The following is a 107,548-nucleotide window of genomic DNA, read 5'->3' as shown; positions in this document are numbered from 1 at the left end:
GCTCCACCATTCAAAATGTGGACTTGACACCCTTCAGTCTCTCTTAAAAAAGAGATCATATCTCAATAACATTAACCTGGGTGAATAAAGGTTAAATGCAATAGAAACATCTGCTTGTTTGGACCTATAGTAGGGTGTCTGTGATAGGAACAGTGTGTTTTAAATTATAAGATGGTGACTTATTGACTTGAAACCCCTCTGGCCACACGCCCACTCAACCCATCCACCGTACAGTATCAAGTCCCCCTCTCTGCTGTATCTGTTTGTATGATCAGATATAGAGCCAGGCCAAACAAGGTCTCTGTTATACAGCCAGCAGGGCATCAGGGTGGGGACAACCACCCAGCAGTCACAACACAGAGCCCAGCCTGACAGAGGTGACTCACACTGGGCTGAATCACACAGGGAGGCCTGGGTGGAAAACCAGACAACCCACCAATCAATGTATAATATATATATTTAGACTGAAATACAGTATATTTAGACTGGAAAGAAAAATGACTGTTAAACTAAGATAGAAGGAGAGAGAGAAGCTATAGGACATAGTATTGACCAGTCTGTGTTAGATTGAGAAGTAACTGATTGGGGCAGCAGTGGATGTTGACCACACCCACAGTCAGCAGCCAGAGAGATGGAGAGATGTGGAACACATAGGCACTATTACCAATAAAATGTAGTCTTCATATTATTTTTGGCTGCTACTTTTTCCTGTTAATGCAGTTGTGGTAGTCTAAATCCAGACTGGAACTATAAGGTTCTATCTGCAATGATTCTGACATAATTGGCCTTAAAGTTTTGAATGCTCATTGGTTTGACTGGTGTCAGGAATCTTTATCTTAACAACGTGAATTGGAGTATTTACTGTACTATATAAGTAGAGAACATTGAACAGAAAAAGGCTATGTCAACAACTCAATTTTGACAAAAATGAAGAGAGAACATTCTAGTCCCTCCACTGATCAGGTCAGTGGAGCCCTGGGAGGGCCAGTCAGTTTGGCAGGCCACTGTGCTGTGGCATACTTTGAAGGACTCCAGTCCACCTGAATAAATGGTGGATCGGCACAATGTGCGCTCTGTGCTGCACCAGAGCAAAGGGACGTCTTCTAGCTGGAACAGCTAAGCGTGAGTTGCTCTAAATTGTGGAGAGTTCATATAGTCATTGAACCGTGACCCATCAACTTTTCAGCTGCACTTCTCTTAGCTACTTCACAGAGGGTGGGCCTTGGGTAAACAGAGAGGTCCAGAGACGCAGCATCTATTCCACAGACCAAACGTAAACAAACAACCTCCTTAACATTCTCTGTCTGAAGCCATTTTGCCGTCCACAGAAGCAATCACACGAGAAGGTCTGGGACCGTTGCTTCCTCTACTTCTATCCTGAATGTGGGTTGGTCAGAGTAGAGGGCATAGCAGGCCTTCAGGTCAAATAAATACTGTGGCTGAGTGTAGTAGGTGCTTAATGTCCAATTCTTCATTAGTGCAGATGAAGGACAGGAGACAAGCAGAGGAAGGCATATCAGACTATTGAGATATGCCTCCGAGGTGGAAGGTGTCTCGCCTCGGCTAGCCTGGAGCGTGCATGGCATAACCTCGCGGCTGCACGGGCACACGAGCGTAGCCAAACAGAGCGGTTTGTGGCCAAACATACACACACAGACCGTCGGTAGACATGCTGTGAACGTAACTAAAGGGATAAAAACACTGATTCATCCCATATGCTCTCTCTCTCTCTCTCTCTCTCTCTCTCTCTCTCTCTCTCTCTCTCTCTCTCTCTCTCTCTCTCTCTCTCTCTCTCTCTCTCTCTCTCTCTCTCTCTCTCTCTCTCTCTCTCTCTCTCTCTCTCTCTCTCTCTCTCTCTCTCTCTCTCTCTCTCTCTCTCTCTCTCTCTCTCTCTCTCTCTCTCTCTCTCTCTCTCTCTCTCTCTCTCTCTCTCTCTCTCTCTCTCATGCTAGTAGAAATGACTCTGCTAATAAACACACTGTTCATTTAATCTGTTCAAATGTGCCGTTCAGAATTGGTCATTAGAGTCTTCTGCTTCATGTCAAATGAGTGGATTAAACAAAGCAGCAGTGAGGCACCAATCAGAGCAGGTGCCTGTAGAGAAGCATTGTATTGTGGAGTGTCATGCATGTCAGACGGATTCAATCACCTTCGTTTCTGCTGCTGCCCAGAGTTTTATAACGCCTGTGTGTGTGTGTGTGTGTGTGTGTGTGTGTGTGTGTGTGTGTGTGTGTGTGTGTGTGTGTGTGTGTATGTGTGTGTGAATGAGGAGTGCTCTGCTCTCTCCTATAAGGCCTCACTGGTGGAGAGGAGTACAGCACATCACTACTACCACCCACAGTTAGCTAATAATCACACAACAGATAGGAGTTTTATTGAACATAAATCCAGTAATAGACTGAAGAATTGATTAAGGAGGAATATGTCATCCCTGCACTGACCTGGCCTTCCTCCTTACCTCTCTGGTCTGTCTCCAACCTTCCCTCCTCTTCCTCCCTTCCTCTCTCTCTCTCTCTCTGTCTGTCTACCACTTGATCTCGCTATTATCCTTTGGCCGCTCTCGCATTCTCCTGCTCTCTCCATCCCTCTCTCTCTCATTCTCCTGCTCTCTCCATCTCTCCATCCCTCTCTGTCTGGCAGCTCTCCATCTGGTCTGGCATGCTATGTGTGTGTGTGTGTGTTAATCACACTGGCCCAGCAGGACTCCTGTCGACCGCCCCACGCCCGGCGTGTCACAGACAGTATCCCACAGAGCAGAGCCAGGAACCGTCTCTCACCCACTCTGCCCTGCTCTGCTACCCAGCCTAATCACCTCCTCCCTGGGATGTCTCTCCTCAGTGACCCTGGTAAGCTCTGGTTCTGTTTGGGCATACAGTGTATATACTGTAGATCTTGGGTGAGGAGATCACTGATGATTGGTGATGATGATGTCCTTCATGTGTCCTAAATCAAGCCAAGCGTGCTAGACAATAAGCCCGGTGGTCTCTCTCTCATCAACTGTCTGCAGAACTGGCATATGTGGTGCTATGGGTATCCTTCCAGGACATATTAATACGTTATTCCAGATGAGTGAAAACAGCATGGCCTATATTACACACACATCTCCTCCAAAACATAGACACACACCCCCATCTCTTCCAACACATACTCACACACACATCCCCTTCAACCCACACACAGACTTCCCCTCCAACACACATACTTCCCTCCAATACACATACACACACATCCCTTCCACTACTCACACACACACACACACAGATATCTGCTCCATCACACACACACACACTGACACTTCTCTTATCATTCCAGACCACAATCTATCCATCCATCCATCCATTCAAGAATTAATTAATTAATTCATCCATCCATTCATTCATTCATTCATTCATTCATTCATTCATTCTCTCTGTTAGGGAAGACTGCCATGAGGGAGAGGGGGAACGGGGGGGGATCGATCTTCCTCTCTCGGCAGTCTAACTGTCAATTATCTCTGGTTGGCATCACAGGACTATACAATATGTCTGTCTGTCTGTGGTGTATGCCTGTCTGTCTGTGGTGTATGTCTGTCTGTCTGTGGTGTATGTCTGTCTGTCTGTGGTGTCTGTCTGTCTGTCTGTCTGTGTGTATGTCTGTCTGTCTGTGGTGTATGTCTGTCTGTCTGTGGTGTATGTCTGTCTGTCTGTGGTGTATGTCTGTCTGTCTGTGGTGTATGTCTGTCTGTCTGTGGTGTCTGTCTGTCTGTCTGTGGTGTCTGTCTGTCTGTCTGTGGTGTCTCTGTCTGTGGTGTCTGTCTGTCTGTGGTGTCTGTCTGTCTGTGGTGTGTGTGTGTGTCTGTCTGTCTGTGGTGTCTGTCTGTCTGTCTGTGGTGTCTGTCTGTCTGTCTGTGGTGTCTGTCTGTCTGTGGTGTGTGTGTGTGTCTGTGCTGCTGCTGACGTCTCCCACCCACCACTGGAGGGGAAGCACTTTGATAGCAGCACAATGAGGGCTCTGTACCCTCTTCCCTCGCTCCTCTCTGCCACAGTGAACAACATACATCACATAGCTCTGGACTAAACAGTAAAGGGGCCTAGCAACAGCTGTAGATCAGTGTTTTCTCAAAAGGTGGGTCGGGACTGTAGTTGGGACTTTTCTGGCTCAAATAGAGATTTCCAAATCATGTGTGGCGTACTGAGCCGATTGTGCTTATGTCAACACACACATATTCATACCCAAAGCATCTAGTCATGGAACTGAGCCAGAGAGAGCACTCTTCAATTCCTCATAACTTTACATATCACTGAGCAATGCTTGAATTAGCCTTCCCTACATATGGAATGACCTGTTGAGCTTGCCTGGAATGAGTGTGTAACTGACCTGGTGACGTAAAGTCTTAATAATAAGCCAAGGGAGTAGCGTTCTGCATTCAGCCTCGTGACAGTGATGTATTCATACAGGCATCATGCCTATCCGCTGAAGTGTGACAGTCCTGTTTGTTATTTACGCAGAATATAGGTCAATCCATACCCCTCCATCCTGCATTAGCGCGCTACACATCCACTGTGTGTGATGACTGATGGTTCTGTTTCAGAGGACTTCTCATGGAACCATGAAACATGCTCATAACTGGGTCGCTATACCATACACGAGCTATACCATACACGAGCTATACCATACACGAGCTATACCATACACGAGCTATACCATACACGAGTGAGGCTGAACATGTCAATTGTGTCTCAACGTAGAGGGATAAAGGTTCACATTCTAAATGCCTTCTATTTATTTTCGTATTTTTTCTTATTTTCTAACGTCATCCTTAAATCTATTGTAACATAAAACATAGACAGATCAGATTATATTATTATTATTATTATGTGAAATATCACAATACCAAATACGGTGTTAACCTGATTGTTGTCATTAAACCGGCCTTGGGTCCTGCTGTAGCCTACCCAGAATGATCCTAGTGTACACAACAACACATCGACACATGAAAGATAAACATGCGTGTGAAAGGGATGTAACGTTACCTTGATTGTCTTCGTCCATGGCTGAAGGGGAAAATGCAAAGGTCCAAAAAAACAAGTAAGATCGCTGAAACTTGTTGTATGAATGTGGGGTAAATTATTGAAATGCGCGTTTTAATTTGTGCTTTCGCAGACAGGTTGACCACAGAAGCCGCGTCTTGTTTTGGGGAATAATTATTTTCTTGCCATCAATGCTGGAATCACGAGGCAATCCGCTTGGATATCCGTCACCAGTGTAGCCTATTTCAGATGGAACTGAATCGGCGACGTCTTTTTTCTAGAGTGATCGGTAGCATATTATCCGACAGATACACCTTCACTCCACTAGCATCGGGAGAGTAGGCTATCCCATCCGAGCTCCACGACTCCGCTTCTCCACTAGACAGACAGGCAGATTTCACTGTACGTCATCATTATCTGTCCCGCCCTGTGGAGCAGCAACTACAAACCTGCCCTCATGTGACTGTACTGTACAACGGCTGTACTGTATTGTAATCTGTGAGGGAATTATTTAATCATATCCCCAGATCAGTGATTAGGTAAAGTATGTATAATATAGGCCTACATATGAAATCACTTCTCAATGTTGCCGTCCTACGGTCACTGCATCTGGTTTCTTTCAGTGACAAAGAAAATATGCTCATTGTGTGTGGGTGTGTGTGTGTGTGCTGACGATTTTAGAAACTAGACTATTATATCATATTATCCTCTCCAATGTAGGCTATACTGCAGGATCTCTGCTTGGTCCAGTAATACAGATCCAGAAAACAAGGATGCCACTATGAGACAGGGAATGGTACTGGGGAGTGAAGTGGTATCTGATTCCAAGCCCAGAACAAACACGTACACAAGCAGTGGGAACCAGCCAGTGTGTAGGCCAATAGCAGGGAAAAGGCACACACACACACACACACACACACACTCTGCGGCTGTGTTTCTACAACACACACGGTTTCAATTATCGCATTCCTGCCTCTTCAGAGAAAGAAGGGGGTCTCTCTTCCTGTACACATTACTCCAGGGGTCAATAGTGAACAGATGTTTTAATGTATTCATTCATTCTTTCATTTGTTTATTCATTGATGTGTCTTACAAAAATGTTCCAGAATTGAATGCTTCTTCTTATACAGAGAGACAATTGTGAAGACAAACCCCGATGTAGACTATCCCTATAAACTGAAACGAATGGAGTGTGAAGCATCCAGCTGATGTTCCTATAGTCTACATACTGTAGTTTATGTTTGAACAACATGTGAAGCACAAAGGAATACATGAAACTGTGTGTGAATATTCCTCACATCACAGACTCCAGCATTCCACTTTGATTGGTTCTAGAAGTCCTCTGCAGTCTAAACATTACATCAGCATGACACTACCAGAACTAGCTCGATCCAGAATGATCCAGTGTAGTCCGGTTGGGATGGAGTACTTGTTGGTTCACATGGCAAATGACAAACTCTAACACCTCTCTGTTTGCTGGTCCTGCAAGTCATCCTTAATTCAACTGATATATACGCTCTTTGAAAAAAGGTGCTATCTACAACCTAAAAGGGTTCTTCGGCTGTCTCCATAGGAGAACCCTTTGAAGAACTGTTGTTGATTCCAGGTAGAACCTTTCTGGTTCCAAGTTGAACCGTTTTGGGCTCCTGGAACCAAATCGGGTTTTAGTTGGAACTAAGAAGGGTTATCCAATGGGGACAGCCGAGAAGCCTTTTGGAAGAGTTTCCACTACGTTTTGAGCAGCATACTCTTTGTCACCTTTGACTTATTTCTGTGGTTGTTTGTTTTTCTCCAGCTCTCGTGTTAAGTTGACATCCATCAACACTCTCTTTTCAGCCTTTAACACCACAGCAACTGAAACTGGAGCCACTGGGCTTAGAACTACAGTATAAACAGGGCCCTGAAGTTCCACCTGGATAACCTCACAACGCCTGGCGTAGACCAGGTAGACCTGAGGGGTGGTGGGAATGTAAACCATGGTCCAGTGGCTACACATCCAGACGTTGTTTGCTTTTTCTGCACTCGGACCTTCTGCGTACCCTGTGATGATCTAGACATGTGTTTTAATAGGAACATAATGCTGGGGGATCATGTCACTTAGCTTGGAGAGAGGAGAAGAAAGAGGAGGGGTGGGTCCTGGGAGAGTTGGGAAACGTGTGTGTTCCTGTGTTTAGTAGGAGTTTAGGGGAATGATTTGAAAAAAAGGGAGCGCAAAGGGAGATGGGGGACTTTTGGAAGTGGGGGCTCCCAACCAGGCTCTCAGTTTGGTGTGTATGTGTGTGTGTGTGTGGGGGGGGGGGTGTTCTGTTTGGGGCCCAGATGTCCAATCCAGTCCAGGAAACTGTGTGTTTTCTTAGTTTTTCTCTCTTTCTCCATTTTCCGCCGGGTGGGATTCAAGCAAAGTATTCAACAACGCACAGCACACAGACATGATTTGAATATTTTCTGTGCTACAGAATGAATGCCTAAATGTCACCCAAGCCTGTTTAACTTCTTAAAACCCAACATATGCTGGCCTTTCTGGCTGACTACCAGGGCGCTCTCTCTCTCTCTCTCTCTCTCAGTGTGCCACTGCGGGCTGATGGCAGTTGCCTTATGCCCCGAGGGTGCCCATGGCATTGCATCTGGCAGATTACGCTCTCCCTCATGTCAGACGAGACGGCTGCGGCGCCCGGCGCTCCTGACCAACTTCACGTGACCTGATTGAGCAGTCAGAGAAACAACACGACTTCATATGCTCCAGTCTCCACGGTAACACCAGGGGGCAGGTTAGTGGTTACCTCCCCCTTCAGCCGCCAACGTCCTAACTGTCGAACGACCCCCACACCCAAATTACCCCCCAAAACCCATTCACCTCATAGTCCAGTCAGGCGGCAGCTGCATTACATAGAGTACAGCTGTACAACAGCATCACACTGGCTTTCTATGGGGAGTGTAGGTCAACATCTTTTCAATATTTATATAAACCCAGAATATATGATTTATAAAGCAAATGGGTGCATTGATATAGCATTTGGGATGTTTGAGTACACACCACCAGTTGGACCAAGCATTCTGAAAGAGTCTTTACTGAAGGGGGTGCTGATAGCTGTACTGGTTCACACATGTACCAGTATGTAGTGTGAAAGAGTGGAAAGACTGAGAAAGTCTTCACTGTATAAATCAGATTGAGATGTAGTCCACAGTGTATAGACACATACTGTATATCCTAAATCTATATCATATCCATTTGACTGATCAGAGAGTAACCAATCTACACGTCTTACACCAAACTGACCATAAGTCAGTGACGGAGTAGCTTCCTTTACATTGGGGAATGGAAGGAGGGCTTTTAGGAGGTCTGATACTCTCCTCGTTGGACAGGGTTTGAATTGGCTTGGGGGTGCCCTAAAAATAGCAGTCTAGAACATCAATATCCTTTCATGCTTGGAGATGCCCTAATTTATTTTGGGAGTGTCCATTATATTCTCATGATTTGACCCGACACAGTAGAACAGGTTGGTATGTTGTATTAAGAGTGTTTCGATTGTGTGAATTTCTATGTTGACCTCACAGAGTGAATTTCTATGCTGACCTCACAGAGTGAATTTCTATGCTGACCTCACAGAGTGAATTTCTATGCTGACCTCACAGAGTGAATTTCTATGCTAACCTCACAGAGTGAATTTCTATGCTGACCTCACAGAGTGAATTTCTATGCTGACCTCACAGAGTGAATTTCTATGCTGACCTCACAGAGTGAATTTCTATGCTGACCTCACAGAGTGAATTTCTATGCTGACCTCACAGAGTGAATTTCTATGCTGACCTCACAGAGTGAATTTCTATGCTGACCTCACAGAGTGAATTTCTATGCTGACCTCACAGAGTGAATTTCTATGCTAACCTCACAGAGTGAATTTCTATGCTAACCTCACAGAGTGAATTTCTATGCTGACCTCACAGAGTGAATTTCTATGCTGACCTCACAGAGTGAATTTCCATGCTGACCTCACAGAGTGAATTTCTATGCTGACCTCACAGAGTGAATTTCTATGCTGACCTCACAGAGTGAATTTCTATGCTAACCTCACAGAGTGAATTTCCATGCTGACCTCACAGAGTGAATTTCCATGCTGACCTCACAGAGTGAATTTCCATGCTGACCTCACAGAGTGAATTTCTATGCTGACCTCACAGAGTGAATTTCTATGTGACCTCATTTCTATGCTGACTCACAGAGTGAATTTCTATGCTGACCTCACAGAGTGAATTTCTATGCTGACCTCACAGAGTGAATTTCAGACCTCACAGTGAATTTCCATGCTGACCTCACAGAGTGAATTTCTATGCTGACCTCACAGAGTGAATTTCTATGCTGACCTCACAGAGTGAATTTCTATGCTGACCTCAGAGTGAATTTCTATGCTGACCTCACAGAGTGAATTTCTATGCTGAGAGTGAATTTCTATGCTGACCTCACAGAGTGAATTTCTATGAGTGAATTTCTATGCTGACCTCACAGAGTGAATTTCTATGCTGACCTCACAGAGTGAATTTCCATGCTGACCTCACAGAGTGAATTTCTATGCTGACCTCACAGAGTGAATTTCTATGCTGACCTCACAGAGTGAATTTCCATGAAAATGAACTCTAAAGTTACCAAGTCAAGGGTTTCCATCATAACTAGGTTGATGATTCTCCTTCTTCATACAGGCTATAGCTTGTGGGCATAGACTGGGACAAGGGATATGGGTGGGGGATGGGGATGGTGGTGGGGGATGGTGATGGTGGTGATGAGGGATTTGGGTGGGGGTTGGTGGGGGGTGGTGGTGATGGGGGATTTGGATATGGTTGGGGGATGGTGGTGGTAGTGATGGGTGGTTGTGGTTGTGGTTGGGAGTGGGGTCTGGGGTGAAGGGGCGACTTCCTATCTTGTAAGTGGGGCGAGGGGAGTTCAGATACTCAATCCCAAATTGACCTTCAGCCACAACCCCTACATGCTTCATGTATATTTGAATAGACTGGATAGGTATACTTATTGTCATTGTAAATAAGAATTTATTTTTAACTGACTTGCCTAGTTAAATAAAGGTTAAATAAAACATATATAAATAAAAAATACTTATTCTGGTAATAACTCCATCTTGCCATATATTTACTATGGTAATACTGTAGCTTCATCTTGCCATATATTTACTATGGTAATACTGTAGCTTCATCTTGCCATATATTTACTATGGTAATACTGTAGCTTCATCTTGCCATATATTTACTATGGTAATACTGTAGCTTCATCTTGCCATATATTTACTATGGTAATACTGTAGCTTCATCTTGCCATATATTTACTATCGTAATACTGTAGCTTCATCTTGCCATATATTTACTATCGTAATACTGTAGCTTCATCTTGCCATATATTTACTATGGTAATACTGTAGCTTCATCTTGCCATATATTTACTATCGTAATACTGTAGCATTATCTTGCCATATGAGGGGTATACTACAAAGCAAGAGCAATGACTTAGCCAGCTAACTTGCCTTAATATTCTGGAGATACATTTTTTTTTTGGGGGGGGGACCTTGAAATGGGCATGGTCTAACAGACTCAACAACCCAAAATACACATCTAATTTTAACTTTCTTAATGATCCAGAAATCATTAGTAATTTCTGGTTGTTTATCAAAGTTAGCTGTGTAACTCATTGATCCTGATTTGTAGTATAACCCTCTGATTGGCTAGGTGGAATTGCCATTATATTGTTTACTCTTATCCAATAGGTGGTAGGGGCAAGGGGTCAATCTGGATTCTCCATTCACCACGCTGATCCTCAACACAGGGGCACCTCAGGGGTGCGTGCTCAGTCCCCTCCTGTACTCCCTGTTCACTCATGACTGCACGGCCAGGCATGACTCCAACACCATCATTATGTTTGCCGATGACACAACAGTGGTAGGCCTGATCACAGACAACGTCAAGACAGCCTATAGGGAGGAGGTCAGAGACCTGGACGTGTGGTGCCAGAATAACAACCTATCCCTCAACGTGATCAAGACAAAGGAGATGATTGTGGACTACAGGAAATGGAGGACTGAGCATGCCCTCATTCTCATCGACGGGGCTGCAGTGGAGCAGGTTGAGAGCTTCAAGTTCCTTGGTGTCCACATCATCAACAAACTAATATGGTCCAAGCACACAAATACAGTCGTGAAGAGGGCACGACAAAACCTATTCCCCCTCAGGAGACTGAAAAGATTTGGCATGGGTCCTCAGAACCTGAAAAGGTTCTACAGCTGCACCCTCGAGAGCATCCTGCCTGGTTGCATCACTGTCTGGTACGGAAACTGCTCGGCCTCTGACCGCAAGGCACTATAGAGGGTAGTGCGAACGGCCCAGTACATCACTGGGGCCAAGGTTCCTGCTATTCAGGACCTCTATATCAGGCGGTCAGAGGAAGGCCCTAAACATTGTCAAAGACTCCAGCCACCCTAGTCATACTGTTCTCTCTGCTACCGCATGGCAAGTGGTACCAGAGCGCCAAGTCTAGGTCCAAGAGGCTTCTAAACAGCTTCTACCCCTATGCCATAAGACACCATAACATCTAATCAAATGACTACCCTGACTATTTGCATTGCCCCCCTTTTACACTGCTGTAGGTGCTACCTACACTACAAGTAGGTCGAGTTATTAAACTGCATTGTTGGTTAGGGCTTGTAAGTAAGCATTTCACTGTAAGGTCTACCTGTTGTACTTGGCGCATGTGACAAATACATTTTTATTTGATTAATACCCCTTAAACCACAGGCTAGAATACCCGACTGAGGTAGAGGTTGAGAGGGGTGGAGGAGAGGGGGGTCTGGTTTGGGTCTGGCAGGGGGATAGGGTGACAGATACTTCCTTCCTTGTGGGGGTGAAAGGGGTCAGTCCATGGGTAGCAAGACGGAAAGGAGTCCAAGGGGGGCAGGGGGGAAAGTGGCTTAACAGAGGCCACAGGAAGTTCTGTGTGGCAGGACTTCCTCTTTATGTGTTGTTGTTATCCGACTCCAATCTCTTTCCACTTCTTTTTCAGCCACAGCCATCAGATCTGCCTGAAGTTTGGATCTCATCTGTGAAATGTAAGGGCCCAAATGAGTCCCATGGTCTCTGTTGTTACTCTGTCTGGGTCTGGTTGGTCTGGAGGTATACAAAGACAGCACCGTGTCCAGGAACCAGAAACGTGTCAGTAAGTAAACCAGGTTCCTCTCATTGGTTATGTAACTACTGTAAAGTAGGTGTCAACGACACTCTCCAAACACCTCTGGAATTTCCTCTTAATATTTATCTTCTCGTAATGCAGAATGCAGCTGTCTACCAGTTCTACCTGCTGAATGTGTTCATGAGCACAAAGTATTGACAGATAGATATTGATACAGATGATCAGCCTGATTTAATGAGTTTTATTTGGACAATCAATCTATCTATTTCGTTGTTGGTTCTCTTCACATGCTGTGTGTCAAAAATCAGCCAATCTTTGCCATCTAAACCATATCAGTCCTAATTAGGAAAGTAGCTCAAGGGGAATCAGCTCAGAGTATTTGACTAACGGAAAAAGGATATTAATATCATATGAAACAATAGTGTGATAGGTATACAAACACATTTAGATTAACTATGTTGTGGGGGTATGTTGGAACAAAAGCCAAAAAGCTGCAACATTGAATGCATTATGTTGGTGCAGTTTTTCATTGAGTAGACTTCTGAGTGAGCCAAACATTTACAGTGTATGTCACAGTCAAATGATGTGTACTACTAATAAATCAACTGTGTCATTATTGACAGCTATATTACCTTTGACAATATTGCATCATTCAACACTTCAGCTATGGGGTCCATTTAGGGACTATAGAAACTGAAACACACAAACGCATGATGAAACATGTGATAATCCCAACATGTTGGCAGGAGTAGAGATAACATCACCAATCCCTCTTTCTCCCCCTCCCTCCCTCCCTCTCACACACACAAACTCACACACAACTTTAATTCAGTTGCGAGGTCAGGTTACATGCAAAGTACCTGTCACCTGTTCTCATCCTTTTTCATACTTTGCATGAACAAGTGTACATGCAAAAAAGCTGGTATTGTTTGCTTAACCATCAAGTGGACCCATATACTGTAACCAGCCTTGGTGCCAACGCACGGGCATGTTCAGCAGGAAACGGTTGTGGAGCATTTAAGATAGAAATGTCATGAATAGAGACTGCTTATTCTAATCTACATGGTTGCTCTACATAATATTTATATTTCCACAATGCTGTGGCCTGCTCTGCTGAACGCAGCCAGCAGTACATTCATTCTACTGCCTCAAACAACATCAGTGATCTCATACTCATATCATTATTATCAATTCTCAACATCCAATCCAGAAGGATGCAATCACAGTTTTTTACTAATGTATTTGAGATGACATGAACTGGATTCATGTTTGATTACATTTAGAATGGCTAATCCATTTTCCATGCATGGTGAACTTGGAATAGTAATGTAGGACTGTATCCTTTACAAATGCACATGAGAGTGAGTGAATGACTGCCACTCTTGTTGATGATGTAGTAGTGTCCCTACAAGAAACTGACATATTTGAGGTGTTTTGTTAAGTAAACCAACAACAATGTCAGATTCTGATGTGAGGAAATACAGTTCAGAGCTATACATGATTCTGACCTCTTAAAGACAGAGGCATCCTATTATCAGATTGCCCCCCTTCCCTTCACAAAGGGTCTGAATACTTATGTAAATAAATCATTTCTGTTTTTTATTCTTAATACATTTGCAAAAATGTATAAAAACCTGCTTTCGCATTGTCATTATGGGGTATTGTGTGTAGATTGATGTGGACATAAAAAAATATATATATTTTAGAATCAGGCTGTAACGTAACAATGTGGAAAAAGTCAAGGGGTCTGAATACTTTTCGAATGCACCGCACCTACAGTCCACACCTACAGTCTACACCTACAGTCTACACCTACAGCAAGTTTACAGTACACATAAAAATACATCATTATGATATCCAAACAAAGTTCATTATCACCCTGTATTAAACACATGGAAAGCAGCATATGGACACACTCAAATACACATGCATGGACGCACATGCCCCAATGCACACAGACTATGCACCTGTGTGACCATGTATGAACAAACACACACACACACCCCTCTGTAGCAGAATTCTCACTCAGATACACACACACATCATCATCAGGCCAAATCACACAGAGAAGTAGCCTAAAGCCCACATCCTTGTTGCTATAGAACACATAGGACTTGCCAGGTTGCTATAGGACTTGCTTAGTTAAATAAAATAAATAAAAATAGAAGCCAGTCTATTTAGCCTCTATCTTCATGTTGCATCCTCCATATTTTTCAGTGTTGCCTGTATACAAATGGTGGTTGACTGTATTTGAGGGGAAAGATAAATCTACTTATTTATTTTTTTATTTTTTTATTTAACCTTTATTTAACTAGGCAAGTCATTTAAGAAAAAAATCTTATTTACAATAACAGCCTACCTGTCATGACATCCGGCTCCCCTGCCTGTTCGGGCGGCGCTCGGCGGTCATCTAGCTGGTCATCTAGCTGGTCATCTAGCTGGTCTACTAGCTGCCACCAATCCCCTTTTCCTTTTCTTTTTGTTGTGTCTTATTGATTGCACCTGTTTCTTGGTTGAGTTTTGGTTCAGGACTATTTAAGCCTGCTTTTGTGCGGGCTTGTTCTCTGTTAGTCTAGGTTGGTTGTGTGTTATGTTCACTGACTGTTTGGTGCCCAGTTTTGGGTTGGACATATTTGTTTTCGCCTGTTTTTGGCCTTACTTTTGGATACCGTAATAAAGTTTGGTTTCCCTCTTTATCCTCTGCTCTCTGACCTTGACTCTGCACCCACCACTCCTGGCTGTGTGACACTACCAAAGGGCAAAAGGCGTCCTGCGGGGACAGGGGGATTAAAAATACAAATATAGGATAAAACACACATCACGACAAGAGAGACACCACAACACTACACAAAGAGAGACCTAAGACAACAACATAGCATGGCAGCAACACATGACAACACAGCATGGTAGCAACACAACATGGCAGCAGCACAACATGGTAGCAACACAACATGACAACAACATGGTAGAAACACAACATGGTAGCAACACAACATGGTAGCAGCACAAAACATGGTGCAAACATTATTGGGCACAGACAACAGCCCGAAGGCAAGAAGGTAGAGACAACAATACATCACGCAAAGCAGCCACAACTGTCAGTAAGAGTGTCCATGACTGAGTCTTTGAATTTAGAGATTAAACTGTCCAGTTTGAGTGTTTGTTGCAGCTCGTTCCAGTCGCTAGCTGCAGCAAATTAAAAAGAGGAGCGACCCAGGGATGTGTTTACATTGGGTACCTTTAACAGAATGTGACTGGCAGAACGGGTGTTGTATGTGGAGGATGAGGGCTGCAGTAGATATCTCAGATAGGGGGAAGTGAGGCCTAAGAGGGTTTTATAAATAAGCATCAACCAGTGGGTCTTGCGACGGGTATACAGAGATGACCAGTTTACAGAGGAGTATAGAGTGCAGTTATGTGTCCTATAAGGAGCATTGGTGGCAAATCTGATGGCTGAATGGTAAAGAACATCTAGCTGCTCGAGAGCACCCTTACCTTTCGATCTATAAATTACGTCTCTGTAATCTAGCATGGGTAGGATGGTCATCTGAAACAGGGTTAGTTTGGCAGCTGGGGTGAAAGAGCAGCAATTACGATAGAGGAAACCAAGTCTAGATTCAACCTTAGCCTGCAGCTTTGATATGTGCTGAGAGAAGGACAGTGTACTGTCTAGCCATACTGCCAAGTACTTGTATGAGGTGACTACCTCAAGCTCTAAACCCTCAGAGGTAGTAATCACACCTGTGGGTAGAGAGGCATTCTTCTTACCAAACCACATGACATTTGTTTTGGAGGTGTTCAGAACAAGTTTAAGGGCAGAGAAAGCTTGTTGGGACACTCCAGGGAGGGGCCAGCTGAGTATAAGACTGTATCATCTGCATATAAATGAATGAGAGAGCTTCCTACTGCCTGAGCTATGTTGCTGATGTAAATTGAGAAGAGCGTGGGGCCTAGGATTGAGCCTTGGGGTACTACCTTGGTGACAAGCAGTGGCTGAGACAGCAGATTTTCTGACTTAATACACTGCACTCTTTGAGAGAGGTAGTTAACAAACCAGGCCAAAGACCCCTCAGAGACACCAGACACCAATACTCTTTAGCCAGCCCACAAGAATGGAATGGTCTACTGTATCAAAAGCTTTGGCCAAGTCAATAAAACATAGCAGCACAACATTGCTTAGAATTAAGGGCAATGGTGACATCATTTAGGACCTTTAAGGTTGCAGTGACACTTCCATAACCTGAGGTGAAATCAGATTGCATACCAGAGAGAATACTATAGACATCAAGAAAGCCAGTCAGTTGATTGATAAACAGGGCAAAATAGAAAGTGGCCTATAAGAGTTAGGATCAGCTTGATCCACTCACTCTCTCTCTCATTCTGTTTCTGTCAGTCCTTTATGTTAACCCTATTATTAAAATATTTTCATGTGGCAAATCGCAGAGAAATGAAACCATGTTCTTTTCCAAAGAGGAGGTGGAGTGTTCGGGGTTGCCACATAGAGAATTATAATGCAGTTGCCTTGGCAACCTTATGGTTTTTACATGTGCCTGCCATTGAAATACTCGGTCTGAAGTTTTCATCCGGGGACACTTTGCACTGTGGGACGTATCAGCATTTTGCAGATCTACAAATCCAGAGTGCAAGCCATAGCAAAGGAATGAGGTCCAGTCCACCAACATTAGTCATCACTCGTAAATCGTGGAGTTGAGTTTAATCGGCGAGTGCAAGGTAGGGCTGTTGGTGGGCTTACAGCATCATTTTTGTTTCACTGCACATTGACACTTTTACATTACAAGTACATCTAGTTAAAGAGTTTTGGGGAGATTGTATCTGAGATGAGAAAAGAGGAGAATCAGAGAGCTGTTCGCTGCTAAAATGATGGTAAGACTAAGTCACCAGTGATAGACATTACTATTGACCAAAAAGCAAATAACTTATTTTGTCTCACTTCTATATTTTCCATTTATACTAGGTCTAGGGGTCATGAATGATGTGCTTTCAGCAAGAGTTGGGAAGGTGGTAAACTAGCAGTGAGGAGTTGCTGCCACTGTGTGGACAAACATAGAACATCAGCTAAGTCAAGACAGAAGGATACACTACCCAACAATTCTCCTATGAAGGATATACTACCCAACAATTCTCCTATAAAGGATGTACTACCCAACAATTTTCCTTTAAAGGATGTACTACCCAACAATTCTCCTATAAAGGATGTACTACCCAACAATTCTCCTATAAAGGATGTAATACCCAAAACTTCTCATATAAATGATGTACTACCCAACAATTCTCCTATAAAGGATGTACTACCCAACAATTCTCACAAATTATTAGCTCTTGGTGAGCTATAGGACAACCGCCATTATGAATATTCAAATCATATTCTGCTATGCATATTTAATACAGTATTATTGTTCCATTAGGGAAGGATCCACATTTACATAATGGGTACCTGGAGGAAAATGGAGGAGGGTCATGCTTTTCCAATTTCAGTCAAGGGGAGGGTTAAGTTTTTAAAAATCTAGTCCAGGGGAGGGTCATGTAATTTTTCATTGATGAAATGTCAATATTTCTCAGTGTTTTAAAATGAGTTGTCTATCAGGCGATATATCGCTGTGTGCCTGATGCCCTCATCTCTGATTCTCCACTGGGTGTGCAATATCAAGTGTGCCTATAGGCTATTTAGTGTGGTTTCAATCAAATGATCTATAGGCTATTTAGTGTGGTCTCAATCAAATGATCCACAGCCTATAGACTACGAAGTGCATGCTTGGAGAAGCACAGAGAAAAGTTATATTCCTATGAGAGCTGCTGGGATGGTGTAAATAAAACTAGGCAGCATTACACACTGCAATGGATATTCCAACCCTGAGCCATAGTCTGCTCTTGCTGATCAAACACTTTTTTGTGTGCTGCCTAACCAATGGCTGTGCTGTTCAGGAGGAGCATCAAAGGCTTCTTCCGAAAATAAGTTTTGATTAGGCCTATGTAATAGTATGGCTTCCGTTCCCTCACCACGGGCTTGAACCAGGGACCCTCTGCAAACATCAACAACAGTCACCCACGAAGCATCGCTACCCATTGTCCCACAAAAGCCGCAGCCCTTGCAGAGCAAGGGGAACCACTACTTCAAGGTCTCAGAGCGAGTGACGTCACCGATTGAAACGCTATTAGCGCACACCACCGCTAACTAGCTAGCCATTTCACATCGGTTACACATAGTCCAAAAAACTCACTATCTTGAGTGCGGACTAGCCTATAGTTTATTTTCTGTTCAGTTCGAGAAGGAGAGCGTGACGATGAGAAGGAGGACCAGAGGTCAACTTTGATAGCTTGCTACTACTATAATTGATTTGATTTAAAACAATATGTTTCTTTCCCATGGTGTAGGCCTATTTATCAGCGTTATTGACCTCACAATAAGACAGATTTGAGTAACTGGTGCTGAAACTTGAAGCTGCGGCACAAGCAATCTAAAATGGACAGCTCATGGTGCTGAAAGTAGGCAAATTTGAGTAGGCATAATTAATTTCAACATCTTCATTTTAATTGGGACTTAATTTTACTAACAACAATAGGGCTTTGTGTTGGAGCCTATTTCGACCTATTTAAGAAATAAGAGGTAGGCTTCCTGTTTGACAGACAAAATTAGGCTATAGGCTGCTATATCCATAAGCTATTAAGTTAAAACCGAGACTCGAAATGAAGGGGTATGAGAGGGTTTACCATGGGCCTATTTTTATGAAAGAAAATGGCAAAAAGCACAGACCTACCTCTTGTTTGCTTAAGATTTGGAAGAAAATAAAATGGATGCGATTATATAAAGTGATCTATAACAGTGATTTGGTCCGCAATGCTTTATGCTAGAAACAAGCTGTAAAATACCAAGGAAAGACTCCCATGCATACAGGGATATTATTGTTTCATTTCTCTGACATTCAGATGCTGAGCTACAACCTTATATAGCTGAGGAGACACATTTTTTTACTTTAATTCTGTCACTATCAATTGATTAAGCTATTCACTTTCTGTACAATAGAATATGTTTAAACCCAGACAGATTTTAGGGAAACCCTAGCCAGCAGCTTACATTTTTCTGCGTCGGTAGCAGGTCTACTCTGTCTGGGGTGGAAAGTTTTGAAAGTACTATGCTCAGATTCCTAATGACGTCTCAGATTTTATTATTTGCAAATAGGGACAGTTCAGTCGCAAACAAGACAATGATTTGGCATTGGAGAAATATGTTAAGATTAACACATAGGCCTATCTCTCTATCCATTCTTAGCCTGTGATTTGGGGAATTTGCGCAGTATTAAAACAATTCTGCTAATATGTACATTATTTTATAAAAGGCCATTTTTTATTGGTCCTGCAAATACGATGAAAGATTCATGCAATGCTTTTACAATAAAGGAGATCTTTCCACCCCTACTCTTGCTATCAACATTCCTGAGTTGCCATATAATGCTTACAGGATGAAGAACAGTTTCTAAAACTGCATATCTAAGGTTCTGGTCTGTCCAAGAAGTGAGCGTAAATGGTAGGCTTGTTCTCTGCTATTCACTTTATTTAAATGATCATTTTAGGTATAGAGGGTCACTTGTTTTTTCAAGCATTCAGGGAGGGTTTAGGTCAAATATGTTTTGCTGAAGGAAAGGCGAACCATTTTCATTTCAGAGGTCTGATTTTCTCCATGTAACCCTTATATAAATAATGTTCACTCCCTTACAATATGTTTCTAAGACAATCTTTAACAGCTCAATGGACCAATGGATCTTCTTGATTGCAGACAATGTCCTGCTTCATCCATAAGGGGATATGTTGAATTGACTGTCATTAAATTGTCTGAAATCCACTTTTAATTGAATTAATTGATCCACATTGTAAATTATCTGTGGGCTATGTACTCTATCTTGAGAGGATGAATGAATGACCTCAATAGTTACACTGTTCTTTGAAATGGTATCTCTGCTATGCCCTCTAGACACTCTCTAATAATAGATTGGATAAGATATACGGGTTAAATAACAGATTTAACACAAAAATCCTTACTATAGATCTTACCCACTTAAGTAAACATTACCATGAGGGTGTAGAAGGGTAGAGGTTTGTGTATGAATCCAAGATGATGAAGATTATAACCTAAAAGTAATTTCATAGAATATAAAATGACAGAAATAGTTGATTGTTTAATAATGTATTGTTTCCAAGGATGTACAACCATATTCAATTCCTTACCCTTTTAATACAGTGACTCGAGAATTGACAAAACCCACAAACACTTTACTGAGAAATAAGTATGAGTGCATACCTAAGACAAAATCATAAACCATTTATTTCAAATCTAAAATGCCACCTCGTTAGCTCCATTGACCGATAGAGAAGTGGGTGACAAGTGTGTGTTTGTGTGTCATGCAGTCATTCCTTTCCTGGATCCTTCCTGTTTGTCTGACACCTACACTGCAACATTCCATTCCAAATCAGTGAGAAGAAGTGACACTAAGGATGCACATTACAACAAGCACCTTGCCATTTCTATAACTGAAAGGTGACCGTACCGACACTGAAAGGTGACCATACCCACACTGAAAGGTTGTAACAGTAGCCCTGCTGAGCTACACTGAAAGGTTGTAACAGTAGCCCTGCTGAGCTACACTGAAAGGTTGTAACAGTAGCCCTGCTGAGCTACACTGAAAGGTTGTAACAGTAGCCCTGCTGAGCTACACTGAAAGGTTGTAACAGTAGCCCTGCTGAGCTACACTGAAATGTATCCTCTTCCACTTTCCAACTCACTGCACCATCTTTCCATTGGGAAACAAACTTTTCAAAAACCGCTCAAAAAAAATGCCCAAACCACTGAGAATAGAAAACATGCACTGGTTTATGTCATGCGGTGGAGATGCAAGCTAGCGGATACTTGTGTTTCATTATGAGGGGAACTATATGACAAGTTTCCAGTTTTCCTTCGGAGACGACTACAGATGAGCACTGATGAACACGTCAAACAGAACTCTAAGAGGAAGAAGAAATAAGAAAGGTTCCAAAAACATTCATTCCATTGTTGTCATTGTAATTTTTGTTTCTCAGTCCTCCTTGTGGTCTGCGACAAAAAGGCAGTGTCGAATTCCACTGGTCATCCTTTCCTATGTCTCCTCTGACCAGATGGGCAGCTCAAGAATCTCTGGTGGCGAGTGGCTGTGAGGGATATATCCCAGTACAACCTCACAGATCTCTGCACACCCCGGTGGCCATTGTTAATGACATCATCATGGTGTCCTTCCCAAGCAAAGGCACTGGGTTCCTATGACAAAGGGTGGCTGAGACAACGGTCGTGTAACATTGACCATTGTCACACTGGCCCCTGATACTAGTGCCCTCTTCCACATTGTTGATTGTGTGAGGTCTGCAGGGTCTCTTCCGGAAGTTCTGACTGAGGATGCCCACTAATGAGCAGTCCAGAGTGTTGGGTCCTCAATTGTGGCAGTTGTAACACACTCAGTGAATCTCAATATGGACCTGCAAATAGGAAAATACAAAGACAGTTAGCTAAAAATTGGAAATCTGACATATTGTGAATGTATGAAAACAAGAAATGACACTCAACAAAGCATGACGTGTCAAAGTGGGCAGTGGCTGTCTAAATCTGCCTCCTTTAGCATCTGAATGTACACAGCTATGACAGAGCAGTGATTTAATTCATAAAGTTTACACACCCACTTAATTTAGTCACATTGATGGGGCCTAAACCAGCTGATTTGCACAAATAACACTTGTGAGAATAACTATGTATTTGCTTGCGTAATGTTGGATTGTCATTGAACTTGTTAGTTTGGTAGTTACCTAGCCTTTAGCTATCTCTGATACTGTACTTCAAACTTGATTTGCATTGCCAAACCTTATGCTGTGGCTTCTTAGATTAGCTAGCAAACTAGCAAATTACCTTAATTTTTTATTTAGCTGTCGCGTTAACAAACGTTAGCTAGCAAGCGAGCTAGCTGCTAAAATAGCTCAGTCAATCTGTGAAGATAAAATGTTCGCTTTAGCTAACTGTATGCACCGTTTAGGTGCAAGGTTAGCCAGGGATATGTTTACCTGTAATCGCACATTGAACATCATCGAAGCGATGAGGTAGAGGTATGGGAATCTGATTCGCAGTCGCCAAGCGAGATCAAAAAATATCAACAAAGTCCTCGTCAATCCTTTAGAAAACACCCCATAAGTCCGACCAGCGGACCCCGAAAAACGGAACACTAAATAAGACAGACCCGCCATAAAACAATGTCTACAACGGAGATTATCCACCGGTATCTTATTTACAAGTTAAGAAGATACAACAGTGCATACTGCCATCGTTGTCTGGAGTTTTAACATTCATATTTTCGTCTTTTGACGAGGTACCCCACCCCAACCGAAAAATCCACCCTTCTTTTCCAGTTTTGGTCAAACGGAACATTAGTGTGACTCACGGAAGTTGCCGGCAACGTCATCATTGTGTAACTGTCTATGGTGTCCGTAAATACTCTTGTTATTTTTTTTGAGAATATAATAATTTGGATAAACGAGTCTCTCGTATACTGTTCTGGTTACTATGTATACCAGATACCTTTGCATACCATACCGTATATCAACATCACGATGTCAGCATATTATCTTCTGTTAACTCCACGCTACCTGAAAACTGAAAGTTGTTCACACTTCTCAAAAGTGTATTTTGGTACACGTTTTCAAACGGCTAATTTACTTCTAAATAATTGGACGTATGTTGTGTGAAAGATACAAGTTCATATCCCTTTTCTTAATTTCATGCTTATTTCGTTTTTCACAATGTACAGTCTTTTGTTTTAGGATTAAACTACTGCACATCAGTGATTTAAATCCGTGCGTGGGCGTCTAAAGCAACCGGAAGTGACCCGGTGAACGGATAGTTCCGCACGGTTTTGCGATGTAAAACGCAGCTCTGTTTTTTTCCTCAATGGGTGGTAGCAGCTGTTTGCTCCATAATTTCCAGTTGAGAAAGTATTGGAATGTAGCAAGATCACTTCAAAAAAAAAAATCTTATCGGACACTTTCGAAAAGACACACATTAACCTTGTCAAACAGTCTTACTTTGACCAAATAATTACAGACATTTCAAGTTTGAACAAGTTCAGACAAAATAGTGGGTAACTAAACTAGCACCCAAGCTAGTAAACGGATTTAGCGACGCATCTGGACCAGTCTGGTAGTACGGTCCGGAACAATGCAGGCCATAAAGTGTGTCGTGGTTGGGGACGGGTGAGTTTATGAACGTTTACTAACTATAAATACACGATGTACCATTATAGCTAAGTAACTATCTATATTTGGTGTGAATGTCAAATAATATAGCTAGCAAATGTGTTAACTTGCTAGCTAACATGAGTTAGCTAGGTGAAAAGTTAGCTAAAGGCTAGGTAACTACCAAACTAACAAGTTCAATGACAATCCAACATTACGCAAGCAAATACATAGTTATTCTCACAAGTGTTATTTGTGCAAATCAGCTGGTTTAGGCCCCATCAATGTGACTAAATTAAGTGGGTGTGTAAACTTTATGAATTAAATCACTGCTCTGTCATAGCTGTGTACATTCAGATGCTGAAACATTTCTATATTCTAGCCAAGTATCTCAACTCCGCCACCATTTATTATTTTGTCGATACTTGGACTAAAATACGGATATAATGTTGCCCAAAAATTATATTGCGATATGTAACTATCGATTTTCCCCCATCACTAGTAACTATACGTCGATACTTAAATGTAACTTATTAAACACTTACCGTGTACCTGTGTTTATCCTCTGTTGTTGCAGGCCATTTGTTTGCTGAAATCATACTTTTTAATAAAACGCTAATAAAATACAACCACCGACTGTTTCCCCGTTACTGTATGATGGCAAATGCGCTTGTGCCAATTGAATCAACATGGAAACAGTCAGCGATTGTATTTGATGAACATTTTATTAAAAGGTAGGGCTTAAAGCAAACAAATAAAGGCACGCAACAGACACAAACAGATACATGTAAGGGTTTACAAATGTATATTTTTGAAGTATTGAAGTCGGAGGTTCCTTTCAAAACTCCAGTCTGCACTCAACTTAATGGAGGAGTTGAGGTACTTGGCAAGCTGTATTTGAAGCTTTTGTATTTTTTGGGCTCAAGTAAACCTTGTCTCCAGTTTATTTCTGTCATTGTTTACTTGGTTATTTCATTGGATCTAAATTGTGAAAACAGTTAACTGGTATTCATCTTTGCCAGCAAGCTAATGTTTCCATAGAAACATTTTCCAGGTGTGAAGTATAGAGAGGGAAAGGGGATACCTAGTCACTTACCCACTGAATGCATTCAACTATCCCAGACCATTACAGGTGGACTGACTCACTCGATATATGAATATTAATGTCTGGATCATAGGGAGTATTTCATCTAGACTGTATAAATCTCCTTGATGTTTGCCGTTCCCAACCAAGTTAAATGGCCTCAGGTCAAACCTGAGGTGTGAGCGTGGTAATAAGACGTGGTGACTCACTGCGCTTCACCAACCTCTGTTTGCTAACCAGGTAGATACAAACCCTTTGCTAGTGGTTGGTAGGTAGGTATTACCCAACAAATAGGTAACAAACTTGGTAACATATTTTAGTTACCCTAGTGGTGCTGGTCAAACCTGTTCCTCACCTGGCTGGTATTTAGCCATTCAAATAACTGCACTTTTGGATGACCATATCAGAAAAACTCTGATCTGTTTGGGCATTCCTCATAATGTGTAGGAGGGAGGGGAGGGTGTACACAACAGAGTATGTAGCCTCTGGGCTGGGTGTGGTGGATATTGTAGGCAGCAGGAGAAATTAAAACCCACATGTCATAGATGGAACCACGGTTGAACTGTTCTATTCTTTGATTTAAGGAGGTAATATAACTGTCCACTCCCATTCGTCGGCTAGCTTTTTATCTTTTGAAATAGTAACTAGGCCACATTTCAAAGAGTTACGGACGTGAGTTGGTTTTACTGAACCTCAGATCATTGAAAAAAAGCAGGTGATCCTCTGAAATGTGTGATCATCAATAGAGGTCGACCGATTATGATTTTTCAACGCCGATACCGATTATTGGAGGATTTTTTTAAAAGCCGATGCCGTTTAATTGGCTGATTTTGATATTTTTTTTTATTTTTTTTTTTTAATTAGCTAAATATGCAGGTTTAAAAATATATACTTCTGTGTATTGATTTTAAGAAAGGCATTGGTGCTTATGGTTAGGTACACGTTGGAGCAACGACGGTCCTTTTTCGCGAATGCGCACCGCATCGATTATATGCAATGCAGGACACGCTAGATAAACTAGTAATATCATCAACCATGTGTAGTTATAACTAGTGATTAGGATTGATTAAGTTTAATGCTAGCTAGCAACTTACCTTGGCTTCTTACTGCATTCGCGTACAGGCTGGCTCCTCGTGAGGCAGGTGGTTAGAGCGTTGGACTAGTTAACTGTAAGGTTGCCATATTGAATCCCTGAGCTGACAACGTAAAAATCTGTCGTTCTGCCTCTCAACAAGGCGGTTAACCCACCGTTCCTAGGCCGTCATTGAAAATAAGAATGTGTTCTTAATTGACTTGCCTGATTAAATAAAGGTGTAAAAAAAATATATATATATACAGATTTCCGATTTTTTTTATTTTAATGAGAACTTGAAATCGGCCCTAATTAGTCGGCCATTCCGATGAATCAGTCGCCCTCTAATCATCAATGTGTGATCATCAATGTATTAATGTGTAGAGCATGGCATCAGACATCTTGGCTGAGGCTAGGCCTAATCTCAACCTTACTCATTTTAACCAAGTCTGAGTTCCTGGCTGCAGGGCATTCAATCATTCAAGGTAGATTTTGAAGTGTGTGTTGTCCATCCACCCAGATTCAAGTTTGGTAGGGACCTCAATGCCCTCTATAATAGACCATAGCCATGTCTTAAGCATGGTTCTTTCAGAGGATCGACATCATGCCATAAAATTGGCATATGGCATGCACACCTATGATTTGTTCCATAACATTAATATATGTGCCTTTTATTTTCTCCTCTTCCAGAGCTGTGGGTAAGACATGTCTGCTGATCAGCTACACGACCAACGCCTTCCCTGGAGAGTACATCCCCACAGTGTAAGTACCTCTACAGCCCCCGGTTGGGAGGTCTGGCCTGGGAACCGCCTGAAGCCAGACACCCCCAGCACCACACCCCTCTAATTCTCCCCTTGTCTCAGTCTCCACAACCATTATTCAGGCTAGGTAGGGAGGGAATCTCTACATAGCTATTTTTTGCCCCCCACCTAAACTTGCAAATAAGATTTCAATTGGATTTGGTGGGAAAATGTTTGTTGGCAGCTTGGGATGCTAATCATGCTAACCTGGGGGCCTTAGCATCATACCGGTAGCGTTTGCCAGCCAAGAGTACTTAGCATCTCTGAATAGAGTGCCAGATGTAATTTGCTAACCAATTGTATATGTAGAATCACATGAAAATGTTGTCAGTCAGACGTCCACTGGCGGGGTGGTCCCTAAAACATACTGCGCCAAACAAACGGCAGATGGCCGACAGATCGACATTCGTTGGAGTGTGTGCGCTCCCTTAGGGGAAGAAATACTTGGGGAAAACACGGCGACATAAATTACCAGAAGGGTTTTTAGGTCTTATCTGACCTGGCACTAACTTGTTATGTTGATCTGTATCAGTGACATAAACTGGTTTAGATAAGTGACCAGATTTTCTATTATTGATGGTCAGTGGTCAGATTTACCAAGAGTTTTTCACCAGTTTGAACCAGTTCTTCATAAGAGGGAATACTGTAAAACATTCAAATAATAATGTTAAAGGGGAAATCTGCAGCTGCTACTTCCATTTTTGGACTTCTAAATGATTGAGAGAGACTCATTGATTCTTAAAGAATATAACTGATAAATGCCCCATGAGCTTAGTTTAACTGTCATACCCCAGCAGAACCCAAAATGTATGCTTGTTTAACTCCAATGTTTGTAATTATTGTAAATGTAAACCAACACTGAATGGGTATTCAACTCTTACCCCGTGAGGTTTGGTGCCTGCTGGTTTTCTGTTCTACCTGATAATTAATTGCCCTAACTTGGTGTCACAGGTCTAAATTGGTCTATCATTTTGATATCTTGGATGGTCAGTCCTTGGATCTATAGGTCAGTCTGAATTGAAATGGTTACATTTCTCCAGGGCCATCCTTCAGCTTTCTACCAAAAGAGGTGGGGAGATGCTTTATTGTTTCACCTGTTGATTGTCCCTTTAAATAAGGATTACGAGCTTATGTAAAAACATCTATAGATGTTCTTCTATTCCCTTATAGAAATATGATTTATAGTTAGTCTGATACATACAGCTAGGCACTTTAGGTTTTCTCATCAAGTTAAATAGGATACACTTCTCTCTCCTTTGTTGTCTGCAGTTGATTATTAGCCTATACCCAAACTCATAGCGGTTGACTGATCCCTACAGGTTTGACAACTACTCTGCCAATGTGATGGTGGATGGAAAACCAGTCAACCTGGGCCTTTGGGATACAGCAGGACAGGAGGACTACGACAGACTCCGCCCCCTCTCCTACCCACAGACGGTAAGATTGACAGACCAGACATGCATTGCCATGGGAACAGCTGAAACTTCCTTACTATTGTTTTGTTTGAAATGAAGCCTTTGTGTACTTACAGGACATTCTGTCAAAAATAGCGTAGTCCTCGTCTCTGTGGGTAATAATAAGGACGTTTTAGATATAAGGAAACACACCTTTGTATGTAAGGAACACTGTGATTACGGAAGTGATTATCACAGGTACTGACTGAGATTATTCCCCCCCCCCCTCTCTCTCCAGGATGTGTTCCTTATCTGTTTCTCCCTCGTGAGTCCTGCCTCGTTTGAAAACGTCCGTGCCAAGGTGGGTGCCCTGTTTGAAGCAACTCATCATAGCTCTTAAGAATTCAATACAAGGAGCTTGTCTACAGCACATGATGTTCAGTTCAAACACATTTATATTGTCTAGCTCTATTTTTCAGAGCTGCATTTAGGAAGACAGTCCATATTGATTCTTCATAAGATTAAACTGATTTTTACTAGTTATATTGATCAACCTTTTGAAAAGTCGTGGAAACTGTAATGACAAATTGAATGGGAACCCTATGAAAGTGACATGCCCGATGTGGTCTTTCTTCATAGTGGTACCCAGAGGTCAGGCACCACTGCCCCAACACGCCCATCATCCTAGTGGGCACCAAGTTGGATCTGAGGGACGATAAGGACACCATCGAGAAGCTCAGGGAGAAGAAGCTCACCCCTATCACCTACCCCCAGGGCCTGGCCATGGCCAAAGAGATCGGTATGTGTTCAGTGTCTATCAGTGACAATGAATGCAGGTTTAGGGAGTGTGTTTACTGTCAGGGACAATTCATGCTTTGAATGCAGATATCCTTCTCAACCAGGAGAAAGTGGTTGGACTCGTGCATTACTTAGGATGTAGTCATGCTCTCCGAATAAGGCTTTAGAAAGTGATGTCTCAAAGAGAGTGAGTGAAGAGTAACTGGCTTTTCTCCTGCTTGGACTGCACATGCACACCCTTCAGAGCCATGCATTAGTAGTAACAGTCTCCTCATTCTCTCTCCTGTCGCTCAGGTGCGGTGAAGTACCTGGAGTGCTCGGCCCTGACCCAGCGCGGCCTGAAGACTGTGTTTGACGAGGCCATCCGGGCGGTCCTCTGCCCCCCGCCCGTCAAGAAGAGGAGAAGGAAGTGCTCCCTGCTCTAGAACCCCGCAGACAGGAAGTGTCGGGAAGTGGGCACTCGCCGCGCAGACACAAAAGCATTTTACTTCGGAATCTTTCCTTTTATATATAATATATTAGTCTCTACTAGTACAGCACTGGGACAAACTGTTCCTTTGTTAAAAGAAACTGAACATACAGATAGGTTTAGAAATGGGTGACATCACTGAAGTGTAAGAAATTCCAGAGGCCTTCTAAAAATGGATTTAAACTTCTGTGAGGATGATGAAATGTTTTTGATATGTTGCTCTTACTCGTAGTCCATATTGTTTACAGTCTTTAGAGGTTATTTTGGGTGGAGTGTGAATTTGCCAAACTGCATACTGCAGATATTAGAAGCTGTACAGCAGACAGACACTAAACTTGTTGCTAGTTTTTTTCGGTTTACCTCCTTAACAGTACAGCTAATATAATTTGGCATGATGCACTGCAGTTAACGGTTACATGGTTAAGATGGCATTCTATTTGTGGGGTGCCATTCTTTATAACATGGAAATCCAGAACTAGCCAAGTTAATAGCATCACCAATTTTATTTTCACCTCCAACTACTAATTAATGTACCATAAATCTAATTAGACTAGGACTGAGTTTGGGAAACACTGGTCTAGCCAACAGTGCTTTTTGTCGATTGGAAAAAGCGTGATCCTTCAGTATTTAATGGGAGAGCTGGCGTGCCTCGTTGCACGGTTGAACCTGTTAGTCAAAAATGTTGTATCCCCCACCCGCTCCTGCTGTGTCCTCCCTGTACTGTCTGAACCGAATCGTTGCCTGAGAAAAACAAAGCTTGCGACTTTATATGAGAAGATTGGATGTGAGGACTGTTTTGGGTGTCGATGTGAGATAAAAGCACCTTTTTATATTAGTCTTTGGGCATTTATCAGAAACGATTCATGTAGCGATTTCTTGTGTATTTTTTTTGTGAAAAGCCCATTTGATTTACAGTAGCCACAAATACTTGGAAGGCGGAGCAAAGGAGAGCATTTAAATGACTGAGGAATGTTGTAATGGTAACTAAGCTACAGTCAGTAACGATGTAGTGTGTATATATTCATCTTTGGTTATCATTTGAATTCAATTGGCTATTTTGTATTAAAAAAATTCCACTGAAGTTAATCACTCACTGTATTTTTAAACAAACTATGAACGCTATATTGTTTACCAACTACAAATAAACCTTTAATTTTCCTACAAGTCTAGCCTTTTGTAATTAATGCAGATGGCATGAAATGTGCTACATATACTGATACATTTGATATTTTTTGCATTTACATATTTGACCTACAAGATATGTAACTTATTCAGGCATCAAGCTGCGCTCCAACTGAGCCAATGTTGTAGCCCTTTGGTTTTATGGATAAAGCAATGTCACTTTTTTGAGAACCATTAAATTTGAATTAAACTTACTGTGTGCATTTACTTTGCCTTTACATTTGAGGTATTCATGTCACAGTACTTAGCTTCTCAATTGAGGAATTCATATTTACAGTAGTTACAGCACTTAGTTTAAGCTTTTTCTTAAGGACTGACGTGCTATTGTACTTCCTCCTTTGAGGACTCCGAGCATAAGTATAGCTGGTTGTAGGGTCCACACGTTGCAATTGTCTTAAAACAAGTGAACAAGGACAGTCAACAACGATTTACAAACCAGACAAGGCTTTATTTTACACCATTGGCATTTCAACCTACAAGGTTTCACTTTGGGTTTACCTATTTGGCAGAAAAAAAATCCAGAAAAACAAGGCAATAGCAAATGATTAACCAGATTCATTTGGTGTAACATGGCCTCTCGTCATGTTCAGTTGCTTTAGGGTTTCTTCCATGAAACAGGTTGTTGTATCCATTCAGTCAGTTGAGTTCAGTAGTCCACACACCGTAACAATGTTCCTGAAGTTGTGGGTATACTAAAAAAAGAAAAGAGCTGGTAAGGTGGGTACAACATGACCAATTGTATTAGATACACGTCAGTCGACAAGAATAGTTGATGGCTACGCCCAGGAGTCAAGTTCCAAGTTGTCACGTGCACAGGTACAGTAAAATGCTTAACTTGCAAGCCCTTCCCAGTATTCAGTCAATAACAAAAGAGTACAAGTTAAAAGCCAGGAGGAAAAAAAAGAACATGTAAGCTGTATACAGGGTCAGTCCCAGACTTACAATGTGCAGGGATACCTGATTAGTTGAGGTAGATATGTACATGTAGGCAGGGATTAGGAGAAAGTGACTGGTAGCAGGACAGATCATAATAGTAAACAATATGGCAGCAGCTTAAGTGGTGGGTGTGTGTAAGAGTGTCATGATGTTCAGGGAAAACGCTTGGTCCTACTGACATGAAACCCAGTCTCACCATTCTACTAGCTCTGCACCAATGATGTCATGGATGTGGTACTTGATCTGGAATTTAACCTGTGAGTTGGTCTGCCTCTCCTCCAGTTCTGCCTTTAAGACTTCATTATATTTGGACTTCTTAACCATGCCCAGCACAGCTTTACGACCTGGGTCAGGGGGAGGAAGATGGTAAACAGTCAACACTCCATTAGCAAAGTAGTGCTAATTACTTCTTTGTTTGGTAGCTGACCCTGTATTAGGTACTTGGTGAATCTGCCAGAGTTGGGGATGGAGAGCCACCAGCTGCCAGCATCCCTCACAGTCAGAACCCCCGACTTCACCAGTTGCCTGGGTGGGGGTGGGAAATAGCACAAGTTATTAGTGACTAATTTACAATGGAGCAAATGCATCCAAGCAGAGACTTTCAGATACATGAAAAGGATAAGATGCAGCATAGATGACCACCCTCTCAAACATTAAAAAAAAAATCTCACACACACAGTGCCGGTTTCTTGGACAGAGATCAAGCCTAGACCAGGACTAAAAATCATGTATAATAGAGAATCTCCATTGACATAGACTTTTAGTCCAGGACTAGGCTTAATCTGTGTCTGGCAAACAAGCTATAGTATAAATGCATTCAAACAAAGACTTTCAATACATGAAGAGACCAAGATTAATAAATAAAAAAGCAATTTCCCTCGTACGTTATCTCTGAGTCTGTGAAGAGAAACTCCTTCAGCATTTTGTCTTTGTTGAAGCTCAGGTCATTGCAGGAGGGCAGCACTTTCTCCAGGAATTTATCCACTGTGCCCCGTGTCCCTCTCCCCTCCTCCCCAGCCAGGACTTTAGCCTTGTAGTCTGCAGCGAACACCAACCCAAAGGCCTCGGCGTCAAAGCCCAGCTGGAACATCAACAGCTCCCCCTGTTCCCTCAAGTCACTCTAACAAAAAGATGATGAAAATGAAGATGTTGGACGTTAACAGATGGATCAACCAAGGCAATGGTCTAAATTGACAACACATTTGAATATTTCTCCAGGACTAGTAGTGTTCTTCAAACCCAGTCCTGGAGACCAACAAAGTGTGGAGGTTTTTGTTAGTGCCCAGTACAGTGTCATCCGGGTTTGGCCGGTGTAGGCCGTCATTGTAAATAAGAATTTGTTCTTAACTGACTTGCCTAGTTAAATAAAGGTAAAAAAAAAAAATTATAATAATAACACATTTGATTGAGACCACCAGGATTGAAGAACACTGCTCCAGCAATATTCATTGGGCTTACAAGCTGCCTGTCCACTTGGGTCCTATCATTGTGTATGCTGTAGAGTTGGTGTTTTAGGACAATTTGTGGAAGGGCGTCATTGAATAGTTTGCGTGGGAATAATGTCATAAGGTCCTGCAGGGTGGCTTTGACGTCCAGTGGTCCCGCTGGGGAAAGAAAGGAGACGGACAACAAGTCAAACACTGACACATGTAGCTAGATAGCTACATTTAAGTTTGAGAAAGGCACCTTCTCCATTGCTGACAGCTCCAAACTGCTTCTCATTGCCAACTCTTCGTTTGTTCACTTTAAACGTGTCTGATATAAGGGCCCGTTTTCGGTTCATAACTGAGAGGCATGAAAACATTAACAATTAACATTAACAATCGTTGTGGAGTGCTAACGTTAGTGGCTAGCTACAGTAGCTAGTTGTTATTATGAAGACAGACAGCAGCATGCTAACGTTAAAATAAACTAGCTTCTAGCCATTTGTCTACTACGGTAAACTTTATAATAACGGTACTATTACAAAAGATTGGTTTGTTTTCCATAAGTATATTCACTAGCAATAAAATGAATGTCCATACCTGACTTAAAGTAAGCATTTCTGTAGCAACTCTTGGTCAAACAAGATTTCCCAATCGTTTAAACACACCGGACAAAATGATTCTGTCAGAATGACTAGACCCGACTCCGAAACATACCGCCACCTATCCGTCAGGATCAACTGTTACACATCCTGCAAAACAGAAGTAACGTTAGCTAGCTAGCTAATAAGACGGTGGTGAGTAAATTCACATTTTGCTAAATGAGTTGCATCTGCTTTGCTTGATCAAAACATAGAAAGTAGCATGCATAACATAATGTATCATGCATGTAGTTTGTGTTGAAGGAAACTGCTACTAAGTTAATACCATTGTGCATTTACTGTTAGCTAGCTAACTAGCTCGCTAGACTGCTAGCCATGCATTTGCAATGCTGAAGTTACATTGACTGGAGGGTAGTGTATTTTTGTAATTTTTTTAATCTGTTATTACGTCTGATGTAACATATTACAGTATTTATGTAATAACCAATACAGTGATATTACCTATCTAGTCCACATAACTACCTAATTTAGTTACTCGTGCTTTCAGCCAGTCATACGAGACAGCGGTGGCAGAAGCCGAAGGTTTGGGTCCGGTGTCTATGTTATTGCTGCATACTGTATGTTAGTCGCTAGTTAGCTAGCCAGCCTACTTCTGTGGTTTGCATCCCAAAGGAGAGCGATATCTAAACATTTTCTAGAAAGACTGCAGTCTCCATTAATAAATAGGAAGAAGCAATGTGATTGACCCATTCTGTCTCTCCATCTATCCATCCTGTTCTTCCAGATCAGTTAAAGGTCCAATGCAGACATTATTTTTATTTTTTTAATTAAAAAAAGTCTCAATATCAAATCATTTCTGGGTAACAATCAAGTACATTACAGGGATTGTTTTGAATTCAAATAAAAAATAAACTAATATAGCTTATTACCAAAGAGCAATTTCTCAAACAAGAATTTTGCTAGGAGTGGGGAGGGGAAAACCAACCTCTTGGCAGAGAGGTTTGGAACTTCTTCTTCTTCTGTGGGTTTTATGGCAGACTAGAACACCGAAAGGTGTTTTGCCGCCACCAACTGGATGGGTTGAAAAACCAAGGAAAACACCAAAACCATACATGACATCGAAAACTAACTTCATCCACCCAAATAAAAATAGTACATTGACAAAAACAAAACTTGGCCAGGCCAGACACGACTCCAACACCATCATTAAGTTTGCCGATGACACAACGGTGGTAGGCCTGATCACCGACAACAACGAGACAGCCTATAGAGAGGAGGTCAGAGACCTGGCCGTGTGGTGCCAGGACAACAATCTCTACCTCAATGTGATCAAGACAAAGGAGATGATTGTGGACTACAGGAGCAAGCACGCCCTCATTCTCATTGACGGGGCTGTAGTGGAGCAGGTTGAGAGCTTCAAGTTCCTTGGTGTCCACATCACCAACAAACTAAGATGGTCCAAGCACACCAAGACAGTCGTGATGACTGAAAAGATTTGGCATGGGTCATCAGATCCTCAAAAGGTTCTACTGCTGCACCATCGAGAGCATCCTGACTGGTTGCATCACTGCCTGGTATGGCAACTGCTCGGCCTACGACCGCAAGGCACTACAGAGGGTAGTGCGAATGTCCCAGTACATCACTGGGGCCAAGATTCCTGCCATCCAGGACCTCTATACCAGGCGGTGTCAAAGTAAGGCCCAAAAAATTGTCAGACTCCAGCCACCCTAGTCATTGACTATTCTCTCTGCTACCGCACTGCAAGCGGTACCGGAGCGCCAAGTCTAGGTCCAAGAGGCTTCAAAACAGCTTTCACCCCCAAGCCATAAGACTCCTGAACAACTAATCAAATGGCTACCCAGACTATTTGCATCAGAGTCTCTGGTGGCACAGCTGGCGCTGCAGTACAGCGCCCTCAACCACTGCGCCACCCGGGAGGCCTTATTTCTAATTCTTATCCATATTTTTTAACTGCATTGTTGGTTAGGGGCTCGTAAGAAAGCATTTCACTGTAAGGTTGTATTCGGTGCTCGTGACTAATAAAATTTGATTTGACTTCCTTCCTTCAAATCTCAATATCTCCCTTCACAGGCTCTAGGGCCTGAGAGGGTGGTACGGCTTGTGACAATACTCCATCCTCCGCTGAGAAATGTTTCAATCCCAGGAACCGCTCCGCCGCATCCACAATGATATCTATTTTCCTGGACTTCCTCTCCACCTTGGCAGTACCATTAATCACCATAGCTATAAAGGCCACAAAGTCCACCTTCTTAACCTTCTAAATATTTGGGTCCTGCTGGTGAAAGTCAACCGCTGCAACCTGCAGTGAAGGCCTATCCAGCACCATGACGATGAGCACCATTCGAACACTCAACCCTTTTAACAGCTGCTGCATATGAAATGCTCTGGACAGCCCTGACTTTGGCCACCTCATTCTCTTTCTTCCTTGTCGGGCATTCCAAAGACCTGGCTTCGTGGTTTCTACCACAATTGCAACATTTTCATCACTTTTAAAACACATGACATGATTTTTTACACAACTTGGACATCTCGTCTTCTCCCTTCTGAAAACACTTGAAACATGTCCAAAAGCTTTACAGTGATCACACTGCATTGTTCTTGGGATAAATACTCTGACTCTGTAGTTTATATACCCCAACTGCACTTGAGTAGGGAGAGACTCCACAAAAGAACAGATAGACTCTTCACCTTTTCATCATTCACCACATGATTCATCCGACGTGCATCGACTTCCCACGAGACGCCAGATATTACCCCCTTGAGGGGTGCCCTGTTCTAAGACACACACAACATGTCAAACTTATCAACTTGGGTGAGACGCAACACACGTACCTTCTGATCAGCAGAAGTACAAAAAAATCCAAACAAGCCCGCCTCTCGTGATCATCACAGCCTTCACTTTACCCAGCACTCTCCACCAGTTCGGATATAGTCAGGTCCATAAATATTTGGGCATTGACCAAGTCATTTTCATTTTGGCTCTGTATGCCAACACAAAGGATTTGAAAGGAAACAATCAAGATGACCTGAAAGTGCAGACTCAGCTTTAATTTGAGGGTATTTACATCCAAATCGTGTGAACGGTGGAGGAATTACAGCACTTTTTATTTTAGGGGCTCAAAAGTAATTGGACAAACTAACAACAATAAATTAAATTGTGAGTTTTAATACTTGGTTGCAAATGACTGCTTGAAGTCTGGAACACATAGACATAACCAGATGCTGGGTTTCTTTCCTGGTGATGCTCTGCCAGGCCTTTACTGCAGCTATCTTCAGTTCCTGCTTGTTCTTTAGGTGTTTTGCCTTCAGCAAGTGAAATGCATGCTCAATTGGAATCCGGTCAGGTGATTGACTTGGCCATTGCAGAACATTCCACTTCTTTGCCTTAAAAAAGTATTTGGTTGCTTTTTCAGTATGCTTTGGGTCATTGTGCATCTGCACTGTGAAGCACCATCCAATGGTTTTGAAGCATTTGGCCAAATCTGAGCAGATAATATAGCCCTAAACACTTCAGAATTCATCCTGCTGCTTTTGTCAGCAGTCAGATTATCAATAAATACAGGGGAACCAGTTCCATTGGCAGCCATACATGCCCCCCCCCCCATAACACTGCCTTCTCCATGCTTCACAGATGAGGTGGTATGCTTCGAATCATGAGCAGTTCCTTCCCTTCTCCCTGCTCTTCTCTTGCCATCATTCTGGTGCAAGTTGATTTTTGTCTCATCTGTCCATAGGATGTTGTTCCAGAACTGTACAGGCTTTTTTAGATGTTGTTTGGCAAACTGTAATCTGGTCATCTTGTGGTAAACCGTCTGTATTTACTCTGGTGTTTTCTTGATTGTTGACTCTGACACAGATATGCCTACCTCCTGGAGTGTGTTCTTGATCTGGCCAACTGTTGTGAAGGGTTTTTTCTTCACCAGGGAAATAATTCTTCTGTCATCCACCACAGTTGTTTTCCGTAATTTTTCTGGCCTTTTGGTGTTCCTGAGCTCACCAGTGCGTTCTTTCTTTTAAAGAATGTACCAAATAGTTGATTCGGCCACACCTAACGTTTTCGCTATCTCTCCGATGGGTTTGTTTTGATTTTTCACCCTAAGGATGGCTTGCTTCACTGGCAGTGACAGCTCTTTGGACTTCATATTGAGGGTTAACAGCAATAGATTCCAAATGCAAATGACACACTTGAAATAAACTCTAAACCTTTTATCTGCTTACTTGTAAATTAACTAATGAGGAAAAGCACACACCTTGCCATGGAACAACTGAGCAGCCAATTGTCCAATTACTTTTGGTCCCTTAAAAAGGGGGGACCACATATAAAAAGTGCTGTAATTCCTACACCGTTCACCCGCTTTGGATGTAAATACCCTCAAATGAAAGCTCATATTCATTATTCAATTTCAACTCCAATATGCTGTGGTAGACAGCTAAAATAACAATAATACCTTGGTCAATGTCCAAATATTTATGGACCTGACTGTATCAAATGGATTCTTCAAGATTAGTAATCCGATCAGCTGCTCGTCATTAACAAATCGTACTCGTACAAGATACGAAGGGTCATTCTCAGCCCTATCTTGCTCCATTTTCCATTATTTTGGACAATATTCAAATTTTCCTTAATTCTACCGCCATTAGATTCCCAATCCACATCAGTGTGTCCGCTTCCGCCATCCTTCCTCCTGTCAGCAATCTAAGCCAACCTCGTCTGTTTTGCCCCAGGTTTGGAACTCCCTTTTTTATTGGTCTATTAATTCATCTACACCAGGCAGGCTAAAACTCCATCCCACCTAAATAGACTGACATTTCAGGCAGTCTTTTCAAACAGCTAAAAGGGCATTATCATTGTTTAATTTCACACACTTCAAAGTGTGGCAATATGTAAAAATAAAAATTAAACACAGGAAAGTCACATTTGGACTGCTTTGGGCTTTTAATTTGGAGTAGTATACAAAAAGGAAAGATTGGAAGAGATTGAGTCAGACACTGACTATTCGATTGTAATTTGAATGATTATTGACTAGATATATTTGTCTCTTCCTAGATCACCATGGACCAACGCCACCAGTCCCACCACAGACCCCAACATCCAAACTCCAATCACCACGACAACCACCAGTCAACGTTCAAGAGAGACATGGATGACAGTGGGAGAGGCCATTTCCAACACAAGCGCTTCAGACCCGGTCAGAACCATCATCCGGCTGGCCCTTCAACACCCCCATCTAGCCCCCCAACCCAGAGCCTGAGCATACAACGACAGCTGTACGAGAGAGACTTCCCCTTATACAAACAGCCTGTGGAGGTGGGACATTTCTCCCTGGACTCTGAGCGCAGGTTTTTCAATGATGCCCGGCAGCTGCGTTACTACGTGGAGCCGGAGAAGAGTTGTCCTAACTTCGACTTGAGGGACGGGTACAGGGGCCGCTTCGTCAAGAGGGACGACAGGGTGAAGGAGAAACTGGACCACATCCTCAGATGGATCCTGGCAAACAGGTCCAAGCTGCAGTCGAAGGACACAGCTGCTTCTTCTTCCCCATGGTAAGCACCACTAGTGTCAGTTTAAGAGATGTTATTTTGATTGATACATTATTCATCAGTAGCAACACCTTTCTGTCTAGTTATACAGATATAGGCCCACTAATTGTCAGTCATCAAGGCCATAAACATTTCAGAATGGGATCATACATGACAGACATGTATTCTTTGATCAACCTCTCCTACCAGTGCATTAGGTGTAGACATTGTGACATGGCGCGGCCACCTAACCAAGCTGTTGACCACGCCTTATGAGACCCGGGAGGGTTGGCTGCTGGCTGTGACCAGGATGGGGGGGACACTGTACATCAGTGAGGTGGAGACGGAGGCTGCACGCCGGGACCGGGAGAACCGCACCGAGAGGCACGAGGAGATGATGTACTGGGGGTACAAATTTGAACAGTACACCTGTGCAGGTAGAGGATGGCTTCTTGTATTCCTCTTTTGCTGTACGCACTGAGTTGTTACAGTACCTTGCAAAAGTATTTATCCCCCTTGGCATTATTTTGTTGCATTACAACCTGTAATTTAAATGGATTTTTATTTGGATTTCATGTAATGGACATGCACAAAATAGTCAAAATTGGTGAATTGTAATGAAAAAAAGTGGTGCGTGCATATGTATTCACCTCCTTTGCTATGAAGCCCCTAAATAAGATCTGGTGCAACCAATTACCTTCAGAAGTCACATAATTAGTTAAATAAAGTCCACCTGTGTACAATCTAAGTGTCACATCATCTGTTGCATGATCTCAGTATATATACACCTGTTCTGAAAGGCCCCAGAGTCTACAACACCACTAAGCAAGGGGCACCATAAAGACCAAGGAGCATGCCAAACAGGTCAGGGACAAAGTTGTGGAGAAGTACAGATCAGGGTTGGGTTATAAAAAAGTTCAGAAACTTTGAACATCGCATGGAGCACCATTTAAATCCATTATTAAAAAATGGAAAGAATATGGCACCACAACAAACCTGCCAAGAGAGGGCCGCTCACCCAAACACACGGACCAGGCAAGGAGGGCATTAATCTGAGAGGCAACAAAGAGACCAAAGATGAACCCTGAAGGAGCTGCAAAGCTCCACAGCAGAGATTGGAGTATCTGGCCATAGGACCACTTTAAGCCGTACACTCCACAGAGCTGGACTTTATGGAAGAGTGGCCAGAAAAAAAACATTGCTTAAGAAAAATATAAGCCAACACGTTTGGTGTTCGCCAAAAGGCATGTGGGAGACTCCCCAGACATATGGAAGAGGGTACTCTGGTCAGATGAGACTAAAATGTAGCTTTTTGGCCATCAAGGAAAACACTGTCTGGTGCAAACCCAACGTCTCTCATCACCCAGAGAACATCATCCCCACAGTGAAGCGTGGTGGCAGCATCATGCTGTGGGGTCTGGGAAACTGGTCAGAATTGAAGGAATGAATAAATACAGGGAAATTCTTGAGGGAAACCTGTTTCAGTCTTCAAGAGATTTCAGACTGGGACGGAGGTTCACCTTCCAGCAGGACAATGACCCTAAGCATACTGCTGAAGCAACACTCGAGTGGTTTAAGGGGAAACATTCAAATGTATTGGAATGGCCTATTGAAAGCCCAGACCTCAATCCAATTGAGATTTTGTGGTATGACTTAAAGATTGCTGTACACCAGCGGAACCCATCCATGAAGGAGCTGGAGCAGTTTTGCCTTGAAGAATGGGAAAAAATCCCAGTGGCTAGATGTGCCAAGCTTATAGAGACGTACCCCAAGAGACTTGCAGCTGTAATTGCAGCAAAAGGTGGCTCTACAAAGTATTGACTTTGGGGGGGCGCTGAAATGTGAATATTCATGCATGCTCAAGTGGTAGGCATGTTGTGTAAATCAAATGATACAGACCCTCAAAAAAGTAATTTTAATTCCATGTTGTAAGGCAACAAAATAGGAAAAATAGGGGGTGAATACTTTCGCAAGCCACTCTATGTTGTGGTGGACTTTCAGATGGTTGATTGCTGATGGTTTTTATTGATGGTTTAATATCAATATGACTTGAGATTGGTGTACAGTTCCTGAAAAGCCTACACCCAGAAATGCATAATATTTCTCCTACTTGGGATGGTAGTTGGAGGCCTTGGATTGTTTTGAAATGTCTGTAACCTTCTTTCAGATGACGCCCAGAGTCTTCCAGATCCAGGTGGGGTTGTAAACACCAACGAGGCCTTCTGCACTGTAGTCCAGACCCGGCTAGCCGAGCACAGACTGCTGTTCTCTGGCGAGGTGGACTGTAGGGACAAAGACCCCAAGGCCCCGTCTCCTCCAGCCAACTACATCGAGATGAAGACCTCACTGGAAATCTCCACCCCCAAACAACGCAGCAACTTCCACAGGTAAACTATCCACAGATACGCTCTGCACTAGCCCCCTATTATGGAGACGGATTGCACATCTGCATATCTTATATCTCTGGATATCTGCAGTTGGGCAATTCCATGTTAACGGAATTTCGCTGAGACTCATATTTTTCTTTAAACTGTATGCCAAAAAAAGCCATTGATTTCAAAGTTTAACAATCCATAAAACTCTATGCACACTGATTATGTTGAACAATTTACACAATAAAAAAAAAAAATTGCTTGAAAAATTGTGCAGGTGCAAAGTTTGGTTTGTGCAGGTCCAAACTTTATATCTGCACAGTTCTTCCTGTATTTGTAAAATTCTCAGTGTAAATTGTTAAAATTAATCTCTGTGCATAGAGTTGTATGGTTTGTTAAACTTTTAAATGTTTTTTGTTAACCATAAATTTTAAAGTGAAAAATTTGAGTCTCAGCGTAATTCCATTACCATGGAATAGCCCAGTAACCAGCTCTGTTGTCACTGTCTGGTAAAGACACATTTTGCTGATGAATATACACAGAATGAAACTGGAACCAAGGCTAGCTCCTCACATCTTCAGTTGGAACATTTTCCCAAGAGTTCAAATGTTTCTCTTGTGTATGTTCTCCTTCCAGGTTTAAACTACTAAAGTGGTGGGCCCAGTCCTTTCTTCCTGGGGTACCGCGAATCGTAGCTGGTTTCCGTGATCATGATGGAGTGGTTGTGTCTGTGGAGACTTACCACATCTCCAAGATATCTCAGCTTATCAAGGTACGGTTCCAGTTTTATTTTCTTCTGAAAAAGAACATCCACATTTTTAACAGGTCTTCTACCAGAAACCCCGTAGGTCTGTGTAATATAGGATGCCTATTTTGTGAGTTTAAAAACAATGTGCATGCTTGTTTGTCCTAAGTGGTTGTCTCTTCTCTCATACAGAATGAAACCAACTGCTGGAAGCCAACTGTCTGCATGAACTTCTGCTGTGAATTCCTGTCCTTCGTGAAGAGTGTGGTCACAGAAGACGATCCAAGGTGATGCTTGATATGGTTAAGATTCTTTTTAAAGTACTTATTTTATTACCGTGCTCATAACCTTTACTTTCTGCTACCATTAAAAAAAGCTTAAGAGAACTTGCTATTGCAGACAGTCAAGAGTTTCCCTAGAAACATTCTGACTCTAGTTAACTATGTTATTTATTTCTGTCAGGGTGGTGCACCTGTTCTCATGGGATCCACACCGAGATGTCACCTACTCCATCCACAGAGACTCTCAGTACTCCTTCCTACCAGACTGGTATGTCAGGGAGATGACCAGTTCAACCAGTCGTGAGACACACCACCACCCACCTCAGACCTGATTCAAAACAAACCTGACAAAGGCCCGTATTGACAAAGCAGCTCAGAGTAAGACTGCTGATCTAGAATCCGGTCCCTCATCCTATTCATTCTGATTTAGTAGGCAAAACGGAGCCTAGATCAGCACTCCTACTCTGATATGCTTTATGCGTACAGGCCAAGGTTTTCACCTTACACCAGTATGGACTTGAAGCAATACTTTAACGCTGAAACCTGTTATTTGATAATGAAGTAGAAACACACCAAGCGCCCTGAAGGAGTAGGCGGGTTCTGACGGGTCGATTTTTGACGATAAAGAAAGTCATTTTATTCAACTTCCATTTTCCTCCCAGAGTGGCTGAGTTATATAGTGTGGATCAGCATGGACTTTAGCATTCACAAACCAGCTTTTGGGACTTTCTCACAAATGGTGTCCAGGTTTACAGAAGACATATCTTTCCGAATGGTTTGTGGTGTCTTTTTTTATGTGAAGTATTTACATTTTTCAGCTCATCTCTGATGTATTTTTTATTTTTATTTTTATTACAAAATTCTGTGATTTGAATGTAACAGTTGCGGTTTGAAGTGTCTGCTCTGAAACTGTCGAACAATAGTACCATAACAAGATTTAATTTCCCAATCAAACCTTTTTATTATTAACCCCATGGGCATATCGATCACTTATCATGTTCTTTTCTGAAGTACATTAATTAAATTATGCCACAAAAAAACTAAACTTAAGAACATCAATATTGCATAAGCAGTTTGAACCAAAGTGTTCATGGAAACTGTCCAGTGTCAGAATGCATTGTCCTTTGTCCTATAATAAATCATACCTTCATTGAATGACGCATTGACAATGTCGCAGATGGTAGAAAACATCCCAGATAAAAGTCTGATTCTACAATGCAGTTGTGCTGAATGGAATTAACTAAAAAAAACACTATTTGCTCTGTAAAGATGTTAATCTGTCATAGCCTTCATTTATTTCAATGCAATTTACAGAATTATTATTCATTTAAAATCTGCAGGATGCATACTAGTCCCAGAGTTCTCTATGAATTCCAAGGCACATCTTGTCATGTCCTACTGTACGTCCTTAATCATTCCTCAAGTCAGAAGTGGAAATAGACTGTTATAACCACATACAGTGCATTCTGAAATGACTCAGACCCCTTGAATTTTTCCACAGTTTGTTACGTTACAGCCTTATTCTAAAATTGATTCAATCCCCCCCCCCCCTCAAGCTACACACAAAACCCCACAATGACAAAGCAAAAACAGGTTTAGAAATGTTTGCAAATGTATAACTAATAAAAATAAAAAAACATTTACATAAGTATTCAGACCCTTTACTTTACTCAGTACATTGTTGAAGTGCCTTTGGCAGCGATTACAGCCTCAAGTCTTCTTGGGTATGATGCTACAAGCTTTGGAACACCTGTATTTGGGGAGTTTCTCCCATTCTTCTCTGCAGATCCTCTCAAGCTCGGTCAGGTTGGATGGGGAGGGTTGCTGCACAGCTATTTTCAGGTCTCTCCAGAGATGTTCGTCCGGGCTCTGGCTGGGCCACTCGAGGACATTCAGAGACTTGTCTCAAAGCCACTCCTGCATTGTCTTGGCTGTGTGCTTATGGTCATTGTCCTGTTGGAATGTACACCTTCTCTCCAGTCTGAGGTCCTGAGCAGGTTTTCATAAAATATCTCTCTGTACTTTGCTCCGTTCATCTTTCCTTTGATCCTGACTAGTCTCCCAGTCCCTGCCACTGAAAAACATCCCCACAGCGTGATGCTGCCACCACCATGCTTCACCGTAGGGATGCCAGGTTTCCTCCAGACTGAACTCTTTGGCCTGAATGCCAAGTGTCACATCTTGGTTTCATCAGACCAGATAATCTTGTTTCTCGTGGTCTGAGTCCTTTAGGTGCCTTTTGGCAAACTCCAAGCAGGCTGTGCCTTTTACTGAGGAGTGGCTACCATCTGGCCACTCTACCATAAAGGCCTGACTGGTGGAGTGCTGCAGAGATGGTTGTCCTTCTCGAAGGTTCTCCCATCTCCACAGAGGAAGTCTGGAGATCTGTCAGAGTGAACATCGGATTCTTGGTCACCTCCCTGACCAAGGCCCTTCTCCCCCGATTGCTCAGTTTGGCCGGAAAGCCAGCTCTAGGAAGAGTCTTGGTGGTTCCAAACTTTTTCCATTTAATAATGATGGAGGCCACTGTGTTTTTGGGGACCTTCAATGCTGCAGACATTTTTTTAGTACCCTTCACCAGATCTGTGCCTCGACACAATCCTGTCTCGATGCTCTACGGACAATTCTTTCGACCTGATGGCTTGGTTTTTGCTGACATGCAATGTCAACTGTGGGACCTTAAACAGGTGTGTGCCTTTCCAAATCATGTCCAATCAATTGAATTTACCACAGGTGGACTCCAATCAAGTTCTAGAAACATCTCAAGGATGATCAATTGAAACAGGATGCACCTGAGCTCAATTCCGAGTCTCATAGCAAAGGGTCTGAATACTTATGTAAATAAGGTATGTTTTAATTTAATACATTTGCAGAAACTTTTAAAAACCTGTTTTCGCTTTGTCATTATGGGGTATTGTGTGTAGGTTGAGTGGGAAAAAATGTATACATTTTAGAATAAGGCTCCTGATTGGCGCAGCGGTCTGAGGCACTGCAGTCCCTGGTTCGTATCCAGGCTGCATCACATTCGGCCATGATTGTGAGTCCCATAGGGTGGCGCACAATTGGCCCAGCGTCTTCCGGTTTTGGCTGAGGTAGGCCGTCACGGTAAATAAGAATTTGTTCTTAACTGACTTGCCAAGTTAAATAGAGTTTTGAAAATAAGGTAACAAAATGTATAAAGTGTCAGGGGTCTGAATTCTTTCCGAATGCACTGGAAGTCAGAATTTCAGTGCAATAAAGATGTAGTAAAATGTAGACAGTTATTAGAACTTGTATAATTTATTGCTGTGGAAGACAGTCCGCTTTCTTAGTGCAGGTCACATACTGTTCATATTATTCTGAACATCCAATCTACATCCATCGCCTACTGTCTAGGCTAAGCAGGTCAGATACTGGTCATATCATTCTGAACATCCAATCTACATACAGTGCCTTGCGAAAGTATTCGGCCCCCTTGAACTTTGCGACCTTTTGCCACATTTCAGGCTTCAAACATAAAGATATAAAACTATTTTTTTGTGAAGAATCAACAACAAGTGGGACACAATCATGAAGTGGAACGACATTTATTGGATATTTCAAACTTTAACAAATCAAAAACTGAAAAATTGGGCGTGCAAAATTATTCAGCCCCTTTACTCTCAGTGCAGCAAACTCTCTCCAGAGGTTCAGTGAGGATCTCTGAATGATCCAATGTTGACCTAAATGACTAATGATGATAAATACAATCCACCTGTGTGTAATCAAGTCTCCGTATAAATGCACCTGCACTGTGATAGTCTCAGAGGTCCGTTAAAAGCGCAGAGAGCATCATGAAGAACAATGAACACACCAGGCAGGTCCGAGATACTGTTGTGAAGAAGTTTAAAGCTGGATTTGGATACAAAAAGATTTCCCAAGCTTTAAACATCCCAAGGAGCACTGTGCGAGCAATAATATTGAAATGGAAGGAGTATCAGACCACTGCAAATCTACCAAGACCTGGCCGTCCCTCTAAACTTTCAGCTCATACAAGGAGAAGACTGATCAGAGATGCAGCCAAGAGGCCCATGATCACTCTGGATGAACTGCAGAGATCTACAGCTGAGGTGGGAGACTCTGTCCATAGGACAACAATCAGTCGTATATTGCACAAATCTGGCCTTTATGGAAGAGTGGCAAGAAGAAAGCCATTTCTTAAAGATATCCATAATGTGTCGTTTAAAGTTTGCCACAAGCCACCTGGGAGACACACCAAACATGTGGAAGAAGGTGCTCTGGTCAGATGAAACCAAAATTGAACTTTTTGGCAACAATGCAAAACGTTATGTTTGGCGTAAAAGCAACACAGCTCATCACCCTGAACACACCATCCCCACTGTCAAACATGGTGGTGGCAGCATCATGGTTTGGGCCTGCTTTTCTTCAGCAGGGACAGGGAAGATGGTTAAAATTGATGGGAAGATGGATGGAGCCAAATACAGGACCATTCTGGAAGAAAACCTGATGGAGTCTGCAAAAGACCTGAGACTGGGATGGAGATTTGTCTTCCAACAAGACAATGATTCAAAACATAAAGCAAAATATACAATTGAATGGTTCAAAAATAAACATATCCAGGTGTTAGAATGGCCAAGTCAAAGTCCAGACCTGAATCCAATCGAGAATCTGTGGAAAGAACTGAAAACTGCTGTGCACAAATGCTCTCCATCCAACCTCACTGAGCTCGAGCTGTTTTGCAAGGAGGAATGGGAAAACATTTCAGTCTCTCGATGTGCAAAACTGATAGAGACATACCCCAAGCGACTTACAGCTGTAATCGCAGCAAAAGGTGGCGCTACAAAGTATTAACTTAAGTGGGCTGAATAATTTTGCACACCCAATTTTTCAGTTTTTGATTTGTTAAAAAAGTTTGAAATATCCACTAAATGTCGTTCCACTTCATGATTGTGTCCCACTTGTTGTTGATTCTTCACAAAAAAATACAGTTTTATATCTTTATGTTTGAAGCCTGAAATGTGTCAAAAGGTCGCAAAGTTCAAGGGGGCCGAATACTTTCGCAAGGCACTGTACATAGCCTACTGTCTAGGCTAAGCAGGTCACATACTGTTCATATCATTCTGAACATCCAAATCTACATACATAGCCTACTGTCTAGGCTAAGCAGGTCACATACTGTCCATATCATTCTGAACATCCAATCTACATACATAGCCTACTGTCTAGGCTAAGCAAGGCAGCAGATTATGGGTTGTATGAACTACTGATTTTAAGACATAACAGATTTGACTACTGATCAGCACGGTCAGTATGTGATGTGTCATCCGTCTTTACAGTGCTATCAACAGATCGGGTCCACCACCATCGCTAGTTCCTAGGTGTGGAGGCACTTAGCATTAAAAAAAGTACAGGCTCAAGAATTCCAGTGAACAATGACAACAATGAATGACAACATTACATAGATTTCAAAATGCTGCAGTGAAATTATAATTATCACTGCCAAATGTACATGTATTGATTCTTCTAGTTGGCCCATTTTCATTTAATTAGTTCAGATTTGAATATAATAATTCATGTTCTGTGCAAGTTAAGTAGACAAAGATATATTCCAAGATAGCATAGAAAATGTATACTATGCATTTCAACTTGGAAAAATGTTGATCCAATCTAGAGATTAAGATTATTTATCTAAATGTAAAACATATTTTAAAAGTATTTATCCAATTTCTCTATAGACAGACATTCCTGGCTACAGTTGTGTGAAAGATGACACAACACTCATCTTATAATGACACCCTAAATAAATAAAAGTAGCCTTTTGTCTTGCAGACATTCTTCTAGGTTAAACTCTTATGGTAAACCAGTATTTTAATAATAACTAGGGCCCAGAGTTGTTCCTTGTTAGGTGGTTGGGGGAAACTTGTTTTAAATAAGAGAAGCATTTAGAAGAATCATTATTGTATTCTGAATTAAATCATAAGACTGAGAAATGGTTGACTGGCTTCATTAAAAGGCAATACAAGGTAAATATTTCAGGAGTAAAAAATGGGATCCCCTTCTAGTATGTAATTGAAGCAAAGTTTTTTTCTGTCCTGTGCCAATAGTGCGTACCGCAGATGGCGAAGCAGATCAAACATAGGCTATTCAGCACATACAGTTGAAGTCGGAAGTTTACATACACTTAGGTTGGAGTCATTAAAACTCGTTTCACGCACTCCACAAATTTCTGGCAAGTCGGTTAGGACATCTACTTTGCGCATGACACAAGTCATTTTTCCAACAATTGTTTGCTGACAGATTGTATCACAATTCCAGTGGGTCAGAAGTTTACATACACGAAGTTGACTGTGCATTTAAACAGCTTGGAAAATACCAGAAAATGTCATGGCTTTAGAAGCTTCTCATAGGCTAATTGACATAATTTGAGTCAATTGGAGGTGTACCTGTGGATGTATTTCAAGGCCTACCTTCAAACTCAGTGCCTCTTTGCTTGACATCATGGGAAAACCAAAAGAAATCAGCCAAGACCTCAGAAAGAAATTGTAGACCTCCACAAGTCTGGTTCATCCTTGGGAGCAATTTCCAAACGCCTGAAGGTACCAGATTCATCTATACAAACAATAGTACACAATTATAAACACCATGGGACCACGCAACCGTCATACCGCTCAGGAAGGGGACACGTTCTGTCTCCTAGAGATGAACGTATTTTGGTGCAAATCGAAAAGTGAAAATCAATCCCAGAACAGCAGCAAAGGACCTTGTGAAGATGCTGGAGGAAACCGGTACAAAAGTATTCATATCCATAGTAAAACTAGTCCCATTTCGACATAACCTGAAAGTCCGCTCCGCAAGGCAGAAGCCACTGCCCCAAAACCAACATAAAAAAGCCAGACTACCGTTTGCAACTGCACATAGGGACAAAGATCGTACTTTGTGGAGAATTGTTCTCTGGTCTGATGAAACGAAAATAGAACTGTTTGGCCATAATGACCATTGTTATGTTTGGAGGAGAAAGGGGATGCTTGCAAGCCAAAGAACACCATCCCAACCATGAAGCACGGGGGTGGCAGCATCATGTTGTGGGGGTGCTTTGTGGCAGGAGGGACTGGTGCACTTCACAAAATAGATGGCATCATGAGGATGGATAATTATGTGGATATATTGAAGCAACAGCTCAAGACATCAGTCAGGAAGTTAAAGCTTGGTCGCAAATGGGTTTTCCAAATGGACAATGACCCCAGGCATACTTCCAAAGTTGTGGTAAAATGGCTTAAGGACAACAAAGTCAAGGTATTGGAGTGGCCATCAAAGCCCTGACCTCAATCCTATAGAAAATTTGTGGGCAGAAATGAAAAAGTGTGTACGAGCAAGGAGGCCTACAACCTGACACAGTTACACCAGCTCTGTAAGGAGGAATGGGCCAAAATTCACCCAACTTATTGTAGGAAGCTTGTGGAAGGCTACCCGAAACGTTTGACCCAAGTTAAACAAAGGCAATGCTACCAAATACTAATTGAGTGCATGTAAACTTCTGACCCACTGGGAATGTGATGAAAGAAATAAAAGCTGAAATAAAATCACTCTATTCTGGCATTTCACATTCTTAAAATAAAGTGGTGATCCCAACTGACCTAATACAGGGAATTTTTACTAGGATTAAATGTCAGGAATTGTGAGTTTAAATGTATTTGGCTAAGGTGTATGTAAACTACCAACATCAACTGTAGCCACCAAACTGTCACAGCCAGCTGAGAAATCAACACCTACTTTTCAAGAGCAGTAACATCTCTCCGGAAAGGGTTTGCAGTGGTCTTAACGCAGGGCTGAAGGAGCACCGTGACATATACAGAGATTTAAATAGAATATAGCCATGTCTGCAAATACCTTGATGCTTCACTCAAGCCCTCAAAGTTCTTGAGAATATTGCTCTTCACTCGCTTGGGCATCGTCTTTCTAAACAACTATTTGGCAAGACAACATCTAATCCAAAAGGAGTTGGCTCGTAAAACTGCTAGTTGTTATCAGCACTCCAGGTAATAGTGGTGGAGAAAGCATAACAAGCTTCAACTGTAATGCCATTCATTCAGGTATAATACAATTGCCACAGAATGCATATTCTAAGACAGTTATGGCACCTCCTATAAGACCATGTACAACCATTTCCAGAGAGATTCACCCATATTGGCAGCGTAGGGAAGACAGATATGAATACTGTATGTGGAATAAACCTCTGAGTGTAAGGGGAAAAGAGAGGAGGAGAGACACCATCTCTGGTTGAGGTGTATGTTGGGATTGAGGAAAGGCAAGTTGGAATGGGGAGTCAGTAGCCCAGTGGTCACCAACCCTCATCTTGGAGACAGGTGTGTAGGCTTTTGTCATAACCCAGTGCTAAACACACCTGAATCAAGTTCCAGATACGTGGTAATAGGTCAATCTGAACATTGAACCAGGGGTTTCATTGCTGGGCAGGAACAAAACCCGGCACACCCTGTGAGCTCCTCTCCGGGACCAGGGTGGGTGGTGACCACTGTTGTATAGCCAGTGCAGGTTGAGGTCTAAGGGCCAGCTCACACCTCAGTGCTTCAGTTTCTTGTTGATGCCCATGACCTTGAAGGTGGCTGCGGTGATCTTCTCATACACCACAAACATGAGGGCTGCTGTTAGTACCGTCTGGAGCAGTTTGGCCTCCAGGCCTTTGTATAAGCCCAGCACACCATGCCTCCTGCAGGGGAGAGGACAGGGAGGGAACACGTCGATGGATCAACACAAGACATACTCATTGGCACAAGACGGTCTGAAAGTGTCCCACCACATTGCAGTAGTCAGACTGTTGAGACGCAAGAGTTCCATTGTGTGTGTGAGATCTACTCACTTGATTCTGTCCATAAGTAGGTAGACTATGTTTCGGAGACTGCCCAGTAGACCTCCCTTGCCCTCAGCTTTGTGCTGCCCAAACTGGGGGGATAGAAAGACAGTAATTTAATCAACAAAATGAGCTGTGAGTACAGGAAATACAGACTTATTTTACTGAGCAGTACATAATCATGATATCAGACACAGTTTGATGGGTAACGTGGGGGAAACACTGCTATGAGTGTTCAGTTAGCAGGTGTGTGCATTTAGAGATACAAGTTTGCATGTGTATTTGTTTACCCTTAGAATGGCCTGGACGGTCTGCAGGGGATACGTCGCCGTGGTAGCGATGGCCTTGGCCACAGCGCCAATGAGAAAGATCTCTGCTGATGTAATCTAGGAGCAGACAAAAACAAAATAAAGGCTTAAAAACCTTCAGCATGACTGACACAGCTGGCTCCCTCCTCTCCTTCCCTCACCTTCCTCCCTCCTCTGCCTGCTCTCCTCTTCATGGCTTCATAGAACATGAACACGACTGCAGGGTTGAAGACCAGCACCAGAGAAGGCAGTGTACCGTTCCAAAGAGTCCCCACTCCCTCCCTGGCTATGATCTGTGAGAAAGCATCTGCAATCGAAAGCACACATTGTATGATGATAGTAAGTCACATTTTATTAGTACTGAAAAGAGACAGTGAATACAACAAATAGACAGACACACACACACCAAAGATGCCTCTGTAGTGGGTCTGCTGGAGGTCTTCGTTCCTGAACTTTGCCCCCTGCAGCTTGAGCCGGGTGTTGACCACCCACATGGGCGTGGTCAGAAGCACATTCACTGACCCTGGGGGAGAAACACACAACTTGGGCAACAGAAAGACATTTAAATACATTTCAATATGGAGGTCAAATCTACTTTCTTCAATGAATCTCTCTGTTAATCACCTCTCAGACTCCCCTTCCCTAATATAACTACATCAATGACTTAAGAGTCCATCAAAATAGGTGGCAGTAGGTTGATAGTGACTTAGCCATTACCACGAAAAGGTCCCTGTTCGGTCCTCCTACCTGAGATGAAGCCCATGAGAAGGTCTTTTCCCGGTCTGGACCGGCCCTGATTACCCACCATGACTTTCTTCAGCGTGTTGAAGGTGTAGAAGTAGACAAAGTTGGAGCAGCACAGACTGGAGATGACTGGGAACCAGCCTCTGTACAGAGACAACCTGGGAAGGGAGAAAGACCAGGGAAATCCACAAAGTCAGTCATTGGGCCATGGAAACCCAGGACTAGGAGTTTTTCCTGTGCATGTGATCTGACTGGGGAAAACTCCTGGCCCAACACAAAAGTAGTCATAGAAATACAATGGGTGGAATGGACATTGCTTTGAACTGAAAGGAATGGCCATTCTACTAATCTATTCTAGCTCTATGGGAACAACAGCCCAATGAAAGCCCTGTATGCGGTGGTACGAGGCCAGCTTTCCGTTCCTGTCAACTGATTTTACGCAATCTAAGGTGGATTATAAATTGTAGTAAAGTAGGTGTACAGTTCCATACAATACTCACAGGCCTTCCTCCTTTGCTATTTCAGCCAGGAGAATGGCAGTCGATTTGGACTTCCGATTCTCATCCACTGCAACAGAAAACGAAGGCAGAAAAGGGATTGTCATTTTCTTACATTATAGTAACATTGGAAGTAGTCTGCAGCTCTGGTATGCTCATGCAATGGTAAGGTCGCTCTTGTCAATGTTTCCACTTCTATATATCCATCACTCATTTCCTTGTGAACTCACTGACCCTTGGGTGCAGAGTCCAACGTTATAGCAGACAAGTATGGCCACACTTCAGCAGTCAGTATGTACCACCAATTACTCTACAACTCACCCTGAAGTCTGATCCTCGCTGTATCCAAAGGAAAGAAGACGGACATCGCCGTCATGCTACCCTAGAAGCAAATACATTATGATATATAGAATATAGACGGGTAGTTAAACCTAAGTTACACGACAAAATTCACAAAGTTGATACAATCTGACACAGTATGCTAACTAACAAACTAGCTAAAGGCACCGGTTGTAACATTTCAGTGTAGGTATTCGAACGTTTTGGCCTTGTCTTTATTATTAAAGGACTGTTCATACATAGGCAAACTACGTTGAGATGTCCTTACCACTGCACCTGCCACGGCGTGTACCAGTGTCTCATAAGACAGAAGGTTGATCGCTGAGGCACCATTATCGGACATCTCCGATTCTTTAGGGCCGCAGAGCGTCGATCTAAGTACGAATGCCAAATCGGTCAGCGACTGCAGAGCACCCTGTTCAAACAACCGGTGGTTGAGTTCCTTGCGGTGAGACTGGTTGTGGTGGAGTACGTTTACCTGCTGTCATTCCATGATGAGTGGCTGAGTGGCTTTTGTGTACTCTGACAGTGCCATAAATAAGTCAAATTTCGTTGTGGAGATTTCTGCTTCCTAATAACTAATTTTGGTGGTGCAGTTAGTCAGAGTTCAGAAACGCCCTAAAGGGCGATACTGCCATCTACTGGAATGGAGTACTTTAGGCCACCTGAGATTTGTGGTCACACCTGGCGCGCCTAGCCAGGTATGACCACTGTCCTGTTTTATGACCTCGTGACATTTTATGAATAAAAGCCTACTGATATATATGCACAATTCATTTAACATATTTTGACTATATATTGTCTCTGTCATTGCCATTCCATCATTTAGCAACATGTGACCTAGGCCTATACAGTAGCCTAATAACTTCTCTCAGCATATAAATTGTAGATTCTTGAATTTCCTCAATGGGACAGCATGACAAATCCCAAATGGACTTTGCTTTTGTTTTATGGCAGTGAGTTCCACCGATATGATGACGCCCAGCGCTCTGACCAAACCACTCACATCTCCGATGCGCAATTGTGTGGCGCTCCAACGCGCTGGAAGGAAGAACAAAATGCCAGATTCCTTCTGCTAAAAGACGTGCCTTTTTATTTAATTTCACAGTGTAGCGTTCTAAACACAGAGTAAACATGTCTAGGTACCACAAAGCAGCGATCGATGGCTACCTGGACCTCTTGAAAGAGGCTACCAGGAAAGACCTGAATTCTCCGGACGAGGACGGGATGACGCCTACGCTATGGGCTGCTTTTCATGGACACGTCGAGGCCCTTCAACTTATATGTAGCCGAGGGTGAGTGCAATTGATAATCAGAAGTCATAGCCTACCTTCCCATACCTACAATCCCCAAATATTTTAAGTGGCATATTAGCAATATATACCTATTGTGACGTTTTTACAATCACAATCAATTGCAATCAATTGAAACCTAATTCAGAAATGATTTTTCTCATATTAGTTAACTGATTTAACTAAGTCTAAACTATTAGAATGTGAATTTATTTGGACCTCTTTTAATTTATTTGACCCTATGTATGTTTATATCAATTAACTTCTAATCCAATGAAAAAATAGCAGAAACTCTGCCTGACATGAGGAGGAAGGATAGAAGCTATAGGTTATGGTTTACCTTTTGACCTCTTCCTAGTCCTTGTCCATTACTGTCATTACCTTGATGAATTCTTCCTGGTATGAGAACGGATATTTCCAATCTCAAATCTACATTGATGAGTTGCTAAAACACAAAAATAAAGGCATCCTCCAGTAACCTACAAAATAGTCACAAAACCTATAGTACCAGTCCAATGAATACTGTAATATTTTATCTCCTTTAATATTGATGACATGTTTTGTTGGGAGGGATGCAGTTGGAGGATAAAAGTCCGGAAGTGGCCTAATGCTGATTCTATTCCCAGCACTGCTGCTTGTTTCCAAAACAAATACTTGAACGAAGAGCAAAGGTGGTCTTTATTGTTAATTCAAGTGATAGAAGGAATGCCCATCACCTCATTCCTGATGCCCATAAACCTACTAGAGACTACCCTCATGAAGGATTTATAGGTGAGAGAGGTGCAGTTAGCTGTGTCACATGGGTTTCAACCTCACAGGTTTCTCTATCAACTTAAACCACCGTCCTCAAATGGTGACTGAATGCCTCTGAGATTTTAACTATATTCTACAATGTACTGTATGTCCATGTCACATTTCACCCATGTTATTTTTGTGCATTAGACATGCATGCCACTCTGAAACTGTCCCCCCACAGCCTTTTAGACCACATTTTCCCATAAGCAGAGCCAAATATGTAATCAGCCAAGGGGAATCATGTCATTAATGACAAACAATAGAGCCTTTCATTCCCCTAGCAGCTTTCCCCTGCTTTCATACTGCAGGAAAAAAACAGACATGATTTTCATCTCTCTTATTCATTTCTGTCAAGATGACAACCGACCAATTGCTTGATTATTTAATTGAATCACACAAACAATGGATTACGAAGTTTTCATAACATTGAACTCAGTGTATTTTTATAAAATGATTGGAATGATGTCAATCATACCTTTGTGATCATAGCTGCGTATTTCCATGTTGGGCGTTAGCAGTAGGATGTACTGCAACAAACTCGGTTTAATGATCACCTGTTGCTAAGATACTGCAATCGGGAGTTTTATAGAGGTCGTGATGGCACAAAGGACTTTCATTCTTAATGGCTTACCAATTAACCCATAGGGAAGGGTTGGTTTGTACTTCATGAGGATAACGTTGGTGGCAGTCCTTTTTCATTCATTTATTATAGGAATGCTATTATGCAACATCAGTTAATGACTCATTATTTAGTTTTCAAGTGTTGTTCATTATATTGTACTGTTAGATTCAGGTTGATATGGACATACAGTGGGGAGAACAAGTATTTGATACACTGCCGATTTTGCAGGTTTTCCTACTTACAAAGCATGTAGAGGTCTGTAATTTTTATCATAGGTACACTTCAACTGTGAGAGATGGGATCTAAAACAAAAATCCAGAAAATCACATTGTATGATTTTTAAGTAATTCATTTGCATTTTACTGCATGACATAAGTATTTGATCACCTACCAACCAGTAAGAATTCCGGCTCTCACAGACCTGTTAGTTTTTCTTTAAGAAGCCCTCCTGTTCTCCACTCATTACCTGTGTTAACTGCACCTGTTTGAACTCGTTACCTGTATAAAAGACACCTGTCCACACACTCAATCAAACAGACTCCAACCTCTCCACAATGGCCAAGACCAGAGAGCTGTGTAAGGACATCAGGGATAAAGTTGTAGACCTGCACAAGGCTGGGATGGGCTACATGACAATAGGCAAGCAGCTTGGTGAGAAGGCAACAACTGTTGGCGCAATTATTAGAAAATGGAAGAAGTTCAAGGTGACGGTCAATCACCCTCGGTCTGGGGCTCCATGCAAGATCTCACCTCGTGGTGCATCAGTGATCATAAGGAAGGTGAGGGATGAGCCCATAACTACACGGAAAGACCTGGTCAATGACCTGAAGAGAGCTGGGACCACAGTCTCAAAGAAAACCATTAGTAACACACTACGCCGTCATGGATTAAAATCCTACAGCGCACGCAAGGTCCCCCTGCTCAAGCCAGCGCATGTCCAGGCCCGTCTGAAGTTTGCCAATGACCATCTGGATGATCCACAGGAGAAATGTGAGAAGGTCATGTAGTCTGATGAGACAAAAATAGAGCTTTATGGTCTAAACTCCCCTCGCCGTGTTTGGAGGAAGATGAAGGATGAGTACAACCCCAAGAACACCATCCCAACCGTAAAGCATGGAGGTGGAAACATCATTCTTTGGGGATGCTTTTCTGCAAAGGGGACAGGACGACTGCACCATATTGAGGGGAGGATGGATGGGGCCATGTATCGCGAGATCTTGGCCAACAACCTCCTTCGCTCAGTAAGAGCATTGAAGATGGGTCGTGGCTGGGTCTTCCAGCATGACAACGACCCGAAACACACAGCCAGGGCAACTAAGGAGTGGCTCTGTAAGAAGCATCTCAAGGTCCTGGAGTGGCCTAGCCAGTCTCCAGACCTGAACCCAATAGAAAATCTTTGGAGGGAGCTGAAAGTCCGTATTGCCCAGCAACAGCCCCGAAACCTGAAGGATCTGGAGAAGGTCTGTATGGAGGAGTGGGCCAAAATCCCTGCTGCAGTGTGTGCAAACCTGGTCAAGAACTACAGGAAACGCATGATCTCTGTAATTGCAAACAAAGGTTTCTGTACCAAACATTAAGTTCTGCTCCGGTGGCGCAGTGGTCTAGAGCACTGCACTGCAGCGCTAGCTGTGCCACCAGAGACTCTGTCGGCTCGGCTGCGACCGGGAGGTCCGTGGGGCGACGCACAGTTGGCCTAGCGTCGTCCGGGTTAGGGAGGGTTTGGCCGGTAGGGATATCCTTGTCTCATCGCACTCCAGCGACTCCTGTGGCGGGCCGGGCGCAGTGCGCACTAACCAAGGTTGCCAGGTGCACGGTGTTTCCTCCGACACATTGGTGCGGCTGGCTTCTGGGTTGGATGCACGCTGTGTTAAGAAGCAGTGCGGCATGGTTGGGTTGTGTTTCGGAGGATGCATGACTTTCGACCTTCATCTCTCCCGAGCCCGTATGGGAGTTGGAGCGATGACACAAGATAGTAACTACTAACAATTGGATACCACGAAATTGGGGAGAAAAAGGTGTAAAAAAACAAATAAATACAAAATTCTGATTTCTGATGTATCAAATACTTATGTCATGCAATAAAATGCTATTTAATTACTTAAAAATCATACAATGTGATTTTCTGGATTTTTGTTTTAGATTCCGTCTCTCACAGTTGAAGTGTACCTATGATAAAAATTACAGACCTCTACATGCTTTGTAAGTAGGAAAACCTGCAAAATCGGGAGTGTATCAAATACTTGTTCTCCACACTGTATGTGTTAATATGTATACATGTCTATAGACACTGAGTGTACAAAACATTAGGAGCACCTGCTATTTCCATGACATAGACTGACCAGGTGAATTCAGGTGAAAGCTATGATGCCTTTTAAATCCACTTCAATCAGTGTAGCTGAAGGGGGGAGACAGGTTGAAGAATAATTTTTATACCTTGAGACAATTGAGACATGGATTGTGTGTGTTTGCCATGCAGAGGGTGAATGGGCAAGACACAATTTTTAAATGCCTTTTAACAGGGTATGATAGTAGGCTTGACCTGAAGAGAGCTGGGACCACAGTCTCAAAGAAAACCATTAGTAACACACTACGCCGTCATGGATTAAAATCCTACAGCGCACGCAAGGTCCCCCTACTCAAGCCAGCGCATGTCCAGGCCCGTCTGAAGTTTGCCAATGACCATCTGGATGATCCAGAGGAGAAATGTGAGAAGGTCATGTAGTCTGATGAGACAACAATAGAGCTTTATGGTCTAAACTCCCCTCGCCGTGTTTGGAGGAAGATGAAGGATGAGTACAACCCCAAGAACACCATCCCAACCGTAAAGCATGGAGGTGGAAACATCATTCTTTGAGGATGCTTTTCTGCAAAGGGGACAGGACGAATGCACCATATTGAGGGGAGGATGGATGGGGCCATGTATCGCGAGATCTTGGCCAACAACCTCCTTCCCTCAGTAAGAGCATTGAAGATGGGTCGTGGCTGGGTCTTCCAGCATGACAACGACCCGAAACACACAGCCAGGGCAACTAAGGAGTGGCTCCGTAAGAAGCATCTCAAGGTCCTGGAGTGGCCTAGCCAGTCTCCAGACCTGAACCCAATAGAAAATCTTTGGAGGGAGCTGAAAGTCCGTATTGCCCAGCAACAGCCCCGAAACCTGAAGGATCTGGAGAAGGTCTGTATGGAGGAGTGGGCCAAAATCCCTGCTGCAGTGTGTGCAAACCTGGTCAAGAACTACAGGAAACGTATGATCTCTGTAATTGCAAACAAAGGTTTCTGTACCAAATATTAAGTTCTGCTCCGGTGGCGCAGTGGTCTAGAGCACTGCACTGCAGCGCTAGCTGTGCCACCAGAGACTCTGTCGGCTCGGCTGCGACCGGGAGGTCCGTGGGGCGACGCACAGTTGGCCTAGCGTCGTCCGGGTTAGGGAGGGTTTGGCCGGTAGGGATATCCTTGTCTCATCGCACTCCAGCGACTCCTGTGGCGGGCCGGGCGCAGTGCGCACTAACCAAGGTTGCCAGGTGCACGGTGTTTCCTCCGACACATTGGTGCGGCTGGCTTCTGGGTTGGATGCGCACTGTGTTAAGAAGCAGTGCAGCATGGTTGGGTTGTGTTTCGGAGGATGCATGACTTTCGACCTTCATCTCTCCCGAGCCCGTATGGGAGTTGGAGCGATGAGACAAGATAGTAACTACTAACAATTGGATACCACGAAATTGGGGAGAAAAAGGTGTAAAAAAAAAATTAAAATACAAAATTCTGATTTCTGATGTATCAAATACTTATGTCATGCAATAAAATGCTATTTAATTACTTAAAAATCATACAATGTGATTTTCTGGATTTTTGTTTTAGATTCCGTCTCTCACAGTTGAAGTGTACCTATGATAAAAATTACAGACCTCTACATGCTTTGTAAGTAGGAAAACCTGCAAAATCGGGAGTGTATCAAATACTTGTTCTCCACACTGTATGTGTTAATATGTATACATGTCTATAGACACTGAGTGTACAAAACATTAGGAGCACCTGCTATTTCCATGACATAGACTGACCAGGTGAATCCAGGTGAAAGCTATGATGCCTTTTAAATCCACTTCAATCAGTGTAGCTGAAGGGGGGAGACAGGTTGAAGAATAATTTTTATACCTTGAGACAATTGAGACATGGATTGTGTGTGTTTGCCATTCAGAGGGTGAATGGGCAAGACAAAATATTTAAATGCCTTTTAACAGGGTATGATAGTAGGTTCCAGGTGCACCAATTTAAGTGCGTCAAGAACTGCAATGCTGCTGGGTTTTTCACGCTCAATAGTTTCCTGTGTGTATCAAGAATGGTCCACCACCAAAAGGACATCCAGCCAACTTGACACATCTGTGGGAAGAATTGGAGTCAACATGGGCCAGCATCCATGTGGAACAATTTTGTAGAGTCCATGCCCGGTGAATTGAGGCTGTTTTAAGGGCAAATGGGGTGCAACTCAAGATTAGGAAGGTCTTCATAATGTTTTGTACACTGTGTAGATAAAGGTTTTTCACAATATCTGCAAGATACCTTAAAAATACTGAAAACACGTTATTCACTGTTACAAATAATACATGGTAATAATCTATGAAAAGCCAACTGACATTTAATCCTGAGGTGCTGACCTGTTGCACCCTCAACAACCACTGTGATTATTATTATTTGACCCTGCTGGTCATCTATGAACATTTGAACATCTTGGCCATGTTCTGTTATAATCTCCACCCGGCACAGCCAGAAGAGGACTGGCCACCCCTCATAGCCTGGTTCCTCTCTAGGTTTCTTCCTAGGTTCTGGCCTTTCTAGGGAGTTTTTCCTAGCCACCGTGCTTCTACATCTGCATTGCTTGCTGTTTGGGGTTTTAGACTGGGTTTCTGTACAGCACTTTGTGACATCAGCTGATGTAAGAAGGGCTTTATAAATACATTTAATTGATTGATACAGTTTGGATTTACATTTCTCCCGAAGTTGTAAACCTCCATGCAAAAGATATAATGATAAACAAATGACAGGTCACTCAAACTGAAAAGCAAAAGTTATCACTCTCAAAACAGTTAATTTGCCTTGCTTTGTTCAAACTGTCAGACAGTGACATCCATTATAGAATCAGTCAGTGTCCGTATCTTCTACAGGCGAGATGATCAGAGGTCTTATATTTTATACTGCCATTTTTACCACAGGGTCTGGAGATAGGATATCGTTTCTCAGTGACGGTGGAGCCGGTGAAAGAGTAGATATGAGTCCTGGCATCCACATTGTAGATGAAGACCTGACCCTTCTCATAATCCACAAATACCCCCACCTTCTGGGGCTTCTCTCTCAGGGAGAGCGAGACAGGAAGATTAGCGAGAATCATTTACTCATTCCCATTCCTCAGCCACAAAATCCAGCATCCATCCTCAGGACTCAGTGTTCCCGTCCCCTTTCTGTTGATGGGCTCTCTGGCCACTCCAAAATCCAATTCAGTCTTCCCCTTAACCTGCACCTCATAGTAAAATCTCCCAGAGGAAAAGCCCCCCCTTCTCAGGACACTGAGAAAAGTATCAAACCTCTCTTGCTTGGCAGTGTCTGATGTATATTTCCATGTTCCACTTGTTTCCATCCTCAGATAGAATGAGACGGTGATGTGCCATATCAGGGTCTAGAGTCACATTCACTGAATGTTTTTGAATGGTTTCAAGATCTTTACCCCTTCCTGTTCACAACTGATTAATGAGTACAATCAGCTTCTTTGATCTGATCCTGCTCCTCGGTTAGGTTTTTCAGCTGACAGTTGAGGTCTTCATTGATGCGATCCCTCTCTTGAATGAGACCCCTTTGCTCACCATGAGCTGAAATGCATTCATCTTTGACTAGAAGTAGTTCCTTGGTGAGGTTTTAATTTTCCTGAGGTCATCCCACTGCTGTTTAACTTGATGCTTTATATTTTAGACGGCAGATGGTCACAGATAGTCCACAGTAGAAGAAACTGTCACGCCCTGACCTTAGAGAGCCTTTTTATTTCTCTATTTGGTTAGATCGGGGTGTGATTTGGGGGCGCATTCTAGTTTTTCGATTTCTTTGTTGGCCGGGTATGGTTCACAATCAGAGGCAGCTGTCTATCGTTGTCTCTGATTGGGGATCATACTTAAGCAGCCTTTTTTCCCACCTTAGTTTGGGATCTTGTTTTTGTGTAGTGCCTGTGAGCATGCCAGTTACTGTGTTGTTGTTGTTGTTGTTGTTGTTGTTGTTGTTGTTGTTGTTGTTGTTGTTGTTGTTGTTGTTGTTGTTGTCTGTTGTTGTTGTTGTCGTTAGTTAGATTACGTTACTGCGTTGTCGTCGTCGTTAACATCTGCGTCAAATAAAATTTGATTTGATTTGATTTGAGTTGTTGTCGCGTCGTCGTCGTTGTCGTTGTTGTTGTTGTTGCTGAGTTTCATTTTAATACACATGTGGAACTCTATGCACGCTGCGCCTTGGTCCGTTCATTTTAACGAATGTGACAGCAACCAGCAAGAGAAACACTAGAGAGCACCCCCAAAATATCCCTTCATGATTTTCATCTTCACATATGTACTTAACACACCGGAACAGCTGACTAGGAATGTGAAATTCTGTCTTCCTCACTTCATTGAGCGGGCTCTGTTGAACAATACATATCAAATCATTTTCTGTTTGTCTCCTGTTGAGTGACCTTTAGTTTGGCAGAGTAGAATCCCTCAGTGTTCCTTTATATCTCTGAATACCAACCATACAATTTGGTTCCCTTAGTTCCCTCACTGTCCTGGATACCAGCCTTTAGATTTACACCTCGGAACAATGACTACCCTTCTCAGCTCCTCAATTGAGATCACTGGCTGGGAGCCAACAGCTACAGACACAAAGGTATACAGGATTTAAAATACTGAAGTGAGGTTTTGAGAAAATGAATACATGTTATAAGGCAGATTGTATAGGTTATTGCATTTGACAGAAAATGTAACATTACCTTTAATACAGACTTCAACGGGGAGATCATCATACCTGGACTTTGTCTTAGTAAAGTACTTGATAAAACCCATCATCATTGCCTTGTACCCTGGTCAGTTTCAAGGTGTTGCATCTTTTCAGTTAGTCTTTAAACAGTGCTGTACTTCCCCTGTAGGAGACCATCTGATCCTTATAGTTGTCTCTTCAGTATTGGTAAAGATGAACAGCAGAGCCTGGGTGGGGCAGTGTAAACCACTCCACTCTCATATCCTCAACATTGATACCGGGTTTGAGGTAGAGGTCTTCACAGGTCTAAAAAGTTGTGCATTGGATCTGTGGCTTTCCCACCCGATCCGAAATGTTTCATCAAACAAAAAAACAGATACCCATTCCGAATGGAACCCAGGACAGTCAGACCAGTTCTGAAAGAGGCCTGTGGAAAAACAGACAGGTGCCGGTTCGGATCCTAGAGACCCGTTCAGATCCGAGAGTAAAAAGAGAAGGAAACCTCAGACTGGGAGCTGTCAATAAATGAACACACACACAGTGAAGGTGTAGAGTAGGCCTACTGTACCTGAGACTGCTCTGTGGAGGAGAGGGACAAAGACAATCTGGTAGCATCACCATCATTCCAGAAAGCGATGATTACACAAATGATCAAGATGAATTCCATAACTTAAAATCAGGGAGTCAATAATGACATTTCAGTGTTTAGAAAAAAATACACACAGAAAAACTGTGGAATAATGTAAAAGCAAACATAGCAAAGTCAGTTTTCCTAGTTGAACAAAGGCTTTCCTTCAGTGCAGCCTTGTCCATGTACTCATCTGGAGTGACTTTTTTACTTACAACATAAAACTTGTCCAACGACATACCTTTCACACCTACAATGATGAGCCAAAGCTGAACAGAAATCATAGAGATAAAACATATTTTATCTAATCTTGTGTCATAGAAATGTATGATTGGTTGGTTGATTAATTGGTTTGTTGATTGACTGACAGATGTTTCTGTGTTCTTTCAGAGGGGACCCCAACAGGAGCGACATCTGGGGCAACACGCCGCTGCACCACGCCGCCACCAATGGTCACATGCACATCCTCAGCTTCCTGGTCAACTTCGGCGCCAACCTCTTCTCCCAGGACAACGACTTCCACACAGCTATGGACGTGGCAGCGTCGGGCGACCGCATGGACTGCGTGCGATTCCTGGACAGTGCCGCATCACAGCAGACCATCCAGAATGCCAAGAAAGTGGCCAGGCTGAAGAAGGAGGCCACCAAAGAGGCTGAAATGCGGGTGAAGCTGTGTGAGAGGGTCAAAAAAAGGCACAAGAGCAAGATGGATAAGATGTACCAAGGGTCAGTGTCAGAGGCCAGCACGGCATCTCCGTCGTTCTCCAAGATGGGCACCATCAACAGTGTGAACGAGCAGTTCTCCAAGCTGATCGCCTCCGATACCTCAGGCTCTCTTACGGCCCGGTCGAAGGGGACCCTCCAGAGGATATTCGGGAAAAAGGATAAAGGAACGACGGAGAAGGTGGGAAGAGACGGGAACGTCATCTTCGTCAAGCAGGAGAACGGCACCCTCTCTGGGAAGCCCGAGTTCATGGGCGTTTTCTCCGAGCAGGACGAGATCGATGAGGAAGAGGACGGAGGGATGAGAAGATTCACGGATGATGACGTTAATGACGATGACGAAGGAGGAGATGGCCCAGGAGCCAAGGAGTCCATCTTCAAACGGCCCGGCCTAGGGAACATGGTCTTCAGGAAGAACTTCTCCATGGAGATGGGGATAGAGCCCGACGACTTCCCCAGTGGGAACAATGAAAACCTGGGCTTCCTCATCCGCAGGGAGGGGTTCGACACAGAAGGGGAGGACACAGGCTTTGTTGAGGACGAGGAGGACGACGACCTGCCCTGGAACCAGGAGGAGATCGGCCTGGATGACGACCAGGATGAGGAGACCTCCCCGCTGGATGCCTTCCTCTCATCCATCTCCCTGCCAGACTTCTCCCCAGCCTTCACCCGCGAACAGCTGGACCTGGAGGCGCTGATGCTCTGTTCCGACGACGACCTCAAGGGCATCCGCATCCAACTGGGGCCCCGCAAGAAGATCCTGGAAGCTGCCGCTCGCCGGAAAAGTGCACTGGAGAAACCTGGCGCCATCAAGGACAGCTTCCTGTGATGAAATTCTGATATTGGAGGTGGTTGAATATGGCTGAATGGAGAAAGTAGGATGAATGCAAGTAGGATGATGTAGAGTGACAATACTTTTGAATGAAAAGAACACTGATGCAAAGTTGAGAGTTTGAAGTGGAAATACATATCCTGGTTTTCTATCCTTTAAAGACAAATTCTTTAATCTTTCTCTTACCTTGGACTAGGAGTGACTGCAGCCTTCATTACGTTGCTATAGCCGCCACAGGCTAAAGTTAGCATTGATTCACCCAAAACAATGGGGGGTTCGACAGGCTGGATAAGCCTGGCACTGTGACGAGATAATCGGCGATGGTTGAACTGAGCAGGAATGTCATTTAGATGAATGGAGTGGCAATAACACCACCACAACCACTACCAACCACCATCTTGCAATACCAATTCATGAAGATAGAAGGAAGAAACACTGTCAGATTTCAAACATAATTTGAGCTGCATGCTCTTTTTGACATGTCTCTGAGAAGCACACAACTCATTTTGAGTAATGATGTAATGTAAGAGCCTATTAAGTGGAAACTGTTCTGATCTTGATTTTCCTGTTCCCTCCTTTGATGATTGATAGAAAGGAGACAATATTGTGATGAATTCAGTTGTACCATTTTGTATGTGAATTTTAATCCTTGTGATTTGTACATTGATTAAAAAAACGTATGACAACCAAAATAAATAACGTTTCTAAATCCGTTGATCAATTCTTTCATGTGAGTTGCATGCATACATTTTCTCTGACTGGATTGTTTGGCACTTGAAAGTTCTGAATCACTGGTGAAGTAGATAAATACCATGCAAAACTGTAGTGTGCCATGAGTTTCTCCTTACCAGGTGACCTAACCAGGAAAAACTCTGAGCCCTGGTAATATGAATCTAGCCTTTGTTGCCAGCCAATTAAAAAAATATCTTAAATGTTTATTAGACACACAGCTCATATGACAGAGAGGCAGACAGAAGGAATCCCAGCAGGCCATGATCAGGAGATCCTTCTGACCCAGTCAACCAGGCAATGAAGGGAGGAGGAGTCCCATGCACCAGCAGTCAGCTCAGACAGAAAGCTTTTGATTCTGGCTTCAATGGAGAGGACACAGAGAGAGGGAGAAGACCAGTTCAAGCCAGTTATCTACATGGGCTTAAGTCTAAACTGTTTTCCGTATGAAACCTTATTGTAGGCCATCCGAATAGTTGTTTTTATCTAAACTGTAAGTGACTACAACCAGTCGTGTGTGTGCCAGTATGTAGATGTTGGTCATTATATGAAATCTGACCATATCATACATTGCATAGGATCACCACTGACATTTACAAAGTCTATCTCTGATGTAACCGTGAGTCACTGGAGTGGTATTATGGCTATTGGTGATAATATGTGGATTTACACCTAGGTGGAGCTTCAAAGGAGATACATAATACAGTGTGACTAACTGATATACACAAAATGTGTTTTATTACATTATACTTTGAACAGGTACATGATGGATCAACCTTTTAGGGTGTAACCAAGCAAGGACCTTCGAGGACCTAAACAGCAGGGGGCGATAAGGAGCTCTGTTTCACTTTGCTGAGAAAGTAAAACAGAGAGAAAAGAAGACATGGCGTCTGGTGGTCACGATTCTTAACCATTTTTCGGTCGACACCTGACAAATTTGGATTGTTCTATTGATGCGGCAATGTTTTTCAGGTAATGTAACATATTGTCACAATGTCAGGGTAGAAGTGCATGGAGTCTTAGCTTTTGGGCAATAAATGGCAATTTTAGGAGGCAAATGTCGATCATCATTTAACTTAGCAGTTGTCAGCAGTGTCAGTCAGTCTGAGCGCTTTCCAAAAATCTTCGGCAATAACAAACTATCTTGTTAGTGTTTTAATCACATTCATTGCATATGTAGTGTTCTAATTTCAGTTTCAATGTACTATTTCAATCGAAAGAATCAGTTTGCGTCCTCATAATTATTGCTTTGGTTGAAAATTGTGTAATTACCATAACAAGGGTGAAATGTAATTACTACAATATTATGTTGCGTGAACTGGAATGGAATGATCTGGTCTTGAAATTGTACTAGACACTTGTGATGCTGCTATGAATTCCCTCACTAACCTTTTTTAAAAATGTTATATTATTGTATTTGATATGGAGAGGTCAGTATATGAGAGGAGACTGTTGCCCCAGTGGACTGAAAATAGTCTTGACAGGCAAACTGGGGAAAAATAGACTGTAGCCAGCAGATTCGACCGGCTTGCTTAAAGCTGCTCTAGGGTTGGACAGCATTCCTGTGTCGATTTTAAAGCCTCTGCATGCTCAGTCATATACAGCATTTACTTCCGATGCGGCTCTGCAGAAGTCAGGGCATTCATACTTCTTGCAATTTGCATAGCTGTTGTCAAGGAAGGGAGTTTGAGTTTATACAGGACATACCGCAACCAGTCATGTCAATGCAGAGCTATACGGAGTTGTTATTCACGTTATTACAACATTTTGGAGTCGAATGGCATTGCAGTGCGGAGCTTGATTTGGCCTCTGCTGACCTGGGGGGATGAGAAATGCGTTGTACTCCGAATTTTCCCATTATCCCAACTGTTAAACTGAAAAGATTGAACGACTGCTAGTTTTTCAGGAAAAGTGTCATTTTTGTCCTCATGCTAGATAGCGGAAGACATAGCAGCCATTTTGTTGTTCAATGCGCCATGCCATTCCATAATGGTTGCAGTGACTACCTATAACTAGCATGATGTCAGTGTAACAGTTGGGATAATGGGACAATTCATAGTACAGCACATTTCTCATCCCTGGATTACATATCCCTGGTATGTTTTCTGAGCCAAATCTCGCGCCAGGTCCACGGTTTCTTAATCTACACAGGAATGCTGTCTGACCCTAGTGCAGCTGTAAGCAAGTGGGTCAGATCTGCTGGGTAAAGAGACTGTAGGCTACGGTCTATCTACCTCTTCCTCCCCTACAGGCTTGACTAAAGTGAAAGGATGGCCGAAATCATTGCTGTGAACATCTCGGCCACATCCGCCACCTTCTTCCTGCCCCCATCTCCTGTCCTTGAGGACTCTGGCTTTCCCCTGGCCTCACTGGACAGTGAGGACTATGTGTTTGTGGAGGCCAGGCACCCCAACAAGGTCCTGGAGGGCCTGAACAGCCTGCGTCTCAACAATGCCTTCTGTGATGTGACACTATGCTGTGGGGGGCAGGAGTTCCCCTGCCACCGTATCGTACTGGCTTCCTTTAGCTCCTACTTCCAGGTATGGACAGTGGTGTACGGTACAATACAACGTTATTAATCCCCACAGAAAGTGTGGAAGAAATCATTGGGACAAGAGTACAGAAAACATACATTGCCCAGGAGCAGACATAGAATGCATACACTACTTCTCCATACACTACAAGGGCAGCAGGTAGCCTAGTGGTTAAGAGCGTTGGGCCAGTAACCGAAAGGTCACTGGTTTGAATCACCGAACCAACTAGGTGAAAAATCTGCCAATGTGCCCTTGAGCTAGGCACTTAAACATAATTGCTCCTGTGAGTCGCTTTGGATAAGAGCGTCTACTAAAATGACTAAAATGTATATGTAAATTAAATTGTGGGGAGATATTTGGGGGGACAAACAGTAGACGTTGGATCTGGGAGTCGTTCCCCAGAATGTTTGGGGACATTTTAAGACATTTCTTGTAATTGTGCACAGTTTGACATGACTTTATTATGCCTCTCTTGAAGGGTTTTTTGAAATCAGTACAAGTGGAAGGATAAGTCAGCACCATCATGAATTAAGGTATTTCAAGGCAGATATTAAGAAGACAAAAAAGATCAAGACTGAGTTTTATTATAATTGTCACTGTTTACATATAAAAAGAAAGTTCCTGCAGTTCTATAGTTTGACATGAATGTATGCCCTCTTGACGGGTACTTTGAAAACTGTATAAGTGAAAGGATAAGTCACCAATGAAAGTATTTAAAATATTAAAAATACACAAAATATGAAGACTGAGTACTATTACAATGATGATGCACATATTTACATAGGATGTCATCTACTAAGTTGATCATATATTGACTATCAAGTTTTCATAGATTATAGGTGGAGGTTGAGCTAAAACACACCTTGAACTACGGACTGGCTGAATGCCTGTTGGAGAGAGAGAGAGTTAGGGGAGAGTCTTCATTGAAACTGTAAATTAGTAATATTTCACTTACTGGTACTGAAGCGGGAGGCGTGCGGATATATATATAGTGCGTCTGTATAGACAGCGGAGGAGGCTCAGTGCGTCTGAACGGGGCCCTACTAATGCAGACCAGTTTTATAAATGCTATTCTACACACTTTTGTCATGAGGCTGAGAGAAAATGTTGCAGTTTTAAAGCAATTTTTTTGCAGTTCTTCATATTTGCCATGGGGTAGAGAGAGTCTATTTTTCCCGGGTGGCGCAGTGGTCTAGGGCACTGCATCGCAGCGTTAGCTGTGCCACCAGAGACTCGGGGTTCGTGCCCAGGCTCTGTCGCAGCTGGCCGCGACGCACAATTGGCCTAGCGTCGTCCGGGTTAGGGAGGGTTTGGCCGGTAGGGATATCCTTGTCTCATCGCGCACCAGCGACTCCTGTGGCGGGGTGGGCGCAGTGCACGCTAACCAAGGCAGCCAGGTGCACGGTGTTTCTCCGACACATTGGTGTGGCTGGCTTCCGGGTTGGAGGCGCGCTGTGTTAAGAAGCAGTGCGGCTTGGTTGGGTTGTGTTTCGGAGGACGCATGGCTTTCGACCTTCGTCTCTCCCGAGCCCGTACGGGAGTTGTAGCGATGAGACAAGATCGTAATCACTAACAATTGGATACCACGAGAAGGGGGTCAAATTTAAATGAATAAAAAATAATAATAATATTGGGGGAGGGGACATGTCCCTCTCATCCCCTGTGGAAATGTTGCATATGATACACTAACACTTACCGGGCAGTCAGACTGTGCGTTAATATACAGTGGGGCAAAAAAGTATTTAGTCAGCCACCAATTGTGCAAGTTCTCCACTTAAAAAGATGAGAGGCCTGTAATTTTCATCATAGGTACACTTCAACTATAACAGACAAAATGAGAGAAAATATCCAGAAAATCACATTGTAGGATTTTTAATGAATTTATTTGCAAATTATGGTGGAAAATAAGTATTTGGTCACCTACAAACAAGCAAGATTTCTGTCTCTCACTGACCTTCTTTAAGAGGCTCCTCTGTCCTCCACTCGTTACCTGTATTAATGGCACCTGTCCACAACCTCACAGTCACACTCCAAACTCCACCATGGCCAAGACCAAAGAGCTGTCAAAGGACACCAGAAACAAAATTGTAGACCTGCACCAGCCTGGGAAGACTGAATCTGCAATAGGTAAGCAGCTTGGTTTGAAGAAATCAACTGTGAGAGCAATTATTAGGAAATGGAAGACATACAAGACCACTGGATAATCTCCCTCCATCTGGGGCTCCACACAAGATCTCACCCCGTGTGGTCAAAATGATCACAAGAACGGTGAGCAAAAATCCCAGAACCACACTGGGGGACCTAGTGAATGACCTGCAGAGAGCTGGGACCAAAGTAACAAAGCCTACCATCAGTAACACACTACGCCGCCAGGGACTCAAGTCCTGCAGTGCCAGACGTGTCCCCATGCTTAAGCCAGTACATGTCCAGGCCCGTCTGAAGTTTGCTAGAGAGCATTTGGATGATCCAGAAGAAGATTGGGAGAATGTCATATGGTCAGATGAAACCAAAATAGAACTTTTTGGTAAAAACTCAACTCGTCGTGTTTGGAGGACAAAGAATGCTGAGTTGTATCCAAAGAACACCATACCTACTGTGAAGCATGGGGGTGGAAACATCATGCTTTGTTTTTCTGCAAAGGGACCAGGACGACTGATCCGTGTGAAGGAAAGAATGAATGGGGCCATGTATCGTGAGATTTTGAGTGAAAACCTCCTTCCATCAGCAAGTGCATTGAAGATGAAACGTGGCTGGGTCTTTCAGCATGACAATGATCCCAAACACACTGCCGGGCAACGAAGGAGTGGCTTCGTAAGAAGCATTTCAAGGTCCTGGAGTGGCCTAGCCAGTCTCCAGATCTCAACCCCATAGAAAATCTTTTGAGGGAGTTGAAAGTCTGTTGCCCAGCAACAGCCCCAAAACATCACTGCTCTAGAGGAGATCTGCATGGAGGAATGGGCCAAAATACCAGCAACAGTGTGTGAAAACCTTGTGAAGACTTACAGAAAACGTTTGACCTCTGTCATTGCCAACAAAGGGTATATAACAAAGTATTGAGAAACTTTTGTTATTGACCAAATACTTATTTTCCACCATAATTTGCAAATAAATTCATAAAAAATCCTACAATGTGATTTTCTGGATTTTTCTTCTTCTCATTTTGTCTGTCATAGTTGAAGTGTACCTATGATGAAAATTTCAGGCCTCATCTTTTTAAGTGGGAGAACTTGCACAATTGGTGGCTGGCTAAATACTTTTTTCCCCCACTGTAAGTCGGTGGCCTCGAGGTTTGAGCGTTGGAATTCCGGAGCCAACAAGGTAAAAAAAATATGTTGCTGTGCCCTTGAGCACAGGGCCCTTGCTCCTGAGGCACTTAACCCTAATTGCTCCAGGGGCACAGTACAATGGTGAACCTGGCCGTGACCCCACTCCATGCGGGTGTCTCAGGGGGAGTTGGGATGCAAATTACACACTTGTGTATAACAGGACAAATATCAGCAGCAACCCTGCAAATGATTATTCTAACTGCTATACTACATAGACCCAGGGGAAAATACAGTGGTGCAACGGGGGGATGAGCAAGCTGACGGTGCCCCTGCTTCTCAACCATTTACTGAATGGATACAGTTTACTAATGACCATGCATCTTTTATATTGTCACTCACTGCAGACCTGAAGTACTTACATGTGGTAATTTGCTGTTGGCGCTTTTTCATTGGCAGGAGTCTGTTTCTCTCTTCTCCTAATGCTCTGCCCTCCTCCCCAGGCCATGTTCTCCACAGACCTGATGGAGTCCAGACAGGAGCGGGTGGCCATCAACGGAGTGGAGTCCCAGATGATTGGCATGCTGGTCAGCTACGCCTACACGGCTGAGGTGGTCATCTCCAAGGCCAACGTGCAGGTGAGGTAGAACCGCTGTCTTCCAGTCTCACTTTGTAGTCAACTTCTGGTTTAGCATTGCAGTTGTTAAATTAAAGTTGTACTACCCCAGAGTTGAAGTCAGTTTCATATAAATGTCCTGAGTTGACTGTCTTGAAATCAAATGTCATTGACCTGTGACCCCAGGCCCTGCTGGCTGCGGCCAACCTCTTGGATGTGATGGCAGTGCGCGAAGCCTGCTGCCGCTTCATGGAGCGCCAGATGGATGAGATGAACTGTGTGGGCATCCACTGCTTCGCTGAGGCCCACTCCTGTAGGGAGCTGGAGAAACACAGCATGGACTACATCCTCCAGCACTTCGGCAGTGTCTGCCAACAGGTGAGATAGGAAGGGAGGTCTGGGTTGTGTAGTCCAAACCTGGGACCTGGTCTCAATAGTTTCAAATGTATTTTTCACCTCTGTTCTCCTTCATCTGTGCTGCATTGAACAAAATGATCCCAGAGAGGTATTTGGTTTCACCCGTGTTGTTCCTTCAGAACAGTGCAGACGAAGGAGGGGACATTTCTCACGTCTCATTGTTTAGACATTCCCATTCTTTGTGTATATAAGAAAGGGGAAGTGACATCATAGTCAACTGTCTTTTGTTCCCCTTGCTGGACTATGCCAGCCCAGGATCATGCTCCTTAGGCACCAAAAGGAAGAAACTAGACTTAAACGGGGAGGGACTACCTGGACTTCTTCCAATAAGCAATGCAATTTTTTGCTTAAATTTCAAAATCTTTTGAACACTGCCCCCCCAGGAGGAGTTCCTCTCTCTGTGTGCAGACAAGCTGACGGAGATCATCGCCAGCGACCACCTGAACGTAGCCAAGGAGGAGACTGTGTTCGAGGCCACCATGCTGTGGCTGGACAAGAGCGCCACCCGCAGGCAGAGCTTTGAAAAGGTCAGCATGAAAACACAACAGTCAATGCAGTGGTCCCCCCATTGTCTGTGTGTTGAGCAGTATCTAGGCGACAGATTGTGTCCAGCACTGTGCTACGCCCCCTCCCTACAGTTCTCTGTTGACTGTGGTGTGGGGGGGGTTTTAAGCTCTGGAATCCCCAGTAGATCTGACCGTCTGAAACCCCAGCTGTCAGTCACTCAGCGTTACATAAACGTTAGGGGTGTTAGCAATTTGTTATTCTTCAAAAATACAAACTCCAAAGCAAATCAGGGGGAGAAAAGTAGGTTTATTCAGAGAGGACAAATCAAGATGTTATGCTGGGAGTCAATGTTCAGTCTCCCCTGTCCTCAGCTATTCCCCACCGAACAAAAGAACAGGATGTCATTTATAACCCCCCACCCTAGCCTGGGGTTGACCAATCAGAAGTCCTTGCAGTAGAACTTGGCCAATGGCCAAATAACCAGTATCCTGCTCCCGACTCAATGAAAACGTGGCCCACGTCGCTCTGAGTTCAGGAGTGACATTCCACAGATTCTGAACAGATGTTGAACTGAAAACCAACTCCTATTTACAAATCGCTATTGACCATTAGTACTCTAGTACACTCGTCCTCGGCATTGTGTATTTATCTTCAAAATATTCTTATATTCCCCCTAGACCATTTAAAAAATAAAGACCATTTAAAAAATAAATATAGTTAAAATGTCATTTTAGAAAACATAAAAAAATAGACAGAATAAAATACATTAGCAGTAAGCATAAAATAATTCACATTAAACACCTTGCATTTCTATAAAACACAAAGGGCATATTGTACTTGCCATTGCCATAAGAAATAGATTTCACACAAAGTTATAGAAAAGAGGTCTTAACAAGTGTGATCACACATCTGAGAGAACATGGTTCACTACAGCACCGAGGACCGTTACCACGGGCACATTGACCACAGTCATGAGGCTTGGTGTGATGATGATCCCCACCACATTCACATTGTGGTGTCTGGAGGAAGCATCAGAGTAGCTGGATTACATGGTGTCTTTTGAACTATACACATGTCCCATAGATCTTTACTCACTACTTTAGTAGTGGGTATAGCTACCTTGCTAATGGGATATTGTTTTGTGCAAGGTGGGGCATCACCTGTCAAGCACACTGATTCCATATCCACAGTTCCACAGTCATTTTTCTTCATAGTCCAAATAGCATGGTTCTGAACTATAGATTTCTGGGGTTGTCTAATTTGCCACGTCACCTTTTGTTAAGAAATGTTCAATGTTGAGTCAAGTTACATAATAACATCAAAGCCTAAAATAGGTTGTTCAAATGAGCCCATCCACACCCCTGCATCAATCTTCATTGGACAAATAGAAATTGATAATGGTTTGGTTTGTTTCATATCCGTCTTCCCTCCACTCCTGTTGCGCCCATCTTCTTTCCCGTGTACTGAGGACATATATGTTTTGCATAAGATATGGGCAATACAGTGACTTCAGCACCTGTATCTACTAAAAAATCTACTGCAAAGTTGTTAACCATCATGTTCACATATATTCCATCCGATTTCATATGTACACCAGCTGAGATGGGACGTAAGAGGGGGTCTATTAGTTTACCTCCACAGCATCTATAGCAACCTCTGCTGCTGAGCTACAGAGAGCTTTTTACATTTCTGCACAAGTATTGTGTCGTTGGGGCTGTTGTCTTGTTTCCATTTTCCCTTAGACGGACCCTTCTTCTCCTGGCCACTTCTCATAAAATCATGTTTTCTTTTCTGACAGTCTCGCTGCCAGTGATCAGAAATCCCGCAATAATGACATACACCAGGTTTCTCTTCTCCTGAACGGATAATGTTGTTGGTTTCACTCGGAACCTGCATAACTCTGATAACCACGTCTCATGGAAGCTTAAAAGTTTTTGACCATTATTCCAACTGTTTTGGAGATGCTGATTTATGTGTGATCACTATCTCTGCAAGTTTGTCTTTACTCCCTTTCACAGCCTGTGTTCTGGTTGGCCTAAGACATCGTTTGTCACTGCTGTCAGAATCTGTTGACTCAAAGACAGGCAGTGCCAACCAGTTGCTTGAAATCTGATCTGCCTTGCACAACTGTGTAAGGATAGATTAGGAGAACATAGGCCACGGGTGGGGGTCACGTCTGACTTTCATCTGTCTCCTGCTCTACTTTGAAATGGTTCTAGACAGTGAATTTAAAATGTCATGTTCACATCCGAAAGAGCTGTTCCATCCTTTTCCAGAGTGGTTTTCTCACTTAACAATGACATTACATTAATGTCAAAAGTTGTATAATATATATAAACTCAGCAAAAAAAGAAATGTCCCTTTTTTCAGGACCCTGTCTTTCAAAAATATGGTACAGGATGGTTAAACCAGGAAGGCACCATCTCTCCATCAGTGGTCAGACTGTCCGCAATAGGCTCAATCACATTGAGCACGTCTGGGACCTGTTGGTTCGGAGGGTGACGGCTAGGGCCATTCCCCCCCAGAAATGCCCGGGAACTTGCAGGTGCCTTGGTGGAAGAGTGGGGTAACATCTCACCGCAAGAGTTGGCAAATCTGGAGTAGTCCATGAGGAGGAGATGCACTGCAGTACTTAATGCAGCTGGTGGCCACACCAGATACTGACTGTTAATTTTGACCCCCCCCTTTGTTCAGGGACACATTATTCCATTTCTGTTACATGTCTGTGGAACTTGTTCAGTTTGTCTCAGTTGTTGAATCTTGTGTTCATACAAATATTTACCCATGTTAAGTTTGCTGAAAATAAACGCAGTTGACAGTGAGGACGTTTCTTTTTTTGCATTTTTTTTTGTTGCATTTTTTTGAGTTTGTTTTTATATGACCCCTTTTGAGGACTCCAACCTCTTCTAGAACACATTGTTTCTGTAGGGCCTGGCTACCCATAGCTTATGTTCACTCAAAGCTTGTTGAATGCTTACATTTACCATGTGTAAAAATTGCTAGAAGGTTTCACAAGAACAGACTCCAACCTTTTTAATAGAGTAAACAAAGGACTACACTCTAATAAAACAAAGGACTTTAACACTTATACATCTCAGATACATATCACTCATTGCATACACTATTTGAACCTGATTTGGTTTGTTTAAAATTATTTTGGTCTAGACTCACCCAGCAATTCTGTCATCAATCAGGAGATTAAGAGATGACTCCCCAAAGTGGGTTGCGCTCAGCCTCTTTCTTCTGGATAAACACACAGTTGATAAGTTCTTGTTGTTCAGACCAATTCATCAGGAACACGGCACCAAGTGTTAGCAATTTATGTTATTCTTCAATAACACAAACTCCAAAGCAAATCAGGGGGAGAAAAATAGGTTTCTTCAGAGAGGACAAATCAAGATGTTATGCTGGGAGTCAATGTTCAGTCTCCCCTGTCCTCAGCTTTTCCCCACCGAACAAAGGAATATGATGCCATTTATAACCCCCCCTAGCCTGGGGTTGAACAATCAGAAGTCCTTGCAGTACAACTTGGCCAATGGCCAAATAACAAAAATCAAAAGTAACAGTCAGTATCTGGTGCTCCCAACTCAATGTACAGACCAATGAAAATGTGGCACATGTAGCCCACATTGCTCTGAGTTCAGGAGTGACATTCCACAGATTCTGAACAGATGTTGAACTGAAAATCAACTCCTATTTACAATTCGCTATTGACCATTAGTCCTGTCATCCTGTGTTGTGTATTTATCTTCAAAATATTCTTATAGGGGTTAGAACCCCATTGTATGGTCCTGTAGTAACCATGGGCCCTGGAAGGTGTCACCCTGGCCTGGCACCAATATAATTTAGAGCCTCAGATGTGAGTCGGTGTCATTTTGGATAGGATCGCTGACCTCTGACCTATCATGTTAAGTGGAAGTTGGAGGTATCAAGGTCGCTCTGATAAAATGGAATAGGACCTAACCATTAAATTAAATGAACAAAATTGAAGGTTAGGTCCTATGGCCTTGTTTTAATGTGTATATAACACTGTAGATGTCGGATGGAGATGTCTGTCTGCTCATGTCTATATCCAGTGGGTGTGTTTGTTTTCAGTGTATGTGTCGTCATTCTAACCCACGTCCCCCTGCAGGTCTTGGAGCACATCCGCCTGCCCCTGATCAGCCCGTACTACATCCACGATGTGATTGAGTCTCTGGAGGTGGTCCGGGAGTCCCAGCGCTGTCAGAGGCTCATCTCTGAGGCCAAGGACTACCTGCTGCTACAGGACCGACGAGGAGAGCTCTACTGCCCCCGAGCACGCCCACGTAGGTCCACAGGTAGGTACCACACGCATGGATACATGAACATAAACACACTCCAAATACACCCTGTCACCCTAACACACACAAACACAAGGACTTGAACAAACACACATTTAACCTCCCACTTGCCACTCCTCCACACACCTAGCGCTTTAATTAATTAGATTTCTGAAGCGCAAACCCTGGTATGCCTGGAGGATTGTTCTACCAACTGCCTTTAATACAATAATCAGCTCTCTGAAGGGACAAGTCTCTGTGGCTCCCCAGTCACATCCCTCTCTGCTGGCCTCTCTGTGACAGGGACAGCTGAGGTGATTGTGACAGTGGGGGGAGAGGACGATAAGGTGGTGCTGCGTAGCGTGGAGAGTTTTGACCCCCTTACCAGCCAGTGGAAGAGTCTGGCCTGCCTGCCCTTCGCTGTCAGTAAACACGGCCTGGTGGTTTCAGGTGAGGACCATTTGGTTTAGTTTGTATATTAACACCTAGTGATAAGATGGATCCTATGTCATAGATTGTTATAGGACCTTTGTTACATTTTACCTAATGCTTGAGAATGATGAAGAAAAGAGAAATGTCAGTTTCTTATAAAATACATACATTTTGTGAGGAATTTTATTATTTTCTAATTTATTCCAATCTCCATGTTCTCTCCCCCAGGCTCCACTCTGTACCTGGCTGGAGGGGAGTTCCCTGATGGCTCAGCCAGCAGAGAGATGTGGCGCTATGACCCCTGCTTCGACTCCTGGCTGGAGATGGCCCCCATGAACGTAGCTCGCTCAGAGCTAGGTAAAAATCAGTCAATTCTAGCAATTTATTTATCCATTTTAACATAATGTTTGACATGTCATAATACTGGTTAGAAGGACAGCCGGGGACGTGACTTTTTTTGTAACAGGTTAGGTCCCCGTCCATGACTTCTGTAATAGAATAAAACAATAGCCAATACAGTACATCCTTTGTGAATGCTGACAGACTTCCATTGGATAACTCCTCTCTGTTTAAAGTTGAGCAGGCCGGCTCTTCCATAAATATGTCCCCCTCCCCTCCAGGTTTGGTGATGCTGGATGGCTATGTGTTTGCAGTGGGGGGCTGGGAGGGCCGTTCCCGCCTGGACTCTGTAGAGTGTTACAACCCCCACACCAACACCTGGCAGTTCATGGAGTCGGTCAAGATGGCCGTCACCAGCCCTGCTGTGGTGGCACTGGATGGACTGCTCTATGTCACAGGTAGGGGAGATCATTGCTCACCCACTTCCAGAGAACTCTATGGCTGCGTTTACACAGGCAGCCCAATTCTGATATTATTTTTCATTAATTGGTCTTTTGACCAATCAGATCAGCTCTGAAAAAAATCTGATGTGATTGGTCAAAAGACCTATTTGTGGGAAAAATATCAGAATTGGGATTACTGTATAAACTCTATAGGTTCAGCTTGGTCTATAATTTTTCTGAAATTGCTTTATGCGGTAGTTTGAATTGTCTACAGGTCATTTTTAATATTAGATAGTAATTTATCAGTGTCCTCCTGGCTCCTAGGTGGTGCTGTTCTAGAGGATGGTGACGGCACAGACCTGGCCCAGGTGTACAACCCTAAAACGTCTGTATGGACTGAGGTGGCCCCCATGCAGATCGCTCGCTCCGGCTCTGCTGCCTGCACCCTGAAGGGGAAAATCTACGTCATAGGTATCAGGGATTAGTTTAGACTTTTAGATCACAATGAATACAATTACATGGACATGGGGGGGACCTGATCCTAGATCAGCACACCTGCTCTAAGATGCTTGATACATAGTGACTTTTCCCTGAACACGTGACCTGATCAGGAAAAAAGTAGTAAGGCCCAAGTTTGAAGCCAGGGGATATTTCCACATTGTCTGTGGAAAAATACATTAGGATTTTCTCCTGTATTCCATTCCTAGGTGGCTGGCATGCGTCCACAGAGAACACAGACAAGGTGGAGTGTTACGACCCCAAGAGTAACCAGTGGACCATGTGTGCCCATATGAGGGAGAGGCGCTACCGGCCCGGTGTGGCCGTGGTGGACGGCAAGATCTACGTGCTGGGTGGAGAGGAGGGCTGGGACAGGCAAGACAGCTCCATGTCAAGCCTTTCCTAATCATATTCAGCTTGATTGTATTTATTAGGCCACACCTGAGCAAAATGGTTTAACAGAAAATGAAAGCAAGCGTTTCTTATTGAACAAGTTGACGTATTCTCTCCCTATTTCAGTCAGTGTTCCCGCGTTTGGTGCCTACTGAATACGGCCCTGATTTGGCAGGTGCAAGGCCTATAAAATATATTTTGAAGGAGAATATGAAAAGTATCTGGGCTGCCTATGGCACCCTATTCATAGCACTACTTTTGATGAAATGGCACCTTATTCCATATGTAGTGCACTACTTTTGACCAGAGCCTACACAACCTGTCCCATCTGTCCTCCAGGTACCACGACACCATCGAGCGGTACTGTGAGGAGACAGACAGCTGGGAGATCGTGGGGGAGATGCCCACCAGCCGGAGCTGGCTGAGCTGTGTCTCTCTGCAGCTGAGGAAGGATGCCCATGGGGGCAGCCGCCCCGGCACTGCCTCGGAGACCGAGTTCTCTGTGGACTGAGGGAGAACTCCAGACGGAGGTCCTTGTACCATTCATTTATATTGCTCCAGACTGCCACCTTTTGGAGTGCTCTGAGTATGCATCTCTGCCACAGTCAACCTGACCCTGGCTGTTCAGGTGCTGAACAGAAGTCACTCTGTGCCAGAGAGAATGCCGGAGGGCAGCTAACTACCTTAGTAGGGCTGGTATTCTGTCTCATCGTGAGTCTTGACCTTGCCAAGTGACTGCGCCTCAAGGCTTAACTCATGGAGAAGGACAGTTGTGTGACTGCCTCAATGGCAAGCCTGACAAAAGTGGTCTTTATTTCACCATGAAAGCCTGTTCTCTTACTCAATGGCACGGTTCCATTCTGTTGCCATGTCACTATGTCCATGGTAACGGTATCATTTAGGATGGATGACCCTCGTCACACACTTATGGAACCCTCTCTTTTAATGTTACGTGAACGTTTGGGGTGTTTCATTAAACTGTCACCAAGATGTTCTCTCCACAACCATCGCAGTCTATTTTTGCATTATTTGTATGTGACATTTAGTATTTATTTGATGTCTTTAGTTGAGGATGGCCCATTTTATTACAATTGGAAGATCATTATTTTTCCCGTTTATAAAAGATGCTCTTTATTGGCCAAAGAATCTATTGTGAACCAGTATTTAAGACTAATTAGTGAACAAAAGCCAAACATGTTAAGTGTTTTGTCATGCAAATTTGGAAGGTATGTTCACAATTGCCTTTTGACTGCCTGTTATATGGTTTAGTTTGTCTAATCGGTATGCTTAGTAAATGTTGCGTTTGAGTAGTCGTTTTAATTCTGTAAAAGTGGAAATGTGAATTTAATAAAAGCATATGGATGCCAATATGGTTATTACTGAATCTGACTTCTGGGTGCATCTCAACCTAGGGTGGCATGCTAATCTTGTCCCCCTACAGATGCCAGGATCTCAACACATCTCAACCTAGGGTGGCATGCTAATCTTGTCCCCCTACAGATGCCAGGATCTCAACACATCTCAACCTAATCTTGTCCCCCTATAGATGCCAGGATCTAAACACATCTCAACCTAATCTTGTCCCCCTACAGATGCCAGGATCTCAACCTAATCTTGTCCCCCTACAGATGCCAGGATCTCAACCTAATCTTGTCCCCCTACAGATGCCAGGATCTCAACCTAATCTTGTCCCCCTACAGATGCCACAGATGCCCCCTACAGATGCCAGGATCTCAACCTAATCCTGTCCCCCTACAGATGCCAGGATCTCAACCTAATCTTGTCCCCCTACAGATGCCAGGATCTCAACCTAATCTTGTCCCCCTACAGATGCCAGGATCTCAACCTAATCTTGTCCCCCTACAGATGCCAGGATCTCAACCTAATCTTGTCCCCCTACAGATGCCAGGACCTCAACCTAATCTTGTCCCCCTACAGATGCCAGGATCTCAACCTAATCCTGTCCCCCCTACAGATGCCAGGATCTCAACCTAATCCTGTCCCCCTACAGATGCCAGGATCTCAACCTAATCTTGTCCCCCTACAGATGCCAGGATCTCAACCTAATCTTGTCCCCCTACAGATGCCAGGATCTCAACCTAATCTTGTCCCCCTACAGATGCCAGGATCTCAACCTAATCTTGTCCCCCTACAGATGCCAGGATCTCAACCTAATCTTGTCCCCCTACAGATGCCAGGATCTCAACCTAATCTTGTCCACCTATAGATGCCAGGATCTCAACCCATTTTACCACATGGCTTTTACCCTGTTTTCCAGTGACATATATGCAGCCATCTGCCCATAGAGGTTCCTTTGATTACAATGCTGAAACTTGAACAGGGTCTTCCATAATTATACATTAAATACATTGGGCAAGTCACTGTGTAGGTGATACTCAAATTATAATTTAAAACCAATGTAGGAATGTTTCCCAAATGAAACACTACAAATACTGGAATGAACATGTCCACCTTTAACTGCACCAAATGAAGGAAAAAGGTTAACATAAGGAAAGCTAAGTGTAGTTGCTATGATTCTACTATGCTTAGTTTGACATCCCGTATACTCTACATAGAATTACCACATTTAGAACATAGTAATGTTGTTTTTAAGCCATTTTTGTTCCAACGCTTCAGATATACCTATTCTGTCCCAACATTTCAAAATGGACACAGCCCTACAAAATAGAATCTTCTGTACATAAGTCTGACAGGACATGAAACAAAGCAGGACAACATTAAATCATAGTCCGTCCCATTTACAAAAATCTGAATATGACCAAAGCAGGTGGTGTCCCATTAACCCTACAACCCCCACCCTGAGCTCTCTGTTCACACCAGCAGTCTCTCAATGGCCATCTGGGTAGACTGGATCTGGGGCTTGAGCTGCGAGCCCTCCTTGATGGTGACCGAAGTGGCAATGACTGGGCGTGAGACCCCACAGGCGCGTCCCAGGGCCTGCTTGGAGCGCACAAACACATAGGGCACGTTCTTTACCTCGCAGAGCAGTGGCAGGTGGAGGATGATCTCCAGGGGCTCTGCGTCTGCGGCCATCACAATGAACTCAGCAATACTGCGGTTAAATGTTTTAGTGGCTGGGGGAGAGAGGGCTAGCAGAGGTTAGAGAGTGACAAATCTGAAGCAGTTAGGTGGTACTATTTCAGAGGCATGTCGATTGCATTACTGGTCTGGATGAAATGCTGGTCTTCCTCCGAACACATTAACTTACTACTGTCTAGCTCCTAATGTCACATGCACAGTGAAATGCCTTTCTTACAAACTCAAAACCCCAGAATGCAATAATCAATGTATAACTAGAAAAAAAATAAAAGAACAGGATAAATATACAAAGTAAGAATACTATATACAGGAAATATTTAAAAGGTCAGTTCCAATACCATATTTACATGTGCAGGGATACTGGAGTGATGGAGGTAGATATATATATATATATATATATTAGGGTAACTAGGCGACAGGATATAAGTTAAGAGTAGTAGCAGCTTGCATGCGAGTGGGTGTGCAGGTCTGTACAGTCATTATAAATGCATGTGCATATTATGTGCGAACGAACAAATGGGGTGACAGTGTGTGTGAGTGTGCTTAGCGAGTACAAATACTGATAAAAAAGGCCAATAAAGATAAATAGCTACACGGACCGAGTTTACCTTTATCAGTTGTTTTGCTTGGGAATAGAAGCTGTTCAAGAACCTGTTGTCAGACTAGATGCATCAGTACCTCTTGCCATTCGGCAGCTTAGGAAATAGTCTATGGTTTGGGTCTTTGACGATTTCCCGGGCCATCTTTTCACGCCGCCTGATACGGAGGTCCTGGATGGCAGGGAGCTCTGCCCCCGTAATGTACTAGGATGTCCGCAGAACCCTCTGTAGCACCATGCGATCGAGGGCGGTGCTACTGCCATACCAAGCAGTGACGCAGCCAGTCAATATGCTCTCAATGGTACAGCTGTAGAACCTTTTCACCCTCCTGAGGGGGACGAGGCCTTCTTCACGACAGATTCTTTGCGCCTGCTTTTCGACCATTTTAAGTCTTTAGTGATTTGGACACAAGGAACTTGAAGCCATCTACCTGCTCCACTGCCACCCCATCGATGTAGTCCACAATTGGCTCCTTGGTCTTGCTGACATTAACGGAGAGGTTGCTCCGGCACCACACTGTCATGTCACTGACCTCCTCCCTGTAGGCTGACTCATCGTCACCGGTGATCAGGCCAACCACTGTTGTGTCGTCAGCAAACTTAATAATGGTGTTGGAGTCGTGGGTGGCCACACAGTCATGGGTGAACAAGGAATACGGGAGGGGACTAAGCACGGGCCCCTGTGTTAAGGGTCAGCGTGGTGGAAGTAAATGTTGCCTACCCTCACACCACCTTGGGTTGGCCCGTCAGAAAGTCCAGGATCCAGTTGCAGAGGGAGGTGTTCACACCTAGAGTCCTAAGCTTGGTTACGAGCGTGGAGGGAATAATGGTGTTGAACGCTGAGCTGTAGTCAATGAACAGCATTCTCACATAGGTATTCCTCTTATCTAGGTGGGTGAGGGCAGTGTGGAGAGCATTTGAGATTGCGTCATCTATGGATCTGTTGGGGGTGAATGCAAATTGCAGTGGGTGTCTGGGATGGAGTTAATGTGTGCCATAACCAGCCTCTCAAAGCACTTCATGATTACAGAAGTGAGCACTACAGGGCGGTAATCATTGTGGCATGAAGCCTTAGAGTTCTTAGGAACAGGAATGATGGTGGTCATCTTAAAACATGTGTGGATTACAGACTGGGACAAGGAGAGGTTGAAAATGACTGAACATGCCTGCCAGCTGTTTTGCGCATGCTGAGAACGCGCCCTGGAATACCAGCGGGGCCCACGGCCTTGCGGGTGTTGACCTGATTAAAGACCCTTCTCACGTCGGCCTCAGAGAGCGAGATACCCCCCCAGGCCTCTGGGTCGGTGACGACCCTCACACCCGGCTCGATGTTGTTGTCGTCAAAGCGTGCGTAAAATGCAGAGTTCGTCACCTTGTTGGAGGTAACCTCTGTGTTTCAAACCTGCAACCAAAACAATGTAGTTCCACGACAGATATGTTTGTCTCACCTTCATTGGCCCCTTTGCAGAGCTGCTTGTAAATTAGCAGCTTGCTGCACAAGGTCCAGGATGGTTTTGCTCAGTGTGGCATCAGCCAGAGGGTAGGCCTTGGGGTTGACTTCTGCATCAGCCTAATAGGGTTAAATATATTGTGGTTATAATAAATATGGGGACCAGGCCATACCTATCAACACAGCGTGGACAGCCGCTAGAGGTCTCTTTTTATCGGTCTCTTTTTATCGGTCTTTTGACGGATCCACTCAAAGGACAGGTCAATAGCGACCACTGGCGGTTGTCCAGAGTGCATAGCTAACGTTAGCTAGTTACTACAGTGAATGTTGTAAACACATATCTCGGTCACAGTCGCCATACATACATTTTTGCTCCTCTTTTTGGAATAATAATAATATCTCATCTGTACAAATCGTACAATTACTTTCATGGACTCAATAATGCAAGTTAGTTTAGAAGTCCCCAATACATCCATGTATAAACAGAGGAAACACGTGGTAACGTTACAGTACCACGCTGATAAGGCGTGGTGCTGCCAGACATTTCATAAACTCTACAATAAGACAGCTAGTCGGTTGGTCGCTGCACCCACAATAGCATCTGCTAAATGTATGTGACCAATACATTTGATTTGAACAGATAGCTAACTAACTTAGCTAGCACAGACATACTTCGATTATTCTGAGCTCAACATTTCTTAAAATTTCCAGTGATTTAAGATGTTTAAATCCCTCTGTCCTCTCGGCGTGTGCTTCACAGAGGACAAAAATAACCCGTTGAAAGACGTTTAAAATGTGCAGAGTGAGTCCACAGAACGACGAGACAGATATTTAACGGAATGTTTAAATGTGAAGCATCCGCTTGGAGTTTCCACTCACTAACAAATATGGTAGTAAGAGAGTGCCCAGTGGCCGGCGGTGGGATAAACTGGAATTTGATGGATTTGGCCGGCATTCTACTAATTTTCTCATTGATTAAACATTTAATCTCAATACAGTTTTCTGTTCCCAAAAGTAAAGTATGTTACGAAGAGAGTGGTGTAAGTTTAGTAGACTTTACCCTTTGCCAAAGTAAAACAAAATTGCGTTGTTTAGAAGGAGCACAAAGGCGAATTGAGTTATTGCACACACGCATTTCATAGAGTAGGTGTTGCCTAAGGGAAATACTGCTAGAACTCGCCAATTGGATCTCGCTAGTTCGTGCTTGGCTCTGTCCACCTCCTTGCTTGTTCTGCCCACTATGACTCGGGTGTTTCTATTTGAAACGACGAGCTGTGGTCTATCCTGGTTAAGTTATAAAAGTCTTTGGTGAGTCTGTGTAGCCAACGAGTTTTCGGCTGCTTCTTCTTCTTCTACTACTATGATATCATGGTGGTCCGCAAACAAACGTTTAAAGTGCATGCTGCCACCTACTGTGCTGAAATGTACGATCAACCATGATCTGCCCAGTTCTGTGCTACCATGAAAATAACATTCAAAACCAAATAAATCCCTACTAACTACTACCACACCCTCTCCCTCCCCATGTCAAAAACTATTTCAACAGTAACATCTGTTACTCCCAATATCTATTTTGCCGTCTCCACAATAACCTTCAACCTTGCATTTCTGCTTTCCACAACCAGAGTCGTATTGATAACCTTTCCAAAAAAAAAAATATGAAGTCAACTTTATTCATTATCAGTGTCTTTGACACCACACATTCATGAGCGCAAGATTTCTGAACAGGCCTTGTAACAATGCCAGGACCATCAGAAGCACCAGTAGGTCCACTTACTACAAGAACATCCATGTAAGCTCCATCAGTCCACACTGCAGTTCTACCAATCTGTATTTTATGATGCATCATGACTGATCCTATATCTCTGAGCCTCTCTTTGCACCTGGCATCCACCAAATGCTGCACTGTGTTCTCCCCACAATTATAACGCTTAACCTTCACATTGCTTCCACATTTACTGTAATCATGTTCAAATCAAACTTTATTTGTCACGTGTCGACCTTACAGTGAAATGCTCACTTAAAAGCCCTTAACCAACAGTGCAGTTCAAAAAAGAGTTAAGAAAATATTTACCAAATAAACTAGAGTAAATAAGAATAAAAAAGTAACACAATAAAATAACAGTAACAAGGCTATATACAAGGGGTACTGGTTCCCGAGTCAATGTGTGGTCATGCAGGTTAATCAAGGTAATTTGTACATGTAGGTAGGGGTGGAGTAACTATGCATAGATAATAAACGGTGAGTAGCAGCAGTGTAAAAAAAAACAAATGGGGGGGGGGTCGGTCAATGTAAATAATCCGGTGACCATTTGATTAATTTTTCAGCAGTTTTATGGTTTGGGGGGTAGAAGCTGTTAAAGAGCCTCTTGGACCTACACTTGGCGCTCTGGTACCGCTTGCCGTGCGGTAGCAGAGAAAACAGTCTATGACTTGGGTGACTGGAGTCTTTGACAATTTTGGGGGGATTTCCTCTGACACCGCCTAGTTTATAGGTCCCGGATGGCAGGAAGCTTGGCCCCAGTGATGTACTGGGCAGTAAGCACTACCCTCTGTAGCACCTTACGGTCAGATGTCCACTTCAACACTTGGCACATCTTTCCTTTACATTGAGACACTACATGTCCCATTCTTTGGCATTGAAAATATTGCAGTGCATATGGGACAAATTCCCTAACATTGAAACAAAGAAATCCTATCTGTAGTTCTCTGCAACACTTTCTCAAACCTCAACAGCACTGATAAGCTTTCGCTTGTTTGACCCTCTTTCCTACTGATCAACATTAAGGCCTTAATCACTCTGCTTCCCTTCACATCTGTGGACCAGTGGAGGCTGCTGAAGGGAGGACGGCTCATAATAATGGTTGGAACGGAGCGAATGGAATGGCATCAAACACATGGAAATAATGTGTTTGAAGTATTTGATACATTCCACTTATTCTGCTCCAGCCATTACCACGAGCCTGTCCTCCCCAATTAAGGTGCCACTGATCTCATGTGCTGTGGACATATATATTGGGACCCCAGTGATGACTCTCCTCAACCTAGAATAAGCACCAGGTACATGGCTTTTAATCTTCTTCCCATTAAGCTTTTCCATTTGCAGAATCTTCCCTTGCTGAGCCTGGCTACCACTAAATATTAGCAATCTACCATTTCCACTTAACCAGGCTGACTTAACTTCACCTCTCTCTTTCTCCACGGCATTAGTTATGTGCTGATTGTCTATGGTGGAAGCTACTGGCGACCCGGGAGGAGGGACTTTAATCCCGCTGTAGAAATAGTATTCTATCGAGATATGAAACTCTCAGCTGTTATAATGAATTTAGGGATAGAGCACATTCTGAACATAGTCTTTTTTATGTCAGTAAGAATCCCCATACCTCACATTTCAAAATCCAACAGCTACAAAGACTTGCATTATTAAATACCGCATAGGCTTTTAGAATAGAATACCAGTCTTGTATTGCGCAGATGGGTTCAAATCCATTTGCAGTCATTCTCACTTGTGTGAGTAACCTTGCATGAGACCTGAAGACTTGTGCTAGTTCACCAAGCTAATGCATAGGCTTTAGCTCAGTGGGCTAAGACAGTCTTGTGGTGGGTTTGATGACAAACCCAGTTGATCACACCAGACCTGCCCTCTCTCTTCAGCTGAGCTGTTTCTCCTTCAGTCACCACAACTGTTTTGTTTTATTGTAGTGTATTTAACACATACCCTTATGGCAAAAGTTACAATATGAAAATGCATTACAGTCGACTCAGCCTGTCCATACAATTTCTGAATCTGATCAATGTTAATCTTGTTAAATGGGCAATCTGCAGTTGCTACATCCATTTTGCACTTATAAATTAATGGTATATACCCATTGATACAACTATCGTAAACAATGTCATTAATCATACCTCATCAGAACCCAAAATATTAGCTTGTGTTATTCCATTGGTTGTAAACAAGGTTAATGTAAACAAACACTGTATCAGTGAAGGCTGGTGGAAGGAGCTATAGGATGATGGACTCATTGTAATGGCTGGAATGGAATACTGGAACGGTATCAAACACATGGAAACCACATGTTTTACTCCGTTCCATTAATTCCATTCCATCCATTACAATGAGCCACCAGCCTCCTCTGCATTGTATAGCCTCAAACCATGGTTACAACTTTAACTTGGATATCATGGATGGTCAGTCCTTGCATCCATAGCTCTGTCTATGCATTTAAGTGGTAACATCTCCAGGCTCATCCCTCAGATTTTTACCAAAACAGTATTGTTTCAACTACCGATTGGCCCTTTAAAGTTAAATAGCTGAACGAATCTTTTTACCATTTTTGGATTGGCTGTGAAGAGCGGTGCATTCTGGGTAGGACGTCATCGCGTCCATATCTGTATTTTACTGCTGCTGAAGGAGAGAAACGGGAGTCATGAAAGGGATCCGAACTCTAAATAAATTATCCGTGAGTCTCGTTACTCTATCCTATTAAACGTGTATTTTATAACGATGTATCATGAGGTTTCGTGCATTCTTTCCGTTGGGGAGTCAATTGGAACCCACCGGCTAAGTTGCCAAGGTTGGCTAGTGGAAACGGATGGTTAATTAGCCTGTCGGTTACCGTAGCTAAAGTTAGCTAGGCGCGCTTACTTCTATAATCTTGACCGAGAATGTATCCAGTCGGTTTCATGAACCTATAATAGCCATTCTTACTTACAAATGAGGCTATGTACTACATTTTACAATGGCATGTTCTCTATTGGCGAATCGCTGGCAGGCTGTATTGCTAGCTAGCTGTCACGTAGCCCATGGTTCCATCCAGCTCAACCCACTGAAGGTCATTGCGGTTCTGCTGGTTTTCAGATCAATCCCGCACTGACAATCCAAGCCAGGTGACATGCCATGGAGCAGTCAATGTCTCAATTCACCGATCAAGTAATCTCATTGCAATGTTGATTGGTAGTGATGGGATTAAGTATCTGGCAGTTTTAGCTACGAAGGTCTGACAATAAGCCACCGGCTTTCTCTCGTATTATCTAGTATACTGTTGATTTCTAGGAAGCTTGACAACTTAATGTTTTGATATTATCCTGTTTTTGAACAATGTATTATAGTATATCTGGAGTGTGCTGCAGAATTCCCAGTGCTACTTGCTAATGCTTGACATCCAAAGCATCAGCATTGAGATGTTTTAATGTAGACTACTCAGACAGAATTCGCAGTGGCAGCCAAGTGTTTGGTGTCTAGCTCAGCTGTCTGCAGATAGACTTAGCTGACAAACTCAGCAAAAAAAGAAACGTCCTCTCACTTTCAACTGTTTATTTTCTGCAAACGTAACATATGTTAATACAAATTTACACAACAAGATTCAACAAGACACAAACTGAACAAGTTCCAGACACCAGCGATGGTAGGTTTGTGCCTATAAGTGATGTGGTCGCCAGTGATGTCTGGTGCCAGTTCTTGCTGTGAGATGTCGCCCTCGACCTCCGATCCAACAGGTCCCAGGCGTGCTCAATGGGATTGAGATCCGGGCTCTTTGCTGGCCATGGCAGAACACTGACATTCCTGTCTTGCAGGAAATCATGCACAGAACGAGCAGTATGGCTGGTGGCATTGTCATGCTGGAGGGTCATGTCAGGATGAGCCTGCAGGAAGGTTATCACATGAGGGAGGAGGATGTCATCCCTGTAATGCACAGTGGTGAGATTGCCTGCAATAACAAGAAGCTCAGTCTGATGATGCTGTGACACACTGCCCCAGACCATGACGGACTCTCCACCTCCAAGTCGATGCCACTCCAGAGTACAGGCCTCGGAGTAACACTCATTCCTTCGACGATAAAATGCGGATCTGACCATCACCCCGGTGAGACAAAACTGCAACTTTTTGCCAGTCCTGTCTGGTCCAGCGATGGTAGGTTTGTGCCTATAAGTGATGTGGTCGCCAGTGATGTCTGGTGAGGACCTGCCTTACAACAGGCCTACAAGCCCTCAATCCAGCCTCTCTCAACCTATTGCGGACAGTCTGAGCACTGATGGAGGGATTGTGCGTTCCTGGTGTAACTCGGGCAGTTGTTGTTGCCATCCTGTACCTGTCCCGCAGGTGTGATGTTTGTATGTACCGATCCTGTGCAGGTGTTGTTACACGTGGTCTGCCACTGCGAGGACGACCAGCTGTCCATCCTGTCTCTCTGTAGCACTGTCTTAGGCATCTCACAGTACAGACATGGCTATTTATTGCCCTGGCCACATCTGCAGTCCTCATGCCTCCTTGCAGCATGCCTAGGCATGTTCACACAGATGAGCAGGGACCCTGGACATCTTTGTTGTTTTTCCAGAATCAGTAGAAAGGCCTCTTTAGTGTCCTAAGATTTCATAACTGTGACCTTAATTGCCTACCGTCTGTAAGCTGTTAGTGTCTTAACAACCGTTCTACAGGCGCATGTTCACTAATTGTTTATGGTTCATTGAACAAGCATGGGAAACCGTGTTTAAACCCTTTACAATGAAGATCTGTGAAGTTATTTGGATTTTTACTAATTGTCTTTGAAAGACAGGGTCCTGAAAAAGGGACGTTTCTTTTTTTGCTGAGTTTATTAGCTTTTCAGATATCAGGTTCCAGATTAGTTTAGGTCAGAGGTCTCCAACAGGTCGATTAGCTCGCAGCCCACCTACGAGAAGCTCGCCAAACAATGTTACTATCTAATCAACGCAACATTGACATTATCCAACTCCTGGTTAGCCACTATTGGCCTAAAAAGCCAAACCTAACACTATCTGCCTATTAATTTCCAGCAATATTGCGTTTGTCTGTGTGGTGCGCGCGTTTATCCATCACACTATGTGTTGCCAGTTGATATGATAACCATTTTGTGGGTTGACAGTTTCCCCAAAACATCAATTAATTGTTAACTGCAGACTTGGTGCTTCTTCTCTGGTATAATGGCGTTCGCATCAATTATATGTGCATTCTGCCACCTACACTACAAGTTGATGATGATAAGGCTCTAAAAAGGAAGGAGGTAAAATTGAGTAAAAAATACATTTTAAAAAACTGCATTCAAACTAACGAAATGTTAATTAAACTAAAGCTTTTCTGTTTTAAGCCGGTCCCTACACAGGCTCAGAAGGATCCTGTGATGGTGGGACATATCCCGGTGACAGTAGTCCTTGCAGTGCTTCTGCCATTAAGTCTTGGAGGCCCAAAAACTTATCGGCTGCAGATATGTCCAGCTTCTTGTGCAGTACAATTAATAACTGTGGCTATAAATGCTACAAAATACACCTTTTTCACAATAAGTGTATTCAACGTTTGCAACTGGTTGTGGCATATCCACCTCCATATCTTCTTCAGAACTGTGGCCTCTTGCCCCTTCAAAGCTCTTCACCGACTACATCCCTGATCTTTGACACCTCAACCTCTTTCACCCTAACAGGGCACTCAGGGAATTCGGAAATACGATCCCCACCACAGTTACAACATTTTACATTAAGACTCTTCAATAAGATTCCTTCCTTCTGCAAAGACTTGACACATGGCCAACCTTTTTACACTTCTTGCATTGCATCGGGTTTTGGACGAACGCTGTTACGGCGTATCTTAGGGTGGTATATACTAATTAAACAATAATACAGAAACTGTTCATTTTCCCCATTCTCCATGTGTCAAGCGACGTGTATTCACTACTCCTGGAATTTTTGGCCTAAGATAATGATTATGAATGTCCAATAGGACGCCAGAAATAACATTTCACCGGTGCCCTGCTCTGAAAATCAAAGCTGTTCACTTCATGCGTCGATATTTTCGTGAGCCACAATGCACACTCCTTTTGCTCTTTAGATACACACAATATCAACACCATACCACTTCTGGTTACGTTGACTGCATCCACTTTTCCCAACGCCGCCTTCACCATCCTCGTGACTTCAAAAGGGTTTCCCAAATAAACATCTTTATCCAAAAAAACGTACTCCAACAAGGAACGATACATTAGACTAATTTTCCACAACAACTTTAAGGCCATTTTGTTCCATTCTTCACTGTTGTCCACTAATCTTTCACGCTAACTGTACTCGACGCGCTTTAATCGACACTTCTGCTTCCGCCATCTCACTGTCCTAGCACATTCCCCACTCACTGGATACGCAATTAAATGGCCAAATGTGCAGTTTAAGGGGAATTACACAACAAAAATAAATGTATTTTTACATACCTAAAAATGTTTTCTGATGTGATTTAACCGTTGACATGGACTCAGAACATCCAATTTCGTTTTTCTATGAACAATTATACTTTTGAAAGTGAAACTTAAACATCTAAAACCAGGAAAAATAAAACGGTGTACAAGAGTAAGTAGTTCATTAAGAACCTGGAGAAGAGAAGGAAAAATGGGCCTATTTGAAAGCTAGAGAAAAATGAGTAGCTTGCTACACTTTTTTTATGTAGCTCTCATGCCAGAAAAGGTTGAAGACACCTGTTTTGGTCATTTCTGTGGAAATAACATGAAATGCTTTAATGTGGAAAATGATCTGTATGACTGCATACTGCAAAAAAAATGAGTAGCTTCTATTTCTCTCTTTCATATTGTTGTCAGGTTGTCTGTACAAGCAGACACCATAATCTCTTCTGACATTAGATGTTTGACTGGGGGTTGGATCGTATCAGGTCTTTAGGATTTAGCCTTACTACCGATTGAGTTTCCCTACACCTCACCCTCATCTTAACCAAGGTGCTACAGACAATGTATGATGTGTCTTCTTGGAAGGACAAATAAGAAGGCGGCTTAACATATTTCAGGTTGGCCTGGCACCCAGTGAGTCTACCCTCAGAGTGGACTAAATATCATCAAGCATACCCACTGCTCTAGTCTAGACCAGGCTCAGAATTCATCTCCCATCTTTAGGTCTAGAGGAAGCTGCTCGTATCACAAAACATCCTCCTAAACAAAACCTGTTATTATGGTCATTAGAAGTCATTTGACTGGGGTCTTTTGAGGACAGAAGGAAATCTAGATCCCTCCACATGAACTGAATAGTGTATCATATTGTAATTCCCTAGCTGAGGAAGTGCTGGTGAGTGTTTGTTGACATGATTTTTTAAATAATTTCCCTCCCCAGATACGATGCTATGCAGCCAGGAGGAGTGATGTCCTCACTGAGCCCTTGGCTGGCCTGAAGGCTGGGGCGGCCCTGCCCCCCCAGAGTGTACAGGTATGTCATAGAGGCCAAGAAGTTTTCACATGGGATCACAGGAAAAACTCTGGGCCCTAGTTGTAGCCCAAACTGGGGTGTGGAGTTTTTCTTGGTGTGTCCTTGCATGGTGTGTCAGGGATGAGGATGTGCTCTACTCTATGGCTAAGCATTGTGATTATGTTCATGTGTAGACTTGTTTTAGGTACTACCATGCACACACTTTTACTTACTGTGTAGACATATTTTTCCCTCCATATTGGAAAATGAACTTTTGATTGTGTAGTTGATCACAAGAACTTTACCTCAGTTGAACAGAATGGAATGTTTACTCTCTTACTCACTCTGCAGTTTCCAAAACAACAATGCTGCCAGTCTCACGTGTGTTCCAGCTGTGACATCATGACTCTCCCTCCCTGTATTCTCTACTAGGTGTCCAAGCTGCCCAACGGTCTAGTGATTGCGTCGTTGGAGAACTACTCTCCCGTGTCCAGTGTGGGTGTGTTTGTTAAAGCAGGCACTCGTTATGAGACTGTGGAGAACCAGGGAGTCAGTCATGTCCTGCGGTTGGCAGCGAACCTGGTAAGTCCCAGTGGTTTTATGAATGGATTGATCTCTTTGACTTGTGAATGACTTCAACAATAAGGGCAATTTCCATCACAACTACACTGCTTTTTAAAGTCCTTAAGTTAATGAATGAACACTATCACTGTTGTTGTTTTCAGACTACTAAGGGAGCGTCTGCGTTCAGGATCTGTCGTGGTGTGGAGGCAGTGGGGGGTAGTCTGAGGTCAGTGAGTATGGAGAGTACAGCACTATGTCCCCTCCCTGTCCCCTAACCCCATTTTTGTCATGCAGAGTATACATTATACTGTTTCCTATCTCCACATACAGAGAGTATGCTACAATATACCCTCTGTTACTCTGTATGGCTCAGTTGGTAGAGCATGGTGCTTGTACCGCCAGGGTTGTGGGTTCGATTCTCGGGGCCAACCATAAGTAAAATGTACGTACGCATGACTGTAAGTCACTTTGGATAAAAGTGTCTGCTAAATGGAATATTATTATTATATTATACACTTGTGTTGTGTACCCCTTCCCTCCTTGTCCCTTATTCCTTCTGTGTCCCCGCCTGACTTGCCGTAAATAAACGGAAATGTAGGAGGCAGTGAAACGTTAACACCAACTTCAACACTCATACCTCACACAAGCTATAGCTTCACTACATTATAGACGCACACACATACAGTTGCCCTCAAGTCAACAGGGGGCTCACGTTTTAGGATAGAGCAGAATGAACAAGATGAGAGAAGCACAGAGTCACATGCAGGTTGACATTTATTGGGATGAATCTTGTCCTGGGGGCAAAGCTAAGTGTTCCGCTAGATGGGCCAGCTGCAAAGTCAAAATTGGCTATATCATAAACAAAGTTATGAAAACAAAAATGTGTTTTTTTTCCCGTCTCAATTTAAGATTAGCAGTATGGTTAAGTTTAGGTTTAAAATCAGATTTTATGACTTTGTGGCTGTGCCAGCTAGTGACCACCCTGTTGAGCTGTCTCCAGTACATGAATCATCCCAGTAAATGCCAATCTGCACACACACCACAAGAATGTTCCTATTTTCACCTCATTCCAAAGCAATGTGCATCATAGCTAGTCTAGTCTGGAGGATGTAGCTAACATGTCTGTTTTCTGTATGTCCGCAGCGTAACGTCATCGAGGGAGACCATGGTTTACTCTGTGGAGTGTTTGAGAGACCACTTGTAAGTACCCTTACTACCGCAGCCAGACTCCCTCAAAGTGTGTGGGTTTACTTTGGTGTTGAATTGATGGATGAGGAAACTTGAATTACGGACACGTTGTATGCGAGGACAGGGTTGATTCATGGTGTAATTAGCTCCTGTGTTTCTTACCTATTTATCATAGAGGCTTCCCATAGGGCCACTTGAGATCATCTTGATTCATCATCTACAGTGGCAAGAAACGGTATGTGAACCCTTTGGAATTACCTGGATTTCTGCATAAATTGGTCATCAAATTTGATATGATCTTCATCTAAGTCACAACAATAGACAAACGTAGTGTGCTTAAACTAATAACACACAAATTATTGTATTTTTCTTGTCTATATTGAATACATAAATTAAACATTCAGTGTAGGGTGGGAAAAGTATGTGAACCCCTAGGTTAATGACTTCTCCAAAAGCTAATAGGAGTCAGGAATCAGCTAACCTGGAGTCCAATCAATGAGATGAGATTGGAGATGTTGGTTAGAGCTACATTGCCCTATAAAAACCACTCACAAAATTTGAGTTTGCTATTCACAAGAAGCATCGCCTGATGTGAACCATGCCTCGAACAAAAGAGATCTCAGAAAAATGGTTGACTTACATAAAGCTGGAAAGGGTTACAAAAGTATCTCTAAAAGCTTTGATGTTCATCAGTCCACGGTAAGACAAATTGTCTATAAAAGTTCAGCACTGTTACTCTCCCTTGGAGTGGCCGTCCTGCAAAGATGACTGCAAGAGCACAGCGCAGAATGCTCAATGAGGTTAATTAAGAAGGATCCTAGAGTGTCAGCTAAAGACTTACAGAATCTCTGACGAGTCTACGACACATAAAACACTAAACAAAAATGGTGTTCATGGGAGGACACCACGGAAGAAGCCACTGCTGTCCAAAAAAACACTGCTGCACATCTGAAGTTTGCAAAAGTGCACCTGGATGTTCCACAGCGCTACTGGCAAAATATTCTGTGGACAGATGAAACTACAGTTGAGTTGTTTGGAAGGAGAACACAACACTTTGGAGAAAAAAAGGCACAGCACACCAACACCAAAACCTCATCCCAACTGTAAAGTATGGTGGAGGGAGCATCATGGTTTGAGGCTGCTTTGCTGCCTCAGGGCCTGGACAGCTTGCTAAAATCGCCGGAAAAATGAATTCCCAAGTTTATCAAGACATTTTGCAGGAGATTAGGCTGTTGGCCAATTGAAGCTCAACAGAAGTTGGTTGACGCAACAGTACAACGACCCAAAACACAGAAGTAAATCAACAATAGAATAGCCACATCCTGACTGATGGCAGCCCATTCTTGCATAATCAATGCTTGGACTTTGTCAGAATTTGTGGGTTTTTGTTTGTCCACCCGCCTCTTGAGGGATTAAGGTCTGGGGAGTTTCCTGGCCATGGACCCAAAATATCGATGTTTTGTTCCCCGAGCCACTTAGTTATCACTTTTGCCTTATGGCAAGGTGCTCCATTATGCTGGAAAAGGCATTGTACGTCACCAAACTGTTCCTGGATGGTTGGGAGAAGTTGCCCTCGGGGATGTGTTGGTACCATTCTTTATTCATGGCTGTGTTCTTAGGAAAAATTGTGAGTGAGCCCACTTCCTTGGCTGAAAAGCAACCCCACACATGAATGGTCTCAGGATGCTTTACTGTTGGCATGACACAGGACTGATGGTAGCGCTCGCCTTGTCTTCTCCGGACAAGCTTTTTTCCGGATGCCCCAAACAATCGGAAAGGGGATTCATCAGAGAAAATTACTTTACCCCAGTCCTCAGCAGTCCAATCCCTGTACCTTTTGCAGAATATCAGTCTGTCCCTGATGTTTTTCCTGGAGAGAAGTGGCATCTTTGCTGCCCTTCTTGACACCAGGCCATCCTCCAAAAGTCTTTGCCTCACTGTGTGTGCAGATGCACTCACACCTGCCTGCTGCCATTCCTGAGCAAGCTCTGTACTGGTGGTGCCCTGATCCCACAGCTGAATCAACTTTAGGAGACGGTCCTGGCGCTTGCTGGACTTTCTTGCGTGCCCTGAAGCCTTCTTCACAACAATTGAACCGCTCTCCTTGAAGTTCTTGATGATCTGATAAATAGTTGATTTAGGTGCAATCTGACTAGCTGCAATATCCTTGCCGTGAAGCCCTTTTTGTGCAAAGCTATGATGACGGCACGTGTTTCCTTGCAGGTAACCATGGTTGACAGAGGAAGAACAATGATTCCAAGCACCACCCTCTTTTTGAAGCTTCCAGTCTGTTATTCAAACTCAATCAGCATGACAGAGTGATCTCCAGCCTTGTCCTCGTCAACACTCACACCTGTGTTAACGAGATAATCACTGACATGTCAGGTGGTCCTTTTGTGGCAGGGCTGAAATGCAGTGGAATTTTTTGGGGGGGATTCAGTTCATTCTCAACTTTTGGCCACGACTGTACAGAAAATGTTTTTGAGGTTATTGCTGCCAAAGGAGGGTCAACCAGTTATTAAATCCAAGGGTTCACATACTTTTCTCACCCTGCACTGTGAATGTTTACACAGTGTGTTCAATAAAGACATGAGAACTTCTAATTGTTTGTGTGTTTAAGCAGACTGTGTTTGTCTATTGTTGTGACTTAGATGAAGATCAGAGCAAATTTGATGACCAATTTATGCAGAAATCCAGGTATTTCCAGAGGGTTCACATACTTTTTCTTGCCAATGTATGTTGAGAGTTATGACTGTTGCATTGTCCGTGTGTGTCCATATGTTTGTCTGCCCATCCAACGTCCATCCTTCTCCTCAGAGACACAGTGATTGAGTACCTGATCAACGTGACCATGACCCCAGAGTTCCGGCCATGGGAGGTGGACGACCTGACCTCCAGGGTCAAGGTAGACCGGGCCCTGGCCCACCAGTGTTCACAGATAGGTCAGTAACACTTCCCCTCTATTCACTTTACTTGTCCAGCACGATTGCTCCTTGTTGAATTAATATGTTTTATTCAATTACCAGTAGCATTTTGGTTTAGTATATATTTGTATGCTGCCGAGTATTTTTTTTTGTCTATAGTCATTTGTCTAGCATCCTGTTATTAGGTCTCCTTGCCAACACACTGACTGAAGTCTTTTGTTATGGGGTTTATTTCTCTGAAGGTGTCATTGAGAAGTTGCATGAAGCTGCTTACAAAAACGCTCTATCCAACTCCCTGTACTGTCCTGACTACATGGTTGGCAAAGTCAGTGGTGAACAGGTAAGACTGTTAATAGCTGTGTTTTTCACTATAGTGCTACCTTGTGTTTGTCACAGCTTAGCTCTCTCTTAAACTCTCTCCTACTTCCTTATTCCCCTTAGCTGCAGTCCTTTGTCCAGAACAATTTCACCAGTGCCAGAATGGCTCTTGTAGGACTAGGTGAGTGTGTCTGGCTGTTAGTCTTTTTGATCCAATGGCACCCTGGGTTCTCCTTTTAACATGTTGCAGCTCCTTCAGCATGTCTCCGGGGCTGTTCTGATTCCTTGCCCTACCTTTTCCCTGAAGTGTGCAGCCCCTTATGGATTGAAAAGGAATATGGTGGAAACACACTCTAGCCAATATATTACTTTTAAATCCTTGAGGGGATATTGAGCAAGTGCACACTTCAGGAAGAAGGGTAGGGAATCGGAACAACCCTATTGATTTGGTCACAATAAGGGTCATATCCTTTGAATTAGGCTGACGTAAACACACTCTCCTTCTGTGTGTGTACGTACTGTGTACACCACATTTCCTTTGGCCTCCGTCCAAACCCTAGAGTTAAAGGCTGTCTAAAGATATGTGGAGCAGAGGTCAGCTGTTCTGCTCCAGTATGACGCACTTTGTGTGTGTGACATGACTGCTCTCTGGTATGTACAAGTGATAGGAAATAAATTGCTAGTTACATATTGAGATATTATTTTTGACGATATCGTATAGTTTTGATAATATCGCAATATTGATTTTGCGCTTGTTGGCGGTACCTGCCCCAAAACTTGTTCTCCATCTTCTTTTTAAATAGGGAGCCAATTTGTTTTCAGCACTTACACTACCTGTCGAACATCTCATTCCAGAATCATGGTTAATAATATGGAGTTGGTCCCCCTTTGCTGCTATAACAGCCTCCACTCTTCTGGGAAGGCTTTCCACTAGACGTTGAAACATTGCTGCGGGGACTTGCTTCCATTAAGCCACGAGCATTAGTGAGGTCGGACACTGATGTTGGGCGATTAGGCCTGGCTTGCAGTTGGCGTTCCAAGTCATCCCAAATGTGTTCGATGGGGTTGAGGTCAGGGCTCTGTGTAGGCCATTCAAGTTCTTCCACACCGATCTCAACAAACAATTTCTTTATGGATCTCGCTTTGTGCGTGTTGGCATTGTCATGCAAAAACAGGAGAGGGCCTTCCACAAAGTTGGAAGCACAGAATCGTTTGGAATGTCATTGTATGCTGTAGCGTTAAGATTTCCCTTCACTGGAACTAAAGGGCCCGAACCATGAAAAACAGCCCCAGACCATTATTCCTCCTCCATCAAACTTTACAGTTGGTACTATGCATTGGGGCAGGTAGTGTTCTCCTGGCATCCTCCTAACCCAGATTCGTCTGTCGGACTGCCAGATGGTGAAGCGCGATTCATCACTCCAGAGAACACGTTTCCATTGCTCCAGAGTCCAATGGCAGCGAGCTTTACACCACTCCAGCCAACGCATGAACTTAAGCTTGTGTAAGGCTGCTTGGCCATGGAAACCCATTTCATGAAGCTCCTGGTGAGCAGTTCTTGTGTTGATGTTGCTTCGAGGCAGTTTGGAACTCGGTAGTGAGTGTTACAACCCGAGGACATACCATTTTTACGCGCTACAGCACTCGGCAGTCCCGTTTCGTGAACTTGTGTGGCCTACCACTTCGCGGCTGAGCTGTTGTTGCTCCGAGACGTTTCCACTTCACAATAACAGCACTTACAGTTGACTGGGGTAGCTCTAGCAGGGCAGAAATTTGAGAAACTGACTTGTTGGAAAGGTGGCATCCTATGACGGTGCCACGTTGAAAGTCACTGAGCTCTTCAGTACAGGCCATTCTACTGCCAATGTTTGTCTATGGCGATTGCATGACTGTGTGCTCAATTTTTACACCTTTTACACAGTAGCCGAATCCACTAAGTTGAAGGGGTGTCCACATAGTTTTAGCCATGTAGTATATTTCCCTTACTGATCAAAAGTCATTTTCTCATGGCTCTCTCTTATCCCTCGGCAGCAGACATATGGTGAGCAAAATATATATTGAATCGAAATAAAATCACAGTATCGAATCGCAATACATATAGAACGACATAACATATCGCTTCAGCACCTAAGTATGGTGATAATATCGTGAGGTCCCTGGCAATTCCCGGCCCTAGTAGGTACCCCTGTGTGAAACACTGAACTGAGGGCATGTGATGACAGTCCACCTGTGTGTGTGTGTGTGTGTGTGTGTGTCTCCTGCTGGCTCTCTGGTGTGTCTTCCAGTGACATGACCCCTGTCTGTGCCGTCTCTCCCCAGGTGTGAATCACTCAGTGCTGAGGCAGGTAGGAGAGCAGTTTCTCAGTGTCCGCAGTGGGGCTGGAGTTGCTGGGGCCAAGGCTGTATACCGCGGAGGTAAGACCCATAGAGAGCCTTAGAAGCAATGCTAAATGCTGAGCTCTAGTCTGGGCCACTGATTCAGTCAACCCCAGTGTGTGAGCCAAGATGGGTTGTGTGTTCGTACCCTGATGGTGGTTAACCGTGTGTGACTGTGTGTCCCTGCAGGTGAGCTGCGGGTGCAGAACGGGGCCGGTCTGGTCCACTCGCTGATCGCCAGCGAGGGCGGTGTGACTGGATCAGCAGAGGCCAATGCCTTTAGTGTGCTGCAAAGGGTTCTGGGAGCCGGGCCACACGTAAAGAGAGGCTCCAACGTCACCAGCAAACTGAGCCAGGGCATCGCCAATGCAACCACACAGCCCTTCGATGTGAGTAATTTCCCTGTTTGTTGCTACAGTTATTCCTGTGTTGTTGGTTGTGGTCACTACAATAGAGATCGATATTCAACATAGCTGAAATTCTACATAACTGGAGTTGTCATTGTATGATTGTCTAAATTACGCACAGAGAAAAATAAAAGGTTTAGAGGTTAGAAAGCACAATGATCTTGGACTATCTTGTGTACAGAAGTTAATCTAATGCTTATTTCTCTGTCTCCTATTCAGGCCACAGCCTTCAATGCCACATATGCTGACTCTGGACTCTTTGGAGTCTACTCCATCGCCCAAGCTGACTCCGCAGGAGAGGTGAGCACACTATAATGCAGTAGTAACATAAGAACTTGTTAGAACCTGATATATGTTGATAAGTGACTGTCCCTAACAGTGACTGTCCCTCTGTACAGGTGATCAAAGCTGCCATCGCCCAGGTGACAGGGGTTGCGAAGGGAGGCGTGTCCGAGGATGATGTCACCAGAGCAAAGTGAGTTCACTAAACAACTTGGCTCATTAAGTGGACATGAAACTTGGTGTTGTCTCTCTGTGGTTTTATTTTTATTTAACCTTTAACCAAGCCAGTCAGTTAATAACAAATTCTTATTTACATTGATGGCCTAAAATAACTTCTTGCCCTGATTTGACCTTTGACCCTTTCCCCCTCTTACCTGGTAGGAAGCAGTTGAAAGCAGAGTACCTGATGTCCATGGAGAGTTCCGAGGGCCTGCTGGAGGAGATGGGGGCCCAGGCTCTGTCCAGCGGAGCCTACCATTCACCAGAGACAGTTACCCAGAGCATCGACTCTGTCAGCCACGCAGACGTCGTCAACGTGAGTACACTTCAACATTCACTACTGCTAGGGCAAGAAGGTATTATAGGCCATCAATGTAAATAAGAATTTGTTATTGACTGGCTTGGTTAAATAAAACCACAGAGACAGTACCAAGTTTCATGTCCACTTAATGAGCCAAGTTGTTTAGTGAACTCACTTTGCTCTGGTGACATCATCCTCGGACATGCCTCCCTTCACAACCCCTGTCACCTGGGTGATGGCAGCTTTGATCACCTGTACAGAGGGACTGGCACTGTTAGGGACAGTCACTTATCAACATATATCAGGTTCTAACATGTTCTTATGTTACTACTGCATTATTGACCTTCATGGCTAAGACATAATAAATGTGTGTGTATATATATATATATATATATATACACACACACACACAGTTGAAGTCGGAAGTTTACATACACTTAAGTTGGAGTCATTAACTTGTTTTTCAACAACTCCACATTTCTTGTTAACAAACTATAGTTTTGGCAAGTCGGTTAGGACATCTACTTTGTGCATGACAAAGTCATGGCATGGCTTTAGAAGCTTCTGATAGGCTAATTGACATCATTTGAGTCAATTGGAGGTGTACCTGTGGATGTATTTCAAGGCCTACCTTCAAACTCAGTGCCTCTTTGCTTGACATCATGGGAAAATCAAGACATCAGCCAAGACCTCAGAAAATAAATTGTAGACCTCCAAGTCTGGTTCATCCTTGGGAGTAATTTCTGAATGTACCATGTTCATCTGTACAAACAATAGTACGCAAGTATAAACAACATGGGACCACGCAGCTGTCATACCGCTCAGGAAGGAGACGCGTTCTGTCTCCTAGAGATTAACATACTTTGGTGCAAAAAGTGCAAATCAATCCCAGAACAGCAGCAAAGGACCATGTCAAGATGCTGGAGGAAACGGATACAATCGTATGTATATCCACAGTAAAACAAGTCCCATATTGACATAACCCGAAAGGCCGCTCAGCAAGGAAGAAGCCACTGCTCCAAAACCGCCATAAAAAAGACAGACTACGGTTTGCATCTGCACATGGGGACAAAGATCATAGTTTTTGGAGAAATGTTGTCTGGTCTGATGAAACAAAAATAGAACTGTTTGGCCATAATGGCCATCGTTATGTTTGGAGCAAAAAGGGGAAGGCTTGCAAGCCGAAGAACACCATCCCAACCGTAAAACACGGGGGTGGCAGCATTATTTTGTGGGGGTGCTTTGCTGCAGGAGGGACTGGTGCTCTTCACAAAATAGATGGCATCATGAGGATGGAAAATTATGTGGATATATTGAAGCAACATCTCGACATCAGTCAGAAGTTAAAGCTTTGATGCAAATGGGTCTTCAGAATGGACAATGACCCCAAGCATACTTCTAAAGTTGTGGCAAAATGGCTTACGGACAACCAAGTCAAGGTATTGGAATGGCCATCACAAAGCCCTGACCTCAATCCTATAGAACATTTGTGTGCAGAACTGAAAAAGCGTGTGCTATCGAGCTGGTCTACAAACCTGACTCGGTTACATCAGCTCTGTCAGGAGGAATGGGCCAAAATTCACCCAACTTATTGTGGGAAGCTTGTGGAAGGCTACCTGAAATGTTTGACCAAAGTTAAACAATTTAAAGGCAATACTACCAAATACTAATTGAATCTATGTAAACTTCTGACCCACTGGGAATGTGATGAAAGAAATAAAAGCTGAAATAAATAATTCTCTCTACTATTATTCTGACATTTCACATTCTTAAAATAAAGTGGTGATCCTAACTGACCTAAAACAGGGAATTTTCCTAGGATTATATGTCAGGAATTGTGAGTTTAAATGTATTTTGCTACGGTGTATGTAAACTTCCGACTTCAACTAAGTGTGTAAAACATTAGGAACACCTTCCTAATATTGAGTTGCACCCCCCTTTGCCCTCAGAACAGCTTCAATTCATCGGGCATGGACTCCACTAGGTGTCGAAAGCGTTCCACAGGGATGCTGGCCCATGTTGACTCCAATGCTTCCCAGAGTTGTGTCAATTGGCTGGATGTCCTTTGGGTGGTGGACCATTCTTGATACACACGGGAAACTGAGTGTGAAACACAGCAGCGTTTCAGTTCTGGACACTTAAATTGGTGTGCCTGGCACCTACTACCATATCCTGCTCAAAGGCTCTTAAATATTTTGTCTTGCCCTTTCACCCTCTGAATGGCATGCATACACAATCCATGTCTCAAGGCTTAAAAATCCTTCTTTAACCTGTCTCCTTTCCTTCATATACACTGATTGAAGTGGATTTAACAGGTGACATAAATAAGTGATCATTGCTTTCACCTGCTCAGTCGATCATGGAAAGAACAGGGGTTCCTAATGTTTTGTACACTCCGTGTATGCCTGTGAATATTTATGGTGAATATATTGCCCCCTTGGCTATGGGGGTTTCTGTCTGTATGTGCCCCTAAATCCTTCCTTTCCCTCTATGTCTATCTTCCAAACTATACCTCCATCTGTCCTATAAAATAATGTTTGGGTAAAGTGATCGGAATGCCATTCTCCAAGTAAAAAATAAAGGGGAAAAAAATAAGTATATGAATAACATTTTTGAAGACTGATTTCTGTGTGCATCCTACATTTACGTTTATTTATAGCAGATCAGCTGGGGACACAGAAGGAGAATAAGGGACAATGTGATAAGTGTATTATTTTGTTTTTCCAGGCTGCGAGAAAGTTTGTGGACGGCAAGAAATCGATGGCAGCTAGTGGACACCTCGCCAACACACCCTTCGTGGATGAATTGTGAAAAGAAATAAACCATAAACAATGAAACAGTTATTTAACATTTTAACCTGGGCAGGTTGTGCCTGGCTGCTTACTCCAGAAAAAGGAACCTGGTTCTGATATGAAGCCCATGACTTCATCTCACAGCAAACGATAATCCTTTGTTAACAAATCATGTTAAAGTTTGTTCTGCAATAATTGTACACCAGTATCAGGAATAATTATGCTTTTTGTTGTCAATTTCTCTGTATATTTGATGTAAATTCATTAAATGGTCTATCTACAGTTATGGCAGTCTGATTTGATCACCAAGATGAGTGTGAGTAATGATATATCTTTGATGTTATTCCGCCCAGCTGCTGCAGGGGGAGACGAAGAGCCTTGAAAATCTGTTGGAGCTGCAACATTTTTGCTGATGTAGCATCTAGTGTAGCAGCCAAGTATGTTAGAATGAGGGAAAATTGTGGGGTATTGTTTATCAAAAATATAAACGCAACATGTTTCATGAGCTAAAATAAAAGATCCCAGAAATGTTCCATATGCACAAAAAGCTTATTTCTCTCAAATTGTGCACACAATTTTGTTTACATCCCTGGTAGTGAGCATTTGTCATTTGCTAAGATAATTCATCCACCTGACAGGTGTGGCATATCAAGAAGCTGATTAAATAGCATGATCATTACACAGGTGCACCTTCTGCTGGGGGCAGTGTAAGTCCACACTAAAATGTGCAGTTTTGTCACACACCACAATGCCACAGATGTCTCAAGTTGAGGGAGCGTGCAATTGGCATGCTGACTGCAGGTATGTCCAACAGAGCTGTTGCCAGAGAATTTAATGTTAATTTCTCTACCATAAGCCACCTCCGATTTAAAGAATTTGGCAGTACGTCCAACCAGCCTTTCAACCACAGACCACATGTAACCACGTCAGGCCAGGACCTCCACATCTGGCTTCTTCACCTGTAGGATTGTTTGGGGTTCAATTTATTTAAGTTGACTGATTTCCTTCTATGAACTGTAACTAAGTAAACATTATGAAATTGTTGCATGTTAATTTTATATTTTTGTGAAGTATATTGATCGATCTGGAGTTTGGTCAAACACGTTATCAAAAATATGGCACAGCAAAAGCAGCTATTACGGATAACCACTATGGCTAGAGAGAGAGGGGCAAAAAAGGCCTTGATGACGAAACATGACAAATCAACACAGATATCGACTGGGTGTCTGACTCATGTATTCAAGGAACGTAGTGAATAATAAAGCTACATATCCATGTGGGTCTATTTAGGTTTAACATGTATTGCCCATTGGAGGTGGTGGAGTGGTGCTTGAATCAGTGATTGACTGACTGTGTGGTAACAGGGAAATCACTAATATACCTCATGTGCCATAAATGCCATGAAGGCTATAGTGTGGGGTCCTCTGAGAAAATCTAATCTTATTAAACAAATTAAGAACTTTTTTTCTCTTCAAATGGGTATACATTTTACTAGGATCTCTTTTAGTCCTCATTTGGACTAACCTTCCAAGAGTCCTTAAACATTAGTACAATTCATAAAACATTTTAACATATAACACACTTAGCTAAGGACCTCTTCCACCATTAGAATGTGTGTTCATGTCATTCTGCCTGGTCAGCCAGTGGGACCTACAATTGAGTGAATATGAGCACACAGGATATAATTTTTCCAAGTTGGGTCTCCTGCATATTCTAGTGTCAATTTCGGGTTGAGTTCTGTAAAAGCTGAGATCATACAGGCAAGCAATACAAACTCGGAAAAAAAGAAACGTCCCTTTTTCAGGACCCTGTCTTTCAAAGATAATTCATAAAAATCCAAATAACTTCACAGATCTTCATTGTAAAGGGTTTAAACACTGTTTCCTATGCTTGTTCAATGAACCATAAACAATTAATGACCATGCACCTGCGGAAAGAACGGGAGGCAATTAAGGTCACAGTTATAAAAACTTAGGACACTAAAGAGGCCTTTCTCCTGACTCTGAAAAACACCAAAAGAAAGATGCCCAGGGTCCCTGCTCATCTGCGTGAATGTGGCATAGGCATGCTGCAAGGAGGCATGAGGACTGCAGATGTGGCCTGGGCAATAAATTGCAATGTCCGTACTGTGAGACGCCTAAGACAGCGCTACAGGGAGACAGGACGGACAGCTAATCGTCCTCGCAGTGGCAGACCACGTGTAACAACACCTGCATAGGATCGGTACATCTGAACATCACACCTGCGGGACAGGTACAGGATGGCAACAACAACTGCCCGAGTTACACCAGGAACGCACAATCCCTCCATCAGTGCTCAGACTGTCTGCAATAGGCTGAGAGAGGCTGGACTGGGGGCTTTTAGGCCTGTTGTAAGGCAGGTCCTCACCAGACATCATTGGCAACAACGTCGCCTATGGGCGCAAACCCACCATCGCTGGACCAGACAGGACTGGCAAAAAGTGCTCTTCACTGACAAGTCACGGTTTTGTCTCACCAGGGGTGATGGTCGGATTTGCGTTTATCGTCGAAGGAATGAGCATTACACTGAGGCCTGTACTCTGGAGCGGGATCGATTTGGAGGTGGAGGGTCCGTCATGGTCTGGGGCGGTGTGTCACAGCATCATCGGACTGAGCTTGTTGTCATTGCAGGCAATCTCA

The 107,548-nt window shown here is 43.3% G+C and overlaps 9 protein-coding genes, 1 long non-coding RNA gene and 1 pseudogene across 18 annotated transcripts in view; 5 read left to right on the top strand and 6 right to left on the bottom strand.

The window, feature by feature from the left end:
• Positions 1-5,417, bottom strand: part of cyth3b (cytohesin 3b) — a 56,738-nt gene extending 51,321 nt beyond the window's left edge. The window contains exon 1 of one of the 2 annotated variants that reach the window (XM_042317089.1): positions 5,013-5,417. In XM_042317089.1, the coding sequence (XP_042173023.1) occupies positions 5,013-5,031 (19 nt within the window). In that variant the 5' untranslated portion in view covers positions 5,032-5,417. The remainder of the gene's footprint in view (positions 1-5,012) is intronic. The other variant, XM_042317088.1, reaches the window with a different exon arrangement.
• Positions 5,418-20,361: 14,944 nt separating this feature from the next.
• Positions 20,362-24,131, bottom strand: LOC112239958 (small integral membrane protein 10-like protein 2A). 3 transcript variants are annotated; one of them, XR_006082626.1, is made up of 2 exons: positions 23,994-24,131; positions 20,362-21,708 (listed from the first exon to the last, which is right to left on the bottom strand). XR_006082626.1 is itself a non-coding variant. In XM_024408336.2 (2 exons), exons 1-2 carry the CDS (start codon positions 22,462-22,464, stop codon positions 21,688-21,690), a joined length of 201 nt encoding a protein of 66 aa, XP_024264104.1. In that variant the 5' UTR covers positions 22,465-22,666; the 3' UTR covers positions 20,362-21,687. The 3 variants fall into 3 exon arrangements, 1 of the variants encoding a protein (XP_024264104.1); XR_006082625.1 differs by lacking the exon at positions 23,994-24,131 and adding an exon at positions 22,811-23,110; XM_024408336.2 differs by lacking the exon at positions 23,994-24,131 and adding an exon at positions 22,285-22,666.
• On the top strand, positions 23,132-30,229 carry LOC112239957 (ras-related C3 botulinum toxin substrate 1). 2 transcript variants are annotated; one of them, XM_024408335.2, is made up of 6 exons: positions 23,132-23,466; positions 26,295-26,366; positions 27,724-27,841; positions 28,097-28,159; positions 28,438-28,601; positions 28,891-30,229. In XM_024408335.2, exons 1-6 carry the CDS (start codon positions 23,432-23,434, stop codon positions 28,949-28,951), a joined length of 513 nt encoding a protein of 170 aa, XP_024264103.1. In that variant the 5' UTR covers positions 23,132-23,431; the 3' UTR covers positions 28,952-30,229. The 2 variants fall into 2 exon arrangements, with proteins under 2 accessions (XP_024264103.1, XP_024264101.1); XM_024408333.2 differs by having other exon boundaries at positions 23,139-23,466; positions 28,438-28,597.
• A 440-nt stretch (positions 30,230-30,669) lies between these two features.
• LOC112239956 (serine/threonine-protein kinase 19) lies at positions 30,670-32,966 on the bottom strand. Its single transcript, XM_042317097.1, has 6 exons — positions 32,870-32,966; positions 32,642-32,787; positions 32,068-32,303; positions 31,611-31,708; positions 31,380-31,527; positions 30,670-30,939 (listed from the first exon to the last, which is right to left on the bottom strand). The coding sequence occupies exons 1-6, from the start codon at positions 32,964-32,966 to the stop codon at positions 30,894-30,896; spliced, it is 771 nt and encodes a 256-aa protein (XP_042173031.1). The 3' UTR covers positions 30,670-30,893.
• A 353-nt stretch (positions 32,967-33,319) lies between these two features.
• Positions 33,320-43,303, top strand: dxo (decapping exoribonuclease). The gene is made up of 7 exons (XM_024408331.2): positions 33,320-33,404; positions 38,278-38,774; positions 38,961-39,187; positions 40,918-41,137; positions 41,759-41,894; positions 42,060-42,154; positions 42,330-43,303. Exons 2-7 carry the CDS (start codon positions 38,284-38,286, stop codon positions 42,478-42,480), a joined length of 1,320 nt encoding a protein of 439 aa, XP_024264099.1. The 5' UTR covers positions 33,320-33,404; positions 38,278-38,283; the 3' UTR covers positions 42,481-43,303.
• A 6,422-nt stretch (positions 43,304-49,725) lies between these two features.
• On the bottom strand, positions 49,726-55,494 carry LOC112239953 (peroxisomal membrane protein PMP34). 2 transcript variants are annotated; one of them, XM_042317096.1, is made up of 9 exons: positions 55,444-55,494; positions 52,864-52,924; positions 52,546-52,612; positions 52,049-52,203; positions 51,708-51,824; positions 51,463-51,608; positions 51,284-51,379; positions 51,003-51,085; positions 49,726-50,852 (listed from the first exon to the last, which is right to left on the bottom strand). In XM_042317096.1, exons 1-9 carry the CDS (start codon positions 55,453-55,455, stop codon positions 50,705-50,707), a joined length of 885 nt encoding a protein of 294 aa, XP_042173030.1. In that variant the 5' UTR covers positions 55,456-55,494; the 3' UTR covers positions 49,726-50,704. The 2 variants fall into 2 exon arrangements, with proteins under 2 accessions (XP_042173030.1, XP_024264098.2); XM_024408330.2 differs by lacking the exon at positions 55,444-55,494 and adding an exon at positions 53,150-53,492.
• Positions 53,868-65,460, top strand: anks4b (ankyrin repeat and sterile alpha motif domain containing 4B). The gene is made up of 2 exons (XM_024408337.2): positions 53,868-54,176; positions 63,587-65,460. Exons 1-2 carry the CDS (start codon positions 54,016-54,018, stop codon positions 64,746-64,748), a joined length of 1,323 nt encoding a protein of 440 aa, XP_024264105.2. The 5' UTR covers positions 53,868-54,015; the 3' UTR covers positions 64,749-65,460.
• Positions 65,461-66,318: 858 nt separating this feature from the next.
• si:ch211-256e16.3 (kelch-like protein 20) lies at positions 66,319-80,591 on the top strand. 4 transcript variants are annotated; one of them, XR_006082621.1, is made up of 12 exons: positions 66,319-66,452; positions 67,732-68,020; positions 71,781-71,915; positions 72,080-72,271; positions 72,694-72,837; positions 76,950-77,136; positions 77,422-77,568; positions 77,779-77,907; positions 78,171-78,347; positions 78,657-78,803; positions 79,040-79,398; positions 79,563-79,661. XR_006082621.1 is itself a non-coding variant. In XM_042317083.1 (12 exons), the coding sequence occupies exons 2-12, from the start codon at positions 67,751-67,753 to the stop codon at positions 79,732-79,734; spliced, it is 1,866 nt and encodes a 621-aa protein (XP_042173017.1). In that variant the 5' UTR covers positions 66,319-66,452; positions 67,732-67,750; the 3' UTR covers positions 79,735-80,591. The 4 variants fall into 4 exon arrangements, 3 of the variants coding, with proteins under 3 accessions (XP_042173017.1, XP_042173019.1, XP_042173020.1); XM_042317083.1 differs by having other exon boundaries at positions 79,040-79,205; positions 79,563-80,591; XM_042317086.1 differs by lacking the exon at positions 66,319-66,452 and adding an exon at positions 68,493-68,547 and having other exon boundaries at positions 67,884-68,020; positions 79,040-79,205; positions 79,563-80,591.
• LOC121845523 lies at positions 80,483-80,915 on the bottom strand. The gene is made up of 2 exons (XR_006082622.1): positions 80,832-80,915; positions 80,483-80,795 (listed from the first exon to the last, which is right to left on the bottom strand). It is a non-coding gene; the product is annotated as an uncharacterized LOC121845523 (long non-coding RNA).
• Positions 80,916-81,826: 911 nt separating this feature from the next.
• On the bottom strand, positions 81,827-84,875 carry LOC112239962 (annotated as a pseudogene).
• Positions 84,876-88,676: 3,801 nt separating this feature from the next.
• Positions 88,677-105,170, top strand: LOC112239959 (cytochrome b-c1 complex subunit 2, mitochondrial). Its single transcript, XM_042317082.1, has 14 exons — positions 88,677-88,791; positions 93,446-93,538; positions 93,950-94,099; positions 94,243-94,307; positions 95,225-95,281; positions 98,087-98,211; positions 98,436-98,533; positions 98,635-98,692; positions 100,831-100,926; positions 101,077-101,276; positions 101,514-101,594; positions 101,693-101,769; positions 101,958-102,111; positions 104,824-105,170. Exons 1-14 carry the CDS (start codon positions 88,759-88,761, stop codon positions 104,905-104,907), a joined length of 1,371 nt encoding a protein of 456 aa, XP_042173016.1. The 5' UTR covers positions 88,677-88,758; the 3' UTR covers positions 104,908-105,170.
• The last annotated feature ends 2,378 nt before the right edge of the window (positions 105,171-107,548 follow it).

This window comes from Oncorhynchus tshawytscha, unplaced genomic scaffold, assembly GCF_018296145.1.
Source record: "Oncorhynchus tshawytscha isolate Ot180627B unplaced genomic scaffold, Otsh_v2.0 Un_contig_11560_pilon_pilon, whole genome shotgun sequence".
Taxonomy (NCBI): domain Eukaryota; kingdom Metazoa; phylum Chordata; class Actinopteri; order Salmoniformes; family Salmonidae; genus Oncorhynchus; species Oncorhynchus tshawytscha.
The sequence above is the reverse complement of the archived record's forward strand: the minus strand, read 5'-3'. Positions and strand labels throughout refer to the sequence as shown.

Bases quoted from the DNA above. Each gene is read 5' to 3' on its own strand.
- LOC112239959 (XM_042317082.1), top strand. From the start codon at position 88,759: ATGAAAGGGATCCGAACTCTAAATAAATTATCC. The intron at 98,693-100,830 runs GTGAGTGTGTCT...GTCTCTCCCCAG, and splicing joins AATGGCTCTTGTAGGACTAG to GTGTGAATCACTCAGTGCTG. The intron at 100,927-101,076 runs GTAAGACCCATA...GTGTCCCTGCAG, and splicing joins CAAGGCTGTATACCGCGGAG to GTGAGCTGCGGGTGCAGAAC.
- dxo (XM_024408331.2), top strand. From the start codon at position 38,284: ATGGACCAACGCCACCAGTCCCACCACAGACCCCAACATCCAAACTCC. The intron at 38,775-38,960 runs GTAAGCACCACT...CTCTCCTACCAG, and splicing joins GCTGCTTCTTCTTCCCCATG to TGCATTAGGTGTAGACATTG. The intron at 39,188-40,917 runs GTAGAGGATGGC...ACCTTCTTTCAG, and splicing joins TGAACAGTACACCTGTGCAG to ATGACGCCCAGAGTCTTCCA.
- LOC112239957 (XM_024408333.2), top strand. From the start codon at position 23,432: ATGCAGGCCATAAAGTGTGTCGTGGTTGGGGACGG. The intron at 26,367-27,723 runs GTAAGTACCTCT...TGATCCCTACAG, and splicing joins GGAGAGTACATCCCCACAGT to GTTTGACAACTACTCTGCCA. The intron at 27,842-28,096 runs GTAAGATTGACA...CTCTCTCTCCAG, and splicing joins CCCTCTCCTACCCACAGACG to GATGTGTTCCTTATCTGTTT.
- si:ch211-256e16.3 (XM_042317083.1), top strand. From the start codon at position 67,751: ATGGCCGAAATCATTGCTGTGAACATCTCGGCCACATCCGCCACCTTC. The intron at 77,908-78,170 runs GTAAAAATCAGT...CCTCCCCTCCAG, and splicing joins CGTAGCTCGCTCAGAGCTAG to GTTTGGTGATGCTGGATGGC. The intron at 78,804-79,039 runs GTATCAGGGATT...TTCCATTCCTAG, and splicing joins GGGGAAAATCTACGTCATAG to GTGGCTGGCATGCGTCCACA.
- LOC112239956 (XM_042317097.1), bottom strand. From the start codon at position 32,966: ATGAACCGAAAACGGGCCCTTATATCAGACACGTTTAAAGTGAACAAA. The intron at 32,788-32,869 runs GTGCCTTTCTCA...TTCTTTCCCCAG, and splicing joins AGCTGTCAGCAATGGAGAAG to CGGGACCACTGGACGTCAAA. The intron at 31,528-31,610 runs GTCAGCTACCAA...CCCCTGACCCAG, and splicing joins CACCAAGTACCTAATACAGG to GTCGTAAAGCTGTGCTGGGC.
- LOC112239958 (XM_024408336.2), bottom strand. From the start codon at position 22,464: ATGGCGGGTCTGTCTTATTTAGTGTTCCGTTTTTCGGGGTCCGCTGGT. The intron at 21,709-22,284 runs GTAAACATATCC...TCCTATTTGCAG, and splicing joins TGTTCAATGTGCGATTACAG to GTCCATATTGAGATTCACTG.
- LOC112239953 (XM_024408330.2), bottom strand. From the start codon at position 53,224: ATGTCCGATAATGGTGCCTCAGCGATCAACCTTCTGTCTTATGAGACA. The intron at 52,613-52,863 runs GTGAGTTGTAGA...TTTCTGTTGCAG, and splicing joins AGCGAGGATCAGACTTCAGG to TGGATGAGAATCGGAAGTCC. The intron at 52,204-52,545 runs GTGAGTATTGTA...CTCCCTTCCCAG, and splicing joins ATAGCAAAGGAGGAAGGCCT to GTTGTCTCTGTACAGAGGCT.
- anks4b (XM_024408337.2), top strand. From the start codon at position 54,016: ATGTCTAGGTACCACAAAGCAGCGATCGATGGCTACCTGGACCTCTTG. The intron at 54,177-63,586 runs GTGAGTGCAATT...GTGTTCTTTCAG, and splicing joins CAACTTATATGTAGCCGAGG to AGGGGACCCCAACAGGAGCG.